This window comes from Rhinoderma darwinii, chromosome 8 (assembly GCF_050947455.1).
Source record: "Rhinoderma darwinii isolate aRhiDar2 chromosome 8, aRhiDar2.hap1, whole genome shotgun sequence".
In the NCBI taxonomy this organism is placed as follows: Eukaryota; Metazoa; Chordata; class Amphibia; order Anura; family Rhinodermatidae; genus Rhinoderma; species Rhinoderma darwinii.
In genome coordinates this window covers 40,995,119-41,139,297 of record NC_134694.1, presented here as the reverse complement: position 1 = coordinate 41,139,297, position 144,179 = coordinate 40,995,119, and positions in this window count along the sequence as shown.

Here is a 144,179-nt window from a genome sequence, read left to right as displayed (position 1 = left end):
CTAAAAAAAATAAGAATAAAAACTGGGAGGAGGAAAAAATAGAAATACCATATAGAGATCATTGCATCCGCATAGGTAGTATCTGTATTCCTTATCTACCACACTACATCTAATGGTGTTAATGTAAAGTGCACAGGCACTAGATAAATAAGGCAGATTGTTGCCACAATTCATTCATGCTAAAATGACAAAACAATGTAACAAATGTAACCACACTTAGATGGTAATATATACAATACATCCTTTGAGATACAAAACTCAGTGAATTTCGCTCTAGCTTCAAGGGAAAAGCACAGCTTACATATACCCTGATGTACTCCGCAAAGCTTACATATACCCTGATGTACTCCGCACAGCTTACGTATACCCTGATATACTCCGAACAGTTTACATATATCCTGATGTACTCCGCACAGTTTACATATACCCTGATGTACTCCGCACAGCTTACATATACCCTGATGAACTCCGCCCGGCTTTCATATACCCTGATGTACTTCACCAAGCTTACATATACCCTGATGTACTCTGCTGAGCTTACATATACCCTGATGTACTCCGCACATTTTACATATACCCTGATGTACTCCTCACAGATTACATATACCCTGATGTACTCCGCAGAGTTTACATATACCCTGATAACCTCCTCACAGACTACATATACCCTGATGTACCCCTCACAGTTTACATATACCCTGATGTACTCCTCACAGATTACATATACCCTGATGTACTCCACACAGCTTACATATACCCTGATGTCCTCCTCACCGCTTACATATACCCTGATGCACTCCACCCAGCTTGCATATACCCTGATGCACTCCGCACAGATTACATATATCCTGATGTACTCCACACAGCTTACGTATACCCTGATGTACTCTGCCCAGTTTACACATACCCTGATGTACTCTGCACAAATTACATATACCCTGATGTACTCCACACATATTACATAAACCCTAATGTACTCCTCATAGATTACAAATACCCTGATTTATTCCACCCAGCTTACATATACCCTGATGTACTCTGCACAGTTTACATATACCCTGATGTATCCCGCACAGCTTACATATGCCCCCACATTATAAGCTGTAATACCAATAAAACCCCAAACAAAACTACTACCAAGCAAAATCTACGCTCCAAAAACCAAATGGTGGTTCTTTTGAGCCTGACAGTGGGCCGCAACAGCAGTTCATGACCACATATGGGGTATTACTGTACTCTGGAGAACCCGCTTAACAATTTATGGGGTGTGTGTCTCCAGTGGCACAAGCTGGGCACAACATATTGGTCATTAAAATGGCATGTCAGTGGAAAAATGGCAATTTTCAATCTGCAACATCCATTCTACACTAATTTCTGCAAAACACTTGCGGGGTCAAAATGCTCACAATACCTCTAGATAAATTTCTTCAGGGATTTGGTCTCCAAAATGGGTTAATTTTTCGGGACTTTCCAATATATTGGTACCTTAGCTCAATGCAACATTGTGTCAGAATACTAATTTTGTAAAATATCCACTCCAAAAACCAAATTGCACTCCTTCCCTTTAGACCCTTGCTGTGTATCCAAATAGCAGGCTATGACCACATGTGCAGTATTTCCATACTCAGGAGAAATTGCTTTACAAACGTTGGGTGGCTTTTCCTCCTTTATCCCTTGTAAAAATGAAAAAAATGCAACTTTTTAGTGGAAAAAATTTGATAGAAATTTTACCGCCTAATTCAAATAAATTCTGCAAAAGATCTGTGGGATCTAAATACTCACTATACCACTAGATATATTCCTTAAGGTCTGTAGTTTCCCTAATGGGGTCACTTTTGGGGGGCTCCCACTGTTTTGGCCCCACAGGGGCTTTTGAAATGTGACATGGCACCTGAAAACCATTCCAGACAAATTTGAGCTCCAAATGGCACTCCATCAATTTTGAGCCCTGCAATGTGTCCAAACAGCAGTTTATGACTACTTATTGGTTATTGCCGTAATCAGAAGAAATAGCTTTTCAAATGTTGGGGTGCTTTTTCTCCTTTATTTCTTGTAAAAATTGAAAATGTCCACGTTTTATCGGAAAAAATGGAGCTTTTCAATTTCATGGCCTAATTCCACTAAATTCGGCAAAAAACCTTTGGGGTCAAAATGCTCCCTATACCACTAGATAAATTCCTTCAGTGGTGTAGTTTTCCAAATGGGATCACTTTTGGGGGTTTTCCACTATTTTGGTCCCTCAGGGGCTTTGCAAATGCGACATGGCACCCGAAAACCATTGTACCAAACTTGAGCTCCAAAAGCCAAATGGTGCTTCTTCCCTTCTGAGCCCTGCTGTGTGTCCAAGAAGCAATTTCTTACCACATATTGCCTTAATTGGGAGAAATTGCTTTTCAACTGTTGGGGTGTTTTTTGTCCTTTATGTGGCATGTTTTGGCCCAAAACCCTGACATGGTGCCTAAAATATATTCCAATAAAAAGAAGGCCCCAAAATCCTTTAGGTGCTCCTTTGCTTCTGAGGCCTGTGTTTCAGTCCATAATCACACTAGGGCCACATGTGGGATATTTCTAAAAACTGCAGAATCTGGGCAATTTATTTATTTATTTATTTCAGTTGTGTTTCCCTGGTAAAATCCTCTGTGTTACAGGAAAAAAAAGGATTAAACATGAATTTCTGCAAAAAAAATGAAATTTGTAAATTTCACCCCTACATTGCTTTAATTAGTATTAAACACATAAAGGGTTAAGAAACTTTCTTAATGCTATTTTGAATACTTTGAGGGCTGCAGTTTTTAATATGGGGTGAGTTATGGGGGTTTGTATTGTATGGGCCCCTCAAAGCCACTTCACAATTGAACTGGTACCTGAAAAAATTGCCTCTTGAAATTTTCTTGAATATGTGAGAAATTGCTGCTAAAGTTCTAAGCCTTCTAACATCCTAGAAAAAGAAAAGAAAGTTGAAAAAAACGATGCCAACATTAAGTAGACATATGGGATATGTAAAATAGTAACTATTTTGTCTGATATTACTATATGTTTTACAAGAAGATACATTTAAATTGAGAAAGCGATAATTTTTACTTTTCTCAACATTTTGGTGTTTTTCACAAATAAATATTAAATGTATAGGGGGCGTGGCTAGCGGGCAACATGGCCGGACGCATCTGACCTGCTCTCCAGGGGAACGCTACACATCCTGACTGAAATCCTGTGCTGACGGCATGTTTGAGTGATCTGCAGCGACTGGAACCGGACCTTCATAACCCTGACTATTCCCGGACCGACTCATCAGCTTCTACCTCCTACCACTACCAAGTAAGCACCGAGTGAAGTGCGGGCCGCGTGTGACTGCGGCCTAGCTGCTTTCCCTGAGCGCCGACTGCCACAGGAAACTCCTGCAGCACACGCTGCACATCACACATCGTACCTAAGTGCACCGGTGGGTGCCTGGACCGGACATAACGCGGGGGACACTGTTAGAGGAAGGGACGGCAGTGGGACACAGACGGAAGTGAGATACAGGGGGGTGAGAGACGCGCCCTGACTCCCGAACAACACGGGGATCTGACCCAGCATTTATCCTCCTCAGCCATATACACCTCGTGGTGGCCCTCAGTGGTGGTGCAGGGAAGATTGCACCAAGAAACCCAAACTCCCGCCATTATTATCAGGACCATCCTGTATTACAGAGGACGACATACTGAGCCTGCCCTGCCTGTCTCAACTCATTCTTATCCTCAACTGTATACTTCCCCTGCACTTTGAAGCTTCATTCTATACCTTACTACTCTCAAGATCGCCTTGATAATTCATTATAGTGACTTGCCAGTTGCTTACTTCCTCATATAGACGACATGCACAGATCTAAACTTCAACCCACAATGGATAGGCTGAAAGAATATGCTCATACAGACAACGACGACACTGTCTCTACTCCTCGTGCTACGCGGTCCACACAAGGCAGGACACGAGATGGTGACTCCCAAAGGGACAACACAGAACCTGAGATGGATCTCGAACCTACTTTACGCCAAGTCTCTACTCAATTGCTGGCGGCCATAAACACCTGTAAGACCTCATTAACAGGTAAAATCGATGAAATAAAGATCGACGTCACCTTATTGCGTCAAGACATGCAAAACCTGCGGGGACGCATTGGAGAAATGGAGGACAGAGTCTCCCGGACAGAAGATAAACTCCGTCCATTGCTATCCACACTCTCCTCCACCTCTCCTAAACTGGAGGCTAATCACTCCAAGATGGATGATCTGGAAAATCGCATGCGGCGTAATAATCTACGCATTATTGGTCTCCCTGAAAAGGCCGAGGGACAGGCTCCTGAAACCTTCGCCGAAACATGGCTTAAAACCACGTTGGGAGACACTTCCTTCTCGTCATGCTTTATTGTTGAAAGAGCACACAGAGTCCCAGCTAAACCTCCTCCTCCGGGTGCAAGTCCTCGACCATTTTTGGCTAGATTGCTGAATTATAGAGACCGGGATACGGTTCTCCGCTTTGCTCGCCTGAAAGGACCGCTAAAGCACAACAATTCAATCGTCTCCATATTTCCTGATGTTTCCGCTGAATTGCAGAAACAACCTTTATTGAAGTAAAGAAGAAATTTCGAGACCGCGGCATTCCCTACTCGATGTCCTATCCAGCTCATCTCCGAATCGTGGCTGATGGGAAGGTGGTCTTTCTGTATACTCCGGGAGAGGCGACTGAATGGCTCCAGATGCATCCACCTCAACCTCGATTTGGACGCTGGGTGTTGTACTACATATATGAGGATATAGCGTGGATGTATTTTTAGTTATCCATTTTGTATTGACTCCTCTTCCATGTTAGGGGTGAGAGGATATAAGGGAAATGTTTCCACATAGATAGAGGGATATTACCTCTCTCGACATTACCGTGGCGTACCCACACCCTCCTAGTTCTACAACATATATTATACCGGATATATAACAAATGAATAGATACTCAACACATTGATATTAAGGTCCCTGGTCACTCTCACCGAACATGCTTTGTCACATGCCTGACAAATCATGGTCAGGCATTCCCCATTTATCTCAAATTCAACCCTAATGTTACATCTTCTTAGGGTCATTTTGTTTTTGTTTTTGTTATTCAGTGATACCCTGATATGGTATTATGTTTTAATGTTAATAGCCTATGTCGCAAGTCAATTCAATATTTCTTATGATCAGTTTCATGCCTACTATATATGCACTTACTGTTCTTTTCGCTGGTCATGGCTCAAACTTTAAAATGTATATCATGGAATGTGCGTGGTTTGGGCACCCCCCATAAACGTGCATCTGTGTTCTCTCATCTGAGGCGATCCAATCCCCATATCATTGGTCTAGAGGAGACCCACCTCACTTCTGATAAATCAGAATATCTACGGAAACCCTGGATCCAATGGTCCTGCCACTCATACCATACCTCTTACTCTAGGGGGGTATCTATTCTTAATCATAGATCCATAAGTTGGAACCCCATTCAAACCCGTAGAGACCCAGAGGGAAGATTTGTTTTTGTATATGCGGAAATAGATACAAGGCCCTACGTGCTTATCTGTCTTTATAACCCCCTGCAGGCTAATCTGTATGTAATTCAGGCAGCTATTTCATTTGCACATCAATTCCCGACCTCCTTTATAGTTGTATGGGGGATTTCAATCAGGTTATGCACTCCTCTCTAGATAGATTTGGAACCTCCTCATCCCCGACCGCCTTTAATCCTACTCCCTTATGTCGGCTGATGGATAGTGTGGGGTGGATCGACCTCTGGAGAACTCACCACCCAGGAGAGGTAGAATACACTTGTCATTCGACAGGACGACACACACTGTCCAGGATAGATTACTGTTTTGGGTCCCCAAATGTATCTATTTACGTCTCTCAGATTACACATGATCTTAGGGGTATATCTGATCATAGCCCAGTATTGCTCCAATTAACATTTCCAGGCAGATGTGTATTGACCAACTGGAAATTTCATCCCTTTTGGTTAAAATTAATCGTATCATCTGATCGCATACCAGATCAGATTGATCAATTTTTACAAATTAATTACTCGTCAATATCACATACATTACGCTGGGATTCATTCAAAGCATACCTTAGGGGCTGTTTGAGATCATCCATATCGTATGTTAAGAAAACCTCAGCATGGGTGGAGAGGGAGTTGGAGGAACAGGTCTCAGCGGCAGAGACACAGTATATCGCAGACCCCACTGATACCCACAGGACGGCTTGGTTAAGCTTCAGCTCAAGCTTCATCTCAAGTCTAAACGCAAATTATTTTTCACCAGACAATACTATTTCGAAATGGGGAACCAAGCTAGTCAATTACTGGCCCATCTTATAAAACAAACTAATGGTACTAACTCAGTATTGGGGATTTGGGACTCTGCTCTGTCAGTCATCACAGAAGCTGGGCGTATCACATCGCGATTTAAGGAATACTATACTGAGTTATACAGTTCCTCAACTTCGCACTCTATGACTGATAGTTTAGAATATTTAAATGACCTTACATTCCCAACATTATCGGCTGACCAACAATCTATGTTAGATGCCCCCTTTACACTTGAAGAAATACAAGAGGCTATCCGTGATATGGCTCTTAATAAATCCCCGGGCCCGGATGGCCTCCCAATTGAAATTTACAGTTCTATTTATAGTTCTTTTGAAACCTGGTAAAGAACCTCTTGATTGTGGTTCATATCGGCCCATATCGTTGGTCAATGTAGACTATAAAATACTGACAAAATTGTTGGCTAAGAGACTGAATGGTGTTATCCTTTCCATCATACACGCAAATCAAACTGGATTTATGCCAGGGAAATCTACTAGTATCAATATCAGGAAGGTACAGGATATTACACAATTAGGTGGGGCACATGACATGCAGTGGGCAATAGCCTCTCTGGACACCATGAAGGCTTTCGACTCGGTAGAATGGCCGTTTTTGTGGGCCTGTCTGGAACGTTTTGGCTTCTGTCCTCAATTCTGTCAATGGATCAGGTTAATATATAAATCCCCTAAAGCTAACGTGGTGGTTAATAATGTTCCTTCTCTCCCTTTCTCACTTTTTAGAGGCACCCGACAGGGGTGTCCGTTATCACCCGCCCTGTTTTCTATAGCCATAGAAGCACTGGCGATCAGGCTTAAAGCCTCTCCAGATCTTACTGGTATAAACTGGAAGGGTAGAACTTCTGTGGTAAGCCTGTATGCAGATGACATGGTCCTTTTTTTAGATAACCCAAACTCCTCGTTTCATCTGGCCGCAAGGATATTGGATAACTTTTCACAGTACTCAGGGCTAAAAGTTAATTGTCAGAAATCGGCCATTTTATATACAGCCAGACACCCGACTCCAGATCCGTCAATGTCGCAATACGGCTTGGAAACCGTCTCTAGATTTAAATATTTAGGGGTGACTATAGTTCAGGACCATAGCCAGACTCGAGATATGTCCTTGACCCCATTATTGACTAAGGTTGGAGAAAAGTTTAAGACGTGGTCAAAACTACCGTTATCTGTAGATGGGTGTATTAATTTGATCAAGATGGTGGTCCAACCTCAATGTAATTATATTTTGCAACATATGCCTGTTGTAGTCCCCATATCGTTCTTTAAATCCCTTAATACCTTAATAATATAATTTATATGGGGCTCCTCTAGGTCTAAACTTAATCTGGCTACATTATAAAGGACCAAAAATCGAGGGGGAATGGCCTTGACAAATTTTTACTTGTACTACCTGGCGGGACAGCTCCGCAATATCCGGGATTAGGTGCGGGACTTGCCCCTATCTGACACAGATTATTACTTGGCCTCCCTGGTAGCAGGGAATAACCTGATTAGCTTCCTGGAAAACACTAAGTTTACTCCCTATAATGAACTACTTCCTATGCATAACCTGGCACTGGCGATCTGGCGCGCGTCCAAAAAATTACTTACATACAATGATACAGTGATTCCAGAACTTCCTCTGTGGCATAACCCTACATTACCACATATCCAGTCATTGACTAATACACAGCTGTGGCGGGATCTGGGTATTACCCGATTGGGGGATGTGAATGATAATGGTCTGATCCTCACATTCCTGCAGCTTAAAGAGACACACCAGACTCCAGACTTACAATGGTTTAAATATCTGCAATTACGCCATGCTATACAGGCTCAGTTTCCACCTCATTCCTCAATCATATCAGCATACCCTCTTATTGGCATACTGAAGTCTCAAGGACCCAAGGGTCTTATTACAGCTTTATATTGTAATGACAGGGGGGAAGGGAAACAGACAGTGAGCCCTAATCTACCCACCACTCAGTCCCTGCCTACTTGCAACAACCCGCCCTAAGCGACGGGGTACAACTAGGCGACGGTCCCTACGCTCAGTAGGTGCACGACAGACAAACAGACAAGGGGACACAAGCAAAGGGAAATGGGGCAGTTGCCCACGGCAACACCGTGAGCAACAAGAGAGGTGAACGTGCCGAGTCAAACCAGGAGTGTACGAGGTACCAAACGCAGAGCAGGAGAGTAGTCAGTAAGCTGGGGTCAGTATAAAGCAAGGTCAAATAGCTAGAAGCTGCAGCAAGGCCAGGAAACCACACGAGAAGAATCACAAGCAAAGGAGGAACAGGAAAGGCAGGTATAAATAGACAGAGGGCGGGAGCTAGCTCCGTCTGGCCAGGCTGCGATAGGCTCTCCCACTCCTAAGCCTGCCATCCTGAGTGGTGGAAGATGGAGTCAGTCTCACAGACATAGAACCAGGTGCAGACTGATTACCCATGGGCGTATACACAGAAGTTGTGCCTGGCAGATACTTTACAGTACCCCCCCTTTTATGAGGGGCCACCGGACCCTTTCTAAGTGGACCTGGTTTATTGGGGAAACGAAGGTGGAACTTCCTGACCAATACCCCAGCGTGAACATCCCGGGCGGGTACCCAAGTCCTCTCCTCAGGCCCGTATCCTCTCCAATGGACCAGGTACTGGAGGGAGCCTTGGACCATCTTGCTGTCCACAATCTTGGCCACCTCGAATTCCACCCCCTCAGGGGTGAGAACGGGAACAGGAGGTTTCCTCGAGGGAACCAAGGACGGGGAGCAGCGTTTAAGGAGGGAGGCATGAAACACGTCATGTATACGAAAAGATGGGGCAACTCCAGTCGGAAGGAGACAGGATTGAGGACTTCAATGACCTTATACGGCCCTATAAACCGGGGAGCAAACTTCTTGGACGGAACCTTAAGGCGCAAGTTCTTAGACGATAACCACACAAGATCCCCGACCATAAACAAGGGGTTAGCAGAACGTCTTCTATCAGCCTGAGTTTTTTGTATGCTCTGGGACGCCTCTAGGTTCTTCTGAACCTGGGCCCAGACTGTGCACAGTTCCCGATGAACGACCTCTACCTCGGGATTGTTGGAACTACAAGGTGAAACGGAGGAGAACCATGGATTAAACCCAAAATTACAGCAAAAGGGGGAGACCCCTGACGAGTTACTGACCCGGTTATTAAGGGAAAATTCGGCGAGGGGAATGAATGAGACCCAATCATATTGACAGTCAGAGATAAAACACCTTAAATATTGTTCTAGAGACTGATTAGTCCTCTCGGTTTGGCCATTAGTTTCAGGATGGAAGGCAAAGGAGAAGGACAGATCAACCTCCAACTTTTTATAGAAGGCTCTCCAAAACAATGAAACAAATTGTACCCCTCTGTCCAAAACAATATTGACAGGGACCCCATGGAGACGCAGGATGTGTTTGACAAACAAGGTAGCTAACGTCTTAGCATTGAGTAGTTTCTTGAGGGGCACAAAGTGGCACATCTTACTGAAGCGGTCTACTACAACCCACACCACCGACTTGCCTTGAGATGGAGGCAAATCGGTGATAAAATCCATGGAGATATGGGTTCAAGGTCTCTGGGGAATGGGCAAAGAACGTAGTAAGCCCGCTGGTCGGGACCTGGGAGTCTTGGACTTAGCACAAACCTCACAAGTGGCGACGTAGGCCTTAACGTCTTTAGGCAACCCAGGCCACCAATAGTTTCTGGCAATGAGGTGTTTGGTACCCAGGATGCCTGGATGACCAGTTAGTGCGGAGTCATGATTTTCCCTAAGTACCCTTAGCCGGAATTGCAGGGGAACAAACAGCTTGTTCTCAGGAAGGTTCCCGGGAGCTGAACCTTGATCAGCCGCAATTTCAGAAACTAAATCAGAATCAATAGAAGAAACGACTATACCAGGAGGCAAAATACAAGCAGGATCTTCCTCCGAAGGAGGGCTGGCCATGAAGCTATGCGACAGTGCATCGGCCTTAATATTTTTAGACCCAGCCCTATAGGTAACCAAAAAGTTGAATCTGGTAAAAAAAATAGCCTCCGGGCAGATTCTAGGAAAACCAGATTCTTGTGGTCGGTAAGGACCGTTACCTGGTGCCTAGCCCCCTCCAGGTAGTGGCGCCACTCTTCAAATGCCCATTTAATGGCTAAGAGTTCGCGGTTGCCAATATCATAGTTACTCTCAGTGGGCGAAAACTTCCTGGAGAAGTAGGCACAGGGATGGAGATGGGTGAGGGACCTGGTACCCTGGGACAAGACAGCCCCCACTCCCACCTCGGATGCATCAACTTCCACGATAAATGGCTCCATTTGGTTGGGCTGAACCAGCACCGGGGCCGAGATAAAGCATTTCTTAAGGACCTCAAAAGCCTGGACAGCCTCAGGAGGCCAGTGGAGGAGATCAGCACCCTTGCGAGTGAGATCCGTAAGAGGCTTAGCGATGACCGAGAAGTTAGCAATAAATCTCCTGTAATAATTAGCGAACCCCAGGAAGCACTGTAACGCCTTCAGGGAGGCAGGTTGGACCCATTCCGCCACAGCCTGGACCTTGGCGGGGTCCATGCGGAATTCATGAGGAGTGAGGATTTGACCCAAAAATGGTATCTCCTGTACCCCAAACACACATTTTTCGGTTTTTGCAAACAGTTTGTTTTCCCGAAGGGCCTGGAGTACCTTCCTGACATGCTCAATGTGGGAGGACCAGTCCTTGGAAAACACCAGTATGTCATCAAGGTACACTACAAGAAATACCCCCAGGTAATCTCTTAAAATCTCATTTATGAAATTCTGGAAGCATTACACAACCTAAAGGGCATGACGAGGTATTCGAAATGACCTTCGGGCGTGTTAAACGCAGTCTTCCACTCATCCCCCTCTTTGATGCGGATAAGGTTATACGCCCCCCGTAGATAAAACTTAGAGAACCATTGGGCCCCCTGAACCTGATTTAAGAGATCAGGAATCAAAGGAAGGGGATACTGGTTCCTTACAGTGACCTTATTCAAGTTACGGTAGTCGATGCATGGCCTAAGACCACCAACCTTCTTCCCTACGAAGAAGAAGCCAGCACCTACCGGAGAAGTAGAGGGGCGAATGTAACTCTTGGCCAGGCATCCCTGGATATACTCTCTCATGGCTTCACGTTCGGGACAAGAAAGATTAAATATCCTACCCTTAGGGAGCTTAGCTCCTGGTACCAATTCGATAGCGCAATCGTATTCTCTATGAGGAGGTAACACTTCGGAGGCCTCCTTAGAGAAAACATCAGCGAAGTCCTGAACAAACTCAGGTAGCGTGTAATTTTTTCAAATCTGACGTGTCACTTTATGTGGTAATAACTTTGGAAATACCTATCCAAGCGACTCTGACAATGTTTACTCGTGACATATTGTACTATATGTTAGTGTAAAAATTTGATTAATAAATTCAATATTTATTTGTGGGAAAAACACCAAAATGTAGAGAAAATGTGGAAAAATTTGCATTTTTCTAAATTTAAATGAATCTGATTGTAAGGGCTCATTTACACGAGCGTGTTATACGTCCGTGCGATACACGTGATTTTCACGCGCGTCGCAGGGACCTATATTAATCTATGGGGCCGTGCAGACAGGTGCGTTATTTTCACTCAGCGTATATCCGCTGCGTGAAACGCACGACATGTCCTATATTTGTGCGCTGTTCGCGCATCACGCACCCATTGAAGTCAATAGGTGCGTGAAAACCACGCATGTCACACGGAAGCACTTTCGTGGGACAAGCGTGATTCGCGCAACAGCACTGTAAAGGATGAATGAAAACATCCAAATGGAGTGTCATAATGAAAATCACGCAGCCGCGCATCATACGCTGATGACACACGGAGCTGTTAAGTGCCTTTTGCGCACGCAAAACGCCGCGTTTTTTGCGTGCGCAAAATGCACACGCTCGTGTAAACCCGGCCTTAGACAGATAGTAATACCACACAAAATAGTCACTAGTTAACATTTCCCATATGTCTACTTTATGTTGGCATCGTTTTTTGAATATGCTTTTATTTTTCTAGGACGTTGCAAGGCTTAGAACTTTAGCAGCAATTTCTCACATTTTCAAGAAAATTTTAAAAGCCTATTTTTGTAGGGTCCAATTCAGTTCTGATGTAGCTCAAAAAAACATTTAGAAAGTTTCTTAACCCTTTAGGCGTTTCACAGGAATTGAAGCAAAGTGGAGGTAAAATTGACACATTTCATTTTTTTTTTTTTTGCAGAAATTCAATTTTCATAAATTTTTTCTGTAACAGAAGATTTTACCAGAGAAACGCAACTCAATATTTATTGACCAGATCCTGCAATTTTTCATTTTCTCAAAAAAAGCACCACAACATGTGTAAAGCAACTTCTTCAGACAAGTAATATAGGGAGGATTTCTCCAGCTCACCTTGTAAAAGTTGTTTGGTTTATGGTGGGTAATCCTGATGCTCGGATCCTCGTGGTGGCACACGAAAAAATTGCTTTGAAGAAAGGGATGGTTGGATCCAGCGTTGGTGGAGATAAAAGGAATCTTTTTCCAAGTTTTAATTATTCTTATTAAAAAATAGGGTATTCAATGGCGTATATATAGTCTTTGCAATGAAAAAAAGGTGTAAAGGTAGGTAGCCTACGCGTTTCAGACGGTCTCCCCGTCCTTATTCATGGCTTAGGATCCTAAGCCATGAATAAGGACGGAGACACCGTCTGAAACGCGTAGGCTACCTACCTTTACACCTTTTTTTCATTGCAAAGACTATATATACGCCATTGAATACCCTATTTTTTAATAAGAATAATTAAAACTTGGAAAAAGATTCCTTTTATCTCCACCAACGCTGGATCCAACCATCCCTTTCTTCAAAGCAACTTCTTCAGAGTAGGGAAATGCCCCATACGTAGTCATAAACTGCTTGACTACATGGAAGGTCTCAGAAGGGAAGGAGCACCATTTGGCACTTGGAGCGCAGATTTTTCTGGACTGATTCCTGGGCGCCATGTTGCATTTACAGAGCCACTGAGTTACCAGTACAGTGAAAACCCCTGAAAGGTGACTCTATTTTGTAAACTACGTGTGTAGTGAGCATTTTGGCCGCACAGTTTTTTGCTGAATTTATTAGAATTGGGACATGAAAATAAAAATATATATAATTTATTCCAATAAAATTTTGTATTTTTACCACGACTATAGAAGAAAAGCACCTCAATCTTTCTAAAGCATTTTCTCCCGAGTACAGCAATACCACATATGCGATCGCAAACTGCTGTTTGACCACAGAAGGCAATGAGTGCCATTTGGCTTTTTGAGCGCATATTATGCTTAATTGGTTTCTGGCGCCGCTGTCGCGATGTACAGAGCCTCCTGAGGTACCAGAACAGTAGAAATTCCCCAGAGGTGATCCCATTTTTGAGACATTACCCCTCAAGGAATTAAATTAGGGTTGAAGTGAATATTTTGACCCGAAAGGTGTTTTATAGATTTTATTAGAATTGGGCCATGAAAATTTAAATATAATTTTTTTCCAATAAAATGTCACTTTTGCTTAACAATTTAAATTTTTACAAGAAATATAGGTGAAGAGACAGCCCAAAATTTGTCACGCAATATCTCCCTAGTGAGGTAATACCCCATATGTGGTCGTACACTGCTATTTTGACACAAAGCAAGGCTGTAAATAGAGGTGGGCAATTTGGTTTTTGGAGTGGAGATTTTACAAGATTAGTTTTCTGACACCATGTTGCATTGAGCTAAGGTACCAGTACAGTGAAAAACCCCTAAAAAATTACCCCATTTTGGAAACAACATATTAATCTAGAAGTGTAGTGAGCATTTTGACCCCACAAGTGTTTTGCAAAAATTAATACACAATAGATGTTGCAGATTGAAAATTGACATTTTTCCACAGATATGCCATTTCAGTGACCAATGTGTTGTGCCCAGCTTGTACCACTGGAAATACACATCCCATAAATTGTTAAGCAGGTTCTCCAAAGTACAGTAATACCCCACATGTGGTCTTAAACTGCTGTTTGGACACACAGCCAGGCTCAGAATGGTGGGAGCGCCATTTTGCTTTTGGAGCGCAGATTTTGTTTGGTATTAGTTTTGTTTGGGGTTTTACTGGTATTTCAGTTTATAATTTAGGGGCATATGTAAGCTGGGCAGAGTACATCAGAGTACACAGGATATGTCATAAATCTCAGATAGATGCAGGTCCGACCATGAAAAATGTTAGATGGTCGGAAGTTACGAAAACAGCGTATCTCGCTGAGCTACGCTGTTTCCGTATGTCCCATAGAACTGAATAGTAGTTATGGAAACATTGTAGCTTGCCTGCTACACTGCCTACGTGCCTGCCATTCACTACTTTGGGAGTTACGGAAACAGCGTAGCTCAGCGAGTTACGCTGTTTTCTTAACTCCTCACCATATAATTAGGAAGTGACCGGGAGGTAGCGAGAACAGACAAAGGTAGCACGAGGTTTAGGGGGCCCCGTTTTAGAGATAAGTGTGGGTCCCAGAGGTGGGACCCACATCTATCTGACATTTATGACATATCCTGTGAATATCATCCCTTAGCCCATGAAAATTTACCTTTCTGAAGTTTGGTATTTTTGTAGATAATCTACCAAACATCTTATTAAAGGATACATGAAAACTTATTATTTTGTGGTCACTATTACCTAGGTAATTGGTTAAAATTAGGTCTAGAAGTGCCCCCCTCTTGTTGGATATTGCACCAGTTGTGAAAGGTAATTGTCCTTAATTATTGTCAAAAACCTGTTTCCTTTGTAGGACCTGCAGGTTTCTGTCTCCCAGTTTGTATCAGGGTAGTTAAAGTCCCCCACAATAATGACTTCATTATGGTTTGCTGCCTCATCTATTTGCTTTGTGTGGTTTTCGGCCGTGTGACTATTACAGGTGAAGCATATGGTTTTAATGTGTTTCATCTGTAATTGCTGCATGGCTGAGAACCGAATCGCAAAATCACTGCAAATGTGGTTTTAAAGCAATTAATCCCTTCCCGACATCCGCTGTATATAAATGGCGCTCTCAGGAAGGGTTTCATGCAACTTGCAGTACCATTACATCGTGGTGATAGTGTGGGCTCAGAAGCTGAGCCCGCACCATCACCGCCGGGTGTCAGCTGTATGTTACTGCTGACACCCTGCCGTGTAGGCCTTCAAGTCCCCTATAGGGATAAAAAAAAAGTTAGAAAAAAGTTAAGAAAAATGTTGTAAAAAAATAAAAGTTTTAACTTAAAAGACTCCAAATTGCCTTTTTTCCCCATAATAATAGTAAGACTTTTCATATTGTAAAAAACTTAAAAGATAAAAAAAAAACAACACATTGGTATCCCACATCCATAGCAACCCAAACTATAAAACGATTACATAATTTATCCCATATGGTGAACCTTGTAAAAAAAAATGCCAGAATCGTTGTTCTTAGGTCACATCTCCTCCCAAAAAATTGAATAGAAAGAGATCAAAAATTCCCATTTACCCCAAAATTGTACCAATTAAAACGACAGCCCATACCACTAAAAAAATTCCTGACACAGCTATGTCAACGCAAAAATAAAAAAGTTATTAGTCATAGAATATGGCGACACAGAAAACTATTTTTTTTTTTTTTTTTAAAAGTGATTTTATTGTGCAAAACCTGCAATACATGAAAAAAACGATATAAATTTGGTAACGCTGTAATCGTATCAACTCACAGAATAAAGTTAACATGTAATTTATGGCACACGGTGAATGTCGAGAAAAAAACAAACAATAAAAAACAATTCCAGAATTGCTTGTTTTTGGTAATTTCCTCTTCCAAAAAATTAAATAAAAACTGATCAAAAAGTCACATGTACCAATAAAATCTGCAGCTTTCGTCGCAAAAAACAAGACTCCACAACGCTCCATCAACCGAAAAATAAAAACGTTATAGCACTAGTAATTTGGTGATAAAAAAACATCTCGATGTGCAGGTCGGAGAGGAACATTCCTTCAGTTTCAGGGCCCTAGTATTTAGGAACTAGGAAGGGAAGGGACAAAGCACATCTGTTGGAAGCGAGGGCACCCGTATTATACCAGGGCAACACTTTCCCAGCAAAATTTCCCAAACTACAAAGAAGGAAAAGTCCCCAAAAGGTGCAGAGTTTTACAAAAGTGGGATAAGAAAGGATGCAATTTATCAGTGCAATACTGGCCTGTGCATAACGGATTGCTTCACAGTGTACCACACATCTATGGACAGTTGTATTATTTACCTTATTATTATACCCTCTTATTATGCCCTGATGTACTCCACACATATTACACATGCTCCCACATTATAAACTGAAAAACCAGTAAAACTCCAAACAAACCTACTAACAAGAAATATCCACGCTACAAATGGCTCTCCTTCCCTTCTAAGCCCTACAGTGTGCCCAAACAGCAGTTTACATCCACATGTATTGCATTGCCATACCCGGGAGAACCTGCTTAACAATTTATAGGGTAAGATTCTCCAGTAGCAACATAATGTGCGGTGAAATGGCATATCAGTGGAAAAATGCCAATTTTCACTTTGCATCATCCACTGCATACTAATTTTTGAAAAACACCTGTGGATTCTAAATGCTGACCATACCCCTTGATAAATGCCTTTAGGGGTGTAGTTTCTAAAATTCGGTCACTTTTTTGTTGGTACATTAGGGGTTTTGCAAATGCGACATGGCGTCCGCATACCATTACTGCAAGATCTACGCTACAAAAGTCAAACACCACTCCTTTTCTTCTGAACCCTTCCATATGTCTAAACAGCAGTTTATAACCACATATGGGTTATTACCATACTCAGGAGACATTGCTTTACAAATGTTGGGGTGCTTTTTCTTCTTTATTCCTTGTGAAAATTAAAAATGTTGATTTAAAATTACATCTTATTAGAAAAAAATTACATTTTCCATTTTCACGACTTAATTCAAAATAATTCAGCAAAAATCCTTTGAGATCAAAATTCTGACTATACCCCTAGATGATTCCTCAAGGGGTGTAGTTTCCCAAATGGAGTCATTTTTGGGGTATTTCCACTGTACTGGTACTACAGGTGCTCAGCAAATGCGACATGGCACCCAGAAACCATTCCGAAAGACAAATTACGCGCTTTCCCTGCTGAGCCCTACTGTGTGTCCAAACAGCAGTTTATGAGCACATGTGGGGTATTGCTGTACTTGGGAGAAATTGCTTTACAAATGTTAGAGTGATTTTTCTCCTTTAATTCTTGTGGAAATTACAAAAAAATTGTTAAACCTACATTTTATTGGAAAAAAATGTAATTTAAATTTCCATGGTCTACTTCCAATAATTTCTGCACCAAACCTGTGGGGTCAAAATGCTCACTACACCCCTAGATAATTTCCTTTATGGGTGTAGTTTTCCAAATGGGGTTACTTGTGGGGGGTTTCCAGTGTTTTGGCCCCTCAGGGTCTTTGCAAATGCGACATGGCGTCCGCAAACCATTCCAGCTAAATGTAGACCATGTGTAAAAGAAAATGCGTGAAATTACCCAAGCCCATAATGACTTGGTTGATGATTACTATGTTTTAGAGGCTGAGTTGGATGCTATGAAACACAAAATGGCGGATATGGGAGACAGGAACAAGCGGAACAACTTAAAATTTCGGAAGTTTCCTGAAACTGTCTCATTCTCTGAGTTTACAGGTTATTTGCATAAATTGATCAAAGCCTTTATTCCAGAGTATCAATCTCATGATTTAATCATTGATCAGGCACACAGGTTGCATAAACCTAAAGCTCTATCAGAAGATGTACCCTAACTCCTCACAGATCCGCTTTCTGGATAAAACCATGAACCATGAAGAAAATTTGTGAAATCCAACAAGGTCACCATATCCTTTGCAGAGATTTTAACATCATCCCTGACAGTTCACTTGGTACAACCAGTAGGAGCAAGAAATCTTTTCCCACATTAGCCCCCTGGGTTCATAGAGAAGATGTCAATGATACATTCAGATGTCTCTGTGTTTTGTCTAAAGAATTTACCTTCTACTCGACACATCACTGGTCTTTTTCTAGAATAGATTTGTTTTTAGTAGATAAGTGGTCCCTACGGAGCATTCAAAAAGCTGAACTTGGCTTAGTCACATGGTCGGATCATGCCCCAATTTCCCTTCATAGATCTTGGCACAAAAACCCTTTCCTAATGTCTCATACACTCAACAAAGGCAATATATCCTCGCACCTTCAAGAATATTTTACCTTTAATGAGTCCTCAGACATTGACCCCTTTGTACTATGGAATGCCCATAAGGCAGTAATACAAGGTCTTATGATTCAGCAAGGTACCCACTATGAAAAGCAGAAACAAACTGAAACGGACAATATTTTATCTCAGATTTGAACCCTTGAATTCTAACAGCAGATCCACCCTATACTGTACACGATGCCCTAACCAAATTAAGACAGAACCTAAGGATTATTCTATTGGCAGACTTTGATAAAAAAAAATTAGCTTCCTTCCGAATGACATATTACACCTCTTATTAGTAGATACATGACATGGAGAATTAAACAAATTAAATCCAAAATTCCATTTCTAACGGCAGAATTCAATAACTTTGAAATTACGAACCCCCAACATATTCCAGGCATAATCAGTTTGTTCTACTTCAAACTGTATAATCTAAGAGATAACCCTAACACATTCCTACCCAGTAGTGATACCATAACACGTTTTCTTGATCGCGTCCATCTACCTACACGAGTGCCTCTACAAATTGTAAAGCTAAATATCCCAATTTCACAGGCAAAATTAATTATAGTAATCAAATTAGCCAAATGACAGAAAGCTTCTGGACCGGATGGATTCTCTAATGAATACTTCCAAGCTTTTGAGCCCATTTTAACTCATCACAAGAGATGCTCCAAGCCACCATTGTGATTATCCTACCACCCCGGCTAACTATAGACCTATCTCGCTATCGAATTGTGACACAAAACTATAAGCAAAAATTTTGGCCCAACGCCTCTTACTTATTTTACCATGCATAAAACTAAATGACTAAGTGGGTTTCACTAAAGGTAGGTAAGCGCTGGATGGCATTAGACATATAATTAATCTTATTGCTAAGGCAGAGGTCCTACTCTCCTCCTTATCCTGGATGCAGAGATGGCATTCAACAGAATTCATTGGGAGTATGCTTTCTCTACTTTGCAAAAAAATTTGGCTTCTCTGGCAATATACTCCAAGCGATTCAAGCACTGTACTCTGCTCCTTCAGCTAGAGTGTTAGCTAACAGTATGCAATCTAGGCTCTTTCAAATTAGTAATGGCAGTTGACACGGGTGTCCTTTATCCCCTTTATTATTTACCATTGTGATGGAACCTCTTGCAGAGTCCGTTAGAATGGATAACAATGTACGAGGTATCTCTATTGGTCACAGACAGCACAAAATTTGTTTGCCGACGACATTATTGTAATACTCACAGATCCGTTGAATTCCCTAAGACAAGTATCCTCTATTCTTTCACATTTCGGACGGGTATCTTTTTATAAAATCCATGCCACCAAGTTTCAGATCCTATGCCTCTATTTATCCTATACAACAAGATAAAGAAATGGAATTTCCTTTTGGATGGGAAGTGGAGTGGATCCCATATCTAGGAGTAAAACTCTGCTATCCACTTTCTAAATTAGCTTCTCTCAACATTCTCCCTCTACTTGCTAGTTTACAGGAAGACTTGAAAAATCTATCCCAGACAGAACCCTCCTGGTTAGGACATATGGTTTTAAATAAAATGCTTATACTCCCTAAAATACTGTATATTTTTTCAGACAGTTACATATCTTTGCCTAAGAGCTTGCTTCAGAAGTTACAAGGTCAAATGTTGACGTTTCTATGGGGAAAATGTAAGCCTAGGGTTGCTAAACTTGTCTTGTTTAAACATAAACAGAAAGGAGGTAAGGGAACTCCTGATCTTGAAACCTACCATATATCTATCGTCATCAACTAACTAAAACATTGGTGTACTCCATTTGATGGTTCTAGCTGGCCTGTTATAGAACAGCATCTGAATGGGGATATCCCTCTTCTTTCCCTAATTTTAGTCCATGCTAAGTTCCTTAATAGACCACTTCCACCAGTTTCCTACTTTGAAAGTTTTTGTCCAAACTGGGGGGCACTTTTAAAGAACATTCTTCCCTTCTCGCCTACTTGTACACACTCCCCTTGCCCCTAGACATTCTGGAACTTTCTGTCCCTAATCGTAAAATTTTGAGATTGGTCTCACCCTGGTATTAAAAATCTGGAGGATTTTTCAAACATGACTTTCAAATCCTTTTCTGAGTTACGAGAAGATTTTGCACTCTCAAATAAGGATTTTTACAAATACATACAGGTTAAACAACTACGCCCTTCTCAATCTCACACTCAGGTACAAATTCCTAATATGCAGTACAACCTTCTTTGCAACTCTTCCAAACAAGATTTGAAAACTACTAGGAATGTGTATGATCTATTGATAGGAGATGTAGTGGTCTCCAGGACATCCCAAGTGGTTTCCTGGGAGAAGGACCTCAGAAGGCCCTTTCCCCTCGGTAATTGATCAAGGACTATTAGATGCTTCTTAAGTTCACTCTTAATTCAAATTTATTAGCAAAACTTTACCCGACATCTTCCAACTCTTTTTTGCGACTCCATGGTGCTGAATTTACTTTATACCACCTATTTTGGGGATTTCCCGATTAATGTACTGCTTTGGACATCAGTCTTTGATTTACTGTCCAGAATTCTGGGAAATCACCTCCATCTGAACCCAGCATTAGCCCTGTTATCACTAGACATAGATTCCATTCCCCCAGTCCCTAGAGTATTGGCATGTCACATTTACCTTTCTGTTAAGCTCGTACTGACAAAAATTTGAATTCCGCCACATCTACTTTGAAAGTTGTTATTAAAATGGTTTTATAGCATTGTACATATGAGAGGCTGTTTTCATACCATCAGAATCGAATAGGTCGTTTTGATACCCAATGGAAAGCGTGGACATCCCTATTTCCATGTTAGCATACTATTACTGACCAGGTGAGGGCATGATGTCTTTCTTTCTTCTTCCATCAGGGATTGATTCCCTCGCTTACTTAACCTGTGGATATGCTTCTTTGAATAGTATTATACTTGGTGCTCCTTCCCAGTTTTCGGTCCTTCTCTTTTCCCCTCTCCTACCTCCCATAATCCCCAACCAGTTTCTGATTTTGTTAGAGAATTTTACTGATCTTATGTACATTTTCATGTATTAGTTTATTTGTTGCCAAATAATCCGAAATGGATTTCTTGTACCTTCATGTACAGATTCTGTTCATTTTTAATAAAATTATGGACTTAAGAAAAACTCTGTATCAAAGGTCAATTATTGCACAGAAAATTTCAGCAGCATGTGGTTGAGATTTGTTCAAATTTCAACCACATTGCTGCTACTGTATTCTGCGCAGATTTTCCATACGAAAATTCAGACTGAAAATCTGCAGCTACTCCGCTACTTCTAAACGTAGACTAATAAAGTACACATATGAAGTTGTCAAAGTCAGTACAATGAGGGCGAGGGTAACATTTTATAATCTCCACCATGTGAAACAACAAATTTGGAAACAAGGGCACTGCTGTTATAAGGCTAGAGCTACACCCATGCTTCCCAAATTTAAAGATCAATGAAGAGGGACAAATTTATTTCCCATTAAGCCAAGCCCATAACCCTTCCCAATCCCCACCCATACACACCCAGTTCAGCCCACACAGTATCATGCTCCCATAGTGCTTCCCCACAGTATAATGTCCCCATAGAGCCCCTCACACAGTATAGTGCCACATAGTATAACTTTGTGAATTAGCAATTTTTTTTTTGCTCTTTTTGTCATGTTGTTGAAATACAGATGTAAAAAAACAGAAGAAATACGCACATCTAAACTTTGCAAAAACATAGCATACCTTTTTAAAATCACTCATTGATTTCTTTGGCCATAAAGTGGTACCAATATGGATTCATTGGAACATGCTGCGTATTGAAAAAAACATCATGCACATACAAAAACGCATGCACAAAAAAATAAAAAATAAAGAAAACCAATTAATGTCTTAGCACGGTTTTTTCAATGAAAAAAATGGATTTAATACGAATATGATATATGGAAGTGTGAATGAGCCCTTACACTCACTGTATTGCTGTTTAACACCTTCCCCCCGCAGCCATTTTTCAGATTGTCATTTCTGCTTTTCCCTCCCCACATTCCAAAAGCCATAACTTTTTTATGTTTCCATCGATATAGCTGTATAAGGGTTTGTGTTTAGGGGTATGAATTGTAATTTCTTATGGCATAATTTATTGTACCATATAATGTTCTAGGAAATGGGAAAACATTTCTGTGGGGTGGTGTAATGGATTTGCCTGACACAACTTCTGTATCGACGCCCGTGGTTAATCAGCCTGCATCTGTGCCTAGGTCTGTTAGAGTGACTCGATCTGCTACCACTCAGGCTGGTAGGCTTAGGAGTGGGAGAACCTATCACAGCCTGGCCAGACGGTTCTAGCTCCCGCCCTCGGTCTATGTATACCTTCATTTGCTGCTTGTCCTTTGCCTGTGATTGTCTTGTTCCTCATATTTTCTATTGACCGCTGCTTCATATCAACCCTGGCTTGTTTGACTACTATTCTCCTGCTCTGCTTTTGCTACCACGTACTCTCCTGGTTTGACTCGGCTCGTTCACTACTCCTGTTGCTCACGGTGTTGCCGTGGGAAACTGCCCCTCTTCCCTTGGTTCTGTGTACCCTGTCTTGTGTTTTCTGTCATGAACTATTTAGCGTAGGGACCGTTGCCCAGTTGTACGCCGTCACCTAGGGCGGGCCGTGCAAGTAGGCAGGGACTGAGTGGCGGGTAGATTAGGGCTCACCTGTCCATCTCCCCACCCCGTCATTACATAATTACAGGCCCATATACCTTTTCTACCCTGGTCCCTGACACACTATGGACCCCCTTGAAGCCCTGGCTCAGCAAATGCAGGGTCTCTCCCTACAGGTCCAAGACCTGGCTCAGAGGTGCAACCAGCGTGATGCTACCCAGGTTGTGCCCCCCACCTCACCTCTTGAACCCCACCTCAAGTTGCCTGACTGGTTCTCAGGGGACCGGAAGACTTTTTTCTCCTTTCGGGAGAGTTGTAGGCTCTATTTCCGTTTAAGGCCCCACTCCTCAGGTTCTGAGAGCCAGCGAGTGGGTATAATTATGTCCCGGCTCAAGGGTGGCCCCCAGGAATGGGCCTTCTCCTTGGCTCCTGACACCCCTGAACTTTCTTCTGTTGAATTTTTTTTTTCTACTCTCGGGCTCATCTATGACGAGACTGACAAGACTGCCTTTGCCGAGAGTCAGCTGGTGACCTTACGTCAGGGTAAGAGACCCGTTGAGGAGTACTGTTCTGACTTTAGGAAGTGGTGTGTAGCTTCTCGGTGGAATGACCCTGCCTTGAGTTGTCAGTTTAGATTGGGTCTGTCGAAGGTCCTGAAAGACCTGTTAGTTTGTTATCCCTCTTCAGACTCTCTAGATCAGGTTATGGCTTTAGCGGTACGTCTTGACCGACGTCTCAGGGAACGACGACTTGAACGTTTTTGTGCCTTCCTCTCTGTCTCCCCTATGATGGCTCCAGAGGTTCCGTTGCTTCATCCTTCCACGGAAAACTTTGATGAACCGATGCAACTCGGGGCCTCCGTGTCTCCCCAACAATGTAGAGAGTTCCGCAGGAAGAATGGTCTCTGCTTCTACTGTGGGGATGACAAGCATCAAGTGAACAACTGTCCTAGGCGTAAGAATAAGCAGCCGGAAAACTTCCGCGCCTAACTGTCCATCGGGGTTGTCGCTTGGGCGCACAGGTATTTCCCATAAATATGAAGCATAATAAGATCTTGCTTCCCTTTCAGGTCTCGTTTTATGGTAGGTCTGCCACCGGCAGTGCCTTTGTGGACTCAGGGTCTTCTGCTAATATTATGTCTGTGGAATTTGCTATGTCTCTAGCTATGCCATTGATTGATTTGCCTAAACCTGTCCCGGTAGTGGGACTCCACTCCACTTGCTAATGGTTATTTTACGCAGCATACCCCTGTATTGGAACTCATTGTTGGCTCCATTCATTTGGAGCAGTGTTCTGTGTTTGTGATGCAGGGATTATCGTCCGATTTGGTTTTAGGCCTTCCCTGGTTGCAGATGCATAATCCTACATTTAACTGGAATACTGGGGATCTTACTAAATGGGGTAATGAATGCATGACTTCCTGTTTTTCTATTAATTTGGTTTCTCTCGCTAAGGAGGTGAACACTCTACCTGAGTTTATTCAGGACTTCGCTGATGTTTTTTCTAAAAAAGCCTCCGAAGAGTCACCCCCTCTTAGAGAGTACGATTGCGCAATCGATTTGGTACCAGGAGCTAAGCTCCCGAAAGGTAGGATATTTAATCTCTCTTGTCCTGAACGTGAAGCCATGAGAGAATATATCCAGGAAAGCCTGGCCAAGGGTTACATTCGCCCCTCTACTTCTCCGGTAGGTGCTGGCTTCTTCTTAGTAGGGAAGAGGGATGGTGGTCTTAGGCCGTGGATCAATTACCGAAATTTGAATAAGGTCACGGTAAGGAACCAATATCCCCTTCCTTTGATTCCTGATCTCTTCAATCAGGTTCAGGGGGCCCAGTGGTTCTCTAAGTTTGATCTTCGGGGGGCTTATAACCCCAGAATTTCATAAATTAGATTTTAAGAGACTACCTGGGGGTATTTCTTGTAGTGTACCTTGATGATATACTTGTGTTTTCCAAGGACTGGTCCTCACATATTGAGCATGTCAGGAAGATGCTCCAGGCCCTTAGGGAAAACAAACTCTTTGCTAAAACCGAAAAATGTGTGTTTGGGGTGCAGGAGATAACATTTTTGGGTCAAATCCTTACTCCTAACGAATTCCGCATGGACCCTGCCAAGGTTCAGGCTGTGGCGGAATGGGTCCAACCTGCCTCCCTGAAAGCTTTACAGTGCTTCCTGGGGTTCGCTAATTATTACAGGAGATTTATTGCTAACTTCTCGGTCATCGCTAAGCCTCTTACGGACCTTACTCGCAAAGGTGCTGATCTCCTCCACTGACCTCCGGAGGCGGTCCAGGCTTTTGAGGTCCTTAAGAGGTGCTTTGTCTCTGCCCCAGTGCTGATTCAGCGTAACCAAATGGAGCCATTCATCGTGGAGGTTGACGCCTCCGAGGTGGGAGTGGGTGCTGTCTTGTCCCAGGGTACTAGGTCTCTCACCCATCTCCATCCCTGTGCCTACTTCTCCACGAAGTTCTCCCCCACTGAGAGTAACTATGAAGTTGGCAACCGCGAACTCTTAGCCATTAAATGGGCATTTGATGAGTGGCGCCACTTCCTGGAGGGGGATAGGCACCAGGTAACGGTCCTTACCGACCACAAGAATCTGGTGTTCCTAGAATCTGCCCGGAGGCTTAACCCAAGACAAGCTCGATGGGCGTTGTTTTTCACTAGATTCAACTTTGTGGTCACCTATAGGGCTAAGTGTAAAAATATTAAAGCGGATGCACTGTCGCGCAGCTTCATGGCCAGCCCTCCTCCTAAGGAGGATCCTGCTTGTGTTTTGCCCCCAGGTATAATCATATCCTCTGTTGATTCTGACTCAGTCTCCGAAATTGCGGCTGATCAAGGTTCAGAACCTTCCTGAGAACAAGCTGTTTGTTCCCCTGCAATTCCGGCTAAGGGTACTCAGGGAGAATTATGACTCTGCACTATCTGGCCATCCAGGCATCCTGGGTACCAAGCACCTCATTTCTAGAACCTATTGGTGGCCTGGGTTGCTTAAAGACATTAAGGCCTACGTTGCTGATTGTGAAATTTGTGCTAGGTCCAAGACTCCCAGGTCCCGACCAGCGGGCTTACTATGTTCTTTGCCCATTCCCCAGAGACTTTGTACCCATATCTCCATGGATTTTATCACCGATCTGCCTCCTTCCCAAGGCATGTCGGTGGTGTGGGTTGTAGTAGACTGCTTCAGCAAGATGTCCCACTTTGTACCCCTTAAGAAACTACCCATTGCCAAGACGTTAGCTACTTTGTTTGTCAAACACATCCTGCGTCTCCCTGGGGTTCCTGTCAATATCGTTTCTGACAGAGGGGTACAATTTGTTTCATTGTTATGGAGAGCCTTCTGTAAGAAGTTGGAGATTGATCTGTCCTTCTCCTCGGCCTTCCATCCTGAAACTGATGGCCAAACGGAGAGGACTAATCAGTCCCTAGAACAATATTTAAGGTGTTTTATCTCTGACTGTCAAGATGATTGCATCTCCTTCATTCCCCTCGCCGAATTTTCCCTTAATAACCGGGTCAGTAACTCGTCGGGGGTCTCCCCCTTCTTCTGTAATTTTGGGTATAATCCACGGTACTCCTCCGTTTTACCTGGTGTTTCCAACAATCCCAAGGTAGATGTCGTTCATCGGGAACTGTGCACAGTCTGGGCCCAGGTTCAGAAGAACCTTGAGGCATCCCAGAGCGTCCAAAAAACTCAGGCAGATAAGAGACATTCAACTAACCCCCTGTTTGTGGTCGGGGATCTGGTGTGGCTGTCTTCAAAAAATTTGCGCCTTAAGGTTCCGTCCCAAAAATTTGCTCTCCGGTATATGGGGCCGTATAAGATCATTAAGGTCCTTAACCCTGTCTCCTTCCGGCTGGAGTTACCCCCGTCCTTTCGGATACACAACGTGTTCCATGCCTCCCTCCTGAAAAGATGCTCCCCGTCCTTGGCTACCTCGAGCAAACCTCCGGTCCCTGTTCTCACTCCTGAAGGGGTAGAATTCGAGGTGGCCAAGATTGTGGACAGCAGGATGGTCCAAGGCTCTCTCCAGTACCTGGTCCACTGGAGAGGATACGGGCCTGAGGAGAGGACTTGGGTACCCGCCCGGGATGTTCACGCCGGGTTATTGGTTAGGAAGTTTCATCTTCGGTTCCCCAACAAGCCAGGCCCACCTAGGAAGGGTCCAGTGGCCCCTCATGAAAGGGGGGGGGGGTACTGTAATGGATTTGCCTGACACAGCTTCTGTATCGACGACCATCGTTAATCAGCCTGCATCTGTGCCTAGGTCTGTTAGAGTGACTCGATCTGCTACCACTCAGGCTGGTAGGCTTAGGAGTGGGAGAACCTATCACAGCCTGGCCAGACGGTTCTAGCTCCCGCCCTTGGTCTATGTATACCTTAATTTGCTGCTTGTCCTTTGCCTGTGATTGTCTTGTTTTCCTGGCTCTGCTGTTCCTCATATTTTCTATTGACCGCTGCTTCATATCGACCCTGGCTTGTTTGACTACTATTCTCCTGCTCTGCTTTTGCTACCATGTACTCTCCTGGTAAGACTTGGTTCGTTCACTACTCCTGTTGCTCACAGTGTTGCCGTGGGCAACTGCCCCTCTTCCTTTGCTTCTGTGTATCCTGTCTTGTGTTTTCTGTCATGCACTTATTTAGCGTAGGGACCGTTGCCCAGTTGTACGCCGTCGCCTAGGACGGGCCGTACAAGTAGGCAGGGACTGAGTGGCGGGTAGATTAGGGCTCACCTGTCCATCTCCCCACCCCGTCATTACAGGTGGATTGGGATAAAAACTGTGATTCCTTCATTGTTTTTTGGGTTTTGTTTTTACCGAATTCAACGTGCGGTAAAAACAAAATGGTAACTTTGTTCTACGGGTCAATACGATTACGGCTACACCAAATTTATATAGGTTTTTTTTATGCCTTACTACTTTTACAAGGAAAAAACTAATTGTTAAAAAGAAAATTTGTTTCCTGTTGCCATATTCTGCAATATACAATAACTTTTTTTATTTTTAGTCGATTGTGTGGAATGAGAGATTATTTTTTCTGTGGGCTGAGCTGTAGTTTTTATTGGTACCATTTTGGTGTACATTAGACTTTTTTTATCACCTTTTTATCCCATGTTTTGTGAAAGATGAAGTGACAAAAAAAATCTGTGATTCCGTCGTCTTCATTTTTTTTTCACTGTACGTTTTTTCCCGCACAAGTTAAATGAATAATGTTATATTGTAATATCGGACTTTTACGGACATGGCAATACCGGTTATGTTAATTTTTTACATTGCTTTTGGATCGCTTGCACTATATACCGCATGTATTGCAGTATATTGTGATTCTGACAAGCTCCTATTAAACCGTTAATGGGAGTACAAAGATGGCAGACCTGGGGGCCTTCATTAGGCCCTCAGGCTGCTATGATAACCATCAGCTCCCTGCGATCGCATCGCGGGCGATGGAATGTCAGAGAGGACTGCCCCCCTTGTTTTTAACGGCTTAGATGCTGCAGTCGCTAATGACTCCAACATCTAAGGGGTTAAACAAGCCATATCCCGCTCATTCAATTGAAGAGTCGTCTGTAACATTCAGCCGACATGCTCATACTATGGAGCGAGCTCAGGCCGTGAACCCGCACCATACTCCCCCAGTATGGAGGGGAGTAAAATCATTATTTATGAAAATGTGTATTGTTGGATATAGCTATCGTAGCTAAAGCCATTTGTTCTACATTTTTTTGTTCTTATTCTGTTTTGTTATATTTAAACTTAAACTCAATAAAGAAATATTAAACTAAAATTATTCCATCTGGAGTTGCAATATTTGATTAAGCCCCATAAATAATATTTTTTTTTATTGTTGTTTAGTGTCATGTCCCCATGCTTTATCATTCATTGAACTCGATGATCTGATCTTATCTGTGAAGAAAATAATATAGCCCTCTGAATTACAGGCAATTACACCACCCTTGAACATTACAACATCAGGCCTCAAGCCAGGAAATAGATTTATACGCTAGGTGGAAAAACAAATATCTGGATTTTAAAGCTGTTGTGAATATTTATAAAGTTGGAGTAGAAAATGAAAGAGCAAAATACATACCTTCAGTCACTTTTATAAAACCATCCTTCCTATGTCTAATTTTACGTTTTACATCTTTCTAACAATGCAAATGTAGCATCCATGGCTGCGGACCGTCGGGTTTACTCATGTCCCAGCGGCCACAGCCATGGATGTGTGAGCGCTGGCTCGCATCTCCTTCCCAGGAGACGCAAGCGCTCTCTTCCGCTCCGGTCCACTGTGTCCCGTAGGGTGCACGCGCATGCTCGTGCCCAGCCTTAAAGGATCAGCATGCGCACATGAGGAAATCATCATCATCAACTGCCCATGAATTCCTGGACTATAAGCAAGGCCTGCCCCTTTGCTCATCGCCTGAGCGTTGTTAGTTTATCCCATGTCAGTCTTGCAAATGGTCCCTTAGTGTTATCTTGTTCCTGTTGTTACCCGTGCCCTGCTACCTGTATCCTGTATCCCGTGCTGTGTTCTTGTTCCTGAGCCTATTAGTGTTGGAGTCGTGTCCTACTGCACCTGCTGTCGACTGCAACGTTCAGTGTCGTCTGCCACGTCCAGTATCGTCTGCCACGTCCAGTATCGTTTGCCACGTCCAGTGTCATCTACCACTTGCAGTGTTATCTGCCATGTCTGGCGAGACCTGCTGCACCCACCTTCAACCGTGCAGAAGCCTTGGCCACTGTCTGGACTATTTCAGGTACCCTTGTGTTACGAACTGCTATAGACTTTTGCATAGACTGTGACTAGGCCAGTTGCCCCTCCGCAACGGCGGAGCGGCCTAGTGGGTACACATATCCTGTGATCGTGACAGCAAATAGGATGGAAAATTTGGATTCTCCTTGTGTTATATGGCTTCTGTGTTATGGCCATACACAAGAAATAGGGACATTATAATAGCCTGTTAGAGAAACAGGGTTAAATAATAACTTGAGCCAACCCGAATGTTACGTTTCTTACCAGAAAGTGAATCCTTAAACCACAATTGGTTTGGCACATCTAAGTTGAATTTCAGGGTCCAAGGAAACTCTCTGTTCTTCATCCTTAATCCCTGCAAATATGTATGAACTTTCTTGGTCGTATTCGCAGTTCGCAGTACCCAAAGTAATCTTTGATTGGCGGCATGTATGCTCCAAGGGACGTCTGGAGTGGAGGCAGATGCGTAGTCAGGAAAGCAGCCAGTGGTAGCCAGGATGTGACATGTCAAAGGATGAAACGAAGACATAATCAGAAGACAGTAAGGAGGTCAAAACCAAGTCAAACAACAAGCACCAAGCTCCAAATCCAAAGGAGTGAGACAAGAGCAACATGTAATAAAAAGACTAAGGTCAGGGTCAGAGTCAGGGTCAAAAAGCAAGTATTTTTTAGGGGAATGATTCACATGAGTCTGATCCTCAGTTTTAAAGGTGCCGCTCTGTGATGTCAGAGAGAGCTGATTGTCATTGATTAACACTGAAATGCAGACCCAGCATTTAGCCAATCAATCCCCTTCTCAATTCGCCAAGTTCCAAAGATCCCAATAGCTGGAGCCTTCTGAATAGTGAAATGTCAATTACCGGTGGCTGACTTGTGATGGAGGGCTGATTCACTGAAGTCTGTAAGAACTGCTGATCTAGGTAGTGTTTAGCAATGCTTGTCTCTATAAATGTTTAGTATGGCATTTTGTGGCCACTCTTTTTTGCTAGGTAGGAAACTATACCATATGGGCACAGTATGGTACTATGTGGATCTTTGTGGGCAATATTTGGCTATGTGTAGCATACACAGTATAGCATATATATGGATACATATATATGGATATATTGTATACCTGATGCTCACACTGAGGGAAGCGGACAAACTAAGCTCCCTGGAATTCCTCCAGAACCCTGCCACGTCAGCATGCTGCAAACCCAGTCAGGTGACAGGAGCAATAATTGTATTTAATTTTTTTTCAATATGTTCTGTTTAGCTGATACAAGGAAGTTCTGTGCTCCCTGCCGCATGATTTAACACTTGCAGTCTACAAATATTTCTAACATGTCACATTTTTAAATTAAGTGTTTACGCAGTCTGCACTGTCCACAGGCCAAAAAAAACTTGTGACTAGAAGCAAAGTTATGCCTGAAGTGGGGAATGGGGATATGTAAGTTAAAATATGTGAATGGGAATTTAATGCCATGTATGCATAGTAATATCGTTTGTAAGGTTAGAAAAAAAAAAAGACATAGGTCCATCTAGTTCAACCTTTTCTCCTGCAATGTTGATCCAGAGAAAGGCAAAAACTCTCATGAGGCAAAATACAATTTGCTCATTTTAGGACTCCAAATATGGCAATAAGAATAATTCCCTGAATCAATAACCCATTTTCAGAAATCTAGTACCCATGACTTGTAACAGTTGTTATTTTTAAACTCTTTTAATGAAGTAACCATGCCAACTTCCTCTGGCAGAGAGATCCTACAGCTAATAACCCACTGTCGGTGTAGTAATATACACGTGTTTTTTTCAAATCCAGCGGCATAATTTAGGGGTGGAACTTAATATTTAAGTTGTTTTCTTTATCTATTTATCTATTTTCTTTAATATATATCTATACATATATATATGTATAGATAGATAGATAGATAGATAGATAGATAGATAGATAGATAGATAGATAGATAGATAGATAGATAGATAGATAGATAGATAGATAGTTGGATGGATGGATGGATGGATGGATGGATGGATGGATGGATGGATGGATGGATGGATGGATGGATGGATAGATAGATAGATAGATAGATAGATAGATAGATAGATAGATAGATAGATAGATAGATGATAGATAGATAGATAGATATTAAAGGAAATATGTCCCCTTACAAAATGCTTTATTATGAAAAAAACAAAGGAAGGATACATAATTGGTATTGCCCAGAAAAAAGGATTGGAAGTTAATAAATAAGTCCTATGTACCCCAAAACGGTACCGATAAAAACTATAACTCATCACGCAAAAAAAAATAGCCCTCGTAAAAGCTCTGTTGACAGTAAAAAAAGAAAAATTTTAGGGCTCTCGGAGTGCTGCAACACAAAAATAAAGGTTTCTTTAAAAGTGTTTTTTATCGTGCAAAAGTAGTAAAAAAATATATAAATTTGTAATCAAAACAATCCGCAGAATAAAGTTAACCATTCATACTGCATGGTGAATGCCGTAGAAATAAAACCCCAAAACAATGGCGGAATTGCTGGGGTTTTTTCCACCTCCCCTCAAAAAAATTCTTAATATATTATGTGTACCACAAAATGGTGCCACAAGGGGTAGGACCTGACTAGGGCGCTATTAGAACTCAGGCATGGAAGGCGCACATTTATAATTTAATAGCTCCTTACATTTTCTCTGAGCAGCTGGTTATACTTGATGTGGGGGTGCTATAGCTTATAACTGCGTGCATACACCTTTTCCTATCAGCAAGGAGAGACACTACGTGGAGGACCACGAAAGCACTGAACTCCGCCAGCCTAAAGGAGCCTATACAGTATAGCCATTACCATGTAGTGAGGTCACGGAGATCTGCTTAACCCCTTCCCCCTGCTTGCATTCTGGGCCCTAATGTCCAAGCCATTTTTTACATTTTTACATTGTCACATTCAAAGAGCTGTAACTTTTTTATTTTTGCGTCAGCATAGCTGTATAAGGTCTTGTTTTTTGCGGGACGACTTGTAGTTTTTATTGGTACCATTTGAGAGTAGATGCGACTTTTTGATCACTTTTTATCACATTTTTTTAAAGTCAGGATTAACAGAAAACAGCAATTTTTCCATTGTTTTTTATTTTATTTTTTACGACGTTCACCGTGCGGGTTAAATAATGTAACAGCTTTATAGTCGGGGTCGTTACGGACGCGGCGATACCAAATATGTGTAACTTTTTTGCTTTATTGTAGTTTTTTTTAATAGTAAAGCATTTTGTAAGGGGAAAAGCTGGGTTTTTCATTTTTTTTTTTTCACTTTTTTTTAAAATTAACTTTATTAAACTTTTTTTACTTTTTTACTAGTCCCACTAGGGGACTTCACTATCCTCCGATCGCTATTATAATACACTGCAATACTTTTGTATTGCAGTGTATTACTGCCTGTCCGTTTAAAACGGACAGGCATCTGCTAGGTCATGCCTGCGGCATGATCTAGCAGGCATTCACTCCAGGCAGACCTGGTGGTCTTTATTAGACCCCCGGCTGCCATAGAAGACACAGACACTCGGCGATTTTATCGCCGGGTGTCAGTGAGATGAGAGGGAGCTCCCTCCCTCTCTCCAAAACCATTCAGATGCGGTGCTCGCTATTGTGCACCGCATCTGAAGGGTTAAACGTGTGAGATCGATACTAATATCGATCTCACCCGGCAGAGCAGGGACGCCCCCAGCCCTCAGCTGCCTCTAGCAGCTGAGAGCAGGGAGATTTCACGGCTCCCTGCTCTGTTTACTTTATTCTACAGCAGCGACGTAGTTTGGCGGCGCTCTAGAATAAAGCCCACTAATGACCGCCGTAAAAACACGTATCGGCAGTCATTAAGGGGTTAAAGAGTGACTGCACTTTCATTATACTTCTGATATGTCATAGAGAGATCATTGCAGAAGTTTGGATCGGTGAAGGTCCGAGTCCTGAGACCCCCACCGTCGCTGAAACTAAGGTGCAGAAGTGCTCAGCTAAACACCCAGCATCATCGGCTGTGATCAGCGTTTCTTATCCACCAGAATACAGCTCACATAGACGTCCTATGTGAGCCGTATTCAACCTAACAGCAAGTGCCAAACACAGCCAAACATGCAGGGAGCTGAGCTGTGCACTTCTGTACTTTTGTTTCAGCGACGGCGGTGCCTCAGTACCCGGAGCCCCACCGATCCAAATGTCTGATATGTCTCTATGAAACATCACTTTTGGTCACTCTTTAGTAGCAGCAATCAGTGTTCCCTATAAGGTGTGCAGCTGCGCGGCCACCCACCTTCCACAGTCCGTCCGCTCACTAAACTTTAAAGCCCGCGCTCTGTCACGGGAGGCGGGCGGATGCAGTGGTGTCGCTTGCACCAGAGGGGGCTCCGGTGCTAGCGACAGTAACATTCAGGACGCACATACAAATGAATACTATAGGCTGCAGGTCACGTTAAGCCTGCAGCATATAAGGCACTGGGAGTCGCGCAGGCCAGGGTGAGTGATGATGTCACATAATCATGCCGGTCTGCGCATGCATCCCCGCTGGAGAGGCAGTGTAGCACCCCATCTGTCGCGAGAACGGGGCAAGGTAAGTACAATCTTATTTTTTTTTTAAGGAACTGTGTGGTGGTATATACAAGGGGAGGAGGGGGGATGTGTAGCACTATATACAGGGGGAGGGGGCCTGTGTAGCACTATATACAGGGGGAGTAGGGCGGCTGTGTCGCTCTATATACAAGGGGAGGAGGGGGCTGTGTATCGCTATATACAAGGGGAGAGGGGGAAGTGTAGCGCTATATACAGGGGGGAATTGTGCAGCACTATATACAAGGGGAGGAGGGGACTGTGTAGCACTATATACACAAGGGGAAGAGGGGGCTGTATAGCACTATATACAAGGGGAGAAGGTGGTCTGTGTAGCGCTATATACAAGGGGAGGAGGGGGGCTGTGTAGCGCTGTATACAGGGAGAGGGAGGCTGTGTAGTGCTATATATAAGGGGAGGAGGAGGCTGTGTAGCACTATATAGAAGGGGAAAGGGGGCTTTGTAGTGAAATATACAAGGGGAGGGGGCTGTGTAGCACTATATATACAAGGGGAAGAGGGGACTGTGTAGCACTATATACAAGGGGTCGGGGGGCTGTGTAGCACTATATATAAGTGGAGGGGGCTATGTAGCACTATATACAGGGGGAGGGGGGCTGTTTAGCACCATATACACAAGGGGAAGAGGGGGGCTGTGTAGCACTATATACAAGGGGAGGGGGCTGTGTGGCACTATATACACAAGGGAAAGAGGGGGCTGTGTAGCGCTATATACAGGGGGGAATTGCTGTGTAGCACTATATACACGGGGGCTGTTTGGCAGTATTTACAGGGGAATCTGTGTGGCACTATCTACAGGGGGTAAGTGTGGCACTATCTACAGGGGGGTCTGTGTGGCAATATCTACAGGGGGGTCTATGTGGCACTATCTACAGGGGGGTCTGTGTGGCACTATCTATAGGGGGGTCTGTGTGGCACTATCTACAGGGGGGTCTGTGTGGCACTATCTACAGGGGACCTTTGTGGCACTATCTACAGGGGTCTGTGTGGCACTGTCTAGAGGAGGGTCTGCGTGTGGTGCTATCTGCAGGGGGCTGCGTGTGGCGCTATTTACAGGGGGGCTGTTTGTGTTTCTATTTACAGGGGAGGTGAAGCTGTCTACAGGGGGATGTGTGTGGCACTATCTACAGGGGCTGTGTGGTGCTCCCTACAGGGTGTGTGTGTGTGTGTGTGTGTGTGTGTGTGTGTGTGTGTGTGTGTGTGTGTGTGTGTGTGTGTGTGTGTGTGTGTGTGTGTGTGTGTGTGTGTGTGTGTGTGTGTGTGTGTGCGTCGCTATCTACCGGGGGCCTGTGGCGCTATCTATAGGGGCAGTGGTGTAATGAGGGATTCTTTCATTGATGCCTATAATTGGTGTTTCTGCTATTTTACTGCTGGACTTTTAATATTATAGTATTTAAAAAAGTAATTTAAAACAAGTTTTCTTATTCTCTTATTTAGTCGCTATATTTGCATTTACTGAGGGTATTACTTTGGTCATCAGACTACCATTGATGGAGACTTACCCTGCTCCCTAACTGCCCCGCTCAGGAGCTGCCAAGACCTAGAGGGAACATTGGCAGCAATGTCCTCTCTCTTCTCCCTGCACATGCTGATGGGATGGAAAACAAGCTGAATGCTTTGGCAATGTGTTGCTAAAGAACACTTTCCCCAATACATTTTCTTCCCTTCACATAATGCAGGCAGGGGATCTGCATGCTAAGAGAATGCAGTCTCCCCTGTTGTTTCTGGCTGGCCCCCCCATCCCCATACTTCTCATTTCTGTTCCCAAGAGCTCACCTCCTCTTCTGTTTTGTACTTCCCTTGTTCCTCCAGCAACATTGATAAAGCCTGTGGAAAAAATTATTTGATGCTTTCTGCCAGCATTATCCACTAGGTGGAGATTGACACACATGAATTTATACAGCTGGTATAGAGTTATATAAGAACTGTATAAATCCGTATACACTGAACTAATCCTAGTGTTAAATAAGATAAGGCATAGTGGCAAAGTGTTAAAAAGAAAGTATTGCTAATCGGTGGGGTCTCAGCTGCTTGGACCCCATAATTACTAGAATGGCTACAACACTGCCAAAGGCCACTCTGATTTTTTTTTTTTTATTACACAACACCAATTCTGAACATTGGTGGGGGGTCCTCATTTTTTTAACCCTGCGATCAGAAGGTTACAGTGTGGCATCTCCTCAAGCACTTTACTCAATTATCCTCGATATCCTCAATATCTTTTACTAGATTACTGAAGATGGGTCATTGATCCAGGGATTTATTTTTTACCTAAGATGAATAAAATTGACTTATGCCTCATGGGGGTCTTGCCTTCCTGTGGATCAATGTTGCAGAATAATAGGCTGAAGTGGATGGATATGTGTATTTTTTCAGCCATACAAACTATGATACTATCATACTTATCTCAGTGACTGTGGTTGTAAAGATAGCCATGCAGGGTGCAATAAAATTGGCCACTGGGACCACAGGTCAGAATATTGTACCATGCATGGACACCAAGCATCCATCGACAACTAATCACCCGAATTATCAGAAGAGGGTGGGCGCATTTTGAAACCAGACTCATGGCATCACAGTCTGGTATGGCAATGGTGAAAGAGAAGCTTTTGCAATGTAGGGTGGCTAAAATAGCCATAGCCATTTTCTGTATTTATTTATTTTTTCAATTATCAGGTATTTATGGGGAGTGGTGTGTGATTAGAGCCGCTGAAATCTTATGGCACAGTTTACACCCGTGTAATAGCCTGTTTGAATTGTTACTATCTGGAAGGCAGTATCGTGTTATTAGAGCAGGAACAAGAAGGTTTAGGCAGAGTTTCTATTAGAGTTTCTAAATAAGCAAATGTAATTGTATGACATGTGCTTGACTAATGTGTTTCCTTTCTGATACATTCCGACCACATGTGCTTTTATATTTGACAATGTGTAAATTGCAAATGTTTTATTCTGTAATTGTTATATTTGGCAATAATGTTTTTTTGTATCCCATAATTAGCTATAAAAAATATATAAACTCATTCTCCCCATCTTATAATGTTCTTTAAAAAAGTGTTCCCGACTTAGACATTTATGGCATTTATGGCATATCCACAGGTGCTAACCACAGATTCCAGACGGGGACTAGTAGAGAAGGGGCCACACATGCGCGTGGCTGTCTTCATACTGTTGTATAGAAGTTACAGAAACAGCCGAGCATGCGCGATCATCTCTCCACTAGCCCCCACCTGGAATCTGCGGCCAGCTTCTGCTGCAGCAGGCAAAAAAAGAGTTCAGGAGGTCCCCATTTCTCTATATAGGTGTGGGTCCCAGAGCTGGGACCCGCACCTATAAGACATTTATGGCATATTCCATAGATGTCTAAGTTGGGAATACCAATTTAATGCACTAAAACAAAGTCACCCTTTCCGAAAACAAGCTCCAGAGGCTCACATTACTATATTCTATACACCATATACCATATACTCCCTAAAGAAGACCTAGAGCTATGTAGCAGCTATCGGCCAATCACGCTACTTATTGCCGATTTTCAACTTTGGGGCAAATTATAAGCTAGACATATGAGCCTCTTATTTCCGTGCATTATAGCACAGGATTAAACTGGGTTAGTTAAAAGTCGGGAGGTACATCTCTACCAGATTAAAGCTGTATTCTGTCCCATACCCCCATTTCAACAGAGCGGCAGGTTGCTCACGATCACTGCTGCTCCATTCTTTCTCTATGAGAGCGCCGGAGATAGCCAAGTACAGCGTTCGTCTATTTCCGCCGCTGCCATAGAGAATGAATGGAGCGGCAGTACGCATGAGGGTACAGGACCCCTATCCTCGTGATCGGTGGGGGACCCAACTGTCAGACACCCACGAATCACCAAGTTACCCCTTATCCTACGGAGAGGGAGTATTTTGTTGTAACCAAAATACCGCTTAAATGCATTGAATCTATTATGCTAATGAGAAAATATATCTCTTACATTTCTTAGTACAAGGGCTGAAAAGCTTTTGATAGAGGTAGCTGGCTATATTTTGGTTTTCCAGACCAATTCATATTTGCTTTGCCCTTTACTCCCAACCATGTGGGTGTATCAAGTTTAATGGGACCCTTTCCAAAGATTTTACAATCACTAATGGAATGAGGCAAGGATGCCTCCTCTCCCAAACGGTTTATTATGGTTATAGAGAATTTGATACAACACATTCGTAATAATTCGGTAGTAAAAAACCATCTCCCTAAACAATAATATTCATAAAACAGCTGCTTTTACAGATGACTTGTTAGTACTAAGCTCTAAACCACAAAAAACTTTGCCAGCCCTTACGTGCACCTTCAAACGTTTTGGCCACTTATCCAATTTTAAGATCAATTATACTAAATCCGAGATACTTATAGACTATGTACACCATTGAACAACTTTTTTTTTTTTTAAATAAATCATTGTTTTTGGTGATTTCAAACAACTTTTAAATACACTTGAATTAAAAAACTGGTTTACTGTTTAAGATACAGTTTATAAGCCGTATGTTATAAAGTAGAAAAGAAAAAGTAAATTGAAACTAATTTAAAAGATGTTTGACAGCAGTAAAAATTTTGATTCATTAAAAAATAAATTTTTGCTCAAAGGTGTACAAAGACTTTAATATTGGTTTTCCAAAATGCCTAACCGATTTAACATGCTTAATTCCTTCCCGCTTTGGCCACTTTTGACCTTCCCGACAGAGCCTCATTTTTCAAATCTGACATGTTTCACTTTATGTGGTAATAACTTCGGAATGCTTTCACCTATCCAAGCAATTCTGAGATTGTTTCCTTGCGACACATTGCACTTTATGTTACTGTTAAAATTTGCTCGATACATTTAGTATTTAATTGTGAAAAATACCAAAATGTTGCGAAAAGTTGCAAAAATTTGCATTTAAAAAAATGTCAATGAATCTGCTTGTAAGTTAGGCAGTAACGCCACACAAAATTGTTGCTAATTAACATCCCCCATATGTCTACTTTAGATTGGCATCGTTTTTGAACATCCTTGTATTTTTCTAGGACGTTACAAGGCTTAGAACTTTAGCAGAAATTTCTCAAATTTTCTCCAAAAATTTAAATGGCTATTTTTTCAGGGACCAGTTTGGATGTGAAGTGGCTTTGAGGGCCTTATATATTAGAAACCCCCGATAACCCATTTTAAAAACTTCACCCCTCAAAGTATTCAAAACAGCATTTAGAAAGTTTCTTAACCCTTTAGACGTTTCACAGGAATTAAACCAAAGTAGAGGTAAAATGTACAATTTTTATATTTTATTTCTTTTAAACGTTTTTTTTGTAACACAAAGATTTACCAGAGAAACGCAGCACAATATTTATTGCCCAGGTTCTGCAGTTTAAGGAAATTTCCCACATGTGGCCCTAGTGTGCTACTGGACTGAAGCATAGGCCTCAGAAGCAAAAGAGTACCTAGTGGATTTTGGGCCTCCATTTTATTGGAATAAATTTTAGGCACCATGTCAGGTTTGAAGGGCTCTTGCGGTGTCAAAACAGTGGAAATCCCCCAAAAGTGACCCCATTTGGGAAACAACACCCCTCAAGGAAATTATCTAGGAGTATAGTGAGTATTTTGACTCTACAGGTTTATTGCAGAAATTATTGTAAGTAGGCCGTGAAAATGCAAATCTATATTCCATCAAAGATAATGTAGGTTTAGCTAATGTTTTCTCATTTCCACTTAGACTAAAGGAGAAAAAGCACCACAACATTTGTAAAGCAATTTCTCCCGAGTAAAACAATACCCCACATGTGGTCATAAACGGCTGTTTGGACCTACGACAGGGCTTAGAAGGGAAAGAGTGCGATTTGGGTTTTGGAGCTCAAATTAACAGGAATGGTTTGCGGGGGCCATGTTGCATTTGCAAAGCCCCTGAGACAAAACACTGTAAGCCCCCTTCAAGTGGCCCCATTTTGGAAACTACACTCCTTGAGGAAATTATCTAGGGATATGGTGAGCATTTTGACTCCACAGGTTTTTAGCAGAAATTATTGGAAGTAGGCAGTGAAAATTAAAATCTACATTCTTTCAAAGAAAATGTAGGTGTAAAGGATCTACCAGGCACAGCTTCTGTGTCAATGCCCATAGGTAATCAGTCTGCACCTGCTTCTATGTCTGTGAGACTGACTCCATCTTCCACCACTCAGGATGGCAGGCTTAGGAGTGGAAGAGCCTATCACAGCCTGGCCAGACAGAGCTAGCTCCCGCCCTCTGTCTATTTATACCTGCCTTTCCTGTTCCTCCTTGCTTGTGATTCTTCTCGTTTGGTTTCCTGGCCCTGCTGCAGCTTCTTGAACTATTTGACCCTGCTTCATATTGACCCTGGCTTACTGACTACTCTCCTGTTCTGCGTTTGGTACTTCGTACACTCCTGTTTTGACTTGGCTTGTTCACTACTCTCCTGCTCTGCGTTTGGTACCTCGTACACTCCTGGTTTGACTCGGCTCGTTCACCACTCTTGTTGCTCACGGTGTCTCCGTGGGCAACTGCCCCATTTCCCTTTGCTTCTGTGTACCCCTGTCTGTTTGTCTGTCGTGCACTTATTGAGCGTAGGGACCGTCGCCCAGTTGTACCCCGTCGCCTAGGGCGGGTCGTTGAAAGTAGGCAGGGACTGAGTGGCGGGTAGATTAGGGCTCACTTGTCTGTTTCCCTACCCCCATCATTACAGTAGGCTTAGCTAATTTTTTCTAATTTCCACAAGGACTAAAAGAGAAAAAGAACCACAAAGTTTGTAAAGCAATTTCTCCCGAGTAAAACAAAACCCCACATATGGTCATAAATGCCTGTTTGGACACACGGCAGGGCTTAGAAGGGAAAGAGCACCATTTGGCTTTTGGAGCTCAAATTTAGGAATTCAGGAATTGTTTGCAGAGGCCATGAAGGACCAAAACAGTGAAATGTCCAAAAAGTGACTGCATTTAGGAAACTACACCCCTTGAGGAATTCATCTATGGGTTTAGTGAGCATTTTGACCACACAGGTGTTTCATAGATTTTATTAGAATTGGGCAGTGAAAATAAAACCGATCCTTTTCTACAATAAGACGTAGTTTTAGCTCAAAATTTTTCATTTTCTCAACAAATAAGGGAACAAAAGAACCACAACATTTGTAAAGCAACTTCTCTCGAGTACGGCAATACCCCATATGTGGTCATAAATTCCCCCCCCCCCCGTTTTAGAAACTATACCCTGCAAGGTATTCACTGAGGCATTTAGTGAGCATGTCAACCCCGCAGGTGTTTTCCAAAAATTAGTGTGCAATCGATGTTGCAGAGTTAAATAGAGATTTTTAACATAGATATGCCAATATGTGGTGCCCAGCTTGTGCCACCTCAACAAGACAGCTCTCTAATTTTTATGCTGTGTTGCCCAGTTTTAGAATCACCCTACATAGGGCACTGATCTATTGCCTGGACATTCGACAGGGCTCAGGAGTGAAAGAGTACCGTGCGAAACTGAGGCCTAATTTGGCGACTTAGTAGGTGAAGTATTGGTTCACAATTGCAGGGCTCTGATGTGAAATAATAAAAGAAACCACTGAGAAGTGACCCCATTTTGGAAACTACACCCCTGAAGGGATTTATTAAGGAGTGTAGTGAGCATTTTCACCCCACAGGTCTTTTCCATAAATGAATGCACTGCGGATGGTGCAAAGTAAAAATGTCCCTTTTTCCCCAGATATGCCAATTCAGTGGCAAATATGTCATGACCAGCTTATGCCACTGGAGACACACAAGAGTCACTGTTAAAAGGGTTCTTCCTGGTATGGTGGTGCCATATATGTGGAAGTAAACTGCTGTTTGGGCACGCTGCAGGGCTCTGAAGGGAGGGAGCGCCGTTTGGGTTTTGAAGCATAGATTTTGCTTGGTAGTAGTTTTGCTTGGAGTTTTACTGGTATTTCAGTTTATAATGTGGGGGTACATGTAAGCCGGGCGGAGTGTGTAAGGGGCATAGTCAGGTGGTATAATAATGGGGTAAAAAAAAACAATAAAATAATCCATAGATGTGTGTTACGCTGTGAAGCAATCCTTTATGCACAGGCCAGTGTCGCTCTGATAGATGTCCTTTCTTATCCCCCTTTTGGTACACACTCCGCACCTTTGCAGTTTGGGGAATTTTTCTGGGAAGTGTTGTCCTGGTATAATACGGGCACCCTCGCTTCCAGCAGATATGTTTGGACCCTACCCTTCCTGGTTCCCTAATTTTAGGGCCCTGATTAATCGCCCCTTGAAACAGAAGAAATGTTCCCCACGGGCCTGCACAATTGCATATTTTTGTTTCCTGACTTATTGTAGCCTTAACTAATTTTTTTTTCATAGAAGTAGTGGTATGAGGGCTGTTTTTTTATGGGATGAGCTGTAGTTATTAATGGTACCATTTTAGGGTACATCCGAGTTTTTAATCACTTTTTATCCTATGTTTTGGGAGGCAAGGTGACCAATAAACAGCAATTCTGGAATAGTTTTTTTAAGTTTTTTTATACAGCGTTCACCATGTGTTATAAATTATGTGTTAACTTTATTCTGCGGGTCAGTATGATTCCTGCGATACCTCATTTATGGCACTTTTTATGTTTTACAACTTTTTGCACAATAAAATAACTTTTGTAAAAAGAATGTATTTTTTCTGATGCCATGTTGTGAGAACCATAGCTTTTTAATTTCTTAGTCGATAGAGCTGTATGAGGGCTTGTTTTTTTGGGGGAGAAGCTATAGTTTTTATAGGTACCATTTTTGGATACAAGCAACTTTTTGATTACTTTTTATTTAAATTTTTGCATGGCAAAGTGACCAAAAAACTGAAATTCTAGCATTGTTATTTACTTCTTTTTTTACGCCGTTCACCGCATGGAATAAATAACATAATATTTTTAGAGTTTAGGCCGCTATGGTCGCGGTGATACCAAATATGTATGGTTTATTTCCAAAATTAATGGACTTGATAAAGGAAAAAGGGCGATTGTGTTTTATTTTATTACTTGAAACGTTTATTATATTTTTTGCAACATTTTTTTTACACTTGTTTTTACACTTTTCTTTAGTCCCACTAGTGGACTTGAAGGTTCAACTGTCAGATTTTCTTCTAATACATTGCATTACCTATGTAGTGCAATCTATTAGATCTGTCAGTCATTCACTGACAGCAAGCCCAATAGGCTTCATCTCTGGGCGGGGCCTAATCGGCTTCCATAATGGCAGAGCAGGAGGCCATTGTTTGGTCTCCTATTGCCATAGTAGCAGTTGGCAGCCCTGTGATTGCAGAACAGAGCTGCCGATCTGCTGACAACCACAAAGATGCAGCGATCGCTTTTGATCCTTGCATCTAAGGGGTTAATAGCAGGGATCAGAGCTTGCTCCAGTTCCTGCCATTACAGGTGGATGTCAGCTGTAACACACAGCTGACATCCACCGCTGATGACGCCGGCTCATCTCTTGAGCCGGCGCCACCTTGCCAGCGGCTACGGAAGCCTTTTAGGCCCCGCCTTCGTGCGGGGGCTGAAAGTTTTCCATACTAGGCCAACCGGGAGGCCACTATTAGGGCTCCAGTTGCCATTGCAGCCACTGACACCCCAGCGATTTCATTGCTGTGGTGCCGATGAGCTGCTGCAAACACCTTAATTGCAGCAATCGCTTTTGACCGCTGCATTTAAGGGGTAATGGTGGGGATCGAAGCTAACTTCGGATCCCTGCCATTACAGCAGGGTGTCAGCTGTAAGATACAGCTGACATCCGGGGATGATGGCACCGACTGAGCTTCTGAGCCAGTGCCATCCATTTGTCATAAGTATACAACATTTTGCGGCAAGCACTGGCTTTCCATGGCGTATACTTACGACAAATGTCGGGAAGGGGTTAAAGAAGCACTCCCACAATATGTTTTATTTTCTGGCCCGTTGGAAAGGCAAATTATGTAAATTGTGGTGAAGGTTGTTTCTGACCGGTGGTTGTACTTGTGAGTAATCCACTCCCTTCTGGTCTTCAGATGTGTCATGTGACCAGCAATCTCATGTGTAGACAGGAAGATTCTCTATTCATTCCTATATGATTCCCATCGAGGCTGTGATAGTAATGAATAGAGAAACTGAATACCTGTTCACACACGAGACGCTGTGTCCGTTGTAGAGTCCTATTGCTGGTCACATGACACAGCTGAGGATCAGAAGGGAGTGGATAACTCACAAATACAGCCACCGGTAAGAAAATTACCTTTACCACAATTTACATAATGTGCCTCTCTAAAGGGCCAGAGAATAAAAAAAATTGTGGGAGTGCTTCTTTAATAAACTATAAGCCTTTATTGAGGAAGATTAAGCCCAATTCTTTTCTGGATGGGACTCAAATGTTCTTTTTTTATAAATTCTTTTATTTTGATTTTGTTATTTTGGATCACAAAGCATTCAATATATACACAACACAGTTCGAAAATTGCAGTGCAAAACATTCAACAGGCCACAGGTCAGCTGTTAGCATCACATAAGTGTAAGGGGTCACCTGAAAGTACCATGTCGCTGGAAACAAATATTTAAGGAATCTCCGCTATGCACCCTGAACCCGCAGCCGTGCACGATATTCCAGAAGTGAGCATGAGAACAGTGAGAGGAAGAAAGAAAAGCAAGAGTAAGAGGGAGAGGAAAAACGGGGAGGAGGGGGGGAGCTGACCTGATACACCGGATCTAGGTGTGAATTCACGAGGCCATGATGGTCTTATATTCCGCAGTTGTTTGAAATCGCATCCATTCACGCCATGTTTTTAGGAAGGAGGCATGGGTCCCCTTCATTGATGCCGTGAGGTCCTCCAGTCTCATGATCTCCTGAATCTTGCCGAACCACATGCCCACTGTCGGGGGACAGGACTGTCTCCACAGTGCAGGAACACACGCCCTAGCCGCGTTCACCAGGTGGCGAACTACCGAACGTCTATACGAAGACAGGGGGACCTCACACAAATGCAGCAGGAAGAGGCCCGGGGATCGCGGAAGGGGGAAATCTGTAAATTTTGAGGAAATGCGCCACACCTCAGACCAGAACCCAGTCAGGAGTGGGCAGTCCCAGAAAATATGCCTGATTGTACCCACATGGTCACCACATCTCCAGCATAATGGCGAGGCCGTCGGGATCATTGCATGCAATCTGGAAGGCACCCTATACCAACAGGACAGAATCTTGAACCCTGCCTCCTGAAATCTACTGGCCATAGAGGACTTATGCGTCATGGTGAACAGGCGATCCTTTTGTTCAGGGTGAATGTCTCTCCCAAGTCCCTCTCCCAGCTAAGCAGGTAGGGGGGAGGAGGCAAATTTGAAGGTGAGATCAAGAGCGTATAGAGTCTGGACAACGAGTGACGGATCGGGCCCGTACCTGTACATAGGAGTTCAAACAAGGAGCAGTCTCGTAGTTGCGCCCCAGGATGTTCTAATGACACCAGGAAATGTCTCAACTGGGTAACCTGCCACGCCGAGAAAGGGACCGGATCCGACAAGGACCGTAGTTGCGTGCTCGACATCCACCTCCCATCCTGCAGAAAATGTACTGCCTGTCCCTTACCCGCCCTCAACCATACATGAAATGGGCCACTATCCAGTCCCGGTGGAATAGCAGGATTGCCTAAGATCGGAAATAGCGGGGAGGGGGACGGCGAGAACTCCGCCCAAGGAAACACCCGTGCCGCGACTGCAAGTGTGGGACCTATTGTCGGGTGTGTCCGTGCGACCAATGGAACTGTAAAGGATCTGCCAGGCACAGCTTCGGGGTTAACGCCCATAGATAATCAGTCTGCACCTGCTTCTATGTCTGTGAGACTGACTCCATCTTCCACCACCCAGGGTGGCAGGCTTAGGAGTGGGAGAACCTATCACAGCCTGGCCAAACGGAGCTAGCTCCCGCCCTCTGTCTATTTATACCTGCCTTTCCTGTTCCTCCTTTGCTTGTGATTCTTCTCTTTTGGTGGTAGGTCTGCTACCGGCAGTGCCTTCGTGGATTCAGGGTCTTCTGCTAATATCATGTCTGTGGAATTTGCTATGTCTCTAGCTATGCCTTTGATTGATTTGCCTAAACCTGTCCCGGTAGTGGGTATCGACTCTACTCCTCTAGCTAATGGTTATTTTACACAGCATACCCCTGTTTTTGAACTCCTTGTTGGCTCCATGCATTTGGAGCAGTGCTCTGTACTGTTAATGCAGGGATTATCGTACGATTTGGTTTTAGGCCTTCCCTGGTTGCATTTGCATAATCCACGTTTGACTGGAATTCTGGGGACCTTACCAAGTGGGGTAATGAATGCTTGACGTCATGTTTTTCTGTTAATTCTATTTCTCCCCCTGAGGTGGTGAACACGCTGCCTGAGTTTGTTCAGGACTTCGCTGATGTTTTCTCTAAGGAGGCCTCCGAAGTGTTACCTCCTCATAGAGAATATGATTGCGCAATCAATTTGGTACCAGGAGCTAAGCTCCCTAAGGGTAGGATATTTAATCTCTCTTGTCCCGAACGTGAAGCCATGAGAGAGTATATCCAGGAATGCCTGGCCAAGGGTTACATTCGACCCTCTACTTCTCCGGTAGGTGCTGGCTTCTTCTTCGTAGGGAAGAAGGATGGTGGTCTTAGGCCATGCATTGACTACCGAAGCTTGAATAAGGTCACTGTAAGGAACTAGTATCCCCTTCCTCTGATTCCTCATCTCTTTAATCAGGTTCAGGGGGCCCAATGGTTCTCTAAGTTTGATCTACGGGGGGCGTATAACCTTATCCGCATCAAAGAGGGGGATGAGTGGAAGACTGCGCTTAACACGCCCGAAGGTCATTTCGAATACCTCGTCATGCCCTTTGGGTTGTGTAATGCTCTTCCAGAATTTCATAAATGAGATTTTAAGAGACTACCTGGGGGTATTTCTTGTAGTGTACCTTGATGACATACTTGTGTTTTCCAAGGACTGGTCCTCCCACTTTGAGCATGTCAGGAAGGTGCTCCAGGTCCTTCGAGAAAACAAACTGTTTGCAAAGACCGAAAAATGTGTGTTTGGGGTGCAGGAGATACCATTTTTGGGCCAAATCCTCACTCCTCATGAATTCCGCATGGATCCCGCCAAGGCCCAGGCTGTGGTGGAATGGGTCCAACCTGCCTCCCTGAAGCCGTTACAGTGCTTCCTGGGGTTCGCTAATTATTACAGGAGGTTTATTGCTAACTTCTCGGTTATCGCTAAGCCTCTTACGGATCTCACTCGCAAAGGTGCTGATCTCCTCCACTGGCCTCCTGAGGCTGTCCAGGCTTTTGAGGTCCTTAAGAAATGCTTTATCTCGGCCCCGGTGCTGGTTCAGCCCAACCAAATGGAGCTATTTATCGTGGAGGTTGACGCGTCTGAGGTGGGAGTGGGGGCTGTCTTGTCCCAGGGTACCAGGTCCCTCACCCATCTCCGTCCCTGTGCCTACTTCTCCAGGAAGTTTTCACCCACTGAGAGTAACTATGATATTGGCAACCGCGAACTCTTAGCCATTAAATGGGCATTTGAAGAGTGGCGCCACTTCCTGGAGGGGGCTAGGCACCAGGTAACGGTCCTTACCGACCACAAGAATCTGGTTTTCCTAGAATCTGCCCGGAGGCTAAACCCGAGACAAGCTCGTTGGGCGTTATTTTTTACCAGATTCAACTTTGTGGTTACCTATAGGGCTGGGTCTAAAAATGTTAAGGCTGATGCACTGTCACGTAGCTTCATGGCCAGCCCTCCTTCGGAGGAAGATCCTGCTTGTATTTTGCCTCCAGGTATAATCATTTCCGCTATTGATTCTGATTTAGTCTCTGAAATTGCGGCTGATCAAGGTTCAGCTCCCGGGAGCCTTCCTGAGAACAAGCTGTTTGTTCCCCTGCAATTCCGGCTAAGGCTACTTTTCGTAAAATCATGACTCTGCACTATCTGGCCATCCAGGCATCCTGGGTACCAAGCACCTCATTGCCAGAAACTATTGGTGGCCTGGGTTGCCTAAAGACGTTAAGGCCTACGCCGCCGCTTGTGAAGTTTGTGCTAGGTCCAAGACTCCCAGGTCCCGACCAGCGGGCTTACTATGTTCTTTGCCCATTCCCCAGAGACCTTGGACCCATATCTCCATGGATTTTATCACCGATTTGCCTCCATCTCAAGGCAAGTCGGTGGTGTGGGTTGTAGTAGACCACTTCAGTAAGATGTGCCACTTTGTGCCCCTCAAAAAACTACCCAATGCTAAGACGTTAGCTACCTTGTTTGTCAAACACATCCTGCGTCTCCATGGAGTCCCTGTCAATATTGTTTCTGATAGAGGGGTACAATTTGTTTCATTGTTTTGGAGAGACTTCTGTAAAAAGTTGGAGATTAATCTGTCCTTCTACTCTGCCTTCCATCCTGAAACTAATGGCCAAACTGAGAGGACTAATCAGTTTCTAGAACAATATTTAAGGTGTTTTATCTCTGACTGTCAATGTGATTGGGTCTCATTCATTCCCCTCGCCGAATTTTCCCTTAATAACCGGGTCAGTAACTCGTCAGGGGTCTCCCCCTTTTTCTGTAATTTTGGGTTTAATCCACGGTTCTCTTCCGTTTCACCTGGTAGTTCCAACAATCCCGAGGTAGAGGTCGTTCATCGAGAACTGTTCACAGTCTGGGCTCAGGTTCAGAAGAATCTAGAGGCGTCCCAGAGCATACAAAAAACTCAGGCAGATAGAAAACGTTCTGCTAACCCCTTGTTTATGGTCGGGGATCTGGTGTGGCTATCGTCTAAATATTTGCGCCTTAAGGTCCCATCCAAGAAGTTTGCTCCCCAGTTTATAGGGCCGTACAAGGTCATTGAAGTCCTCAATCCTGTCTCCTTCCGACTAGAGTTGCCCCCATCTTTTCGAGTACACGACGTGTTCCATGCCTCCCTCCTTAAACACTGCTCCCCGTCCTTGGCTCCCTCGAGGAAACCTCCGGTCCCTGTTCTCACCCCTGAGGGGTCAGAATTCGAGGTGGCCAAGATTGTGGACAGCAGGATGGTCCAAGGCTCCCTCCAGTACCTGGTCCATTAGAGAGGATACGTGCCTGAGGAGAGGACTTGGGTACCAGCTCGGGATGTTCACGCTGGGAAATTGGTCAGGAGGTTTCACCTTAGTTTCCCCAGTAAACCAGGTCCACTTAGAAAGGGTCCGGTGGCCCCTCATAAAAGGGGGGGTACTGTAAAGGATCTGCCAGGCACAGCTTCGGGGTTAACGCCCATAGATAATCAGTCTGCACCTGCTTCTATGTCTGTGAGACTGACTCCATCTTCCACCACTCAGGGTGGCAGGCTTAGGAGTGGGAGAACCTATCACAGCCTGGCCAGACGGAGCTAGCTCCCGCCCTCTGTCTATTTATACCTGCCTTTCCTGTTCCTCCTTTGCTTGTGATTCTTTTCGTTTGGTTTCCTGGCCCTGCTGCAGCTTCTTGTACCATTGTCCTTGCTTCATATTGACCCCGGCTTGCTGACTACTCTCCTGCTCTACGTTTGGTACCTCGTACACTCCTGGTTTGACTCGGCTTGTTTACTACTCTTCTGCTCTGCGTTTGGCACCTCGTACTCTCCTGGTTTGACTCGGCTTGTTTACTTCTCTTGTTGCTCACGGTGTTGCCGTGGGAAACTGCCCCTTTCCCCCCCTTGACCTGTGTACCCTTGTCTGTCGTGCACTTATTGAGCGTAGGGACCGTCGCCCAGTTGTACCCTGTCGCCTAGGGCGGGTCGTTGCAAGTAGGCAGGGACTGAGTGGTGGGTAGATTAGGGCTCACTTGTCTTCTCCCCACCCCCGTCATTACAGGAACATGTCTACCCAACCAAGGTAGTGTCTGTAAGGGGATTGTCATAAAAGCCTGTTCCATAGATACCCATTCTTTTATCCCGCCCTGTCGGAACCAGTCTAAAATTCGTGCCAAGTGGGAGGCGTGATGGTAGGAGACAAAGTCCGGTAGACCAATGCCCCCCTAGCTCTTTACACGAAAAAGCAAGGATCGGGCAATACGCGCTGGTTTCCCTGCCCATATGAATTTGTGAACAAGGGACAGCAGGGATTGAAAGAACTGGCGCGGGATATGTATCGGTAGGAGATACAGAATCCGTGGTAAAATGTTCATTTTAAAAATCGCACATCTACCAAACCAGGTGAAAGTGCCCGACGTCCAAGAGTCCAGGTCCGCCTTTATACGTTGAAGAAGTGAGGGAAAGTTCACCGCATAAAGGCAAGATAGATCACTGGGAAGTCGGACTCCCAGGTATTTAAGTGAGTCCCTTGCCCACTTGAACGAGAAGGACTCCGACAGGTCAGTAACTAGGGTCTGTGGTAACGAGATGCTCAGAGCCTCTGACCTCTGGTAGTTTATTTTGAAGTTGGATAATCTCGAGTATCTACTCAACTCCGCCATCAAGTTGGGCAAGGAAATTCTAGGGGCTGTGAGGAAGAAGAGTAGATCGTCCGCGTAGGCGGAAACCTTATGGGATCAGCCTCCCAGGTCCAAGCCCGTAATATCCGGGTTGGAGCGGATATGACACAACAAGGGTTCCAGGCATAAAATAAAGATCAGTGGAGATAAGGGGCAGCCTTGTCGTGTATCGTTAGTGATCCTAAATGAGGATGAGAGGTGTCGATTGACCTTAACCTGGGCTGACGGGGAGGAGTAGAGACCGGAGATCCAGGACATCATGAGTCCCTATTCCTATATGTCGTAAAGTGGCCAACATAAAGTCCCAGCTGACCCTGTCGAAGGCCTTTTCCGCGTCCGTTGACAAAAAACAAGTGGGGAGTGACGAAACTGCTGCCTGGTACATTAAGTTAATTGCCCACGTGGTGCTATCTCTTGCTTCCCGTAAGGGAATAAAACCCACTTGGTCGGTATGTATCACATTATGGAGGAGCGGAGACAACCGATAAGCCAGAATCTTCGCAAAGAGTTTCAAATCTACATCAAGTAGAGATATAGGACGATAATTCAGGCATAGGGATGGGTCCTTCCCCTCTTTGGGTATGACCGTGATATGCGCCCTCAACGTATCCCCAGGGATGGAGCCCCCCTCGGTGAGCGAATTAACCCCTTCCCGACATTTGACGTAAATGTACGTCATGGAAAGCATTGACTTCCCGCAAAATGGCGTACATTTACGTCAAATGTTTGGCACCGGCTCAGAAGCTGAGTCGGTGCCATCATCGTCGGATCTCAGCTGTATCTTACAGCTGACATCCGACTGTAATGGCGGGGACCGAAATTAGCTTCGATCCCCGCCATTAACCCCTTAAGTGCAGCGCTCAAACGCGATCGCTGCGCTTAAGGTGTTTGCAGCTCATCGGAGCCCCAGCAATGAAATTGCCGGGGTTCCGGTGGCTGCAATGGCAACCGGAGGCCTAATACTGGCCTCCCGGTCTGCCTAGCACCGAAGCCGGTCAAGATCCGCCCGGCGGCGGAGCCTGATCGGCTTCCGTAGCTGCCGGCAAGATGGCGCCGGGTCAGGAGCTGATCCGGCGTCATCAGCGGTGGAAGTCAGCTGTACTGTCCAGCTGACATCCACCTGTAACGGCAGGAACCGGAGCTAGCTCCGATCCCTCCCATTAACCCCTTCGATGCAGCAATCGAAAGCGATTGCTGCATCGTAGCGGTTACTAGCAGATCGCCAGCCCTGAGAGGCAATCCGGAATGGCGACTGCTGTTATGGCAACAGGAGACACAATGGTCTCCTGCTCTGCCATTACGGAAGCCGATTTAGGCCCCGCCGGGAGGCGAAGCCTAGTCGGCTTGCTGTCAGTGAATGACTGACAGATCTAATACATTGCACTACATAGGTAGTGCAATGTATTAGAAAAAAAAAAATCTGACCGTTGGACCTTCAATTCCCCTAGTGGGACTTGAAGAAAAGTGTAAAAAAAGTATAAAAAAGTGTAAAAAAAAGTGCAAAAAATAAAAGTTTGAAAACAATAAAGGTTTCAAGTAATCAAATAAAACACAATCCCCCTTTTACTCTTATCAAGTCCTTTATTATTGAAAAATAATAATAAAACATATGTATTTGGTATCGACACGACCGTAACTACCTGAGGTATCAAAATATTATATTATTTATTGCACGCGGTGAACAGCGTAAAAAAAACCGTAAAAAACTTTACCAGAGTTTCTGTTTTTTGGTCACTTTGCCCTACAAATATTAGAATAAAAAGTGATCAAAAAGTCGCACGTATCCAAAAATGGTACCTATAAAAACTATAGCTCGTCCCGCAAAAAACAAGCCCTCATACACCTCCGTCGACCAAAAAATTAAAAAGTTATGGTTCTCACAACTTGGCGACAGAAAAAATACATTCTTTTTACAAAAGTAATTTTATTGTGCAAAAAGTTGTAAAACATAAAAAAGTGCTATAAATTAGGTATCGCCAGAATCGTACTGACCCACAGAATAAAGTTAACATGTAATTTATAACGCATGGTGAACGCTGTATAAAAAAAACGAAAAAAGCTGTGCCAGAATTGCGTTTTTTTGTTTACCTGGCATCCCAAAAAATAGGATAAAAGGTGATCAAAAAGTCACATGTACCCCAAAATGGTACCAATAATAACTACAGCTCGTCCCGCAACAAACCAGCCCTCATACCGCTACGTCTATGAAAAATAAAATTAGTTATGGCTCCAATAAGTCAGGAAATAAAAAAACATGCAGTTGTGCCCGAGGGGAACATTTCTTCTGTTTCAAGAGGCGATTTATCAAGGACCTAAAATTAGGGAACCAGGAAGGGGAGAGCCCAAACATATCCGCTGGAAGGGACGGTGCCCGTATTATACCAGGACAACACTTTCCCAGCAAAATTCCCCAAACTACAAAAAGTGCGGAGTGTGGACCAAAAGGGGGATAAGAAATGACACCATTTATCAGTGCGACACTGGCCTGTGCGGAAAGGATTGCTTCACAGCATAACACACATCTATGGATTTTTTTTTTATACCACCTGACTATGCCCCTTATATACTCCGCCCCGCTTACATGTACCCCCACATTATAAAACACCAGCAATACTCAAACAAATATAGTACCAAGCAAAATCTGCTCTCCAAAAGCCAAATGGTGCTCCCTCGGCTCTGAACCCTACAGCGTCCCCAAACAGCAGTTTCCTTCAACATATATGGCATCGTCATACCCGGGAGAACCCTTTAAACAATTTTTGGTGTGTGTGTCTCCAGCGTCATAAGCTGGGCATGACATATTTGCCACTGAATGGCATATTTAGGGAAAAATATAAATTTTTAATTTGCACCATCCGCAGCGCATTCATTTATGGAAAAGACCTGTGGGGTGAAAATGCTCACTACACCCCTTAATAAATGCCTTGAGGGGTGCAGTTTCCATAGTGGGGGTCACTTATCAGGGGTTTCTTTTTATTATTTCACATCTGAGCCTCTGCAGTTGTGAACCAATACTTTGTAAATCGCCAAATTAGGCCTCCACTCTGCATGGTACTCTTCACATCTGAGCCCTGTTATATGTCCAGACAAAAGATTAGGGCCACATGTAGGGTGTTTCTAAAACTGGGAAACACCGCATAAGTATTAGAGAGCTGTCTTGTTATGGTGGCACAAGCCGGGCACCACATATTGGCATATCTATGGAAAAAAATCCCATTTTCACTCTGCAACATCGAGTGAACACTAATTTCTACAAAACACCTGCAGGGTTAAAATGCTTACTACACCCCTTTGTAAATGCATTGAGGGGTGTAGTTTCCAAAATGGGGTCACTTCTGGGGAATTTCCACTGTTTTGGGCCCACAGGCGCCCAGAAACCAATCCAGCAACATCTGCACTCCAAATGGCGGTCCTTCCCTTCTGAGCCCTGCCGTTTGCCCAAACAGCAGTTTATGACCACATATGGGGTATTGCCGCACTCGGGAGAAATTGCTTTACAAATGTTGGGTTCTTTTTTTCCTTTATTTGTTGAGAAAATGAAAAAATTTGCGCTAAAGCTACGTCTTATTGAAGAAAAAGGACTGTTTTTATTTTCACTGTCTAATTCTAATAAATTCTATGAAACATCTGTGGGGTCAAAATGCTCACTACACCCCTAGATGAATTCCTCAAGAGGTGTAGTTTCCTAAATGGAGTCCCTTTTTGGGCGTTTTCATTGTTTTGTCCCCTCAGGGGCTTTGCAAATGTGACCTGGCCTCCGCAAATCATTCCTGCTAAATGTGATCTCAAAAAGCCAAATAGTGCTCTTTCCCTTCTAAGCCCTGCCGTGTGTCAAAACAGCCGTTTATTACCACATGTGGGGTATTGTTTTACTCAGGAGAAGTTGCTTTACAAATTTTGCTTTTTCTCCTTCAGTCCTTCTGGAAATTATAAAAAATTAGCTAAACCTACATTTTCTTTGAAAAAATGTCGATTATTATTTTCAGGGCCTACTTCCAATAATTTCTGCAAAAAAACTGTGGGGTCAAATCGCTCACTATACCCCTAGATAATTTCCTCAATGGGTGTAGTTTCCAAAATGGGGTCACTTGTGGGGGGTTTCCACTGTTTTATCCCCTCAGGGGCTTTGTAAATGTGACATGGCCTCCGCAAACCATTCCTGCTAAATTTGAGTTCCAAAAGCCAAATGGCGCTCTTTCCCTTCTCAGCCTCGCCGTGTGTCCAAACAGCCGTTTATTACCACATGTGGGGTATTGTTTTACTCGGGAGAAATTTCTTTACAAATTTTATGGTGCTTTTTCTCCTTTAGTCCTTGTGGAAATGAAAAAAAATTAGCTAAACCTACATTTTATTTGAAAAAATGTAGATTTTCATTTTCACAGCCTACTTGCAAAAATTTCTGCAAAAAACCTGTGGCGTCAAAATGCTCACTATACCCCTAGATAATTTCCTCAAGGGGTATAGTTTCCAAAATGGGGTCACTTGTTGGGGGTTTCCACTGTTTTGTCATCTCAGGGGCTTTGTAAATGTGACATGGCCTCCGCAAACCATTCCTGCTAAATGTGAACTCCAAAAGCTAATAGCGCTCTTTCCCTTCTCAGCCACGCCGTGTCTCCAAACAACCGTTTATTACCACATGTGATGTATTGTTTTACTCGGGAGAAATTGCTTTACAAATTTTGTGGTGCTTTTTCTCCTTTAGTCCTTGTGGAAATGAGAAAAAAAATCGCTAAACCTACATTTTCTTTGAAGAAATGTTGATTTTAATTTTCACGGCCTACTTCCAATAATTTCTGTAAAAAACCTGTGCGGTCAAAATTCTCACTACACCCCTAGATAATTTCCTTGAGGTGTCTAGTTTCCCAGATGGGGTCACTTTTGGGGGATTTTTACTGTTTTGTCACTGCAAGAGCCCTTCAAACCTGACATGGTGCCTAAAATATATTCTAACAAAAATAAGGCCCCAAAATCCACTAGGTGCTCCTTTGCTTCTGAGGCCGGTGCTTCATTCCAGTAGCACGCTACGGCCACATGTGGGATATTTCCTAAAACTGCAGAAACTGGGCAACAAATATTCAGTTGCATTTCTCTGGTAAAACCTTCTGTGTTATAAAAAAAATTGTATTAAAAATTTATTTCTGCAGAAAAATATGAAATTTGTAAATTTCACATCTACTTTGCTTTAATTCCTGTGAAATGTGTAAAGGGTTAAGACATTTTCTAAATGCTGTTTTGAATACTTTGAGGGGTGAAGTTTTTAAAATGGGGTGACTTTTTGGGGGTTTCTAATATATAAGGCCCTCAAAACCACTTCACAACTGAACTGGCCCCTGTAAAAATAGCCTTTTGAAATTTTCTTGAAAATGTGAGAAATTGCTGCTAAAGTTCTAAGCCTTGTGAGGTCATAGAAAAATAAAAGGATGTTCAAAAAACGATGCCAATATAAAGTAGACATATGGGTGATGTTAATTAGAAACAATTTTGTGTGGTATAACTGCCTGTCTTACAAGCAGATACATTTAAATTGAGAAAAATGCTAATTGTTTGCAATTTTTCGGTAATTTTTGGTGTTTTTCACAATTAAATACTGAACATATCGAGCAAATTTTGCCAATAACATAAAGTCCAATGTGTCACGAGAAAACAGTCTCAGAATCGTTTGGATAGGTGAAAGCATTCCGGAGTTATTACCACATAAAGTGACACATGTCAGATTTGAAAAATGAGGCTCTGTCAGGAAGGTCAAAAGTGGCTAAAGAGGGAAGGGGTTAAAGGCCCGGATGAAATGGGGTGTGAGCACGTCTGAGTAGGTTTTGTAGTATGGCAGGGACAGGCCGTCCGGTCCCGGGGCCTTCCTCGTGGGTGAGTCCTTCAGTGCCCATGACAACTCCTCTGGGGAGATGGGGGCCTCTAAGGCCGCAATATCGTCTAGTGGGATGGATTTCATCCCGGAGGATCGAAGATACTGCTCGATCTTCTCCAGCTGGCTACTGCCGTCCTGTGAGGAGGGTGCCTTTGGGAGGTTATAGAGAGAGTGATAATAAGCACGGAAGGTCTCTGAAATGTTGTGTGGGAGTTGCAGTCGTTCATTATGTGTGCCTAGGATGTGTGGGACGTATGTACGCGAGCGGGTTTTCCGGAGGGCACGGGCCAAAATCCTACTGGGTTTATTACTGAATTCGTAAAAGTGCCGTCTACATTTAACTAGGGTGGCTTTTGCCTTGGCAAGACAGAGTGAACGTACCTGCTCCCTCAATTGTCCCAGTTCTGCCCCTAATACTCGGTCCTGTGATACCTTATGAGACTGTTCCAGTCCATGTATTTGGGACAGTAGGTCTCGAAGGTGAGCCGTCCGTTTTAAGTTTGGCTCCAATTCGTATAAGGGACCCGCGCACCACACATTTGTGCGCCTCCCATATACAAAAAGGATCCATCCCCGGTGTGTTGTTTTTGTCAAAGTACTCCACCAGGTCCCTGCGTACATCGGAGACCACTGTCGAGTCCTGCAGGAGCAACTCGTTCAGTCGCCACTGCCAAGAATGGGGGTGGGCCGTTGGACGAGCTAGGGTGAGAGTAATAAGGGCATGATCAGATATCATTATGTCATCTATTGAGGATGATGTAAGGCTAGGGAGATGTGCATGACGCAGGAAAAAGTAATCTAACCTAGAGTAGGAATTGTGTGGTGCCGAGTAGTACGTGTAGTCCTTGACTGAGTGATGCAAAACCCGCCACGCGTCTACAAGTTGGTGCTCATGCAGCAGTCGTCGTATACGACGATGCGCTGCCCTGGGTAGAGAGGAGTGCCCTCGCGAGGTGTCTAAGACGGGGTCTAGGGTGACATTTAAATCTCCCCCCAGTATTAGGGTGCCTTCCAGAAAGCCATCCAGCGCCCTCAACACTCTGTCCAAGTTTGCCACCTGACCGCTTCATCTGTGCAGGTGTCCACGTGTTCCCAATGAAGGGAACGGGAGACCAAGATGGAGACTCCCTTTGTCTTGGAGTCAGGGGATACACTATGATACCCATCAGGGTAGTTAGCGTCTGTGAGCTTTGGGATGCAGTCTGCCCGGAAATGAGTTTCCTGCAGAAAGGCCACGTGTGCTTTTATTTTCCACAGAAGACGGAGAATGGAGTACCTCTTTTCCGGAACATTCAGACCCTGCGGATTTAGGGAGACAACGGTAATGTCAGACATGGTAGCAGAGTTTTTAGGGATGGACAGAGGGGGAACGTGCTCCTACACAGGAGCGGCAGAACCGAATGTATCAAAATCAAGCTCTCTAAAGTCGGAGTACAATACCTCTCCACTACTCAACGTGAGCTGTGTAGCCCGCAGAAGGCCTTCAAACACGACACAGCTACACGGAACCCTAATAGGGAACGAAGAAAGACAGTAGTGCAGTAACAGTGTGTCAGCAATTCAAGTGTCAACTAGGTATTTCAATTAAACTGAAGTGCATTGAAGCCCCGGACTCACCCTATCAACAGTTAACAATTCCAGAACCCACCTTCCCCTACTTGATGACACAGATTAGGCAGGTAAACCAGAGTTAGAACAGTTAAAACATCCCCCAACAGGTGAGAACCTTCCCTCCCCCCAGACCCGCAGTAGTTCAACTGGCTATATGGCAATGCCAGCAATGTGTTCTTGACTGTCCTCCAAGGACCCTATGGGGAAAAAAAAGGTGAGAAGAAGTACAGGAAAAAGTCCACATAAAGGTGCCAAAGAACATTCAGTCCCTCCGCGGTGAACGTCGTATAGGAGGATGAGGGTCAACGGGCCCTGACCCACGGTCTCTGCGTGGAAGTCGACGCTCCGAGAGTCGGAGTTCGGGTGGCTCCGTTCCTGGTCGGATCGGAAGATGGGACACATGATCCGGATACGGGCCTCCTCTAGGAGCGAATGGTGCCGGCGGGTCAGTCCAATCTAGTAACCGCACCGGTGGGATCTCCAAGAACCGGAATGCCTCCTCCAGGTCATCCGGGTAGCGGACCGCAAATGACATTCCCTGCTTGGAGGATGATATGGAAGGGGTGTCCCCACCTGTATGTTGCGCCTGCTGCCCTTGTCGCTTCCAATAACGGGCGGACAATTCTGCGCATGGAGAGTGTCAATCTGGATACATCTGGCAGGACTGTGATGTCGGTACCGTTGTAAGGGACAGCCCCCTTTTCCCAGGCTCTTCAGGCAATCTCCTCTTTCTGCTTGTAGAAATGAACTCTACATATAACATCCCTGGGTCGGTTGCCGCCTCCATTCCGGGGGCCCGCCAGTCTGTGAACTCTGTCCATCTCTATGGGCATATCCCGCGGGCGCTCCAGGAGCTTGTTGAAAATGTGGGTCACAGCATCGTAAAGTCTACAGACTCGGACAAACCCCTCAGTTTCAAGTTATTACGCCGCCCCCTATTCTCGACATAATCCAAATGTAGGAAGCGGTCTCGGACTTGCGTAGCTTATGTAGCCAAGGACTGGGATAGGACCGATATGTCCAGGGAAGAGATGGACTGCTGGCGCTCTAATGTGTCTACCCGCGCGGCCAGGGCACGTACATCTTTTGTGACCTCACTAATGGCCCTGTCGTGTTTCTCCTCTAGCCGTGCGAAACGGAGGTCCATTGAGAGCAGGGGGGCCCGAGGACAGGCCTGCGTGATGATCCCCTGTGTGCACTGGCTGGGTGGGGGAGGGGGTCTCCCGAAAAATGACCGGCAGTGCCTGGCTCTGCGGGCTGTCTGGCCCGGTTGCCGGCCTCTGCACGGGTGGTGTTAGTGGCGGCTCATGCACCCTGCCCATCGGTGCCAAGTTAGGGGCCCCGCGTCCGGGAACAGGCTGGGGCTGGGTATGGAGGAGGGGGATTGCCTCTGTTGGGACCGGTGGAGTTGGCCCTGTGATTTCTGCCCCACACTGACCTCTGTCTGCCATCTGCATCTCTCCTCCAGGGCCTTTGGTGCAGGTGCCGGTCTGTAGCTGGCCGGAGGGGGAGGAAGGCGGGGTGTGCCCACGCGACGACACCGGAGTCTGGATGCGGCCTACAGGTGAGGACGAGGAGGACCGCTGTGGAGTGCCTTCCTGCATAGAACGGAGGAACCGGCCGATAGACGGATGTTTCCCCCTGGTCATGCTGGGTCAGGCGGCTGGTAAGTATGCCCTGTCGGTTGATTTTCGGAGGGGTGAGTCCGGAAAAGTGCAGTCAAACGCGTCCTCACACCGCCATGCCTAAGCCACGCCCCCGGGACTCAAATGTTCTTAAATCTTATATTTTTACATTTATAAGGAGATCCGTAAAGAGTTTTCTCGATACCTCTGGAAATAAAAATAAATGTCCTAGTCTTGCACGCACTTTGTACAACCCAAAGGTAATGGTGGCCTGGGACTTCCAGATGTTCACACCTATTACAGGACTATCCATTTGTGCAGATGGTTGGACTTCATTAATATCACGCATAGGTCTCCGAGTGTGGAGGTAGAAATTTACTTATTAAGGTCTGATCAACTCTACTTAATGTCGATGCAAAATCCATCTTCTATTCACAACACTTGAATTAATAATATAACGCTAACAACCATTAATGAGTGGCATATAGCAAATTTGCTTAAAGGGATTACCTCTATACTATCTCCTTTAGCTCTGTCTAGTATCATTCCTGCAACATCTGCAATACTTTCCTTTCAAAGTTTACGGTTAAACGGGACCTTACTTGGTTTGAAACTTATATTTGGACTCCCGAATTGCTCTTCAAACTATATCATGAATTACTACTCCCATGTCAGCATATTTGTGGCTTAACAAATTATACTGAGGTGCAACGCTCACACGGGTTCTCTGTCACACATTTGGTGAAATTGCCACAACATTAGGATCATTTGAGAGTCAAACAATCTCTAAGAGATAGGCTTGTTGACATCACCCTTGTCAGCTGACATGGTGTTAAGAGGGTTTTACAATGGGCCATTATCGGGAAGACAAACGTTCATAGAACGCTCGCTGCTGATAACTGCACTGTGTAAAAGCAAATACTCGTTAATCTGCTGATCGTATCATTGTAAAAAAGTCAAATATTATTGTTGTCGGCAGCACATCTCCCTGAGATGCGCTGCCGACATGATAATAATGTATGGGGACGAGCAATCGGAGTAACGACCGGTCGTCCCTATCCATAGCTCCTTGTGACAAGAGCAAGCGAGCGCCGATCAACGATGTCTTGTTGATCGGCGCTCGCTGCACCTGCAAAATCAGCCGGTATAATAGGGGCTTTGCTATCTAAGCCTTCTGTGACATATTCCCTATCTAAAAGTAGGCCCCATGCACACGACCGTAAAAACTCCCGTAATTACGGCCCATAGACTTCTATTGGCCACGGGTACCTCCCCGTATGCTTACGGGAAGGTGCCCGTGCTGTTGAAAAAGATAGAACATGTCCTATTTCAGGCCGTAATTACGGCACAAGCAGCCCATAAAAGTCTATGGGGCTCCCGTAATTACGGGTGACTACGTGTGTGCACCCGTAATTACGGGAGCGTTGCTAGGCGACGTCAGTAAATAGTCACTGTCCAGGGTGCTGAAAGAGTTAAACGATCGGCAGTAACTGTTTCAGCACCCTGGACAGTGGCTACCGATCACAATATAGATAAAGCTGTAAAAAAAAAAAGACGTTCATACTTACCCAGAACTCCCTGCTTCTTCCTCCAGTCCGGCCTCCTGGGATGACGTTACAGCCCATGTGACCGCTGCAGCCAATCACAGGCCAATCACTGGCTGCAGCGGTCACATGGACTGCAGCGTCATCCAGGGAGGTCGGACTGGATGTCAAGAGAGGGACGCGTCACCAAGGCAACGGCCGGGTAAGTATGAATTTCTTTTACTTTTATTATGGAAAGGGCTGCCCCTTCTCTCTATCCTGCACTGATCGAGAGAAAGGCTGCCGATTAGTGCAGTGTAATTTTGCAGCCAAAAACGTTCTCGTAAATACGGGTGGAATACGGGTGACACCGGACCTGTATTTACGGGCACGGGTCCGTAAATACTGGTGCAATACGGGTCGAATACGTGTGACCAAGGACCCGTATTTACGGGTGGACAAAAATACGGTCGTGTGCATGAGGCCTAAGTCTGGTTTAACACCTTTATTATTCCATTCTGCAATATTTTCCTTTAACATGGTTCAATCATAAACAGAAAAAACAAGAAGGAATACAATAAACAACCCCCACCAATCTCTTCCCTGACAACAAGGAATATGAGGAACAAAAACAAAACAAAAACCAGAGATAAATAACTATCAAATATGGGGCCTCAGAGCAATAACTTTGTCCCTAATATCCAATTGGTCAATCCAACTTCTCCATCTATTGCAAACATATTCATACCTCCCTTTTGAGAGATAGTAAGATCTTTCATAAAGCAGAACTCTAAAAGCTGGCTTTTGCCATTCGATCACTACTGGTGGATTTTTTTCAAACCACTTTCTCAAAATCTGTAATGTTTCCAAGAGTAACAACTGAATCACAAGATCAAAGTTATTCCACTGCTTCAGCCCCGGTACTTGTGAGGGATCTCCCAAAAACATAAAAACTTAAGCATTTCACAAAGCCATACCTAAGAAAGATTCAATGGTTTTAATTACCGAGAACCAATATCGATGCAGCTTTGGGCATCGCCACATCAAATGAATAAGAGCAGCCTGTTCTATATTAGACCTAGGGCAGGTCACATTCTCTCTGTATCCCATACTATACAGACGTTTAGGAGTAAAGTACAGTCGGTGTACAAACATAAACTGTGAGAAGCTATATGAATAATTTAATGACACAATATTAACCCCTTTAAACACTTCCCTATATATGACTATAAAATCCTTCCCCAACTCTTTATCCAATTTTCATTTAGGTCTGCCCTTACTGGGCTATCTCTATTTGGGAACCTACTTAACTCCTGATACACCAAAGCAGTAACCCCTTTTCTTTTCCCCTTTTATAAGATTTCATAAATAATTCTTCCGAACCAAAGAGGTTTTTCACTTTCTGACAACTGATGACGTATCCACCGGATAGGTCATCAGTACATGATCTGTGGGGGTCCGACACCAGGGTCCCGCACAGATCAGCTGGTCTGGTACCTCCGAGCACCGGACGTACATGCTGGAAGCCGTTGGCTCCGGCCACGGAATAGCGGCTGATCTGCAGTACTGCAGCTCTACTCCTATTGAAGTGAATAGGAGCGGACCTGCAGTTCTGCAGCAGGGCCGCTATGCTATGTACGAAGCCAACTGCTTCCGGCTCTGTACATAGCATTATGTGCCATAACATCCGGTGCCCGCAGGCCACCGGAGCGGCTTATCGGTGCAGGGTCCGGGTGTCGGACCCGCACCGATGATATCCTGATGACCTATCCGGTGGTAGGGTCATCAGTTGTCAGAAGGTGGACCACCTCTTCAGAGAATTATTTACCACATGTTGCTTCCCACGCATGAACTATTTGAAAATAGTGCAAATACAGGGATCCGGATATAATATCGAACTCCCTCTGTAAATTTAATTGACCCGACAACAAATAAGTGTGATAATTGTGTAATACCCCACTTCACCCAAAATCTACTATCCTCTACTTTTACAAATTGGTTAAGTAACTCATTACCCCATATAGGGGTAAAAGAACTATACCTTAATCCCAATTTATGTTTCACCGCACTCCATACCTTTTACATCATGCTAACAACGTTATACCTAGAAGACATCTTACTAAGGCATCCTGCCTCCAAAGCCTGAAATATATTCTCCCTCCGTACACGGCCCCCCGAATTCAAAATCAATCTATTTGCTGTTGAATATTCACAATGAATGAGCTGTTGGATCTGCGAAGATAAGAAGTACAATCAGGTAGATCAAAGTCTCCGTCCACTACTGGACAACATAATTTATTATATTTACTACGAGTTTTCTTACCCCGCCATATTAGATCATTGACAATTGATTCCAGTATGTTAGAATTCTTATCCGGAATCCAAACTGGGGAATTACCAAATATATGCAAAACCATAGGTAAAATAACCATTTTGATCAGGGCAATCCCCGAGGCCCCGGACAGAGGGAGGCGATTCCAAGTCTTAACCTTGCTTCTTAGAACACCCATTAGGGGAAAAATATTTAAAGATGTATAATCCTACATTTTTGGGGGAAATAACAATACCTAGATAACGCATCTGATCCACAATTTGAAGACCTCCTATACCCTGATTAACTGAAACTATATTCGAAAAGGGGAGAAACATTGATTTAGACCAATTGATCTGGATGCCCAAGAAAATTCCGAACTCCTGATATATGCGGATGACCTGCTTGATATTCGACGACTGCCTAAGATACAGATGCACGTCGTCCGCGTACAAGGACATTTTTTCCTCTTCAGCCCTGAACAAAATCTCCTGATACCTGGATCTGCCCTTATCTTTAATGCCAGACATTCAATAGCAATTGCAAACAAAAAAAGGGATAAAGGACATCCCTGTCGGGTACCTCTGGCTAGAACAAAAAATTGTGAAATTATGTTACTCCCACCCACCTGAGCACGGGGCTCCCTACACATGAGCTTGATCCAGAAGTCAAAATTTTCCCCAAACCTCAAAAGAACTAACCACAAATAATCAAAATTTACCGAATCAAATGCCCTTACTGCTTCTGTTGAGAGAAGTCCCCCAATGTTACTCATTTATTAGCAGAAAAAATTGCATATCTAATGAACCTGCTCTACCCAGTCAGTTAAAAGTTACCACCCCACTTTTCCATTTAATTTATTATTCTTTCCCTGACACATACTCATTACAGGCACTGTTCTAAAGTTATAAGCTTGTACTATAGTTACTTAATAGTGAAAATCTGCCTTCTTTACATCCCCACTTTTTAGGCTTGTTAGCTTCCTTTCTATAAAAGTCCCTGAGGAGAGATGGAGCATGAATGTTTTCTATTGGTTTCTAAGATATCGCCTCAGGACCAAAACCCTTTCGATCCACTAAAAAACTGAAGTTTTCCTCATGCACATGACCATAAAATCGCCCATAATTACGGGCCCATTCATTTCTATGGCCGATGGACACCTTCCCGTATGTCTATGGGAGGGTGTCCATGTCGTAGATACCGTAATGAAGTCGATAGCTATATGTGTTCAAGGAAAATCAGGTATTGGTAAAGGATGAAGCAAAATAGTGGGTCTAGGAGTGGAATCCCCAGCCAGAGCGTTTGCTCTGGCCAGGGAATTCCCCTACTGGAGGAGCCTCTGATGTTACTGTCCATATATGGCAACGCTCTGGCCGGGGATTCCTCTCCTGGAGGAGACCCTGATGTCCCTGTCCACATATGGGAGTGGAATCCACGGTCAGAGCATCGGCAACGCTCTGGCCGGGAATTCCGTTCCAGGAGGAGCCCCTAACGGGACAAGGATGTCAGGGGCTCCTCAATGAGAGGAATCCCCAGACAGAGCGAATCGGCAATGCTCTGGCTGAAGATTCCACTCCTAGAGGGAACCCCAATGGAGGTAGCTACAGGAATGGTGTGTAGCGCTGTCGACAGGGTCAGGTGTGTGGGCGCACCTATCTACAGGGGGTGGCACTACCTTCAGGGGGTGGCACTTTATACAGGGGGGTGTGCGGCACCTTCTACTTGGAGCCTGCTCTCTGCTGTCCCGAGGATGACTCGGAAGCTACGGTGACCCGAGGGCCGCAGATGACAGTCTCAGGGTGCACATGCGGCCAACAAGCCACATGTTTGAGACCCCTGATTTAGACTATCTGTATTTTCTTTCTGAGATAGAACTGCGCCTACTCCTACAGACGAAGAATCCACTTCTAAGATAACTGGTTTACTTGGATCTGACCTATGTAAAACAGACTAAGAAGGCCTGATTGAGTTTGAGAAATGCCTTTTCTGCTTCAGGTGTCAAGTTTTTTGGATTGACTCCCTTTTTGATGAGGGCTGAAATAGGTGCTACTAAGGAAGAGAAATGTACTATGAACTTTTGATAGTAGTTGGAAAAATCTAAAAAACAGTCCAGTTAAGAACTGCAGACAACGTGGCAGAATCCATTTGGAGTCCCTGTGTCATGCCCATGGCCGTGGGCCGTCAGGCTCACTCACCTCCTGACGCCGCAGCCATGGATCTGTGAGCGCTGGTCCCCATCTCCTCCTCAGGAGACGCCAGCGCTCACTTCCGCTTATCCCGGCCGGAAACCGTAGGGTGTGCACGCGCACATTCGTGCCCACTCTTAAAGGGACAGCGCGCGCACCTGAATTGAAGTACAAAATTAGCCCATGAGCACCCTGGACTATAAGAGGGGCGCAGCTCCTTCCTGCCTTGCCTGAGCCTTCTTGTCGTTATCCTAGTCTGTCTATGCAAATGGTCTCCTAAGTGTTTTCCAGTTCCCAGTGTTTCCCATTCCTGCTACCTGAAACCTGTATCCCGTGCTATACTGGTCAAGTGCTGTGTTGAGCTGAAGTCGTGCTGTGCTGTGTACCACGCTTGGTGCCTGCCTGCTGCCTAGTCCCAGCTGAGCCTGTCTTGCTACTGTCTGAGCTACCACAGATACACTATATATACTATAGACTGTGACCTGTGTCCTGTTGGTCAGCTGCCATACCGTTAGGTGGTACGGCCCAGTGCGTCCACATACTCAACATGACAGTAGGCTCAGGCCATGAACCCCACTGGTCAATCCAAGTCCATGATGACGTCACAGGAGATGCGGGCAGATATGCTAGACCTCCGGTCTCGACAGGACCAACTTCTCCAGGCATTGAACATTATTGCACGTTGGCTGGAGGTGCAAGCTGTGTTCCTCCTACTACACCTCCTGGCAATGCTGATCCCTGATTTTCTTTGCCGCATCCTGACCGCTATGATGGAGACGCGAGGACCTGCCGTGGATTTTTGAACCAGTGCCAGATCCACTTTAGCCTGCATGCAAGGGCATTCTCGTCTGATGGAGCAAGGGTCGCTTTCATCGTCTCTCACCTCACTGGCAGGGCCCTTGCATGGGCGAACCCTATCTGGGAGAGACAAGGACCAGAGACCCGTGACTTCCAAGGGTTCCTACGGACATTTTGCTCTGTGTTTGAGGAGCCTGGACGAGTCTCGTCTGCAGCCGCCTCCTTGCTGAACCTACGCCAGGAACACACCTCCGTGGGCGAGTACGCCATCCACTTCCACACCCTGGCGGGAGAACTGTTGTAGAACAATGAGGCCCTGGTGGCTACATTCTGGCAGGGACTGACTCCTAGGATTAAGGATGAGCTTGCCGTCCGAGATCTACCGTCTACACTGGATGACCTCATCCTTCTGGCCGACGGATTTATATAAGGATCCGAGAACGGCTCCAAGAAGCTCGTCGGGAGGGAGGACTCCCTACTCCGGTTCTTACTTTGCAGCAACCCCTGCAGTCCTCAGATGCTGATCCTCCTAAGTAGTCTGTGAGGACGGACCAGTTTAAGCTGTCTACCCAGGAGAGACAACGCAGACGCACCTCGGAACTCTGACTATATTGCGGCCTCGGGGGCCATCTTGTGCATCTGCGTCCCCAAAAGCCCCAGAGCTAGGGTTGGTAGGAGAGACAACCCTGCATAAAGAAGGACTTTCGTCTAAACTGTCCATTCCTGTGACCATAGTGTCCAGGGAGAAAATGTATCGGGTCTCTGCGTGTCTGGACTCTGGATCCGCTGCTAATTTCATTCGTAGAGACCTGGTAAATCTTCTCCAATTGCCCACAGCTACTCTGGAGAGGCCGTTGATGGTTGCATCTGTGAATGAACTACCTCTGCCAGACAAGATTGTAGCTGTGACCAAGCCGCTGAGGCTCCAAGTGGGAGCCCTCCATTCCGAGCTCCTCTCGTTCTTTGTCCTGGCTAAAGCCGTCGATCCTGTGCTGCGGGGTCTGCCCTGGCTCCGACTACATGCCTCAGTCCTGGACTGGAATTCTGGAGAGGTTCTCCAGTGGGGTCCCGAGTGTTTCAATCGTTGCCTGGTACAGAGTCGTTCGGCTCAGCCTCCTCTGCCTCAGTCCTTGGCAGGATTGCCTGGTCATTATTCTGCATTCTCGGATGTCTTCAGCAAGAAAGAGGCGGAGTCGCTGCCCCCACACCGAGCGTATGACTGTCCTATCTACCTAGTTCCTTGTGCATCCCTTCCCCATGGTAGGGTATATCCTCTCTCCTTGCCAGAGACTCTGTCCATGTTTGCCTATGTTAAGGAGAACTTGGAGAGGGGCTTCTTACGGTAGTCTTCCTCCCCGGCAGGAGCCAGGTTCTTCTTCGTCAAGAAAAAGGATGGTTCTCTGACTCCTTGCATCGACTACCGGGTCTCAACCAGATGACAGTAAAAAAATAGGTACCCGTTGCGATTGATTTTTGAACTGTTTGATCGCATACGTGGAGCCAAGATTTTTTCAAATCTAGACCTGCATGGGGCTTATAACCTAATCCGGATTCGCCAGGGTGACGAATGGAAGACGGCAATTAACACCCGTGACGGACACTATAAATATCTAGCATATATATGAGAAAGAAAAGAGTCATGAGCTATATATAAAGTACAAAATACAATTTTATTAGATATAATTGACATAAATGATTTTAATAAAAAACATGGCGAGGTTTCTAAAAAGAAGAGATATGCCTGTGGGTCACATTTGGAGAGTATATACGACCATGGGTATATTTGTATAATAAACAATGAATGACACGAGAGCATGCAGGTATATATTGCTCAAATGCACCGTTAACAATTTAACCAGCACTGCTGATATTAAAGGGAAAAAGGACAACATAAAGTCTATGTCAAAGGTAAGTGTGCCGTATGAGGAAATCCCTATTACTGGAACAAAGTGCCATTCAATCTAAAAAGTCCAAGGACTTATAGTAATAGCTGCACTCAATGTGCAAAGTATACACCATATGCATGGCTACTACTCCGGAATCACCGAATAGAGCTAGGAAGTATACACTCACCCATAGTTGAAAGAAAGTAAGATCGTGATCCACAGACAGTGAAAGGCCACCCCAACGCGCGTTTCGCTGTATCAGCTTCCTCAGGGGGTCTGAACTAAACTATATCCTGTCCACCCTTTTATATTGAGTGCATTGAGTGCAGCTATTACTATAAGTCCTTGGACTTTTTAGATTGAATGGCACTTTGTTCCAGTAATAGGGATTTCCTCATACGGCACACTTACCTTTGACATAGACTTTATGTTGTCCTTTTTCCCTTTAATATCAGCAGTGCTGGTTAAATTGTTAACGGTGCATTTGAGCAATATATACCTGCATGCTCTCGTGTCATTCATTGTTTATTATACAAATATACCCATGGTCGTATATACTCTCCAAATGTGACCCACAGGCATATCTCTTCTTTTTAGAAACCTCGCCATGTTTTTTATTAAAATCATTTATGTCAATTATATCTAATAAAATTGTATTTTGTACTTTATATATAGCTCATGACTCTTTTCTTTCTCATATATATGCTATGCTATCAGTGAGTTTGCTATTTCATGACACTGTGGGGGTACTGCATACCAATGTGGTTTGTACCCAACCAGCTACCTGTCCCTGTGAGACATCTGTTTATAATCGTATTTTCTGTGTTTTTCACAGCCTCTGGCTCCAGGCCTAACATGGACTTCCGTTTGCGAGACCAGTCTTGGATCTCGCAACTAAATGAGGTTTTTAAAGAAGATTTTAACACGCTCTTAGATAACAGTGGCAGGGATTTGAGGGAACAAACTAACAAACTGAAAGAACTGCTCAGACATAGGACCAGGATTTGGTGGAATAAGGCCTTTCTTGACAGATATTTAAGTAAGGGCCTTGTTCCAAGAGGTCTTAGAATCCAAGTGTTCCCATCTTTTCCCACAGATGAGGGAGTCTTTAAGGATAAATGGGAATCACTGGCCACCACATGTTCACGTGGGTTTATGGATCTTCTGATCCAATCAAATACAACTACCCTGGTGGGGATTGAAAAAGAAATCGAAGATTTACAGACCTCCCTCAAAAAAGATCTCTCTAGTGAAGCACTGGATCAACTTAACATTGATCTAGAGAAAGACTTCCAAAAATGGGAACAAGAGATTTGTTCGATTAAAACTAAAAAGTTCCAGAGAGATATTACCGATTTCCAACAGGGGAGGGTATACAAATGGCGACGAGGGAACCCACGGGTTGGGCCCCGCTCTAGATCGGGGTCCATGTCCTCTCAGACCTCGGATGAACAAACAGGAAATAGATGGACTGGAGAGTCAGCATTGAACAGGCCAGATCCCATATTCCCGAGAAGGAACAGAGAGAGACAGGCTGCTAAACGCAAGACCCCATCTCCTTATGAACGGGGAAAAAAGCCCAAAAATTTGGAGGTAATAAATCTATCTAAATATACCCTCTCTGACACACAATGCGATATTTTGAACAAAGGATTATCTTTTTCACCAAGCAACTCATTTGATTATTTTACAGCTTTGAAAGACCTTCATTTATTTTCACGGAAGTTGGTTCTGAGAAAACTACATAGTAGGGGAGATATGGACTTGGGTTTGAACACCACTCTGGAGAAGGAAACCTTATTGGCCCTTGAGGAATTATTACAAGAGCAAACCTCTCCGCAACAAGGTGGGTTCCCAACATCCATACTTCCTAGGTCAACAAGGTTCCCCCCCATGTCTCTTTGTCCGCAAGTGGAAATCTTCACTAAATTAGTGATGGAAGATTTCCAACAAATATCTATCAACAAACGATACGATAACCTTACAGCAAATCAAAGGTCGGCATTAAAAGAACTACAGTCTTACAAGGACGTGGTATATAAACCAGCAGACAAGGGGGGGAACATTGTTATTTGGCCGATGAACCTATATGAAAGAGAGGCTTTCCGCCAATTAAAAGATCGACAGACATACGAGAAACTTGCTTATAATCCTATTGACACTTTCTCTGGTGTACTGAGAAAAATTTTGGATAGAGCCTTGGAAAAGGGGATTATCCCAAAAAAAGTAGCTGATGGTCTTATGGTCCAGTACCCCAAAATCCCTACCCTTTACCTGTTACCAAAGGTGCACAAAATTCCATTGGAACCACCGGGGAGGCCTATCATCTCAGGGATTGGGGGCCTATGTGACCCAACTTGCAAATTCATTGATTTTTATTTAAAGCCCTTGGTTGAAATATTACCTTCGTATATAAAAGATACGACTGATATGCTCACGAGAATCGATGGGACTGCTCTGGAACAGGACATGTTGCTAGTAACGGCTGACGTTGAGTCGCTATACACAAATATCAGACATCACGATGGGGTGAATGCGGCCCGCTTCTTCTTGGGGATGAGCAACTGGGACAGCCAGACACAAAATCTGATCATTGAACTATTAGAGTATATTCTTACTCATAATCTATTTGTGTTTAAAGATACCTTCTATGTGCAGAGGCAAGGCACTGCGATGGGCGCGGCATGCGCTCCGTCATATGCGAACCTGTTCCTCGGCTTCTGGGAGAGACAGGTTCTGCAGGGTGGCGGCGCCCATGCCGCTGACCATGTGCAGTGCTGGCTACGGTACATAGATGATGTATTCCTCATTTGGCAAGGTTCTGAAAAAGCCTTGACTGACTTTATGCAAGGGTTGAATGAGAATATGTTGAACATCAAACTAACATATATTTCTGATAAACACAAGATAGATTTCTTAGATGTGACTATTGAGACAGCTAGAGGGGGACTTCTACAGACAGATGTGTATAGGAAGGAGACATCAGTTAACTCCTTCCTACATGCCACTTCAGCGCACCCACATTCCACTACAATGGCTGTCCCAGTTGGTCAGTTCCTGAGAATGAAGCGGATCTGCTCCTCTGAGGAAAAATTCGAAAAACAAGCACAAGATCTGAAAGAAAGATTCCAAGCCAGGGGATACAGTCAAAGGAGTATCAAACAGGGGTACAATCGAGCCAAAAAAAACAGAACGGAAGACTCTCTTACATCCGATCGGTATAAAAAAGAAAGATCAGACGGATAACAAAATTAGATTTATCTCCACTTTTAACAACCAGTGGCAAACAATGAGATCAATTTTAGAAAAACATTGGCCGATTTTGCATACAGAACCTGTTATCTCTAGGGCTCTACAAAGTAATCCCCAGATGACGGCCAGAAGAAATAGAAACCTGAGAGACATACTTGTTAAAAGTCATTACGTACCCTTACAACTCAACCCCTTTTCCTCAAGAGGCCCGATTCAAGGCTGCTACCCCTGCGGCAAGTGTGTGGCATGCGCCAACATAATAAGGACAAATTCCTTTACTTCTGTTAAAAACGGACGCCAATTCAATATCCTGCATTACATATCATGCAGCACGACCCATGTTGTGTACTACGCAACATGTGGCTGTTCTAAAGTATACATTGGCCTTACTTCCAGACAACTCAGGATTCGTGTTCGTGAGCATGTGAGGGATATCCAGGCTGCAGAACAAATCAGTGACGTGTCATTACTAAAGACGATACCTAAACATTTTAAACTACATCATAGATGCGATCCTAAAACGTTTCTGGTGCGAGGTATAGACACGGTTCATTGTGGTGTCAGAGGGGGTAATGCGATTAAAATCCTTGCACAAAAAGAGTGCAGATGGATTATTACCCTCGGTACTATGACCCCATCTGGTCTAAATGAATATTTGAGCTTTTCTCCCTTTTTATAGAATATACCCATTCACTGTAATCTTTTGCGTTTTTTAGGCGATTTTATGCGTTAATATATACCTGATCCACCTGGAAAATGTTACTAACCTTTTGTTCCCACCTCTAGATTTAGATCCGGTCGTAGTTCTTTCATGAGGACCTTCTCGTGTTTTGATGACCACGATCCATACTGGAACAATTTGAAACATGACTATTCAACTGATGAACAACAGTTACCTGAATATGAAATGAATAATATGTCCCAACATTATATTTTTACTATATTGTAAAGTAGGATGGCTGGGATGTTATCTATTTTTTGAAATTCCCCCCTTTCTGAGACCCTTGGTAAATTTTGGTGTATATATAATTTTATCTATAAATATTTTTGTGATCATATATTTTACACGGTTTAGCACTTTCTCACTGCACTTACCAGTATAATTTGTGTACTGTTCTATATATATTTTATCAGCAGAAGTTATTAACAGATTTCCTATGGATTGATTTCATCTCTTTTTTGTGCATCTTTGCTTCATCACCTTTCATTTCCCTTCCCCCCCCCCTCCCTTTACTTTTTCCTTCCTTCTTTCCACTTTTCCTTTCTTTCCCCCCCCCCCCCCTTTTTTCTTTACCCACTTTTGATATTTTTATATCCGAGCATTAGTCTCGGTCTTATATTGTAATATTATATTATAAATATTTATTATATATATTCTTCACCATTTAATCTATTATTTGTTCTCCTTTTATGCAACAGCATACACATATTGAGTCTCTGTTAGTACTCTCTTCTTTTTAAAGTATATGTATATCATCCAATGATTGCCTTGATGTCTATAGTCAATCCCTTGATTGTGCCGCTTCAGGTTCATCTCGGGGGTCTTTTCTGGGGACGGGTGCCATCCATCTAAAGATAGATCTGCCTACTCATACACTGACCACATCTTTGGGGTTGCGCATGAGCAGGGATGCTGGACGCGCGACTCGGTCCCCTCTCCTCTATACGCCCCTCTGCGCTTGCGCGATCTCCATGGAGACGCGTCTTTGGAGGCGCGCACGCGCAGTTGGGGCGTGATGACTGGTGACCGAGTTCTCGTGGTCCATGCAATAATCCCGCGCATGCGCCGTGGACCTCTGATGTGGACTGACACCCGGAACTTCTCTTCTTTCTTCTGCGATTCGGGCCGTGGGACAATATAAAAGGGTGGACAGGATATAGTTTAGTTCAGACCCCCTGAGGAAGCTGATACAGCGAAACGCGCGTTGGGGTGGCCTTTCACTGTCTGTGGATCACGATCTTACTTTCTTTCAACTATGGGTGAGTGTATACTTCCTAGCTCTATTCGGTGATTCCGGAGTAGTAGCCATGCATATGGTGTATACTTTGCACATTGAGTGCAGCTATTACTATAAGTCCTTGGACTTTTTAGATTGAATGGCACTTTGTTCCAGTAATAGGGATTTCCTCATACGGCACACTTACCTTTGACATAGACTTTATGTTGTCCTTTTTCCCTTTAATATCAGCAGTGCTGGTTAAATTGTTAACGGTGCATTTGAGCAATATATACCTGCATGCTCTCGTGTCATTCATTGTTTATTATACAAATATACCCATGGTCGTATATACTCTCCAAATGTGACCCACAGGCATATCTCTTCTTTTTAGAAACCTCGCCATGTTTTTTATTAAAATCATTTATGTCAATTATATCTAATAAAATTGTATTTTGTACTTTATATATAGCTCATGACTCTTTTCTTTCTCATATATATGCTATGCTATCAGTGAGTTTGCTATTTCATGACACTGTGGGGGTACTGCATACCAATGTGGTTTGTACCCAACCAGCTACCTGTCCCTGTGAGACATCTGTTTATAATAACTATAAATATCTAGTAATGCCCTTCGGTCTGTGTAATGCTCCCGCGGTCTTCCAGGAATTCATTAATGACATCATCCGTGACCTCCTCTTTGTTTGTGTTGTGGTCTATCCTGATGACATCTTGATTTTTTCTCCAGATCCAATGACTCAACGGAGACATGTCAGTTAAGTTTTGCTGCGCTTAAGGGAGAATAGTCTGTATGCCAAGTTGGAGAAGTACGTGTTTGAGAAAGATGCTCTACCCTTCCTGGGCTACATCATCTCGAATCAAGGTCTCAAGATGGATCCTGAAAAGGTAAAGTCCGTCCTGGAATGGCCACGCCCTCAAGGCTTGAGGGCCATACTGCGCTTCCTGGGAATCGGCAATTTCTACAGACAGTTCATTCCAAACATTCCCTCACTGACATCTCCTATCTCTAACCTTACCAAGAAAGGCATGAACGCCAAAGTGTGGACCCCAGAAGCGGAAGCAGCATTTAATAGCCTGAAGAGTTCCTTCACGTCAGCCTCTATCCTCCATCATCCAGATGTTTCTCGACAGTTCTCGTTGGAGGTGGATACCTCCTCTGTCGGTGCTGGTGCACTCCTGTTCCAGAGAGGTTCCAAGGGCAAGTCAATGGTATCTGGCTATTACTCCAAGGTCTTCTCTTCCGCAGAACACAACTACTTGATTGGGGATTGGGAGTTACTGTCCATCAAATTGGCTCTGGAGGAGTGGAGACATCTATTAGAGGACGCTGTTCATCCCATCTTGAGATTCACGGCTCACAAGAACCTCACTTATCCCCAGACGGCCCAACGACTGAATCCCCATCAGGTCAGGCATTCGCTGTTCCAGTTTGAGCTCCACTACCGTCCGGCTGACAAGAATGTGAGGGCCGATGCCATGTCCAAGTCGTTCGAGACAGAGGACACTTTGGAGTCTCCACAGAATATCAAAAATCCGTCCTGCATCATCCCTGTCAACCCTCTGCAGGTTAGAGACATTCCCCCGGGGAGGACTTTTGTGCGTCTGGCAGACAGAAGAAGAATCCTCCGCTGGGGATACAGTTCCAAACTGGCAGGGCACGCGGGTGTCCGTAAGACCCGAGACTTGATCTCTTGTCAGTTCTGGTGGCCCACGCTGCCCAAATTTGTGCAGCAAATAAAGTTGCCCACTCCTAACCGGTGGGCCTTCTCCAGGCGCTGCCTGTGCCCGATGCCCCCTGGCAACATATTGCTATGGACTTTGTCACGGACCAGCCTCTCTCTGCTGGTTGCAGTACGGTCTGGGTGGTGGTGGACCGTTTCTCCAAAATTTCGTTCCATTGACCGGCCTACCGTCCGCTTCCCCACTGGCCAATCTCTTCGTCCAACACATCTTCCGTCTGCATGGCTTGCCTCTGCATATTGTGTCGGAGTGCGGGTTCAGTTCACCTCAAATTTTGGAGAGCCCTCTGCGTACTCCTCGGTGTGAAGTTGGACTTTTCCTCTGCCTACCATCACCAGTCCAATGGTCAAGTCGAGAGAATAAATCAGATTATGGAGAACTAACTACAATGCTTTATCTACAGGCAGCATGATGACTGGGTGCAGCTGCTTCCTTGGGCTGAGTTCTCCTACAACAATGACACTAGTGAGTCCACCACTAAGAGTCCATTCTTCATTGTCTATGCCCAATACCCTCAAATACATCTCCCTGTTTCCACTATGTCCCAGGGGCCTGCAGCTGACTCTGCATTCAGGGACTTTCTAACAAATCTGGCAGCAGACCCGATCTTCTATTCTGCTGGCGGTCGACCGCATGAAAAGAAAGGCAGACACTAGAAGACGAGAGCCTCCCTACTTTTTTCCAGATACTAAGGTCTCGCTGTCCTCTAGGAATATCCAGCTAAGGGTGCCATCGTACATGTTTGCTCCCAGGTTCCTTGGACCCTTAGAGATTTTGCAACGAATCAACCCTGTCTCCTACAAGCTTCGGTTGCCTCCTACCCTCAAGATCCCCAACTCCTTCCATGTCTCCCTGCTGAAGCCGGTGATCTTGAACCACTACTCCAAGACTTCCACTCATGCAGTGGCTCCCAGTGGTTAATCAGAAACTTTTGAGGTTAAGGAGATCCTGGACACCAAGAGAGTGGGTGGAAGAACCTTTTATTTGGTGGATTGGAGGGGGTTTGGTCCTGAAGAGAAGTCCTGGGAGCCAGAAGAGCACCTCCTATTCTCCTGAAGAAGTTTCTCTCTCGTTCTGGATCCAAGAGGAGGGGGCATAAGAGGGGGGATATTGTCATACCCATGGCCGCGGGCCATCAGGCTCACTCACCGTCTGACGCCCGCAGCCATGGATCTGTGAGCGCTGGTCCCCATCTCCTCCTCAGGAGATGCCAGTGCTCACTTCTGCTTCTCCCGATCGGGTCCCGGAGGGCTTGCCCTTTTAGAGTGGGCACGAGCATGCGTGCCCACCTGAATTCAAGTACAAAATTAGCCCATGGGCACCCTGAACTATAAGAGGGGTGCAGCTCCTTCCTGCCTTGCCTGAGCCTTCTTGTCGTTATCCTAGTCTGTCTATGCAAATGGACTCCTAAGTTTTTTCCAGTTCCCAGTGTTTCCCGTTCCTGCTACCTGTAACCTGTATCCCGTGCTATCCTGCTCAAGTGCCATGTTGAGCTGAAGTTATGCTGTGCTGTGTACCACATCTGTCCTGCTATACCACGCCTGGCACCTTCCTGCTGCCTTGTCACAGCCGAGCCTGTCTTGCTACTGTCTGAGCTACCACAGATACACTACACCATGTTCCAAATTATTATGCACATTGGATTTAAGTGTCATAAACATTTAATTATTGGTTTTTCAATTAAACTCATGGATGGTATTGTGTCTTAGGGCTCTTTGGATCATTGTAATCAACCTCAGACACCTGTGATAATTAATTTGCCAGGTGTGCCCAATCAAAGGAAAACTACTTAAGAAGGACGTTCCACATTATTAAGCAGGCCACAGGTTTCAAGCAATATAGGAAAGAAAAAGGATCTCTCTGCTGCCGAAAAGCGTGAAATAGGGAAATACCTTGGACAAGGTATGAAAACATTGGATATTTCAAGAAAACTTAAGCGTGATCATCGTACTGTGAAAAGATTTGTGGCTGATTCAGAGCACAGATGGGTTCGTTTAGATAAAGGCATAATGAGGAAGGTTTCTGCCAGACAAATTAATAGGATTAGGAGAGCAGCTGCTAAAATGCCATTGCGAAGCAGCAAACAGGTATTTGAAGCCGCTGGTGCCTCTGGAGTCCCGCGAACCTCAAGGTGTAGGATCCTCCAGAGGTTTGCAAATGTGCATAAAGCTATTGTTCGGCCACCTCTAAACAATGATCACAAACAGAAAAGGTTGCAGTGGGCTTTAGAAATACATGAAGACTAATTTTCAAACCGTGTTGTTTACTGATGAGTGCCGTGCAACCCTAGATGGTCCAGATGGATGGAGTAGTGGATAGTTGGTGAATGGCCACCATGTCCCAACAAGGCTGCGACGTCAGCAAGGAGTTGGCGGAGTCATGTTTTGGGCTGGAATCATGGGGAGAGAGCTGGTAGGCCCCTTTAGGGTCCCTGACGGTGTGAAAATGACCTCTGCAAAGTATGTAGAGCTTATGACTGACCACTTTCTTCCGTGGTACAAAAAGAAGAACCGTGCCTTCCGTAGCAAAATTATCTTCATGCATGACAATGCACCATCTCATGCTGCAAAGAATACCTCTGTGTCATTGGCTGCTATGGGCATAAAAGGAGAGAAACTCATGGTGTGGCCCCCATGTTCCCCTGACCTCAACCCTATTGAGAACCTTTGGAGCATCCTCAAGCAAAATATCTATGAGGGTGGGAGGCAGTTCACATCAAAACAGAAGCTCTGGGAGGCTATTCTGACATCCTGCAAAGATATTCAAGCAGAAACTGTCCAAATACTCATAAATTCAATGGATGCAAGAATTGTGAAGGTGATATCAAAGAAGGGGTCCTATGTTAACATGTAACTTGGCCTGTTAAGTTTTTTCTTTTATTGAAAGAGCTTTTGAGTTCTGTAAATATGACCTCTTGATGCTGCAAATTCAACAAATTACCATTTTAGTTCTCTTTACAACCTTTAAAATGTTTTGATCTCTGTTGTGCATAATAATTTGAAACAGTGCATTTTGAGTTTTTTACTTCTAAAAAAAATCTGTTATCATTAGGAGGTTTGTTCAATAAAATTTGCATTATACTCCAACGGTTGATGGCTTGAAGATTATACTGACTGTCATTTGCATCGACTATTTAGGAAAATCAGCGAAAAATAACATTTGCATAATAATTTGGAACGCGATGTATAGGAACTATAGACTGTGACATGTGTCCTGTTGGCCAGCTGCCAAACATCCAAGGCAGTACGGCCCAGTGGATCCACGTAGCCAACGTGACACCCTGATCTGAGATTATGTATCCTGGGAAGGCAGGCTGGACTTCTCGTAGAGGCATTATTCAAGCGTGGCATAGAGGTGATTCTCTCAAAGGTGTTGCAGATCCAGACGTACTTGCTTGCGATGGGTACAGAGATGGGGGGGGGATCAAGAATATCATCTAGATAAATAACACCACTGTATAAAAAGTTATGAAAGAGATGATTAACTAATTCTTGAAAGATCGCAGGAGTATTACTAAGACCAAAGGGCATAACCAGATACTCAAAGTGTCTGTCCTGTTGAATGCGGTTTTCTACTCATCACCCTCACCAATACGGATCGGGTTGTGTCACAATCCAGGGGTATGTTGACCCACTAGGCCGCTCCACCGTAGCGAAGAGGCAGCTGGCCATGTGACAGTCTATGCAAAGTCTATACAAGAAGTTCGTAGCACAAGTGTACCTGAAATAGTCCAGACGGTGGCAGAGGCTCTAGCACGGATGGGGCTAGATGTGGCAGGTTGTGGCGGACGGTACCAAGAGTGGAAGATGACACCAGACATGGTGTATACCAGTATGCATGGCAGGTTGCGGCAGATGATATCGGGTTTGGCAGATGACACCAGATATGGTGTATACCAGCAGGCGTGGCAGGTTGCGGCAGACATGGCAGATGATACCAGGAGTGGCAGATGACACCAGACATGGTTTATAACAGCAGGCGGCACAATATGACTCCAACACTAGACAGGTTCAGGAACAAAACACAGCACAGGATACAGGTAGCAGGGCACGGGAACACTGGGAGCAGGGTAACACGAAGGGACCATTTGCAATATGAACATGGGAAATTACAACAATGCTCAGCCAAGGAGTGAAAGGGCAGGGACCTTGACTCTAGGAGAGAACTGAGGAGTAAATTTTCGTCATGCTTTTTCATGCGGTCCACTGCCTGGAGGATCGCAGACTTAGTTTGCCACCAGATGTGAATAAAAGTCCCAAATTAAGAATTTGCTGCTGGTACTTGAGTCATGGGTGGTACAGGAAGAGGAACTCGAGGATGCTAACTGTACACAATGTAGAAATGAGACGAGGCAGTAGACTCACTTGTGTGATTGTTGCATGAAAACTTCGCCCAAGGCAGAAGTTGCACCCAATTATCGTGTTGGGTGGAAACGAAATGACGGAGATAGTTCTCCAAAATTTGATTGGTCCTCTCCACTTGACCATTGGACTGTGGGTGATAGGCAGAAGAGAAGTCCAGTTTTACATCTAACAGGTTGGACAGGGCTCTCCAGAACTTGGATGTTAACTGTACACCCCGGTCCGAGACAATATGCAGAAGAATTTCGTGTAGTCGGAAGACATGCAGAATAAACAGATTTGCCAGGCGAGGAGCAGATGGGAGGCCAATCAGTGGAATAAAATATGCCATTTTAGAGAAACGATCCACTGCTACCCAGGTCGTAGTACATCCAGCTGAAGGAGGAAGGTCAGTGATAAAGTCCATAGCGATATGCTGCCAAGGGGCATCAGGAACAGGCAGGGGTAGTAGCAGTACAGCAGGTTTGGAGCGGGTAGATTTGTTCGAGGCACAGTTCATACACGAGGAGACATAGTCCCCAACATCTCAAGGCAGAGTGGGCCACCAATAGTGACGAGCTATCAAATCCTGTGTCTTACGGACAGCAGAGTGTTCAACTAGTTTAGAGTTGTGTCCCCAGCGGAGAATTCTCTTCCTGTCAGCAAGACAGACAAAAGTCTTTCCAGAAGGAATGTCTCTAATTTGCAGAGGGCTAGCAGCAATAATCCCAGAAGGATCTATGATGTATTGAGGAGTCACCCTGGAGCCCGGCTGATTTACTAGCTGTATGTGACACACTCCCAGACCCTCGGAAAACACCCTACGCTTTCCATATAAATTTGCGAGCAGTGTATCTAGCTTACCATGATACATGATCCGATATCGAAAGCCTAGTAGAAACAAAGGGAGGGGAGGTGCTCAAAAACCAAATACATGCTGCTATTACAAATCCCGTACCAGCAAACAAAACCAATGAGCAATCAGGACTAGAATAACTGAACGCTATGCAGCCATGGGTAGATGCTACACAACAGGATCGAATTGATAGTTTTATGTAATTTGCCCAAGATCTAAAACAGTCAGTCCCTGATTATGTCACAACTTTACAGCAGCAGTGGTTAGATCGCGGCTATGAAGAAGGTGATGCAAAAGACTTGCGCCTACTAAAAATAGCTTTTATATCCGGCCTTAAGCCGGCAGTACAAGACCGACATGTCAATTTAATGATTTAGTAAGCATTGCAAAAGGGGCAGAGTTAAATCTAGCTCCTAATAGAACCCAGCTTGCACCGATGCAACAAAAGGGGGGCTATAGAGGAAAAGCCAAGGAACAGAAAGACACTTTGAGAACTCAGAAAAGGGATCTTAGCCAAATTACATGCTGGAATTGTGATAATAAGGGTCATTATTCAGCGTGATGTCCCTCCCATTCAGTTGAGCCTCCCAATTCTTTGATTGCTGCATAGGAAACTGGCAACCCTGATGTCTCCCTCTGCCCAGTGATCCCCGACAGGTCCATTATTGATGGTACATGTAACTTTACCAACAGGGGAAAATACCTCTATTCTAGTAGACACAGGGGCAGCCAGAACTGTATTACAAATCAAATATGTGCCGGCAGAGTTATTATCAGCAGACTATATTAATTGTGAAGGGGTGGAGGGATAGGGATATTACCTCCTTACTGGAAAACCATCTCATAGTACCAATAATCTCGCCTTTTAACACTCCTCTTTACCCACTAAAGAAAAAGACACCGCCCGGTCAACCTGTACAGTACCGGATGGTACATGACCTATGGGCTGTAAATGCTGTTAAAATAATTAATACACCACAAGTGCCCAACCCACATACCTTGCTCAACCAGGTCTCCGGCGCTGCAGTCTATTTCACAGTTATAAATAAATTATTAAACCGAGAAAAAATACCTATAATTAACCCCTTCCCTCTTTGGCCACTTTTGACCTTCCTGACAGAGCTTCATTTTTCAAATCTGACATGTTTCACTTTATGCTAGTACCTATCCAAGCGATTCTGAGATTTTTTTTTCTCGTGACACATTGGACATTATGTTACTGGCAAAATTTGCCCGATACATTCAGTATTTAATTGTGAAAAACAGCAACATTTAGCGAAAAATTTCAAAAATTAGCATTTTTCTCAATTTAAATGTATCTGCTTGTAAGACAGGCAGTTATACCACACAAAAATGTTGCTAATTAACATCCCCTATATGTCTACTTTAGTTTGGCATCGTTTTTTGAACATCCTTTTATTTTTCTTGGACGTTACAAGGCTTAGAACTTTAGCAGCAATTTGTCACATTTTCAAGAAAATTGCAAATTACAGGGGCCAGTTCAGTTGTGAAGTGGCTTTGAGGTCCTTAGATATTAGAAACCCCCAATAAGTCACCCCATTTTAAAAACTGCACCACTCAAAATATTCAAAACAGCATTTAGAAAGTTTCTTAACCCTTTAGACATTTCGCAGGAATTAAGGCAAACTAGAGGTGAAATTTACAAAGTTCATTCTTTTTTTCCAGAAATTCATTTTGCATCCATTTTTTTTGTACCACAGAAGGTTTTACCAGAGAAATGCAAATCAATAGTTATTGCCCAGGTTCTTCAGTTTTAGGAAAAATCCCACATGTGGCTCTAGTGTGCTACTGGACTGAAGCACCAGCCTCCGAAACAAAGTAGCACCTAGTGGATTTGGGCCTCCTTTTTATTAGAATATATTTTAGGCACCATGTCAGCTTTGAAGTGGTCTTGTGGAACTAAAACAGTGGAAAACGCCCAAAAGTGACCCTATTTGGGAAACTACACCCCTCGAGGAATTTATTTAGGGGTGTAGCAAGCATTTTGACCCACCAGTTTTTTTGCAAAAATTTTTGGAACTAGGCCATGAAAATTAAAATTTACATTTTTTCAAATAAAATGTAGGTTCAGCTAACTTTTTTTCATTTCCAAAAGAACTAAAGTAGAAAAAGCACCACAACATTTGTAGAGCAAATTCTCCTGAGTAAAACAATACCCCACATGTGGTCATGAACAGCTGTTTGGACACACAGCGAGGCTGAGAAGGGAAAGAGGGCCATTTGCCTCTTGGAGCTCAAATTTAGCAGGAATGGTTTGTGGTGGTCATGTCGCATTTGCAAAGCCCCTGAGGGGACAAAACAGTAGAAACCCCCCAAAAGTGACCCCATTTTGGAAACTATACCCCTTGAGGAAATTATCTAGGGGTATAGTGAGCATTTTGACCCCACCGTTATTTTTGCAGAAATTTTTGGAAGTAGGCTGTGAAAATGAAAATCTAAATTATTTCAAATAAAATGTAGGTTTAGCTAATTTTTTTTCATTTCCACAAGGACTAAAGGAGAAAAAGCACCATAAAATTTGTAAAGAAATTTCTCCCGAGTAAAACAATACCCCACATGTGGTAATAAACGGCTGTTTGGACACACGGCAAGGCTGAGAAGGGAAAGAGCGCCATTTGGCTTTTGGAACTCAAATTTAGCAGGAATGGTTTGCGGTGGCCATGTCGCATTTGCAAAGCCCCTGAGGGGACAAAACAGTGGAAACGCCCAACAAGTGACCCCAGTTTAGAAACTACACCGCTTGAGGAAATTATCTAGGGGTACAGTGAGCAGTTTGACCCCACAGGTGTTTTACAGAACTTATTGGAAATAGGCCGTAAAAATGAAAATCGACATTTTTTCAAAGAAAATTTAGGTTTAGCTAATTTTTTTTCATTTCCACAAGGACTGAAGGAGAAAAAGCACCGTAACATTTGTAAAGCAATCCCACCCCAGTAAAACAATACCCAACGTCTGTTTGGACACATGGACACATTTGGATTTTGGAATGGTTTCTGGGCGCCATGTCACATTTGCTGAGCCCCTGTAGTACTAGTACAGTGGAAACACCCCAAAAGTGACTCCACTTGGAAAACTGCACCCCCTGAGGAATCATCTAGGGGTATAGTGAAAATTTTGATCCCAAAGGTTTTTTGCTAAATTAATTAGAATTAAGCCATGAAAATGAAAAATATTTTTTTTTTACCAATAAGATGTAGTTTTAGATCAACATTTTTCATTTTTACAAGGAATAGAGAAGAAACAGCACCCCAACATTTGTAAAGAACTTTCTCCCGAGTACAGTAACGCCCCATATGTGGTTTTAATCGGCTGTTTACATATATTGGAGCATTCAGAAGAAAAGGAGCGGTATATATCTTTTGGAGCGTAGATTTTGCTAGAATGGTTTGCGGACAACATTTTGAATTTGCAAAACCCCTGCTGTACCAAACAAAAGTGACCCCGTTTTAGAAACTACACCCCTAAAGGCATTTATCAAGGCGTATAGTGAGAATTTAGACTCCACAGGTGTTTTTCAGATATTAATACGCAGTGGATGGTGCAAAGTGAAAATTGCAATTTTTCCACTGATCTGCCTATTCACCAAACGATATGTTGTGCCCCTGGAGAATCTTACCCCATAAATTGTTAAGCGGGTTCTCCCGGGTATGGTAATGCCTTACTTGTGGACATAAATTGCTGTTTGGGCACACTGTAGGGCTAAGAAGGGAAAGACCGCTATTTTGAGCATGGATTTTGTTTGGTAGTTTTGTTTGTTTTGCTGGTATTTCAGTTTATAATGTGGGGGTATATGTAAACTGTGCGGAGTACATCAGGGCATAATAAGAGGGTATAATAATGTGGTAAATAATACAATTATCCATAGATGTGTGTTACGCTGTGAAGCGATCCATTATGTACAGGCCAGTGTCGCACTGATAAACAGTTTTCTTTCTTATCCCCCTTTTGTAACACTCTGTACCTTTTGGGGACTTTTTCTCCTTCGTAGTTTGGGAAATGTTGCTGGGAAATTTTGGTATAATACGGGCACCCTCGCTTCCAGCGGATGTGCTATGTCCCTTCCCTTTCCTAGTTCTTAAATACTAGGGCACTGAAACTGAAGCAATATTCCCCTCCGGCCTGCGCATTGAGATGTTTTTTCATCACCGCATTACTAGTGCCATAACTTTTTTATTTTTCAGTTTAAGGAGCGGTGTGCGGGCTTGTTTTTTTGCGAGACGGGCTGTAGATTTTATTGGTACCATTTTGGAACACATACGACTTTTTGATTACTTTTTATTTATTTTTTTGTTAAAGGAAATTACCAAAACCAAGCAATTCTGGAATCAATTTTTATTGTTTTTTTTTTAGGCATCCACAGTGCGCCATAAATTACGTTAACTTTATTCTGCGGGTCGATATGATTTCGGTGATACCAAATTTATATAGTTTTTTTTATGTATTGCAGCTTTTGCACAATAAAATCACTTTTTTTTATAAAATCATTTGTTTTCTGTGTCGCCATATTCTAAGACCCATAACTTTCTTATTTTTGCATGGACAAAGCTGTGTCTGGGATTATTTTTTGCAGGACGAATTGTCATTTTTGTTGGTACTATTTTGGAGTAAATGTGACTTTTTGATCATTTTTTATAGCATTTTTTGGGAGGAGATGTGACCTAAAAACAAAGATTCTGGCGTTGTTTTTCATGTTTTTTTTTTTTACGGCGTTCACCATGCGGGATAATTTACATAATAGTTTTGTAGTTTGGGTCGTTACTGACGCGGCGATACCAATTATATATAGTTTTTTTTAATTTTTTACGGTTTTTCCCATAATAAAAGACTTAATATGGGAAAAAAGGCAGTTTAGCTTTTTTTTTTACTTGAAAGTTGTGTGTTTTTATTGTTTTACGACATTTTTATTAACTTTTTTTTACTTTTTTTACTTGTCGCACTAGGGCACTTGAGGGCCTGATGCCCCGATCGCTACTCTAATACACTGCACTACATACGTAGTGCAGTGTATTAGCGTTGTCAGTTATTCACAGACAGCAAGCCTATGGGGACACGCCGCAGGCGGGTCCTCATCGGCTCCCATACAAGGCAGACTCGGACGCCATTATTTGGCCTCTGATTGTCATAGCAACCCAGCGATTGCGTCTCTGGGTTGCCGGTCGGGTTAAAACCCATCAGATGCTGCGCTCTATTGAGGGCAGCATCTGAGGGGTTAATCAGCCGGTTCGGTGAATAACTCCAGTCCTGGTAGTTACAGGAGGGTGCCAGCTGTATAATACAGCTGTCACCCTGCGGTGATGGTGCCGGCTCTGCTTCTGAGCCCGCACCATCACTGCGACGTAACTGTACTGCGGTTTGCGGGAACACCTTCCCGACAGCGCCGTATGTATACGGCGGATGTAGGGAAGGGGTTAAAGGTCATATAATCAATATAAATGCACTGCACATGGGAACCCCACATTAGATATATAAACCGAAGAAACTTCCCTTAGTTGCTATAATGAAACCATATCCATCAATATGTATAAAAAATACAAAATCTTTATTTAGACAAAAACAACAGTTGTACATATTGTTTAAAAACACCCATAAAAACATATATACATAAAGTACAACAGAGGGACAGTGTATATAATACGGCAGGGCATAAATAGTGGCAGCTCAGGTCAATGTATACAAATATTAACCCGTTCCGGACCCAGCTTGTTTTGGCCTTCAGGACACAGCCGATTTTTTCAAATCGGACATGTGTTACTTTATTGGGTAATAACATCAGAATGCTTTTACCTATCCAAGCGATTCTGAGATTGTTTCCTCATGACGTGTTGTACTTTATGTTAGTGAAAAAATTTGGTCGATAATTTCGGTATTTATTTCTGAAAAACATTTTTCTAAATTTAAACGTATATGCTTGTAAAACAGATAGTAATACCATGCAATATAGTTGCTAGTTAACATTTCACATATGTCTTCTTTATGTTTGCATCGTTTTTTCACGTCTGACTTCACAACTGTGTGGGTTACCCTAAGGGTGACAGTCAGTGAAATGCTGAAAGCAATAGAAGAAGAGGATGATGATGTACAGGACTTAACAATGAACTGATGGGACCCAAACCTGAGGGGTGAAAGCATGAAATTGGTGATAGTATTATTTTATTAGTTGAGGCCCTATTGTTTATATTGTCTGAGGTTTATAATTATAATGTATGAAAATATGCCACGGTACTGAAAATTACAATTTAAGGTGTTTTATGTGGAGTTATTAGGTGAAGGTCACTGGTTGTTGTCACTCATAAGTAAGAAGTACATGGCAGAAATGAGAACCCTGAGGTTATGCTTCCTGGATGTCTTTAGATTTGAGAAAGATGCTGCCCACGACCTGTTATATCCGCAGTGGTAAAAGTCCCATTAGGACAGTAAGTGACAGTGCAACACAATTATGACCAATACATGTGACGTGGTGGACAAGTTTGGATTATTGCTAACTGTACTGGTTTAGCAGTAAAGAATTCTCATAATATAGAGAAATTAGCTGACAGATTTGACAATGTTACAGATTATGTGTTTGATGTTTTGATAGCTGCCCAAGGGGGCATGTGCATGTGCCAAGTAGTTGGCCCAGCATGTTGCCATTATATAGAACCTTTTGGCATTATAGAGGACAAGTGTGATGTAGAGCAAGCTAAGAAAATAAAGTCTGTAAGGGGGATAAGACCTCTTTTGAGTACCTGGCTTGGATACAAAATATCCTCAAATAAACAAAAGCTGGGAAATGTGAAAGTGATTAGAATATGTTTAACCCCTTTCCGCTTTGGCCACTTTTGATCTTCCAATCCTGACAGAGCCTCATTTTTCAAATCTGACATATTTCACTTTATGTGGTAATAACTTCGGAATGCTTTTACATATCCAAGTGATTCTGAGATTATTTTACTCGTGACACATTGTGCTTTATATTACTGCCAAAATTTGCTCGATACATTCAGTATTTAATTGTGAAAAACACCAACATTTTGTGAAAAATTTAAAAAATTAGCATTTTTCTGAATTTAAATGTATCTTCTTGTAAGACAGATAGTTATACCACACAAAATGTTTGCTAAATAACAACCCCATATGTCTACTTTAGATTGGCATTGTTTTTCTGAACATCCTTTTATTTTTCTAGGACGTTACAAGGCTTAGAACTTTAGCAGCAATTTCTCACATTTTCAAGAAAGTTTCACAAGGCTATTTTTTCAGGGACCAGTTCAGTTGTGAATTGGCTTTTTGGGCCTTATATATTAGAAACCCCCAATAAGTCACCGCATTTTAAAAACTCCACCCCTCAAAGTATTAAAAACAGCCTTTAGAATGTTTCTTAACCCTTTAGACGTTTCACAGGAATTAACCCCTTAAGGACGCAGCCTAGTTTTGTCCTTAAATGAACAGTGTCACACAATTTTTTTTTTAATATGTTAAAGATGTTAGTGCTTTATTAAAAACGTTTAGATTAATTTGTGTGTTTGTGTGTTACTTTTTTTTATTTTTACACTTTTTCTTCCCTATGGGGGCTGCCATTTTTTTTCCATTTCTGTATGTGTCGATTAACGACACATACAGACATGGAATACGGCAGCTCCAGTCCCATAGGGACTGCGAACGGAGCCCGTTCCATCCACTATCGTGTACGCCGCTGTGTGGGAACGGCGCATGCGCCGCTCCCACACAGTTCAATTTGAAATGCGCGCCGTCCGGCGCCATTTTCCTGAGGACCGGAAGTCGCGGCCGGACAGTAAGATTACTACTTCCGGTCGCGGCTTCCGGACTTGTGCACATGGAGCAGCGGCAGCAGACGGAGCGGATGGACCGGAGGGAGCGGCAGCGACTGGAGCAGGTAAGTTATTTCTATGTATGTTCGTGTTTCAGTGTGTTTACTACTGTATGTTAACCTTCTACACTGTGTGTTAGCTCAAAAAATGGCGACACACAGTGTAGGAGGTTAGACCGTTCAAACCCCTCGTTTCTCCCGGCACTAGCCAGGATAAGGAGGGGGGGAATCTGAGAGCTCACTAGAGCAAGGGATTTTTACCCAATTTTGCAGCATAAAGCAATGTGGTTGCTTTACCACATGCAATGCTGCAATTTTGGGAATGGCTCCATCTAGTGACCAGTGCTGGGAAATATTATAAATTGAATCCAATTTATAATATTTCCTGACTCGTGAAAAAAAAATAATAAATTAGAACAATGTTTAATCACCTATACACTAACTGTTTAACTAAAAAAAAACAAACATGTTTTGCTGGCAACACATGTCCTTTAAGGCTCAGAGCCCATTTTTCAAATCTGACATATTTCACTTTATGTGGTAATAACGTCGGAATACTTAAACCTATCCAAGCGATTCTGAGAATGTTTTCTCGTGAGACATTGGGCTTAATGTTAGTGATAAAATTTGGTCGATGTATTCAGTGTTTATTTGAGAAAAATTGCAAAATGTAGAGAAAATTTTGAAAAATTTGAATTTTTCTGAATTTAAATGCATCTGCTTGTAAAACAGATGGTTATACCCCCTACCAAAATAGTTACTAGTTCACATTTCCCATATGTCTACTTTAGATTGGCATAATTTTTTTGAACATTTTGTTATTTTACTTGGACGTTACAAGACTTAGAACATAAACAGCAATTTCTCATATTTTTAAGAAAATGTCAAAAGCCTTTTTTTTAAGGTAACTGTTCAGTTCTGAAGCGGCTTTGAGGGGCCTATGTATTAGAAACCCCCATAAAACACCCCATTTTAAAAAAACTAGACCCTCAAAGTATTCAAAACAGCATTTAGAAAGTTTTTTAACTCTTTAGGAATTTCACCGGAATTAAAGCAAAGTGGAGGTGAAATTTGCAAATTCCATTTTTCTTGCTGAATGTCAATTTTATTCCATTTTTTTTTCTGTAACACATTAGGTTTTACCAGAGAAACTCTACTAAATATGTATTGTCCAGATTATGCAGTTTTTCGAAATGTCCCACATGTGGCTCTAGTTCGCTCGTGGACTAAAACACAAGCCCCAGAAGCAAAGAAGCACCTAGTGCATTTTGGGGCCTTTTTTTTTATTAGAATATATTTTAGGCAGCATGCCGAGTTTGAAGAGGTGTTGAGGTGCCAAAACAGAAGGAATCCACCAAAAGTGACCCCATTTTGGAAACTACACCCCTGAAGGAATTAATGTATGGTTGTTGTTACCATTTTGACCACACAGTTTTTTCACAGCACGTATTTGAATTGGGCTGTGAAATGTAAAAAAAAACCATGTTTTTCAATAAGATGTCATTTTTGATAACATTTCTTATTTTTACAATAAGAAAAATTGTATACCGCATTTTGTTCCCCAATTTGTCCTGAGTGCGGCAATACCCCATTTGTGGTGATAAACTCCTTATGAGCCCTCCCATGGGCCCAAACGGCAAAGGAGCGCTATGTGTTTGTTGGAGTCCCAATTTTGCTGGATTGGTTTTCGGGTGCCATGTCGCATTTGCAGATCCTCAGAGGTATCAAAGCAATGGAAACCCACCAGAAGTCACCCCATTTTGGAAACTACACCCCTCAAGGAATTGATTTATAGTTGCTGTGACCATTTTGACCACACAGTTTTTTCACAGAACGTATTTGAATTGGGCTGTGAAATGAAAAAAATGTAATTTTTTTCCAATAAGATGTAATTTTTGATTAAAATTTCTTATTTTCACAGGGAACAAAATACCCCATTTTGTTGCCCAATTTCTCTTGAGTGTGGCAATACCCCATTTGTGGTGATAAACAGCAGTTTGGGCCCATGGGAGGGATCAGAAGGAAAGGACCACCATTTGGCCTACTGGAGCTTTTCTGGTGCTAAGTCATGTATGCAGAAACCCCTGAGGTACCAGTACAGTTGAAACTGCCGAGAAGTGACCCCATTTTAAAAACTACACCCCTTAAGACATTCATCTAGAGGTGTAGTGAGCATTTTGACCCAACAGGTATTGTGTAAAAGATTATGCGCAGCAGATGGTGCAGAGTGTGATTTGCAATTTTCTATATATCTATGCCATTTCAGTGTCCAATATATTGTGCCCAGCATGCGCCACCAGAGATATACACACCATAAACTGTAATGTGGGTTCTCCTGGGTACAGCAATACCCTACATGTGGCTGTTATCTGTTGCCTGGGCACACAGCAGGGCTCAGAAAGGAAAGATGAGGGGGATAAGCTGTGGAGAGTGTGTTAGGGTAGATGAAAAATCTAAGGGATCTATGATAAATTTTAAAACACTTTCATAAAGAGCCCTGGTTTTTCGGGACACGTGTCACATTGATATATTGTGTCCTCCATTATCCCCCTCTTTTGACTTTTTCCCTTCTTGCCAGTTTGGGGAACTTCTTCTGAAAAGTGTTGCCCTGGTACGACGCTTCCAGAAGTACTTAAAGATTAGGTTCTTGATAATGATGTGCACGGCCAGCTTCTTATACCACACCGCATGTCGCTGTAGGGCTTCAGGACTTAATATGACAAGTCCACCCCTCCCATATACCTATTGTAGTCCAGGATGCATTCTAGTTTGGGGGTGTCTGTACTGGTACGTCGTACAGGTACATGGGTACTGGTGTGGGCATGTATTGTTGTCAATACAAGGACATCTCTCTTGTCCTTGTACTTGACACACAAAATGTTGCTGCTAGAATGTGCCCTGCTCTCACCCCTTCTGAGTGTTTGCCCAAGCAGAGTCTTAGGGAGGCCTCTCAGATTTCTTCTAGCAGTGCCGCATGCCGCAGGACTTCTGGAAGCGAAGCACTTGAAGAGCGGGACGCTGGTATAAAAATTATCCAGGTAGAGGTGGTAACCCTGGTCCAGCAGTGGGTGCACCAAATCCCACACAATTTTTGCATTAACTCCCAGTAGGGGGGCATTCTGGGGGCTGAATACTGCTGTCCTTCCCTTCATATATCCTAAATTTGTAGGTATACCCTGATGCAATCTCGCACAGCTTATACATCTTCACGCCATACCTTGCCCCCTTACCCGGCAGGTACTGGTGGAATTGAAGCCTCCCTTTAAAATGTACCAAGGTCTCATCAATAGAAATACACTTCTTGGGGTTTATGCTTGGGAAAACCGGGCACTGAAACGGTCTAATAGGGGTCTCCGTTTATACAAACGGTCAAAACTGGGGCCTTCTCACGGTGGGCACTGCTTATTATCAGTATAATGTAAGAAGCGAAGTATTGCCTAATTTTTTTTTTTTAGGTTCCAGTTCAGTACTGAAGTTGCTTTGAGGGGCCTATATATTAGACACCCCTATGAAACACCCCATTTTAGAAACTAGACCCCTCAAAGTATTCACAATAGCATTTAGAAAGTTTATGAACCCTTTAGGCATTTAGAGCAAAGTAAAGGTGAAATTTACATATTTATTTCTTTTTGTGCGAAAATCCTTTTTATACCATTTTTTTCTATAACACAAAAGGTTTTACCAGAGAAACACAACTCAATATTTATTGCCCACATTCTGCAGTTTGAGAAATATCCCAGATGTGGCGCTAGTGTGGTAATGGACTGAAGCACCGGCCTCCGAAGCAAAGGAGCACCTAGTGGATTTTGAGGCCTCCTTTTTTTTAGGCACCATGTCCGGATTGAAGAGGTCTTGTGGTGCCAAAACAGTGGATACCCCCAAAAAGTGACCCCATTTTGGAAACGAGACCCCTTGAGGAATTCATTGTAGTTTTCATGGGGTGCATGCGGCTTTTTGATCAGTTCTCATTCTATTTTTAAGTGGCGTGGTGACTAAAAAACAGCAATTCTACTATTGTTTTTTTATTCAATTTTTTTACAGCGTTCACCGTGCGCTATAAATGACATATTCACTTTATTCTGCGTGCCAATACGATTACGGTGATACCATATGTTTATAGTTTTTTTTCTTATGGCGTTTGCACAATAAAATACATTTTGTAAAAAATCATTAACTTTTTGTGTTACCATATTCTAAGAGCCAGAACTTTTTTATTTTTCCATCAGTAAAGCCTTGCGAGGATTTATTTTTTGCGTAACGAACTGTAGTTTCGATCAGTACGATTTTTAGGTACATGCGACTTTTTGATCTCTTTTTATTCCATTTTTTGGGAGGTGAAGTGACCAAACAATTGTGATTCTGGTACGGTTTATTATTATTTTCTTTTACGGCGTTCACCACGCGGGATAAATAACGAAATAATTTTGTACTTCAGGCCGTTACGGACGCGGCCATACCAATTATGTATAGTTTATTTGTTTGTTTATATATTTTTATTAATAATAAAGGACTGATAAGGGAAAAAGGGGGATTTTTACTTTTATTACTTTTAAAACTTTTATTTTCTTATTTTTACACATCTTTTTTGAACTTTTTTTCTTACTTTATTACTTTGTCCCACTAGGGGACTTGAGGGCAGGAGGCCCTGATCACAATTCTAATACACTGCACTACATGCGTAGTGCAATGTATTAGAGCTGTCAGCTACTCACTGACAGCAAGCATAGTGAGTCTTGACTTTGTCAGGACCCACTAGGCTTCCGTCGATGGCATAGCCGGATGCCATTGTTACTATCGTGTAGCAGGCCGGCGATGGTAGCTTAACCCCTAAAAAGCCGCGATCACTATTGAACGCGGCTTTTAAGGGGTTAATCAGCGGGGACACAGCGATCGGTCCCCGCTGTAGGAGCTGCGGCAATTGCTGTACGAGACAGCAGCTGTCACAGCTCCTGTATGTGTCGGAAGGATGGCCGAAATGGCCGTTACTCCCGTGACGTACTATTCCGTCATGGAGCGCGAACGGGGCGGTTTCCATGACGGAATAGTACGTCACTGAGCATTAAGGGGTTAAAGCAACTAATTTCTTATCCATTTTTTTTGTAACATAGAGAATTTTACCAGAGAAATACAACTCAATATTTATTTCCCACGTTCTGCAGTTTTAGGAAATATTCCACATGTGGCCCTAGCGTGCTAATGTACTGAAGCACCGCCCTCAGAAGCAAAGAAGCACCTAAAGGATTTTGGGGCCTTCTTTTTATTAGAATATATTTTAGGCACCATGTTAGGTTTGAAGGGCTCTTGTGGTGCCAAAAAAGTTAAAATCCCCCAAAAGTGACCCCATTTGGGAACTAAACCCCTCAAGGAAAATATCTAGGGGTATAGTAAGCATTTTGATCCCACAGATTTATTGCAGAAATTATTGGAAGTAGGCCGTGAAAATTAAAATCTAAATTTTTTCAAAGAAAATGGAGGTTAAGCTAATTTTTTCTCATTTCCAAGAGGACTAAAGGGGAAAAAGCACCCCAACATTTGTAAAGCAAATTCTCCCGAGTATGGCAATACCCCATTTGTGGTCATAAACTGCTGTTTGGACACACAGTAGGGCTCAGAAGGGAAGGGCGGCATTTGGCTTTTGGAGTGCAGATTTTGCTGGATTGGTCTCTAGGCGCTATGCTGCATTTGAAAACCCCTGTGGGACCAATACAGTGGAAACCCCCCAGAAGTGACCCCATTTTGGAAACTACAACCCATCAAGGTATTCACCTAGGGGTGTAGTGAGCATGTTAACCCCGCAGGTGTTTTGCAGAAATTAGTGTGCCCTCGATGTTGCAGAGTGAAAATGGGATTTTTTCCATAGATATGCCGATGTGTGGGGCCCAGTTTGTGCCACCATAACAAGACAGCTCTCTAATTATTATGCTGTGTTTCCCAGTTTTAGAAACACCCTACATGTGGCTCTAATCTTTTGCCTGGACATTTGACAGGGCTCAGGAGTGAAAGAATACCATGTAAAATTGAGGCCATTATTTGGCGATTTTACAAAGTATTGGTTCACAATTGCAGAGCCTCTGATGTGAAATAATAAAATAAACCCTTGAGAAGTGACCCAATTTTGGAAACTGCACCCCTCAAGGCATTTATTAAGTGGTGTAGTGAGCATTTTCGCCCGGCAGGTATTATCCATAAATTATTGCGCTGCGGATGGTGCAAAGTAAAAATTTCTAATTGTGCCACTGGAGACACACACCCCAAAAATTGTTAAAAGGATTCTCCCGAGTATGGCGATGCCATATATGTGGAAGTAAACTGCTGTTTGGGCACGCTGTAGGGTTCAGAGGGGAGGGATCGCCATTTGGCAATTGGAGTGTGGATTTTGCTTGGTAGTAGTTTTTGTTTAGAGTATTGCTGGTATTTCAGTTTATAATGTGGGGGTACATGTAAGCTGGGCAAAGTACATCAGGGGGCATAGTTAGGTGGTATAATAATGAGGTAACAAAAAACAATAAAATAATCCATAGATATTTGTTACACTGTGAAGCAATCCTTTCTGCACAGGCCAGTGTCGCACTGATGGATGTCCTTTCTTATCCCCCTTTTGGTACTCAATCGGCACCTTTGCAGTTTGGGGAATGTTGCTGGGGAGTGTTGTCCTGGTATAATACGGGCACCCTCGCTTCCAGCAGATATGTTTGGGCCCTATCCTTCCTGGTTGCCTAATTTTTATTTATTTTTTAAACTCGGTTTATTGTAATAGTACATACAGAAATCATCAGTAAAAAACAACAAAACGGTAACATTAACATTAACGTTCCTGCATAACATGAATGCACATTAGAAACAATAGTTTGCATTATACATTTATACATGAAGGTGAGTCACAGGAGACTCCGAATATTCACTGCACGCAGGCAGGTCAGTGTCCCACTTATTTGTGAACCTGCAAACATACCAGTGTAAAGGATCTGCCAGGCACAGCTTCGGGGTTAACTCCCAGAACTAATCAGTCAGCACCTGAGAATACATCCCTGAGACTGACTCCTGCTCCCACCATTCAGGCTGGCAGGCTTAGGAGTGGGAGGGCCTATCGTAACCTGGCCAGACTCAGCTAGCTCCCGCCCTCGGTCTATTTAAGCCTGCACTTCCTGTCCCTCGGTGCTTGTGATTCTTTCCTTGTGGTTTCCTGGCCCAGCAACAGCTCCTGCTATTTTGATCCTGCTCCATACAGACCCTGGCTTACCGACTACTCTTCTGCTTTTCGTTTTGTACCTCGCACACTCCTGGCTTGACTCGGCTCATTCACCACTCTGGTTGCTCACGGTGTTGCCGTGGGCAACGGCCCCTTTTCCTTGCTTGTGTTCCTTTGTATGTTTGTCGTGTTTGTCGTGCACTTACTGAGCGCAGGGACCGCCGCCCAGTTGTACCCCGTCGCCTAGGGCGGGTCGTTGCAAGTAGGCAGGGACAGAGTGGCGGGTAGATTAGGGCTCACTTGTCCGTCTCCCTACCCCCTGCCATTACTTAATCACAAGCCCATACCTAGTCTACCCCTGGTCCCTGACACCACTATGGATCCCCGTGAGACCCTGGCTCAGCAAATGCAGGGTCTCTCCCTACAGGTCCAGGCCCTGGCTCAGAGAGTCAATCAGCCTGATGCTACCTTGGTAGTTCCCCTCACCGCACCTCTTGAACCCCACCTCAAGTTGCCCGACCGGTTCTCAGGGGACCGGAGGGCTTTTCTCTCCTTTCGGGAGAGTTGTAGGCTTTACTTTCGTTTAAAGCCTCATTCCTCAGGTTCTGAGAGCCAGCGGGTGGGTATAATTATGTCCCGGCTCCAGGAAGGGCCCCAAGAGTGGGCCTTCTCCTTGGCTCCTGACGCCCCTGAACTTTCCTCCGTTGATTGTTTCTTTTCTGCTCTCGGACTTATTTATGACGAGACTGACAGGACTGCCTTTGCCGAGAGTCAGCTGGTGACCTTAAGTCAGGGTAAGAGACCTGTTGAGGAGTATTGCTCTGACTTTCGGAAGTGGTGCGTAGCTTCTCGGTGGAATGACCCTGCCTTAAGGTGCCAGTTTAGGTTGGGTCTGTCGAATGCCCTGAAAGACCTGCTAGTTAGCTATCCCTCTTCTGACTCCCTAGACCAGGTTATGGCTTTAGCGGTACGACTTGACCGACGTCTCAGGGAACGACAACGTGAACGTTTATGTGTTTTGTCCTCCAACTCCCCCATGATGCCTCCCGAAGCTCCGTTGCTTCGTTCCTCCCCGAAAGATTCAGAGATACCTATGCAACTCGGGGCCTCCGTGTCCCCCCAACAACGTAGAGAATTCCGCAGGAAGAATGGTCTCTGCTTCTACTGTGGGGACGACAAGCATCAAGTGAACAACTGTCCTAAGCGTAAGATTGCAGCCAGAGAACTTCCGCGTCTAAGTGATCATCGGGGAGGTCACTTGGGCGCACAGGTATTTCCCGTAAATATGAAACGTACTAAGATCTTGCTTCCCTTTCAGGTCTCTTTTGGTGGTAGGTCTGCTACCGGCAGTGCCTTCGTGGATTCAGGGTCTTCTGCTAATATCATGTCTGTGGAATTTGCTATGTCTCTAGCTATGCCTCTGATTGATTTGCCTACACCTGTCCCGGTAGTGGGTATCGACTCCACTCCTCTTGCTAATGGTTATTTTACACAGCATACACCTGTTTTTGAACTCCTTGTTGGCTCCATGCATTTGGAGCAATGCTCTGTACTGTTGATGCAGGGATTATCGTACGATTTGGTTCTAGGTCTTCCCTGGTTGCAGTTGCATAATCCTACGTTTGACTGGAATACTGGGGAGCTAACCAAATGGGGTAATGAATGTTGTACGTCATGTTTTTCTGTTAATTCTATTTCTCCCCCTAAGGAGGCGAATACGCTACCCGAGTTTGTTCAGGACTTCGCTGATGTTTTCTCTAGGGAGGCCTCCGAAGTGTTACCTCCTCATAGAGAATACGATTGCGCTATCGAATTGGTACCAGGAGCTAAGCTCCCTAAGGGTAGGATATTTAATCTTTCTTGTCCCGAATGTGAAGCTATGAGAGTGTATATCCAGAAATCCCTGGCCAAGGGTTACATTCGTCCCTCTTCTTCTCCAGTAGGTGCTGGCTTCTTCTTCGTGGGGAAGAAGGATGGTGGTCTTAGGCCATGCATTGACTACCGTAGCCTGAATAAGGTCACGGTAAGGAACCAGTATCCCCTTCCTTTGATTCCTGATCTCTTTAATCAGGTTCAGGGGGCCCAATGGTTTTCTAAATTGGATCTACGGGGGGCGTATAACCTTATTCGCATCAAAGAGGGGGATGAGTGGAAGACCGCGTTTAACACGCCCGAAGGCCATTTCGAATACCTCGTCATGCCCTTTGGGTTGTGTAATGCCCCTGCGGTCTTCCAGAATATCATAAATGAGATTTTGAGAAATTACCTGGGGATTTTTCTGGTAGTATACCTTGATGACATACTGGTGTTTTCCAAGTACTGGTCCTCCCACATTGAGCATGTCAGGAAGGTGCTCCAGGTCCTTCGGGAAAACAAACTGTTTGCCAAAACCGAAAAATGTGTGTTTGTGGTACAGGAAATACCATTTTTGGGTCAAATCCTCACTCCTCATGAATTCCGCATGGACCCCGCCAAGGTTCAGGCTGTGGCGGAATGGGTCCAACCTGCCTCCCTGAAGGCGTTACAGTGTTTTTTGGGGTTCGCTAATTATTACAGGAGATTTATTGCTAACTTCTCGGTCATCGCTAAGCCCCTTACGGACCTCACTCGCAAAGGTGCTGATCTCCTCCACTGGCCTCCTGAGGCTGTCCAGGCTTTTGAGGTCCTTAAGAAGTGCTTTGTCTCGGCCCCGGTGCTGGTTCAGCCCAACCAAATGGAGCCATTTATCGTGGAAGTTGACGCATCTGAGGTGGGAGTGGGGGCTGTCTTGTCCCAGGGTACCAGGTCCCTCACCCATCTCCGCCCATGTGCCTACTTCTCCAGGAAGTTTTCGCCAACTGAAAGTAACTATGATATTGGCAACCGCGAACTCTTAGCCATTAAATGGGCATTTGAAGAGTGGCGCCACTTCCTGGAGGGGGCTAGGCACCGGGTAACGGTCCTTACCGACCACAAGAATCTGGTTTTCCTAGAATCTGCCCGGAGGCTAAACCCGAGACAAGCTCGATGGGCGTTATTTTTTACCAGATTCAATTTTTTGGTTACCTATAGGGCTGGGTCTAAAAATATTAAGGCTGATGCACTGTCGCGTAGCTTCATGGCCAGCCCTCCTTCGGAGGAAGATCCTGCTTGTATTTTGCCTCCAGATCATTTCCTCGATCGATTCTGATTTAGTCTCTGAAATTGCTGCTGATCAAGGTTCAGCTCCCGGGAACCTACCTGAGAACAAGCTGTTTGTTCCCCTGCAATTCCGGCTAAGGGTACTTAGGGAAAATCATGACTCCGCACTATCTGGTCATCCAGGCATCCTGGGTACCAAACACCTCATTACTAGAAACTATTGGTGGCCTGGGTTGCCTAAAGACGTTAAGGCCTACGTCGCCGCTTGTGAGGTTTGTGCTAGGTCCAAGACTCCCAGGTCCCGACCAGCGGGCTTACTGCGTTCGTTGCCCATTCCCCAGAGACCTTGGACACATATCTCCATGGATTTTATCACCGATTTGCCTCCATCCCAAGGCAAGTCGGTGGTGTGGGTGGTGGTGGACCGCTTCAGTAAGATGTGCCACTTTGTGCCCCTCAAGAAACTACCCAACGCCAAAACGTTGGCTACCTTGTTTGTCAAACACATCCTGCGTCTCCATGGGGTCCCTGTCAATATTGTTTCGGACAGAGGGGTACAATTTGTTTCATTGTTTTGAAGAGCCTTCTGTATGAAGTTGGGGATTGATCTGTCCTTCTCCTCTGCCTTCCATCCTGAAACCAATGGCCAAACGGAGAGGACTAATCAATCTCTAGAACAATACTTAAGGTGTTTTGTCTCTGACTGTCAATTTGATTGGGTCTCTTTCATTCCCCTCGCCGAATTTTCCCTTAATAACCGGGTCAGTAACTCGTCAGGGGTCTCTCCTTTTTTTTGTAATTTTGGGTTTAATCCACGGTTCTCCTCCGTTTCACCTGGTAGTTCCAACAATCCCGAGGTAGAGGTCGTTCATCGGGAACTGTGCACAGTCTGGGCCCAGGTTCAGAAAAACCTAGAGGTGTCCCAGAGCGTACAAAAAACTCAGGCTGATAAAAAACGTTCTGCTAACCCCCTGTTTATGGTCGGGGATCTGGTGTGGTTGTCGTCTAGGAACTTGCGTCTCAAGGTTCCGTCCAAGAAGTTTGCTCCCCGGTTTATTGGACCGTATAAGGTCATTGAGGTCCTCAATCCTGTCTCCTTCCGGCTGGAGTTACCCCCGTCTTTTCGGATACACGACGTGTTTCATGCCTCCCTCCTCAAACGCTGCTCCCCGTCCTTGGCTCCCTCGAGGAGACCTCCTGTTCCCATCCTCACCCCGGAGGGGGTGGAATTCGAGGTGGCCAGGATTGTGGACAGCAAGATGGTCCAAGGCTCCCTCCAGTACCTGGTCCATTGGAGAGGATACGGGCCCGAGGAGAGGACTTGGGTACCCGCCCGGGATGTTCACGCTGGGGTATTGGTCAGGAGGTTCCACCTGCGTTTCCCCAGTAAGCCAGGTCCACTTAGAAAGGGTCCGGTGGCCCCTCATAAAAGGGGGGGTACTGTAAAGGATCTGCCAGGCACAGCTTCGGGGTTAACTCCCAGAACTAATCAGTCAGCACCTGAGAATACATCCCTGAGACTGACTCCTGCTCCCACCATTCAGGCTGGCAGGCTTAGGAGTGGGAGAGCCTATCGTAACCTGGCCAGACTCAGCTAGCTCCCGCCCTCGGTCTATTTAAGCCTGCACTTCCTGTCCCTCGGTGCTTGTGATTCTTTCCTTGTGGTTTCCTGGCCCAGCAACAGCTCCTGCTATTTTGATCCTGCTCCATACAGACCCTGGCTTACCGACTACTCTTCTGCTTTTCGTTTTGTACCTCGCACACTCCTGGCTTGACTCGGCTCGTTCACCACTCTGGTTGCTCACGGTGTTGCCGTGGGCAACGGCCCCTTTTCCTTGCTTGTGTTCCTTTGTATGTTTGTCGTGTTTGTCGTGCACTTACTGAGCGCAGGGACCGCCGCCCAGTTGTACCCCGTCGCCTAGGGCGGGTCGTTGCAAGTAGGCAGGGACAGAGTGGCTGGTAGATTAGGGCTCACTTGTCCGTCTCCCTACCCCCTGCCATTACAACCAGTCACAATTATTTACCTGATCTATGCTCCATTATCACCCCTAAGGTAGTTAATACCTAGCCAAATAAATCTCAATTCCCTCCTACGTGAAGTGGTAAGGTCACCCACGCTGAAGGAAGTAAGAGGCGAGGAACTCCACTCTCCCCAAATTTTCAAGAATTTATATTGACATCCTCTATGCTTATATACTATGTTTTCATATGGGAGAATGGCATTGACCAGGCTTTTCCATTGTGATGCATCCGGGAAAGTGTCCCCCATCCATCGGATGGCTATCGCTTTTCTGGCTAAGAACAGGGCTTCTCGCAGGAAGATACCTTCATAGTGTGTCCCCGTCCCCTCTCCCAACAGCTCCAATAAGCAGAGACCTGGTTCACACGGGATTGGATTGGTCATAATTGAGGACATTATTTGCGTTACTTCTTTCCAAAAGTTGGCTATGACAGGGCATAACCACATCATGTGATCAAAGCCAGCCTGGTCTTGAGAGCATCTAGGGCATCGTGTGCTGGGTGCCCTTCCCATCCGATATAATCTGATAGGGGTAATATAACACCTGTGTACGATGTACAATTGCGTCAATTTATTGTTCGCTGCAGGCGAGACCAAGAGATGCGACCCCATAGCCTCCCCCTAGTCCTCACTGGACAATGTGGGAATAAGACCCCTCCATCCAACCTCAACCGACATCTCAGCGTGAGCGACCCTCTGCGACAGAAGGTAAGTATAAAGGGCCGATACCATCCCCCTTGGCCCCTGTGTTCTCAGAATACCAATGAGTGGAAGTGAAGAAATGGATCTCTGATCTTCCCTGAACTGGGATGGTAAAGCATGTCTAATCTGAACACATCGGAATGTATCTCTCTCAGGTATCCTGAATGTATCCTGTATCTCTCTGGCTGATATCATATGTCCCTCATCATCTATCAGGTTTTTCACCTCTATAATGCCTAATTCAATCCAAAAATCGGAATCCTGCATCCCCCTAAAGTGAGACAGACCCTGATTAGACCAAAGTGGCAGTTCTGCAACTATGTCCTCCCATTCCAGAACTTTCTTAACATGTGACCAGACCTGCCTGGCTAGTTTGATTATTGGCAAGGAATGCCTAGGGCTATATCCATGCGGCTCAAGTATGGGCCACAAAGAAGGGATCCGAAGAAAATGGGCTAAGTGGAGTTCTGCATTAGGCATTGGTTCCTCAGCCACCCATGCCTTAATATATCTTAGCTGGCCTGCCAAGTAGTATAGGAACACATCAGGTAGAGCGGCCCCCGCCTGTTCCTTGGGGCGTTGGAGCGTGCTAAGTTTAAGCTTGGGGCGACTCTCCCCCCATACAAATGAGTAAAATAAAGAGCTCACCAGGCTGAAAAATCGTTTAGGGACCAGGGAGTCCGCGTGTTCTAGGAGATATAACATTTTGGGCAGCACTATCATTTTAATTAAATTTATTCTTCCTGCGGTCGATATAGGGAGCGCCTTCCAGACAGCAAATTTATCTCTCAGATATGTCAACAGGGGATATATATTAAGATCGTATGAATTGAGACTATCCCTAACTATAAAGACCCCTAAGTATTTAAAACAGGAGACCACCTGCAGGCCCTGGAAGTCCGTGTCCCACCCACAGTTATCGGGTCTAAGGGCATAAGAAATGACTTACTCCAATTAACATATAGGCCTGAGAACCATCCAAACTCTTCCAGTATTGTCATTGCTCTGGGTAAGGAGGCGTTTGGATTAGCCATATACAAAATCATGTCATCAGCATAGAGACCAATCCGATCCTCCGTGGTCCTATGCGGATACCCTGAAAAGCCGCATCTCGACGGATGCGGATAGCCAGGGGCTCAATGGCCACTGCAAACAGAAGAGGGGACAGAGGACACCCCTGCCTCGTGCCTCTATGGAGACGAAAGGAGGGGGACAAAATCCCATTGACCAACACCGATGCTCTTGGATCTTTGTATAGGATTTTAATCCATTTAAGGAAGCACTCGCCAAATCCAAATCTGCGGAGGACCTCAAACAAATAAGGCCACTCCACTGAATTAAGGCCTTAGCCGCGTCCAAGGAGTCCAACACCCAGTCCTGCTGCTCCCACCACCCTATCTGGGTCACCACCTGAGCTCTACGGATATTATCCGATGTTGATTTGCCTGGGATAAAACCGGATTGATCTGGATGGATAATGTCTGTGATAGCGCCACTGAGTCTATTAGCTAAAAGTTTGGTTAGAATTTTATAATCCACATTGAGTAGGGATATCGGGCGGTATGACCCACATTCCTCTGAACTTTTCCCTGGTTTCAAAATAACAACTATAGTGGCATCTTTCATCGAGACAGGTAGCTCACCCCTCTGAAAGGTGTCCTCAAATACCGTTAACAACTGGGGATTTAGAACATCAGCATATTTAACATACACCTCTAGGGGGAGTCCATCCGGACCCGACGCCTTCCCTTTTGTCATGGAAGATAAGCATTCCTCAATCTCCTGTATCAAGAAAGGGGCCTCTAACTTTATTCTATTCTCCTCTGACAACTCTGGAAAGTTTACCCCATCTAAATAGGTGTGCAATTCCTCCATAGAATACTGTGCCTGTGAGGTGTAAAGCTCTCCATAAAAATCTGCGAATCTGTTCAGTATGTCTAATGGCGTAGTAGCCGTTCCCTGATTTGGTTGGGATATACGTAGCACTGGGGGGGACATGGTATTCTGTTTCGCTATTTGTGCAAGCAGCTTACTCGACTGGTTACCGTGCTCAAAAAAGGATTGTTTAGAGAAGAATATCCTTCTCGCTGCCTTCTCCTTGACTAGAAGCAAATATTGTCTACCCGCTGCCAGCCAAGCTTCTCTATTAACCTGGGTAGGGTCCCGCACAAAAGTATCCTCTAAATCCCTGCATCGTTGTGCTAAATCCACTTCTTGTCTGGCTGAGGAGCGTTTAACATAGGATATAGAGGATCTCAAGCACCCTCTCAGGTATGCCTTTAGTGTATCCCACACCAATGCACTGTTTTGTTCTTGTGTATGAGCTCCTAAAAAGACATCTAGTTGGTCAGGTATTCTGTCACTCCCCGTAAACAAATGCAACCAAAATGGGTGTATTTTAAAAGCTCCCCTCATTCCCTCTGCCCGCTGATTTAACTGTAAAAGAATCGGGCTATGATCTGATACCCCCCTGGGCAGGTGCTCTATAGAATCCATGCTTGAGAAAATGGCGGGAGATCCGAACACGTAGTCAATGCGAGACAATGCGTTAAACTGCGGAGTATGGCACGTGTATTCCCTTATTCCCGGGTGGCTCACTCTCCATAGATCCAACCATCCCATCTCATCTATCAGAGATGCTAGCGGCGTGGGACTCATGGGCTCTCGGGGGCCAGCCCTGACAGTGAAGCGGTCCAACAGAGGGTCTATGGTGAGGTTCAGGTCCCCCATTAATATAACCCGCGCCTCCTGGTAAGTGGATGCAAATGAGATGGCCTCACTGATTATATTTATTGAGCCCTGTGGCGGGTTGTAGATACCAATTATGACATAAGGGATAGAGTTTACATTAGCATGAACTAGCACATATCTGCCATCAGCATCTACTCTTGTATGTAATGCCTCCCAGCGCAGATTCCTATGTACTAGCAGTGACACTCCCCGTGATGCTGAGGATCTAGTGGCATGCCGACCCCATTGAATCCAAGATTTACTCAGCATATGCACCCTATCTGCCGTAAGATGCGTTTCCTGAAGGCATATAATATGAGGCATGTGACTCCGCAGTACAGAAAAGATCATATTTCTCTTACCCGGCGTCCCCATCCCCCTCACATTCCAGGACATAAATTTAAGTTGCGCCATATTCCTTTCTATACCATATCTCTAGATGGAGGCACCATCCCCCCACAATCAGCGAGCAGTGATAATGGGGCCCTGTTCCCATGTGATCATGTAGCAGGCATGAAAAACCGTATCGAACCCTAAACCAGTAACTTTGAACAATTAAGCTCATCAGGAGCTGCTTAAGCCTACAAGGCATAAAAGGTTGCAAACAAAAAGGGGGAAGTTTCCACTGTTAGGGTTAGTAACACAGAGGAATCAAGATAGACAATAGTACCTTTTCAATGGCTTCACCCTTTGTTAAGCTGTATTTCAGCCATATAAGATTCCATGTTCCCTTACTCATAGCTTGCATAAAGTGAGGGCGGTTAATCCACTTATTTAAACGATAACACTTTAACTCCCATGACACATCAATATGTTTGCCCCTCTCCCCTTATCTTCTCCAAGGCTTAGTACATACATATACTCAGTACATCAGGAATACTTCCAAGTGTATAACCCATGTTTGTGCATGGACAAATATCAACTGCATAGGGACCCCTCATAGAATGCACATTACAATCATGTAAACTCACTGTCCCCTGCATATAAAACATGGTCTTCAAGTCAGCGTCGAGGAGATCGTCCATGTCTGGTGAGCCACTCATCTGCCGCCTCCGGGGTAGTGAAAAACACGGATCTCTCTCCATCCACTACTCTCAGTCGCGCGGGGTACGCCATAGAATATGGGATCTGACGCTCCCGAAGTCGTCTCTTGACGTGCATGTACGAGGCCCTCTGTCGTTGTAACTCTGGGGAGAAATCCGGGAAAATGGACACCGTCGTGTTCTCCACTCTGATCTCTCCTTTGCGCCTCGCCGCCTGCAGCACCATATCTCGGTCCTTGCAATTTAGCAATCTCGCCAGCAATGGCCTGGGATTCGTCCCGGGTGGTGGTGGTTTCGCCGGCACTCTGTGCGCCCTTTCCACAGCAAAAGCCATTGAAAATACTGTATCCGGGAATAGGTCTTTCAGCCACTTCTCCACAAATTCATCTGGCCTGGGTCCTTCCGACCTTTCAGGGAGGCCTATGATCCTCAAATTGTTTCTTCTCAGCCGATTCTCCAGATCGTCTGCTTTTTGGCGCCACAGCTCCACTTTCCCCGACAGGTCCCTCAGCGTGCGCGGCACTGCTGCCGTTACGTCCTCCAGGTCCGAGACCCTTGTCTCAACCTGAGTTACCCGATCCCTCAGATTATGGAGGTCCTGCCGCATCAGACCGACATCCACCTTCACCTCCTCCACCTTCGTTGTAACCGAGGTACGTGTCTCCAGGATCGCCGCCAGGAGTGTCTCTGTCACCTGCTTCAGCGTTAACTCGGGGGGGCACCGCCTCCCCTGCAGCGGTGAGTATAGCAGACTGTCCCTCCTGAACATGTGCCGACGAGGACCTGGTTGCCTAATTTTTGGGGCCTTGATAATTTTCCTCTTGAAACAGAAGAAATGTTCTATTCGGGCCTGCAGAATTGCATATTTTTTATTTCCTGACTTATTGGAGCCTTAACTAATTTAATTTTTTCATAGATTTAGTGGTATGATGGCTGTTTTTTCACGGGGAAAAGCTGTAGTTTTTATTGGTACCATTTTGGAGTACATGCGACTTTCTGATGACTTTTTATCCTATTTTTTGGGAGGCCAGGTGACCAAAAACCTGCAATTCTGGCCCAGTTTTTTAGGTATTTTTTATACAGCATTCACCATGCGTTATAAATTACATGTTAACTTTATTCTACCGGTCAGAACGATTCCGGCGATACCTAATGTGCAGCACTTTTTTATGTTTTACAACTTTTTGCACAATAAAATTACTTTTGTAAAAAGAATGTCTTTTTTTCGGTCGCCAAGGTGTGGGAACCATAACTTCTACATTTTTTAGTCGACGGAGCTGTATGAGGGCTTGTTTTTTGCGATACATATGACCTTTTGATCACTTTTTATTCCAATATTTGTAAGGCAGTTTTTTTTTTACACCATTCACCGCGTGGAAAAAATAACATAATATTTTTTATAGTTCAGGTCTTTACAGTCGCGGCGATACCAAGTATGTGTGGTTTATTATTTTTTTTCAATAATAAAGGACTTGATAAGGGAAAGGGGCGATTGTATTTAAGAGGTTAATGGTGGGGATCAAAGCTAATTTCAGTCCCCACCATTACAGCCGATGATGGTACCAACTCAGCTTCTGAGCCGGTGCCATCTATTTGTCGTATGGATTCAGCAAAATGCGGGAAGCACTGGCTTTCCATGACATATCAATACGACAAATAGAAAAAGAGAGCAGCACAGTAGTACAATAACCTCCAGGGTAGCAGGGTGCAAGCCTCCAGGAATCCGACTTTAGAATCCCCAGATATCAGGCAAAGAATAGAAATAGAGGCAGCACTCCAAAAGTTAAAAAAAAAAGGGATTTTTATTCACTAATCTGTGTGATAGAATGCAACGTTTCAGCTGCTCAATGCAGCCTTTGTCAAGCAATGTGTAGACAGACATATCAGTGTTTTTTTACACCCCCATTATGGGAGGAGTTTAACATAGTATAAAAATATATATACAGTGGAGGAAATAAGTATTTGAGCCCTTGCTGATTTTGTAAGTTTGCCCACTGTCAAAGTCATGAACAGTCTAGAATTTTTAGGCTAGGTTAATTTTACCAGTGAGAGATAGATTATATAAAAAAAAAAAAAAAAGAAAATCACATAAAATCAAAATTATATATATTTATTTGCATTGTGCACAGGGAAATAAGTATTTGATCCCCTACCAACCATTAAGAGTTCAGCCTCCTCCAGACCAGTTACACGCTCCAAATCAACTTGGTGCCTGCATTAAAGACAGCTGTCTTAAATGGTCACCTGTATAAAAGACTCCTGTCCACAGACTCAATTAATCAGTCTGACTCTAACCTCTACAACATGGGCAAGACCAAAGAGCTTTCTAAGGATGTCAGGGACAAGATCATAGACCTGCACAAGGCTGGAATGGGCTACAAAACCATAAGTAAGACGCTGGGTGAGAAGAAGACAACTGTTGTTGCAATAGTAAGAAAATGGAAGACATACAAAATGACTGTCAATCGGCATCGATCTGCGGCTCCATGCAAAATCTCACCTCGTGGGGTATCCTTGATCCTGAGGAAGGTGAGAGCTCAGCCGAAAACTAACGGGGGGAACTTGTTAATGATCTCAAGGCAGCTGGGACCACAGTCACCAAGAAAACCATTGGTAACACATTACGCCGTAATGGATTAAAATCCTGCAGTGCCCGCAAGGTCCCCCTGCTCTAGAAGGCACATGTACAGGGCCGTCTGAAGTTTGCAAATGAACATCTGGATGATTCTGAGAGTGATTGGGAGAAGGTGCTGTGGTCAGATGAGACTAAAATTGAGCTCTTTGGCATTAACTCAACTCGCCGTTTTTGGAGGAAGAGAAATGCTGCCTATGACCCAAAGAACACCGTCCCCACTGTCAAGCATGGAGGTGGAAACATTATGTTTTGGCGGTGTTTCTCTGCTAAGGGCACAGGACTACTTCACCGCATCAATGGGAGAATGGATGGAGCCATGTACCGTCAAATCCTGAGTGACAACCTCCTTCCCTACACCAGGACATTAAAAATGGCTCGTGGCTGGGTCTTCCAGCACGACAATGACCCGAAACATACAGCCAAGGCAACAAAGGAGTGGCTCAAAAAGAAGCACATTAAGGTCATGGAGTGGCCTAGCCAGTCTCCAGACCTTAATCCCATCGAAAACTTATGGAGAGAGCTGAAGATCCGAGTTGCCAAGCGACAGCCTCGAAATCTTAATGATTTACAGATGATCTGCAAAGAGGAGTGGGCCAAAATTCCATCTAACATGTGTGCAAACCTCATCATCAACTACTAAAAACGACTGACTGCTGTACTTGCCAACAAGGGTTTTGCCACCAAGTATTAAGTCTTGTTTGCCAAAGGGATCAAATACTTATTTCCCTGTGCACAATGGAAATAAATATATATAATTTTGACAATGTGATTTTCAGTTTTTTTTATTTATATAATCTATCTCTCACTGGTAAAATTAACCTAGCCTAAAAATTCTAGACTGTTCATGTCTTTGACAGTGGGCAAACTTACAAAATCAGCAAGGGATCAAATACTTATTTCCTTCACTGTATATATATATATATATATATATATATATATATATATATATATATATATATATATATATATATATATATATAAATATAAAAATTCAAATGCTATGAGAATTTACTCAAGTGATCTTAATCGTCATATGTGGATAATAGTGACAGCATCATAAAGTTAATAAAAGTACGCAGTGTAAATGTGATACAAAGACAGATCAAGTATTCACATCAGGCAACACCTCTGAGCAAGAGAACAGGTGTATGTAATCATATACATCGTAGAGGAAACGAACATGAAACAGAGGCACTCACCCAAAACGCTGATGGAACATGTCATCCGAGCATCACTGTTATGGCGTCTAGGAAAACCCCTTGCGCATGACCGCTAGCTGATCACGTGATAACAAATCACATGACCAGCCCGGTCTAGCATCCCTCGAGACAGTTAGCAACCAGATGAGGTCTGCGCATGCGCACGAAGTGATCGTATATTGCAACAAAGTACATTATTACGTAATTACAGTGTATACCCTCTATCCTAGGGTTCATTTGACCTAACCAAGCAGCCAATAAAGGCATGCAAGACGGTTTGTTACAGCAGTGGGTTGCAATGAAATATCGCAATCCAACTGCTCGTAAACTATAAGGTTCCACTGACCCAAATTTGAAAGCGGAGGATAGATATCAAAATAAGCAAAAATCTTTATCATATATATCACATGTATGTAATTACACATATAGAATCTAAAAATGTTATTGAGTCCCTCGGTTTGGGTGAGTGTCCATTGTAGTAGTTCAAATTCATTTCAATGAAGATACCTAAAGAATACAAAAAGAAGAGAATGAATTTTCAATATAAAAACAATAACAATTCATAATCTGTCATAATATGAAAATGTGAAAAATTCAAGTGTATAAAACCCAATAAAATGTAAGAAACCTTACTACATAAGAGGACAATACAATAGTATCTTTAGATAGTATCCAAAGGGGCACCCAAATTCCATATCACTCCAGGAACTCATGAAAAAGCTCTAAGATTGTACTCAAAGTTGAGGCCATTCAGTTATAATGTGTTGAGTTTGTTAATCCAGTCAACCTCCCTTCTCTTAAGTAACTTTTCCCTATCCCCACCTCTCCTGAGTGGTGGTATATGGTCAACAATCCAAAAACGGAACTGATTAACTCTATGATGGGCTTCACAGAAATGCCTAGGTAATCGTATAAATCGTGGATTTATGTGTGTTCAGTCTAGTTCTACATTCAGTCGTGGTCTCTCCTACATATAGAAGTCTACAAGGACACATAAGTACGTAAATCACATAATCCGACCTACAAGTCAAAAAATGTTGTATCTTGTAGATCTTGCCTGTGACAGGATGCGTAAAGGTATCACCCCTACGCATCAGTCCACAATTGGCACAGCCGAGGCAGGGGTAACAGCCCCTCCGGGTATGTAAAACATGTTTAGTAGATCTACCAGTACCCTTAGGGCCTATATCACTCTTCACTAATCTGTCTCTCAGAGTCCTTGATCTCCTGTAGGAAAAAAGGGGAGGAAGTTTGAAAGAAGGGATATCATAGAAATTACCCAACATGGGCCAGTTTCCATATAGTACGCATAACAAGTGGACTATGTTCATCAAAGGTTGTAATGCAGGGAATACGTCTCTCTTTAGGGGTACATGTTATAGTTCTATCGCACCGTTCCATATCCTTCACTTTAGTGATATGAGATCTAACTAATTTGTTAGGATAACCTCTTAAGCAGAACTTCTGGCCCATCTCTTCCAGACGATCATTCAAAATAGAATTGTCATCAACAATCCTTTTGACTCTCAGCATTTGGCTAAGCGGAAGGGACCTTACCATTTTCCTTGGGTGTTGGCTCTCATATCTCAACAAACTGTTAAGGTCCATAGTTTTTACTTTGAGGTCTGTCAATAGACGTTCCTTTTTTATATAAACGGTAGTATCCAGAAATTGTATAGATTCTATGGAATTGACCATGGTGAATTTAGTGTCATGATCCATCATATTGAGATCCGTAAAAAAAATCTTGTAGGGCAACCTGTGACCCAGTCCAAATAAGGAAAATGTCGCCTATGTATCACCACCACCCGAAGACATTGGAAAAGTGGTGGGACACATAGACGACAGATAGACAACATAGACGACAGATTCCTCAAGGTCCGCCATAACGTTTTCGCATACGTCGGGGCCACATTCAACCCCATAGCAGTGCCCCTAAGTTGAACAAAAAAGTCATCACCAAGTAAAAAATAATTACAAGTAAGTATCAATTCTAATAGGTCAACTGCAAAACTCTTTCACTCTGAATCCAAGAGTTTTGCAGTTGACCTATTAGAACTGATACTTACGTGTAATTATTTTTTATTTGGTGATGACTTTGTCAAAAACTGGGGAATCCCTCTGTAGTCAGCCCTGGGGACCTAGAAAGGACCCTATGGCTGTCTGTTTAGTTTGCCTGCTGTTAGGGCACACTATGTGCTGCCCTAACAGCAGCCTGTGTCATAGTGACATAGTATAATGTATTAGCCTACAAAAGTATGCTAATACATCACAAGTAAAAGATAAAGTTGTAAGCAAAGTTCTCCCCTAATGGGATTAAAAAAAAATGTCAGAAAAAAAAGTAATTATTTTGCATAATATATATTTAAAATTATATTTTAAAAATATATATTGGGGAAAAAAGCCATCATGAAGGTATAAAAGCAGTTGTCAAAATGAAAAAAATAACACGGTTTCAAATAACTAACAATACATATTGCAAAAAAGAGAAATGTGTTCATAATAATTAACAAAATCAGTCTCCAAAATCTGCTAATTGCAGGGCACAGCAGCTTTACATCAGGTTAATAATTCAGCACCTTTCTGTGGTTAAATTAGTTTCTATGCAAAACTGTGAAGCAAAATACTGTAATACAGCCAGCAGTTAATACTGACTGCAGTCAAGAACCAAAATGCTTGTATCTCTTTCTGTCAGTCTTGTCTAATCGATTTGACAGGAAAATAAATATTTTCCCTTTCTTTTGGAGTTGAAAGAGCTCACCGGGTTCCAGAAAAAAAAAAACTATACCAGGTACGCCTCCGCGCCCTATATTGCTCAAGATTTTGATCTGTAAAGATCGAGATATTATTCCCCGGAAAAGCAGAGAAATTAAAACATGCGAATACAAAGGAAATTAGATCGCTATTTTTCCTGATTTTTCAAGGATAGCCCAGCTAAAAAGACGTGGTTTCAGGGATGTGAAAATGCGACATCATCAAGCTCAAATTCAGTTTTCCTTGGTGTTTCCAGCAAAACATATATTAGTATATAAAGATAGTACCATGTTTTTTCTTTCCCCTCAGGAAGCCACAGACTGGCTAGATAGTGTTGGACTTTGATGTTCCTAGCATATAATTCCAAATGCATAGCATACATCACGATGGCTCCATTTCTATAATCAATAATACTACGCTTCTTCTTCCTCCTTAGGAAGCTATGGACTGGCCAGATAGTGCTGGACTTTTATGTTCTTAGTGTAGATCTTATGCACAGTATATATTGTGATGGCTTTATTTATTATTAAATAGCTGCTATTCTTCCTTTTTGTATTGGTGGGGGGCGTTGGAGGGTGGGGGTGTGGTGGGGAGGGGTGGTCCCTAGGATTGAGATCTGCATGGGGAACAAGGCAGATCACGAAGGGATAGGGTTAAGGAGAGGAGGGATAAAGTAGTGGGGTTGTTTCCCCCCCCCCCCCCTTCCTATCTTAATTGGTCCCAGGATCTTACTTTTCTCCCAAGTGTTCGGTATAATAACAATATATAAAAGTTAACCTCCTTTACCAAAGATATGGTTAAAATAATAGCTTGGTACGTCAGGGGAATGAGGGATATAATAAAGAGATTAACCGCCATCTCCCAGCAATAATTTGTTTAGCAGAAACCAATTTAATAGGGGAAAAGATAGATCGGGTTAGGAGAAAATGGGCAGGACACGAGTATCATGCGGTTTACACAACATACTCTAGGGGAGTAGGTATTTATGTACACAAACACATTCAATTTGAAATCATAGCATCACAAATTGACAAAGAAGGAAGGCTTATTATACTTCATGGTATATTAGAAGGTACTAAATGTACACTGTTATTTGTGTATATCCCACCCCCTTATAAACCTGATACCTTAAATCAAGTACTACTATTTTTGAATACTATAGGTAAAGGATCAGTATTGATCATTGGGGATTTTAACTCCGTAATGGAGGAACAACTTGATAGGATTAAGGGAATAGAAGGTGATCACTTGTGTTTGATTAGAGTGTCCCTTCTTGCTAGGTTTTGTAGCGAATCTGGATTTGTAGATATAAGCAGAAATAAGTACAGTAAAGACGGGGTAGGGAGACAGACAGGTGAGCCCTAATCTACCTGCCACTCAGTCCCTGCCTACTTGCAACGGCCCGTCCTAGGCGACGGCGTACAACTGGGCGACGGTCCCTACTCTCACTATGTGCACGACAGACAGACAGACAAGGGTACAAAGAAGCTAAGGGAAAAGGGGCAGATGCCCACGGCAACACCGTGAGCCACAAGAATAGTGAACGAGCCGAGTCAAACCAGGAATGTACGAGGTACCAAACGCAGAGCAAGAGAGTAGTCAGTAAAGCCAGGGTCAATATGAAGCAGAGGACAAATAGTACAAGCAGCAGAGCCAGGAAACAAGCAGAATCACAGGCAAAGGAGAAGCAGGAAATGAAGGTATAAATAGACAGAGGGCGAGAGTTAGCTCCGTCTGGCCAGGCTGTGATAGGCTCTCCCACTCCTCAGCCTCCCAGCTGTGGTAGAAGAAGGAGTCACTCTATCAGACTTAGGAGCAGGTGCAGACTGACTAACCACGGGCGTCGACACAGAAGCTGTGTCTGGCAGATTCTTTACAAGTACGGTCCTAGAAAGGCTTTTTCGTGCTATAGTACAACCTACAAGTCGATGTCTCGTATTCATATGGCCTTGTCGAATCCGGAATTTGTTGAGAACATAGCGAGAATGGACTACGAAATGAATGGCATAACTGATCACGCTTTGGTTAAAATAGAGCTTAACACAATAAGAAAGCCCCAGCCAACTAAAGGGTGTATTAAAATAAATCCGCACTGGTTGACACTGATAGATAAGCAGGGAAAGATTGGCAGTGAAATAACTCTTTTGTGGGAAATATACCTAAACTCTAAGCATATTCATTATGTTTGGGATTCCTTGAAGGCATCATTAAGGGGGTTCCTGTATGGGGAAATATATACCACTCGAAAATCTTTTCTACGACAGGAAAGCAAACTTAGAAAAAAGGTAATTTGTGCTGACAGAGACCTCGTCGCCTGGAGTAACACATGCAATAAAGAACTACTTTTTGAAGCACAGAAGGAATTAAGGCACTTTCTGCTTGAAATAACACAGCAGAAGCTGTTCTTCTCTGGTCAGAATTACTTCTGTGAATCTGGGAAATCTGGCAGATTACTAACACAGATTATTGCCAATCAAAAGATGCCTAATATTGTTGTATGTGTGAACGGACGGCGGGGGAGGGGGGGGTCTCTCTCGGAACCCGGAAGAAATAATGGAGGAATTTTTTTACTTTTATTCAGACCTATATAAAGGAGAGCTTGGAGTTAGTGAAACTGAATTAGGTCATTTTCTTGATGGGATAAAACTTCCTACTCTGACAGAAGAACAGTGGAAAATTTTGGGAGCCGCCATAACAGTGGAGGATCTTAGGGAGGCAGTTGAAACCTTCTCTGGAAATACATCTCCAGGGTCTGATGGTCTCCCGTTTGGGATATATAGAAAGTACGGAAGGGAGTTACTCACCCTATTATTGGAAACTATCAAGGGGTTGAATAAGGATGAGGGTCTCCCATTGTCAATGACTGAGGCTATTATTACTTTCATATTAAAGAAAGGTAAAGATCCTATAGAAATTGAATCATATAGTCACTCCTCAACATGGAAGTAAAAATATATGCTAAAGCATTGGCAATGAGGTTGGCCAAAGTAATTTCATCACTTATACAGCCTGATCAAAGTGGGTTTATCCCAGGAAGAAATGTAAATTATAATCTTGGCAGGTTGTTTTGAAATATACAGCTGGAAGCGGGTTAGAGCCCGCTCCATCCTGTCACTGGATGGTACTAAGGCATACCTATGGAAAGTGATAGAGAAGTTTGATCTAGGTCAGGATTACATTGATATGGTAAGGAAAATCTATGTTAGACCGAGTGCAAGAGTGAGACTTAATGCTTGACTTACAGCCCCTTTCTGTCTGACCCGTGGTACTCGGCAGGAAAGCCCCCTCTCTCCGCTGCTGTTTGCTATTTTTATAAAGACCCTAGCCAGGGGCGTAACTAGGAAAGACTGGGCCCCATAGCAAACTATTGACCGGGCCCCCCCCCCCCGGGTGCCACAAACAGCCCCCCTTATAAATAGTTCCCCCTATAGAATGTGCCATACAGCCCCCTGTAGACAGTGCTATATAGCCCCGCCTATAGACAGTGTCACACCCAATTTGTAGATAGCGCCCCCACCTCCCCCTAGTAGATAGTGCCATATAGCCCCCCCTGTAGATATCGCCATAAAGCCCCACTGTATATAGCACTATACAGCTCGCTCCCACGGTGTATAGTGGCACACAGCCCCCCTCCCTTGCATATAGTGCCACACAACCCACCCTTAGTAGATAGTGCAGTACAGCCCCCCTTAGTAGATAGTGCCACACACAGAGCCCTGTAGATTGCGCCACACTCAGCCCCCTGTAGATAAAGCCACAGCTACCCCCCCTTGTAAAGAGTGCCATAAAGCTCCCCATGTGTATAGTGCCACACAGCTCCCCCTTGTGTATAGTGCCACACAGCCCCCCCCCCCTTTGTATGGTGCCACACAGCCCCCCTTGTGTATAGTGCCACAAGGCAATGGCGCATCCGAGAAAGTTGTATCAGCCAGGGAGTTGTCAATCAAACATGGAAAGTTGGGTTTGGAGGCAGGACTATGTGACTCTTCAGGATAGCGGCACCGCCCCATGGCCCTTTAATGAGTAATTAGCATATAGTGTGTGCCGTTTTAAAAGTGGATTTGAAAGATTTTGCTGCATCTGAAAAAAACATACAAGGGAATATTTGGAAATATTGTCAGGTCATGTATTACCGCATGGTAGCAGTTCAAGGGGTTAAAACTACCAGACAGGTTCCCATGAAATATACAATGAATTGAGAACAATTCCATCTGTCCTGCAATTTTGTTGTTATAAATATATCCTATATAATTACAGATCCAGAACCAAGCTCTGACATATATACAGCACCAGAACCAAGCTCAGTACACATATACAGCACTAGAACCATGCTCAGTACATAAATACAGCACTAGAACCAAGCCCATATATATATATATATAGGCAAATAAATAGATCCAGCAGCACCGGCAAACAGTGGGTGCAAATCCTCAGGAACCGACCACGTTCCAAACTCGATAGTATTCAAAAAATAGGCAGCACTCCGCAATAAATGTGAATTAAAGGGTACTTTTATTGCCCCCTGTGCAACGTTTCAGCTCTGTCCTCTAGAGCCTTTCTCAAGCAAATAACATGTGATGCATTCCAAGTATATAACATAGTGACAATCAAATAAGTGTAATCAAGTATAATCAGATAAAAAGTATATAACAGCATCACAAAAATAATGCAATAAATATGTAGTAAAAAGTGACATATCAGAAATAAACATATAGTGACAGAGTAAGATGGATAAATAACAGTCAATGTACATATACATCACAATACAGTTAAAGTATCCAATTAAGAACAGTGTTCACATGTGTGTGAATCATGTGTGTGACTTAAAAATAAATTAAAATAGAAAATCACCTCGTAGGACGTGGTATCACGGTGCCGCCATAGCGGTTAGCGAAAAAGGCATGCGCATGCGTGGAATATTGCCATGTTCCAAATACTACGGATATCCGGTATGCACTCGCGCATGCGCAATCAAGCGCAGACGCGATGCGGCCATCTTTGATTAGGGAAAAGTTACGTTCCTTAAGAGATATTTAATAAGGTATGTATATATTTATCAAAAGGCCAAACTATGTCATAATGGGGACTATATGGCTCCTAATCAGAGACAAGGCTTTATCAAAAAAAGGAGTGAAAATACATTGCAGTGCCAATACAGGCAAATGTCCATGTGAGGCCATTTTCTGGCATCCAAAAGGAGAGAGGCATAAACGCAGCGGTACAGCCTTATTCACATCAGAGTATAGATTCAGATATTAGAAACGGAGTCAAAAGGGTGGCCGGTGGCCATTCTATAAATGCCCATCCCCACCCAAATAGTAGGTTAACAAACGCAACATAGACATATCGTATGTCCATTTGCCGTATTGTTCCCCCTAACTCCTATATAAGTATATTATGGAATCAAAGGAAGTGCAGCTAAATAGTGCCACAAATGCGTTTTTACCTCTCAATCCTATAGACAATATTGATCTGCATGTTATACACCCTCTAGGGATATAGCATAAAAAATGATCCAATATATTTCTTAAAGTAGTCAAAAAATTGTAATATGATATCCGTAAAAATGAAAATTACTAAAACTTCCCCAAAATTTTTTTAGTTATAAAAATATATATATATACACAGAAAAGTCTGTGATGTTCTTCGTCTGTAGAGGTGATCTTCAAACAAGTTCAAGAGTGTTCTAGAGAAAAAGAGAAGAGTAAATATTAATATTTCAAAAGGGTAATACAACCTATGAATAGAAATGTTAAAGGAACAGTGTCACCCAAATTTTTCTTTTCATGTCAGTTTTATGTTAGTGTTTTATTAAAAACGTTTTTATTTATTTGTGTGTTTGTGTGTTACTTTTTTCAATTTTTTCACTTTTTCTTCCCTATGGGGGCTGCCATTTTTTTTTCCATTTCTGTATGTGTCGATTAACGACACATACAGACATGGAATACGGCAGCCACAGTCCCATAGGGACTGCGAACGGGGCCCGTCCCATCCACTTCTGTGTACGCCGTCTGTGTGGGAACGGCGCATGCGCCGCTCCCACACAGTCCAATTTGAAATGCGCGCCGTCCGGCGCCATTTTCCTGTGGACCGGAAGTTGCGGTCGGACAGTAAGATTACTACTTCCGGTCGCGGCTTCCGGACTTGTGCACTTGGACCAGCGGCAGCAGACGGAGCGGACGGGCCGGAGGGAGCCGCGGCGGCAGAAGCAGGTAAGAGATTTCTATGTATGTTCGTGTTTGTGTGTGTTTACTACTGTATGTAAACCTACTACACTGTGTGTTAGCTCAAAAAATGGCGACACACAGTGTAGGAGGTTAGACCGTTCAATCCCCTCGTTTATCCCGGCACTAGCCAGGATAAAGGAGGGGGGGGATTCTCAGAGCTCACTAGAGCGAGTGCTTTTTTCCAAATTTTGCAGCAAAAAGCAATGTGGTTGCTTTACCACATGCAATGATGCAATTTTGGGAATAGCTCCATCTAGTGACCAGCACTGGGAAATATTATAAATTAGAATCTAATTTATAATATTTCCTGACTCGTGAAAAAAAAATAAAAAAATTGAACAATGTTTAATCACCTACACACTAAATGTTTAACTAAAAAAAAAATACATGTTTTGCTGGCAACACATTCCCTTTAATAATTACTGATAATGATATCAAGCGTATTACCACAATGGGGCATGGTGGAAAGAGGAAGGAAAATCTCTTCATATTATTCCGCTTAATGCAAAATCAACATTAAGCCCATTTGGTTTAAGGGTATTGAGCCTATTGATCCATTGCAACTCCCTAGTTTTTAGTAATCTAGTCCTATTGCCACCTCGTCTCAGGGGGGGTATATGATCCAAGATCCAAAATTTTAATTGTTGTTCCGTATGGCCCATATCCGAAAAATGTTTTGAAACAGGTAGGTCCAAACGCTTTTTCCTAATCGTATATCTGTGTTGGTTCAATCTAATTTTTAACTCAAGTGTGGTTTCACCCACGTATAACAAATGACAGGGACATTGTAGAACATAGACAACAAAGTCTGTGTTACACGTTAGAAAATGGCTAATCTGGAAGATTTTTTGTGTGATGGGATGTGTAAGAGTGGAGCCTTTTAGCATCAGACTACAATTTACACAATTCAGGCAGGGGAAACAACCAACCTTGGGTTTTGCAAGATATGTCTGTCCAGTGGGTTTAAGGGACCCCATATCAGTTTTCACCAATCTGTCCCTAAGGCTTTTGGATCTACGGTAAGAGAGCAACGGGTATTTGGAAAATTCAGGAATATGTTTCAAACAATTGCTCAACATAGGCCAGTGCCGTCTAATAATATCTGTTATAGCCTTACTCTGATCCGTAAATGTGGAAATAAATGGAATCCGATCCATTTTTGATTTAAATTCTTTAGGTCTAAGGAGTATGTCCCTATCAATCTGTGCTACTTTTAACTTATGTTTATTCAGTACTCTCGCTGGGTAACCCCGAGTACGGAATCGATTGATCATGTTGTCGAGAGTCCCAGTGGCGGTGTCTATGTCACTGACTATTCTTTTGACTCTCATCAGTTGGCTAGTTGGTAAATTCTCCACCATCCCACGTGGATGGTTACTGCTATATAAAAGTAAATTGTTGCAATCCGTAGGTTTTGTGTAGAGCTCAGTACTAAAGACATTGTTATTAATCTTGACTAAGACATCTAGGAACTGAATCTCAGTGTCTGACTGTACCAATGTAAATTTGACCTTATCATCATGCATATTAATGCATGAGAAGAAGTCCAAAAGAGTATCGTTATCACCGTCGTCTATGTAACGCCACCACTTGATAACATGTTTGAAGTGGTGGGATACATAGACGAAGGCCTCCTCAAATGATCACATAAATATATTGGCGTAAGTGGGGGCAATATTTGACCCCATCGCCGTTCCTTGTAGCTGGAGATAAAATTTGTCACCAAATAAAAAGTAATTCATACTTAAAATAATCTCAAGTAGTTGCAGGAGGAAAGTGCCGCAATCAGGTGTATAGTCAATAAATTGAGAAAATTGTTGACAGCCTGTATACCCCTAGTGTGGTCTATCACAGTATATAAATTGATAACATCAAAAGATACCAATGTGATTTTTGTATCTGAAGGTAGAATTAATTCATTAAGTTTGTTTATGAAGTCGGATGTATCCCTAATATAAGAGGCAGCCCCAATGGCATATGTTCTTAGAATCTTATCCAAAAAGATGGCGATATGGCAGAAAATAGAGTCTATCCCTGATACAATGGGTCGACCCGGAGGGTCAACTAGGGACTTATGTATTTTTGGAAGTATATAGAGTACAGGGGTTCTAGGTTGTGTAATATATAGATACTCTGCCAAGTTGTCATCTATAATTCCACCCGTCATAGCCTCATCTAGTATGTTTCTAATCCTCCTACCAATCTCAAATTTAGGGTCATATGTGATCTGTTTATATACTGTATTATCGTTAAGCTGTCTAATGATTTCTCTAAGATACATAGTAGTATCCATTATCACTACTGCCCCACCTTTATCAGCTGGTTTTATAGTAATATCAGTGTCACTAGCCAATTCCTCTAATGCCTTGGACTCCTCTACAGTTAAATTAGGATGAGTAAATTTAAATTCATTAGTACAATTCGTCTTAAGATTCTCAATTTCCCCTTTCACAGCTGTAACAAAAGCATCTACAACCGGTAAATTGATAGGTGGCATAAAATTGCTCTCCTTAAAAACACCTAATTTTTTAAGGTTTAATTCAGAATCAATATTTCGATCAGATACATATACCTTATTAAATATCTCTTAAGGAACGTAACTTTTCCCTAATCAAAGATGGCCACATCGCGTCTGCGCTTGATTGCGCATGCGCGAGTGCATACCGGATATCCGTAGTATTTGGAACATGGCAATATTCCACGCACGCGCAGTAGCGCCTTTTTCGCTAACCGCTATGGCGGCACCGTGATACCACGTCCTACGAGGTGATTTTCTATTTTTATTTATTTTTAAGTCACACACATGATTCAAAAAGGAACAAATGTGCCAAAGGCACACCAAAAGCCAAATTTCCCAGCCACTAACAGATATATTGTATTATTAAAATATAACTTTTATTATTTTACCACTAAAGATGTCCAAAAGGACATATACAATGAGCACAGACGATTAAAATTTCCAGCCAGTGTTAGTTTAGCACACGCTCTGTTGACACTCTCTCTGCATGCTTGCCAGACAGAGTGTGAGTGAGTTAAATTCAATTCAATTCAATTCAAATTCAAACGTGTCAGGCTAGCAGCTGCAGACTGCTCAGCCTCAATATGTCGTAATAAGCGTGCTCTGGTTGCTAACAGGACCTGGCTGTTTAAAAAATTGTGTATAGCCCCCCCCCCCCCCCCCGACATATTTCGCTGTTAACACAGCGTCCTCAGGGGATCAAAACTAGCCCCGTTTTGATTGGATTGAGAGATAAATATAGAACGCAGTAACGGCACCAGGACTTCAAGGTAGATGAAAGCAGGGTGGAATTATTCACCTCAAAACAGCGACGTTTCGGTTCAACAGGAACCTTTCTCAAGCTATCACAAACTAACAATGATGTCAGGTATAAATAGGGGGAGCATACATCAACTAGCAATCAAACTATTAAATGTACGGTTCCCATTATATACATATAAATAGAAATTTCACAGCATATTTCAATCATTAATTAAGAAGTGCATATCTTTGTCTTTGAAAAGCCATCCATAGGCAGTGTTTCATATATATATAAGTGATGTACATACATCATAAATAGTGAGAATAAGAACAATTAGAATGATTGGGAAGGAGACAGAGGACAATTATATCTAATTAAAGATCAATAAACTTACAGTTAACGATCTATCAGTAATGTCCACACAACCAGCGTGTAATGTCCGCACGCATCGACTGCGCATGCTCCAAGATGGTGTCCAAACCGGATATTCAATCCGGTGGAACGCATCGAGCAGAGCGGTCGCTTCTGCGCATGCGCTGAGACGGAACTTGCATTCCAGTCCCAATGCGCAGGCGCCGGTATCGACGCAGATCAAGAATATATATAAAGATGGTATAGGTATATAATATTTACGACTGAACAGAGTCCAGAATATTAAATAAGAATTGTCATGCATCATCCAATAAATCTAATGAATTTTGCAGTACAGTACTCATAGCAAGAAAGACAAAACTGTCTGTAGTGATCTCCATAAACTTTAGAACCACAGAATTTAAAACCACTCAAATCCTATTAAAGTATACTTTAACTGTAGTCACCATTAGGGCAGATTGAGCAACCATAATTGATAGAATTAATATCATCCCAACCAGGGATGTCAAGTATATCAAACATGAACTAACAAGGGAAGAAGAACCACATGTTCCACATATATTAGTCATGCTGTAATGACGGGGGGTAGGGAAACGGACAAGTGAGCCCTAGTCTACCCGCCACTCTGCCTACTTGCAACGACCCGCCCTAGGCGACGGGGTACAACTGGGCGGCGGTCCCTGTGCTCAGTAAGTGCACGACAAACACGACAAACATACAAGGGAATACAAGCAAGGGAAAGGGGCAGTTGCCCACGGCAACACCGTGAGCAACCAGGGTGGTGAACGAGCCGAGTCAAGCCAGGAGTGTGCGAGGTACCAAATGAAGAGCAGAAGAGTAGTCAGTAAGCCAGGGTCTGTATGGAGCAGGATCAAAATAGAAGGAGCTGTAGCTGGGCCAGGAAACCACACGAAAAGAATCACAAGCACCGAGGGACAGGAAGGGCAGGCTTAAATAGACCGAGGGCGGGAGCTAGCTGAGTCTGGCCAGGTTGCGATAGGCTCACCCACTCCTAAGCCTGCCAGCCTGAGTGGTGGAAGCTGGAGTCAGTCTCAGGGATGTAGATTCAGGTGCTGACTGATTAATTATGGGAGTTAACCCCAAAGCTGTGCCTGGCAGATCCTTTACAGTACCCCCCCTTTTATGAGGGGCCACCGGACCCTTTCTAAGTGGACCTGGCTTACTGGGTTAACGCAGGTGGAACCTCCTGACCAATACCCCAGCGTGAACATCCCGGGCGGGTACCCAAGTCCTCTCCTCGGGCCCGTATCCTCTCCAATGGACCAGGTACTGGAGGGAGCCTTGGACCATCTTGCTGTCCACAATCTTGGCCACCTCGAATTCCACCCCCTCAGGGGTGAGGATGGGAACAGGAGGTCTCCTCGAGGGAGCCAAGGACGGGGAGCAGCGTTTAAGGAGGGAGGCATGAAACACGTCGTGTATACGAAAAGACGGGGGTAACTCCAGCCGGAAGGAGACAGGATTGAGGACCTCAATGACCTTATACGGCCCAATAAACCGGGGAGCAAACTTCTTGGACGGGACCTTAAGGCGCAAGTTCCTAGACGACAACCACACCAGATCCCCGCCCATAAACAGGGGGTTAGCAGAACGTTTTCTATCAGCCTGAGTTTTTTGTACGCTCTGGGACGCCTCTAGGTTCTTCTGAACCTGGGCCCAGACTGTGCACAGTTCCCGATGAACGACCTCTACCTCGGGATTGTTGGAACTACCAGGTGAAACGGAGGAGAACCGTGGATTAAACCCAAAATTACAGAAAAAGGGGGAGACCCCTGACGAGTTACTGACCCGGTTATTAAGGGAAAATTCGGCGAGGGGAATGAATGAGACCCAATCATATTGACAGTCAGAGACAAAACACCTTAAATATTGTTCTAGAGATTGATTAGTCCTCTCAGTTTGGCCATTGGTTTCAGGATGGAAGGCAGAGGAGAAGGACAGATCAATCTCCAACTTCATACAGAAGGCTCTCCAAAACAATGAAACAAATTGTACCCCTCTGTCCGAAACAATATTGACAGGGACCCCATGGAGACGCAGGATGTGTTTGACAAACAAGGTAGCCAACGTCTTGGCGTTGGGTAGTTTCTTGAGGGGCACAAAGTGGCACATCTTACTGAAGCGGTCTACTACCACCCACACCACCGACTTGCCTTGGGATGGAGGCAAATCGGTGATAAAATCCATGGAGATATGTGTCCAAGGTCTCTGGGGAATGGGCAACGAACGCAGTAAGCCCGCTGGTCGGGACCTGGGAGTCTTGGACCTAGCACAAACCTCACAAGCGGCGACGTAGGCCTTAACGTCTTTAGGCAACCCAGGCCACCAATAGTTTCTAGTAATGAGGTGTTTGGTACCCAGGATGCCTGGATGACCAGAGTGCGGAGTCATGATTTTCCCTAAGTACCCTTAGCCGGAATTGCAGGGGAACAAACAGCTTGTTCTCAGGTAGGTTCCCGGGAGCTGAACCTTGATCAGCAGCAATTTCAGAGACTAAATCAGAATCGATCGAGGAAATGATTATATCTGGAGGCAAAATACAAGCAGGATCTTCCTCCGAAGGAGGGCTGGCCATGAAGCTACGCGACAGTGCATCAGCCTTAATATTTTTAGACCCAGCCCTATAGGTAACCAAAAAATTGAATCTGGTAAAAAATAACGCCCATCGAGCTTGTCTCGGGTTTAGCCTCCGGGCAGATTCTAGGAAAACCAGATTCTTGTGGTCGGTAAGGACCGTTACCTGGTGCCTAGCCCCCTCCAGGAAGTGGCGCCACTCTTGAAATGCCCATTTAATGGCTAAGAGTTTGCGGTTGCCAATATCATAGTTACTCTCAGTTGGCGAAAACTTCCTGGAGAAGTAGGCACAGGGGCGGAGATGGGTGAGGGACCTGGTACCCTGGGACAAGACAGCCCCCACTCCCACCTCAGATGCGTCAACTTCCACGATAAATGGCTCCATTTGGTTGGGCTGAACCAGCACCGGGGCCGAGATAAAGCACCTCTTAAGGACCTCAAAAGCCTGGACAGCCTCAGGAGGCCAGTGGAGGAGATCAGCTCCTTTGCGAGTGAGGTCCGTAAGAGGCTTAGCGATGACCGAGAAGTTAGCAATAAATCTCCTGTAATAATTAGCGAACCCCAAAAAACACTGTAACGCCTTCAGGGAGGCAGGTTGGACCCATTCCGCCACAGCCTGAACCTTGGCGGGGTCCATGCGGAATTCATGAGGAGTGAGGATTTGACCCAAAAATGGTATTTCCTGTACCACAAACACACATTTTTCGGTTTTGGCAAACAGTTTGTTTTCCCGAAGGACCTGGAGCACCTTCCTGACATGCTCAATGTGGGAGGACCAGTCCTTGGAAAACACCAGTATGTCATCAAGGTACACTACAAGAAATATCCCCAGGTAATTTCTCAAAATCTCATTTATGAAATTCTGGAAGACCGCAGGGGCATTACACAACCCAAAGGGCATGACGAGGTATTCGAAATGGCCTTCGGGCGTGTTAAACGCAGTCTTCCACTCATCCCCCTCTTTGATGCGGATAAGGTTATACGCCCCCCGTAGATCCAACTTAGAGAACCATTGGGCCCCCTGAACCTGATTGAAGAGATCAGGAATCAAAGGAAGGGGATACTGGTTCCTTACCGTGACCTTATTCAGGCTACAGTAGTCAATGCATGGCCTAAGACCATTATCCTTCTTCCCTACGAAGAAGAAGCCAGCACCTACCGGAGAAGTAGAGGGACGAATGTAACCCTTGGCCAGGCATTCCTGGATATACTCTCTCATGGCTTCACGTTCGGGACAAGAAAGATTAAATATCCTACCCTTAGGAAGCTTAGCTCCTGGTACCAATTCGATAGCGCAATCGTATTCTCTATGAGGAGGTAACACTTCGGAGGCCTCCTTAGAGAAAACATCAGCGAAGTCCTGAACAAACTCGGGTAGCGTGTTCGCCTCCTCAGGGGGAGAAATAGAATTAACAGAAAAACATGACGTAAAACATTCATTACCCCATTTGGTTAGCTCCCCAGTATTCCAGTCAAACGTGGGATTATGCAACTGCAACCAGGGAAGGCCTAGAACCAAATCGTACGATAATCCCTGCATCAACAGTACAGAGCACTGCTCCAAATGCATGGATCCAACAAGGAGTTCAAAAACAGGGGTATGCTGTGTAAAATTACCATTAGCAAGAGGAGTGGAGTCGATACCCACTACCGGGACAGGTTTAGGCAAATCAATCAGAGGCATAGCAAGAGACATAGCAAATTCCACAGACATGATATTAGTAGAGGACCCTGAATCCACGAAGGCACTGCCGGTAGCAGACCTACCACCAAAAGAGACCTGAAAGGGAAGCAAGATCTTAGTACGTTTCCTATTTACGGGAAATACCTGTGCGCCCAAGTGACCTCCCCGATGATCACTTAGGCGCGGAAGTTCTCTGGCTGCATTCTTACGCTTAGGACAGTTGTTCACTTGATGCTTGTCATCCCCACAGTAGAAGCAGAGACCATTCTTCCTGCGGAATTCTCTACGTTGTTGGGGGGACACGGAGGCCCCGAGTTGCATAGGTATCTCTGAGTCTTTTGGGGAGGAACGAAGCAACGGAACTTCGGGAGGCATCATGGGGGAGTCGGAGGAGAAAACACATAAACGTTCACGTTGTCGTTCCCTGAGACGTCGGTCAAGTCGTACCGCTAAAGCCATAACCTGGTCTAGGGAGTCAGAAGAGGGATAGCTAACTAGCAGGTCTTTCAGGGCATTCGACAGACCCAACCTAAACTGGCACCTTAAGGCAGGGTCATTCCACCGAGAAGCTACGCACCACTTCCTAAAGTCAGAACAATACTCCTCAACAGGTCTCTTACCCTGACGTAAGGTCACCAGCTGACTCTCGGCAAAGGCAGTCCTGTCAGTCTCGTCATAAATAAGTCCGAGAGCAGAAAAGAAACAATCAACGGAGGAAAGTTCAGGGGCGTCAGGAGCCAAGGAGAAGGCCCACTCTTGGGGCCCTTCCTGGAGCCGGGACATAATTATACCCACCCGCTGGCTCTCAGAACCTGAGGAATGAGGCTTTAAACTAAAGTAAAGCCTACAACTCTCCCGAAAGGAGAGAAAAGCCCTCCGGTCCCCTGAGAACCGGTCGGGCAACTTGAGGTGGGGTTCAAGAGGTGAGGTGAGGGGAACTACCAAGGTAACATCAGACTGGTTGACCCTCTGAGCCAGGGCCTGGACCTGTAGGGAGAGACCCTGCATTTGCTGAGCCAGGGTCTCCCGGGGGTCCATAGTGGTGTCAGGGACCAGGGTAGACTAGGTATGGGCTTGTGATTATGTAATGACGGGGGGGTAGGGAAACGGACAAGTGAGCCCTAGTCTACCCGCCACTCTGTCCCTGCCTACTTGCAACGACCCGCCCTAGGCGACGGGGTACAACTGGGCGGCGGTCCCTGCGCTCAGTAAGTGCACGACAAACACGACAAACATACAAGGGAATACAAGCAAGGGAAAGGGGCAGTTGCCCACGGCAACACCGTGAGCAACCAGGGTGGTGAACGAGCCGAGTCAAGCCAGGAGTGTGCGAGGTACCAAACGAAGAGCAGAAGAGTAGTCAGTAAGCCAGGGTCTGTATGGAGCAGGATCAAAATAGAAGGAGCTGTAGCTGGGCCAGGAAACCACACGAAAAGAATCACAAGCACCGAGGGACAGGAAGGGCAGGCTTAAATAGACCGAGGGCGGGAGCTAGCTGAGTCTGGCCAGGTTGCGATAGGCTCTCCCACTCCTAAGCCTGCCAGCCTGAGTGGTGGAAGCTGGAGTCAGTCTCAGGTATGTAGATTCAGGTGCTGACTGATTAATTATGGGAGTTAACCCCGAAGCTGTGCCTGGCAGATCCTTTACACATGCGTTTATTGTTAATATGGCGCTCAATTTTTAGAATGGTACAAGGTTCAAAGTATGGAAAAAAATACAAATCTGGGCTATAGTTCAGTATTACAAAAAAAACATAGTCATTTAATACACTGTATCGCTATGGTCTGTGTTGGACATTAAATTAAAGACATAATTGAATATTTCAATTTGAGACTCGATGATCCCAGTAAATAGGCCTCTGCTGCTTTCCAACATCCTTCACAGTGCTTGACAAAAAAGCGTGTATCTAAAAGTGTAGAAAAAGAGACAAACAAAAAATTACAAAACAATATTTGTAAATACAAACATAATAAAATTAGATAGAAAAATGTATATGTAAACAGGAAGTCAAAATAAGACTTCAAACTATATATACATAGGACACAGACTAAACCAACGAGAGCGTAGACCGATCAGATCCCCCAGGCTTCAGGGCAAGTTACCCCCCACTGCATTAAATATGTGGGCCACAGGGATATTCTATGTTTAACCCCTTAGGAGACATAGTATCTAACCTATAAATCCACTCTAGCTCTTTCCTTTTAAGAGCCAAACCTCTATCACCACCGCGTCTCAATTGAGGCACCGAATCAATGATTCTGAATCTCAATTGTGACAAACTATGAGTTTTTCAGCAAAATGTCTTGACACTGGTAAATCCTGTCTCTTTGTTTTGATGTTTGATTTGTGATTTCTCATCCTGTATAATTTCTCATTCCTCATCCCGTATAATATTTACGACTGAACATGGTGATCACTACAGACAGTTTTGTCTTTCTTGCTATGAGTACTGTACTGGAAAATCCATGAGATTTATTGGATGATGCATTACAGTTCTTATTTAATCTTCTGGACTCTGTTCAGTCGTAAATATTATATACCTATACCATCTTTAACCCCTTCCCGACATTTGTCGTAAGTATACGTCATGGAAAGCCAGTGCTTCCCGCAAAATGTCGTATACTTACGACAAATGTTTGGCACCGGCTCAGAAGCTGAGTCGGTGCCATAATCGCCGGATCTCAGCTGTATCTTACAGCTGACATCCGGCTGTAATGGCGGGGACCAAAATTAGCTTCGATCCCCGCCATTAACCCCTTAAAGAGGCTCTGTCACCAGATTTTGCAACCCCTATCTGCTATTGCAGCAGATAGGCGCTGCAATGTAGATTACAGTAACGTTTTTATTTTTAAAAAACGAGCATTTTTGGCCAAGTTATGACCATTTTTGTATTTATGCAAATGAGGCTTGCAAAAGTCCAAGTGGGCGTGTTTAAAGTAAAAGTCCAAGTGGGCGTGTATTATGTGCGTACATCGGGGCGTTTTTACTACTTTTACTAGCTGGGCGTTCTGACGAGAAGTATCATCCACTTCTCTTCAGAACGCCCAGCTTCTGGCAGTGCAGACACAGCCGTGTTCTCGAGAGATCATGCTGTGTCGTCACTCACAGGTCCTGCATCGTGTCGGACGAGCGAGGACACATCGGCACCAGAGGCTACAGTTCATTCTGCAGCAGCATCGGCGTTTGCAGGTAAGTCGATGTAGCTACTTACCTGCAAACGCTGATGCTGCTGCAGAATCAACTGTAGCCTCTGGTGCCGATGTGTCCTCGCTCGTCCGACACGATGCAGGACCTGTGAGTGACGACACAGCGTGATCTCTCGAGAACACGGCTGTGTCTGCACTGCCAGAAGCTGGGTGTTCTGAAGAGAAGTGGATGATACTTCTCGTCAGAATGCCCAGCTAGTAAAATAGTAAAAACGCCCCGATGTACGCACATAATACACGCCCACTTGGACTTTTGCAAGCCTCATTTGCATAAATACAAAAATGGTCATAACTTGGCCAAAAATGCTCGTTTTTTTAAAATAAAAACGTTACTGTAATCTACATTGCAGCGCCTATCTGCTGCAATAGCAGATAGGGGTTGCAAAATCTGGTGACAGAGCCTCTTTAAGTGCAGCGCTCAAACGCGAGTGCTGCACTTAAGGTGTTTGCAGCTCATCGGAACCCCAGCAATGAAATTGCCGGGGTTCCGGTGGCTGCAATGGCAACCGGAGGCCTAATACTGGCCTCCCGGTCTGCCTAGCACCGAAGCCGGTCAAAATCTGCCCGGCGGCGGAGCCTGATCGGCTTCCGTAGCCGCCGGCAAGATGGCGCCGGCTCAGGAGCTGATCCAGCATCATCAGCGGTGGAAGTCAGCTGTATGTTACAGCTGACATCCACCAGTAATTGCAGGAACCGGAGCTAGCTCCGATCCCTGACATTAACCCCAATCGAAAGCGATTGCTGCATCGTAGCGGTTACTAGCAGATCGCCAGCCCTGACAGGCAATCAGGACTGGGGACTGCTGCAATGGCAACAGGAGACACAATGGTCTCCTGCTCTGCCATTACGGAAGCCGATTTAGGCCCCGCCGGGAAGCGAAGCCTAATCGGCTTGCTGTCAGTGAATGACTGACAGATCTAATACATTGCAATACGTAATGTATTAGAAAAAAATATATATGACCGTTGGACCTTCTAGTGGGACTTGAGAAAAAGTGTCAAAAAAGTATAAAAAGTGTCAAGAAAAAGTGCAAAAAATAAAAGTTTTAAAACAATAAAAGTTTCAAGTAATAAAATAAAACACAATCCCCAATAAACCATAAATATTTGGTATCGCCGCGACCGTACCGACCTGAGGTATCAAAATATTATATTATTTATTGCACGCGGTGAACAGCGTAAAAAAAAACGTAAAAAACTTTACCAGAGTTTCTGTTTTTTGGGTCCCTTTGCTCTACAAATATTAGAATAAAAAGTGATCATAAAGTCGCACGTATCTAAAAATGGTACCTATAAAAACTATAGCTCGTCCCACAAAAAAACAAGCCCTCATACAGCTCCGTCGACAAAAATTTTTAAAAGTTATGGTTCTCACAACTTGGCGACAGAAAAAAGACATTCTTTTTACAAAAGTAATTTTATTGTGCAAAACGTTGTAAAACATAAAAAAGTGCTATAAATTAGGTATCGCCGGAATCGTACTGACCCGCAGAATAAAGTTAACGTAATTTATAACGCATGGTGAATGCTGTATAAAAATAACTAAAAAAGCTGTGCCAGAATTGCATTTTTTTGTTTACCTGGCCTCCCAAAAAATAGGATAAAAGGTGATCATAAAGTATCATGTACCCCAAAATGGTACCAATAATAACTACAGCTTGTCCCACAACAAACCAGTCCTCATACCGCTACGTCTATGAAAAATAAAATTAGTTAAGGCTCCAATAAGTCAGGAAATTTAAAAATATGCAGTTGTGCAGGTCCGAGGGGAATATTTCTTCTGTTTCAAGAGACGATTTATCAAGGACCTAAAATTAAGGAACCAGGAAGGGGAGAGCCCAAACACATCCGCTGGAAGCGACGGTGCCCGTATTATACCAGGACAACACTTCCGAGCAAAATTCCCCAAACTGCAAAGGTGCGGAGTGTGGACCAAAAGGGGGATGAGAAAATACGCCATTTATCTGTGCGACACCGGCCTGTGCAGAAAGGATTGCTTCACAGCGTAACACACATCTACGGATCATTTTATTGTTTTTTTACCCCATTATTATACCACCTGACTATGCCCCTTATATACTCCGCCCGGCTTACATGTACCCCCACATTATAAATGGAAACACCAGCAATACTCAAATAAATCTACTACCAAGCAAAATCCGCTCTCCAAAAGCCAAATGGCGCTCCCTACAATGAGCCCTAACAGTAGTTTCCTTCCACATATATGGCATTGTCATACCCGGGAGAACCCTTTTAACCATTTTTGGGGTGTGTGTCTCCAGCGTCATAAGCTGGGCATGACATGTTTGCCACTGAATGGCATATCTAGGGAAAAATATACATTTTTAATTTGCACTATCCGCAGTGCAATCATTTATGGAAAAGACCTGTGGGGTGAAAATGCTCACTACACCACTACACCACTTAATAAATGTCTTGAGGGGTGCAGTTTCCATAATGGGGTCACTTCTCAGGGGTTTCTTTTTATTATTTCACATCTGAGCCTCTGCAGTTGTGAACTAATACTTTGTAAATCGCCAAATTAGGCCTCAATTTGACATGGTACGCTTTCACTCCTGAGCCTGGTCGAATGTCCAGGCAAAAGATTAGTGCCCCATGTAGGGTGTTTCTAAAACCGGTAAACCCAGCATAATAATTAGAGAGCTGTCTTGTTATGGTGGCACAAGCTGGGCACCACATATTGGCATATCTATGGAAAAAAAATCCCATTTTCACTCTGCAACATTGAGTGCACACCAATTTCTGCCAATCACCTGCAGGGTTAAAATGCTTACTACACCCCTAGGTAAATGCATTGAGGGGTGTAGTTTCCAAAATTGGGTCACTTCTGTGGGGTTTCCACTGTTTTGGGCCCACAGGCGCCCAGAAACCAATCCAGCAACATCTGCACTCCAAATGGCGGTCCTTCCCTTCTGAGCCCTGCCGTTTGCCCAAACAGCAGTTTATGACCACATATGGGGTATTGCTGTACTCTGGAGAAATTGCTTTACAAATGTTGGGTTCTTTTTTTCCTTTATTTGTTGAGAAAATAACAAAATTTGCGCTACAGCTACGAAGAAAAAGGATTGATTTTATTTTCACTGCCCAATTCTAGTAAATTCTATGAAACATCTGTGGGGTCAAAACGCTCACTATACCCCTAGATGAATTCCTCAAGAGGTGTCGTTTCCTAAATGGAGTCACTATTTTGGCGTTTTCATTGTTTTGTCCCCTCAGGGGCTTTGTAAATGTGACATGACCTCTGCAAACCATTCCTGCTAAATGTGATCTCCAAAAGCCAAATGGCGCTCTTTCCCTTCTAAGCCCCGCCGTGTGTTCAAACAGCTGGTTATTACCACATGTGGGGTATTGTTTTACTCGGGAGAAATTGCTTTGCAAATTTTATGTGCTTTTTCTCCTTCAGTCCTTGTGGAAATGAAAAAAAAATGAGCTAAACCTACATTTTCTTTGAAAAAATGTAGATTGTCATTTTCAGGGCCTACTTCCAATAATTTATGCAAAAAACTTGTGGCGTCAAAACGCTCACTATACCCCTAGATAATTTCCTCAATGGGTGTAGTTTCCAAAATGGGGTCACTTGTGGGGGGTTTCCACTGTTTTGTCCCCTCAGGGGCTTTGTAAATGTGACATGGCCTCCGCAAACCATTCCTGCTAAATTTGAGCTCCAAAAGCCAAATAGCGCTCTTTCCCTTCTCAGCCACGCCGTGTCTCCAAACAGCCGTTTATTACCACATGTGAGGTATTGTTTTACTCGGAAGAAATTGTTTTACAAAATTTACGTTGCATTTTCTCCTTCAGTCCTTGTGGAAATGAGAAAAAATTAGCTAAACCTACGTTTTCTTTGAAAAAATTTAGATTGTCATTTTCAGGGCCTACTTCCAATAATTTATGCAAAAAACCTGTGGGGTCAAAACACTCACTATACCCCTAGATAATTTCCTCAATGGGTGTAGTTTCCAAAATGGGGTCACTTGTGGGGGTTTTCATTGATTTGTCCCCTCAGGGACTTTGTAAATGTGACATGGCCTCCGAAAACCATTCCTGCTAGATTTGATCTCCAAAAGCCAAGTAGCTCTCTTTCCCTTCTAAGCCCTGCCGTGTGTCCAAACAGCCGTTTATTACCACATGTGGGGTATTGTTTTACTCGGGAGAAATTGCTTTACAAATTTTGCTTTTTCTCCTTTAGTCCTTGTCGAAATGAGAAAAAAAATCGCTAAACCTACATTTTCTTTAAAAAAATGTAGATATTATTTTTCAGGGCCTACTTCCAATAATTTCTGTAAAAAACCTGTGCGGTCAAAATGCTCACTATACCTGTAATGATGGGGGTAGGGAAACAGCCAAGTGAGCCCTAATCTACCTGCCACTCAGTCCCTGCCTACTTGCAATGACCCGCCCTAGGCGACGGGGTACAACTGGGCGACGGTCCCTACGCTCAATAAGTGCACGACAGACAAACAGACAAGGGTACACTGAAGCAAGGGAAAAGGGGCAGTTGCCCACGGCAACACCGTGAGCAACAAGAGTGGTGAACGAGCCGAGTCAAACCAGGAGTGTACGAGGTACCAAACGCAGAGCAGGAGAATAGTGAACAAGCCGAGTCAAACCAGGAGTGTACCAAACGTAGAGCAGAAGAGTAGTCAGTAAGCCAGGGTCAATATGAAGCAGGGTCAAATAGTTCAAGAAGCTGCAGCAGGGCCAGGAGACCAAACGAGAAGAATCACAAGCAATTTGGAGGAACAGGAAAGGCAGGTATAAATAGACAGAGGGCGGGAGCTAGCTCCGTCTGGCCAGGCAGTGATAGGCTCTCCCACTCCTAAGCCTGCCATCCTGAGTGGTGGAAGATGGAGTCAGTCTCACAGACATAGAAGCAGGTGCAGACTGATTAACTATGGGCGTAGACAGAGAAGCTGTGTCTGGCAGATCCTTAACAATACCCCTAGATAATTTCCTTGAGGTGTGTAGTTTCCCAGATGGGGTCACTTTTGGGGGATTTTCACTGTTTTGGCACCGCAAGAGCCCTTCAAACCTGACATGGTGCCTAAAATATATTCTAATAAAAATAAGGCCCCAAAATCCTCTCGGTGCTTCTTTGCTTCTGAGGCCTGTGCTTCAGTCCAGTAGCACGCTAGGGCCACATGTGGGATATTTCCTAAAACTGCAGAAACTGGGCAACAAATATTGGGTTGCATTTCTCTGGTAAAACCCTCTGTGTTAAAAAAAATTGTATTAAAAATGTATTTCTGCAAAAAAATACGAAATTTGTAAATTTCACCTCTACTTTGCTTTAATTCCTGTGAAATGTGTAAAGGGTTAAGATATTTTCTAAATGCTGTTTTGAATACTTTGAGGGGTGAAGTTTTTAAAATGGGGTGACTTTTTGGGCGTTTCTAATATATAAGGCCCTCAAAGCCACTTCACAACTGAACTGGCCCCTGTAAAAATAGCCTTATGAAATTTTCTTGGAAATGTGAGAAATTGATGCTAAAGTTCTAAGCCTTGTGATGTCATAGAAAAATAAAAGGATGTTCAAAAAACGATGCCAATCTAAAGTAGACACATGGGGGATGTTAATTAGCAACAATTTTGTGTGGTATAACTGCCTGTCTTACAAGCAGAAACATTGAAATTGAGAAAAATGCAAATTTTTGCAATTTTTCGCACAATTTTGCCGTTTTTCACAATGAAATACTGAACATATCGAGCAAATTTTGCCAGTATCTTAAAGTGCAATGTGTCACGAGAAAACAATCTCAGAATCGCTTGGATAGGTGAAAGCATTCCGACGTTATTACCACATAAAGTGACACGTGTCAGATTTGAAAAATGAGGCTCTGTCAGGAAGGTCAAAAGTGGCTAAAGAGGGAAGGGGTTAAATATATCCTTGATCTGCGTCGATACCGGCGCCTGCGCATTGGGACTGGAACGCAAGTTCCGTCTCTGCGCATGCGCAGAAGCGACCGCTCTGCTCGATGCGTTCCCCCGGATTGAATATCCGGTTTGGACGCCATCTTGGAGCATGCGCAGTCGATGCGGACGGACATTACATGCTGGTTGTGTGGACATTACTGATAGATCGTTAACTGTAAGTTTATTGATCTTTAATTAGATATAATTGGCCTCTGCCTCCTTCCCAATCATTCTAATTGTTCTTATTCTCACTATTTATGATGTATGTACATCACTTATATATATATGAAACACTGCCAATGGATGGCTTTTCAAAGACAAAGATATGCACTTCTTAATTAATGTTTGAAATATGCTGTGAAATTTCTATTTATATGTATATAATGGGAACCGTACATTTAATAGTTTGATTGCTAGTTGATGTATGCTCCCCCTATTTATACCTGACATTATTGTTAGTTTGTGATAGCTTGAGAAAGGTTCCTGTTGAACCGAAACATCGCTGTTTTGAGGTGAATAATTCCACCCTGCTTTCATCTACTTTGAAGTCCTGGTGCCGTTACTGCATTCTATGTTTATCTCTATCTAAAAATAAGGGGAATAGATTCATCCCCTGATGACGAGCACATGGCTTGATCTTCTGGAACCGTGGAGTGCTGTGTTTATCTGCTCTTGGATTGTATGTATATACATATATATATATATATACATATACACATCACCAGAACCAACCTTAGTACATAAATACAGCACAAGAACCAATCTCAGTGCATAAATACAGCACTGGAACCAAGCTCAGTGCATATATACAATACCACAACCAGGCTCACTACATGTATACAGAACCACAACAAAGCTCAGTACATAAATACATCCCCAGAACCAAGCTCAGTAAATATATACATCTCCAGAACCAAGCTCAGTACATACATACAGCACCTAAACCAATCTCATATGTATATACAGCACCAGAACAAAGCTCAGTACTTAAATACAGCATCAGAACCAATATCAGTACATATATACAACACCAGAACCAAGCTCAGTACATATATACAACACCAGAACAAATATAGCTCAATTTAGTGCAACCCCTGCTCCCAGCATGGCCCGAACAACAGTAACGATATGCTGGGAGATGCTGTTTCACATAAAAAAAATCATATCACCCATCATCCCGCTGCAGATAATAAAGTGACTACAGTACTGATTAGAGGCAGAATAAACATTTACATTAAGTGACTCACCGGTGACGTCTCAGATTCTAGTTCTTTTCTTCTCCCTCTGGTCCAGACATCTATGATGGATTTCTCACGGCCACAACAAATTTCTGCAGTTTTCAGCTCAGATGTCTTCAGCTTCTCACTTTTAAAACACTTCTGCACCTATAAACGTAAAGCGCCATTCACTGCACCACTAACCATAATGGCGCCGTACACAGCGTCTCTGATTATAATAGTACCATACACTGTGTCCCACACACACACCATGCCCCCTGTAAATAGTGCCCCCATAGCCCCCTGTAGATAGTGACCCCCATAGAGCCTCTGTAGATAGTGTCCCACATACAGCCCTCTGTAGATAGTGCCCACGTATGGACTCCAGAGCTGCAAGGCAATAGTGCTAACCACTTAGCCACCGTGCTGCTCTACATAAAGCTTCCCCTATAGATAGTGCTCCACGTATAGCCCACCTCTGTAGATAGTGTCTCACATATACCTCCCCCTGTATATAGGGTCGGGTCCCACATATAGCCAACCCATGTAGACAGTGCCCTATATATAGCCCCCCTGTAGCTAGTGCCCTACATGTAACCCACCCCTGTATATAGTGTCCCACATATAGCCCACCCCTATAGAAAGTGCCCTAAGAATATCTGCCCTAAAGATAGTGCTCTACATATAGCCCACCCATGTATATAGTGCCCCACATATAAACCATCCTGTAAATAGTGCCCCACATATAGAGCTCCCTGTAGATAGTGGCCCACATCCCCACATATAGACCCTCCTCTACATAGTGGCCCACATCCCTACATATAGACCCCCCCTGTAGATAGTGCCCCACATCCCCAAATATAGACCCCCTGTAAAGGGTTTGCCAGACACAGGTTCTGTGTCGACGCCCGGGGTTAATCAGACTTCATCAGCTCCAAGGTCTGCTAGAGTGACGCAATCTATTACCACTCAGGCTTCCAGGCTGAGGAGAGGGAGAACCTATCACAGCCTGGCCTGACGGTTCTAGCTCCCGCTCTTTGTCTAGTTATACCCTCACTTGCAGCATGTTTCTTGCCTGTGATTGTCTGGTTTCCTGGCTCTGCGATTCCTGCTATTTACCTAATTCACCACTGCCTGTTGCTCACGGTGTTCCATGGGAAACTGCCCCTACTTCCCCTTGCTTCTGTGTGCCTTTGTCTTGTGTTGTCTGTCTTGCACTTATTGAGCGTAGGGACTGTCGCCCAGTTGTACGCCGTCACTTATGACGGGTCGTGCAAGTAAGCAGGGACTGAGTTGTGGGTAGATTAGGGCTCACCTGTCCATCTCCCTACCCAGAGTCATTACACCCCCCCCCTGTATATAGTGGCCCACATCCCCACATATAGATGACCCCCCTGTAGATAGAGCCCCCAATATAGATAATGACACTCACAGTTTTATTAGAAAAAAAAAATCTTTACATACTCACGTGATTTCGTTTCCGCGCCGTCCGATGGCAATGCAGATCTGCTCTTTTCTAAGCAGGTATGCTGGAGCTGAATGACTCGTCATTTATAGGAGCTGATTGGTAGGGCAGAATGACTTGCCCCGTCAATCAACGCCTTTCAAGCACGGAAGCGGCGCGATAATACCATCGCGCCACTAGCGTAGTTGAAAGGCACTGATTGGCGGGGCAAGTCATTCTGCCCTGCCAATCAGCGCTTGTAATGGCGGGGTAGGGAGACAGACAGGTGATCCCTAATCTACCCGCCATTCAGTCCCTGCCTACTTGCAACGGCCCGTCCTAAGCGACGGCGTACAACTGGGCAACGGTCCCTACGCTCACTAAGTGCACAACAGACAAACAGACAAGGGTACACAGAAGCTAAGGGAAATGGGGCTGTTGCCCACGGCAACCCTGTGAGCAACAAGAATAGTGAACGAGCCGAGTCAAACCAGGAGTGGACAAGGTACAAAACGCAGAGCAGGAGAATAGTGAACGAGGCGAGTCAAACCAGGAGTGGACGAGGTACAAAACGCAGAGCAGGAGAATAGTCAGTCAAGCCAGGGTCAATATGCAGCAGAAGACAAGTAGTAAGTAGCAGAGCAGAGCCAGGAAACAGACTGAAAGAATCACAGGCAAAGGAGGAGCAGGAAGTGAAGATATAAATAGACAGAGGGCGGGAGCTAGCTCCGTCTGGCCAGGCAGTGATAGGCTCTCCCACTCCTCAGCCTCCCAGGCTGATTGGTGGAAGAAGGAGTCACTCGACCAGACTTAGGAGCACCTGCAGAGTGAGTAACCACGGGCGTCGACACAGAAGCTGTGTCAGGCAGATCCTTTACAGCGCTTTTGTACGACGAGTCATTCAGCTCCAGCAGGGGTGGGCTATATGTGGGACACTATATACAGGGGGAGCTGTATGTGAGAAACTATCTACAGAGGTGGGCTATACGTGGAGCCAAATATATTTCCAAATATTCCCCTGTATGTTTTTTTTCAGATGCAGCAAAATCTTTCAAATCCACTTTTAAAATGGCACACACTATATGCTAATTACTCATTAAAGGATCATGGTGCAGTACTATCCTGAAGAGTCACATAGTCCTGCCTCCAAACCCAACTTTCCATGTTTGAGTGACATCTCCCTGGCTGATACAACTTTCTCTGATGCGCCATTGCCTTGTGGCACTATACACAAGGGGAGGCTGTGGGGCACTATACACAAGGGGGAGCTGTATGGCACTATACACAATGGGGGCTGTGTGACAATATACACAAGTGGGGGCTGTGTGGCACTATACACAAGGGGGGGCTGTGTGGCACTATACGCAAAGGGGGGCTGTATGGCACTATACACAAGGGGGAGCAGTGTGGCACTATACACAAGGGGGAGCTGTGTGGCACTATACACATGGGGGAACTGTATGGCACTATTTACAAGGGGAGGGCTGTGGCTCTATCTACAGGGGGCTGAGTGTGGTGCAATCTACAGGGGTCTGTGTGTGGCACAATCTACTAAGGGGGGCTGTGCTGCACTATCTACTAAGGGGGGCTGTGTGGCACTATATACAAGGGAGGGGCTGTGTGGCACTATATACAGTGGGAGCTGTATAGCGCTATATACAGTGGGGGCTTTATGGTGATAACTACAGGGGGCTGTATGGCACTAGCTTAAAGGAGGAGGTGGGAGCGCTATCTACAAATGGGGTGTGACACCTTCTTTAGGCGGGGCTATATAGCACTGTCTACAGAGGGGCTATATGGCACATTCTACAGGGGGCACTATTTATAAGGGGGGCTGCTTGTGGCACCCGGGGGCCCTGGTCAAGAGTTTGCTATGGTGCCCAGTCTTTCCTAGTTACACCTAGCACTACCAGGGTGGGGAGGGCCACATTTTTTGTCCCTTCCGAGCCTAATAATACAAGATGCGGCCGCCCCAGTACCGGACCATCACTACAGATGGTCAGGTACTGGATCGCACTCGGCTCTTCCAGATGATACCCCTGGTGGCGGTGTGTACCGGGGTAATAATAGGGGGGTTGCTGCTAGGCTTTTTACTGGCTAACGCTAAGCCCTGCCTTAGTAATGGACCCTGTCAATCAGACAGCGGCCATTACTAAGGCAATAGTAATAAAGTATTAAAAAAACACAGAGACAAAATAAATAATTTTTTTGTTGAAATAAAAACTCCCCCACCCAACCCCCTTTAACCATTTTTTTTTTTTTTTTAAAAACAACAAGCTAAATCATCGAATTAGTCCAACGAATCTTAATTGTAGTCCAAAAAGTCCAGTGGAACCTGCAAAATAAAAATTAGCAATATGAAAAATAAAAAACGTCACCTCCAGCAGTCTTCTGTCTTCTCCCTGGCACTGCAATGGAAACTAGACGTCAATGAACTGTAATTTCTATTGTGGTGCACAGGACTTAGAGATGCACCACAAATACTAATAGACATTAAGAATTCTGGCGCATCTGGGAGGTCCTGTGCGTCAGAAAAAGCTAATGCAGGGACTCCTGATAAAAATCATAACGCCTTTCCTTTAAAGTGTAAATAAACATTTAAAAAACTTTTGACATGTCACACTTACATGTCAGAAGTTTTGGTCAGTGGAGGTCTGCGAACTGAGAACCCGACTGATCACTAAAACGAAGAGGCAGAAGTGCTCTGTTTAGCGCTGCTGCTTCATTCCTGATTGGCTTTCCTCGGAGTGGTGTACGTCACAATAGAAAGCTTATGAGCCCGTTCACTGCTTGCTCTGCTTTCCGAGGATAGCCGTTCAGAAACAAAGCGGCAGCGCTCACCTGAGCACTGCTGCATCTTAGTTTTAGTGATCAGTGCGCGTTACAGTGCTCGGACCCCGACCAATAAAAATTTCTGACATGTCACTATGGCAAGTCGAAAGTTTTTTAAAAGTTTAGTTACCGTATATATCGGCGTACAAGACGACTTTTTACACCCTTAAAAAAATGTCAAAAGTGTGGGGTCGTCTTATATGCCGGATATTGTCTTGTACACAGGTTGTTTCTTACCTTGTGAGCCTGCAGTCCGGTACACAGGCTCCCGGGATGCACGGAATCCGCCACGGATCTGAGGGAAGCCGGTATTAGCCGCCAGGGAACATCTCTGTAAGATCCTGTAAGCCTCCGTAGATCTCCCTTTCCTCTCATTCCCTGCCTCTCAGATCTTGCGCGATGAAGCAGCCTATCTGCGCATGCGCGAGTTCAAAGAGACAGAGAGTTCTGGGTCCTGCCGCCGATGTCCATAGTAAAGCGCTCCTGCACGAAATGGCAAGTATATCTTAAATTCTATATTTTAAGGGTAAAAGTGTGGGGTCGTCTTATACGCCCAGTCGTCTTATACGCCGACATATACGGTAGTTAAAAAAGTCAGACACCTCCCCACCCTGCCTTGCAGTATAATAACTACTGAGGGCGCTATGGGGGAAATTATACTGGAAGGGGGGTCTGAGCGTCTGACTGAATGCTGAGAGCTCTATGGGAAAGGATTATAATGTGCTCAGTCTCCTGCCCCCACTAATTCTAAAGTGATTGACTGACGCTGTGGGGGGGGTGCTTATACTGCAGGGGGGTTACTAAACATCTTGCTGACACCCGAGGGCTTTCTGCGGGGAATAATCCTTCCATAGAGTCCCGAGTAGTTACTATACTGCAAGGGGGGGTATCTCTGAGCATTTTACTGGCAGAAGAGGTTGATTAACCCCCCCCCCCCCCCACAGAGCCCTCTGCTGCCAGTAAAATGTCCAGAGATACCCCCCCCATGCAGTATTGTAACTACTGAGAGCCCTATGGGGGAGGATTATTCCCCCCACAGAGCCCTCTGGTGTCAGCAGAATGTTCAATAACCATCCCCCTGCAGTATAAGCGCACCCCCACCAGCGTCGGCCGACCTCTTTTAAATTAGTTAGGGCAGGAGACTGAGCCTGAACACAGTGAGTGGCACTCGGCCAGCCTCACCACACAAACATCCGCTCTGCTCGTGCTCCTCCCGATGATGAACTGCTCCTCTCAGGCAGCGGTTGCTGCGTGCAGCGTCAGAGAGGAGGAGTGTTTTCTAGCAGACGTGCGTCTATCGTGCCGCACGTCTGCTAATTAAGTTAAACTGGCCCAGCCCCCGCCCATCACATCACATCCCGTCCATAATCCTGACAGAGATTACTACAAAATGCTGCCCCCCTTTTCTCAATAGGTGGCGCCGCCTGAGGCAGCAGGCTTGTGGCCGACACACGGACCGTTTTTCATGGCCTCAACTCGGCGTGGGCAAGAGGTGTTAGGTTTTTGCTTTATATAGTATAAGCCAATGGCAGACAGGTATTAGTATGACACAGTGAGATGAGGAGTATGGGCGTTATTACTGCCCCCTTTTTGTGGTTAAAACCAGCAGGCTTGAGCACCTCACCCTCTTTTGACCGTTACTTGTGTACCACATACTTGTATACCCTACTTGTAGCTGTGACCATGAACCAGCAAGAGTTGGAGGAGATTATCTATATCCGCCTCAATGACAAGGGCTCTGTATGGATGCAGTCCCTGCTCAATGAGATTGTTGGGCCTGCGGCTTCCCTACCCTCCACGCTCCCCGCACGGCACTCGACTCGGCGCTCCAGGCCACCGCTCGCCCCTCTCTCCATCTACAGAGGTGAGTACACGCTCTGTGTCCACAAGACGAAGTGCGCATATGCCGGCCATAGTTCGGCCCTGGTCGCAAACCTCACGGTCGGCGGCGGAGGCTGCACTTTCTGAGATTATCCCTCCATTTCCTGGTACTACATTTCCCTCCGGCCATCAACTAGCGAGACCCAGCCCAGCAGCCCATGGCGTTTACTGCTGCCCCCACTTTGGACTTACATACAGGGGCACCCCTACTCCCAGCATACCAGACAAACTCTGGAATAACCACTACTCCAGTCGGCCCACCTCAATGCCGTCCCCAGGCCATATCTTTTAGGGACTGGCCCGACACCTCCCATCCCCCTCTGGAGGATGCAGCGGAATTCTTGCTAGGTGAAAGCGTGGATGATCTTTTCCCCTGTGAGCAAGAGCAGTCCCCATTGAGGCCTACGCCTCTCTCAATCCCTAATGCCCCGTTGATAATACTGGGGGGGATTGTGACCGGTCTACATACTAAGGCCCCATGCCCACGACCGTATTTTTTATCTATCCATAAATAATGTCTGTAAATACAGATCTGTGGTCATCCGTAAATCAACCGCATATATGGAATGGTGCCCGTAAATATGGTCCATAGTGCATCCGCATTCACGGATCCACAAAAAAAACAAAAATGAATCTAGGGTAATCTCCTGGCGTTGCATAGCAATGCTTTCGTAATTATGGAAGCGCCCATAGAGTTCTATGGGGAGTCTGCGCTGTAATTACGGACAAAAAATGGACATGTTCTATAATTTCTACGGCACAGACACCCATCCGTAAAAATACGGAAAGGTGTCCGTAGCCCATAGAATTTAATTTGTCCGTAATTACGGATGAAAAATACGGTCGTGTGCATGGGGCCTAACTGAGGACCACCAACGTTCTCCTTCCCTCAATTCGAGGGAGAGCAACTGTGCTGATCGTTCCCGCTCTCGGCACAGGCATACTTCAAGGCACAGGTCCTCTCGCCGTTCCAGCCGGCGTCACTCTCTCGGAATAGAAGATCACCTTCTTCATCTGGATCCATGTCAGCGAACTCACGCACTGGCTCGTCTAACCACGGCAGCCCATCTGGACAGACGACGCCATAGCAATCGCTCATCACACAGGGGTCGTCCTACAAGACCTGCTAATAAGGAGGTTACAGTAGTAGCGACTGTGCAAGCACCTCCTCCACTGCCTTCTACCATGGTTCCTGCATCGTTTGGACATGGTGAGTCTGACTGCCTTTTGGTATGGGGTTCGGAAATTGATTCTGATGGTGATTTACTAGCTGCGGTACGATCCCTCTTGGCAGGCACTCCGCTTGTCCAG